The sequence below is a fragment of the Anabrus simplex genome, chromosome 4, assembly GCF_040414725.1.
Source record: "Anabrus simplex isolate iqAnaSimp1 chromosome 4, ASM4041472v1, whole genome shotgun sequence".
Classification (NCBI taxonomy): Eukaryota; Metazoa; Arthropoda; class Insecta; order Orthoptera; family Tettigoniidae; genus Anabrus; species Anabrus simplex.
The window spans coordinates 170,925,062-171,069,240 of NC_090268.1; the positions used below are offsets into that span (position 1 = coordinate 170,925,062).

Consider the following 144,179-nt stretch of genomic DNA (forward strand, 5'->3'; position numbering starts at 1 on the left):
CTGCGACTTCATACAGGTAATATTACCGATATTTAATATTACTGATGTAATTTACGAGCTTCAGTGAACATATGACCATACTACATAGTGTTTTGCAGGTTGTCGTCATTAGAATAAGTTTAGAACATTGTGCGTCTATGTCTGCCATCTAGCGGAGAAATGTTGTCGCAGTGTAGTCGCAAAAAGGTTCGCATAGAGCAGGCAGTATAGGAGGATCGAGACGGCGGTGGGGACGGTTTTTCTGCTCAGAACTAGCGCACTCTTCACGGCCTTGTATATCTCGTAGGCAACGCTTTGACGTGTATTGTTTGCTCTTTGATATTGTGAGCACATCCGGTTCCGACGTCTTGTTGCTGTCAGGTTATTCGAAGATCTGCTTTTGTGGATTTGAGAGATAAGAAAGGGAGATGGTTGGTAGTTCAGATTTTGTTTTGAATGTGATGCTGTACCAATGTTTAATGCATGCTTGACCGCCGAGTTATTTGATTATATTTGTGTGTAGAACATTGCTTATTACTTTGGATGTTATTTATACGCAGTCATTCGCGGAGAAAATAGGTGCAATAATGCAGAGACCTGGTCAGGATCCTGTAGCGAAGGATGATGTACCGTGGTGGATGAAATATGCTGGTCGAGGCCTGGGGACTGTGGGAAGCATGGGTAAATACATATTTGACAGTACACCATATTGTTACTTCTTTCAACTATATTCATGGTTGCATTGCAGCTTATCTTAAGATTTTCATGCTATTGTATCTCTCTTTTTTTGTTTTGTTTCAGTCGCTATTGGTCTAGGAGTGTGGAATTGTGTTGGCATTATGCTTGGCCATGTGGATTGCTTGATTAGTGGTATGTGGCAAATGTAAGTTACATTGTAAAATGAACATTGCTCATATTGAAAGAAGTAGCTTTGTTTTGGTCAAGTCAAGCAATCCCATCTTCATTTGGTTAGGAGCAAGTGGTTATATTTAAAATGAGCTTTGAAACTGTGTAGAGCATCTTAAGGAATTCTGGCTGTAGACCTTGAATTATTTTAGAAAAGTAGATTTCTTAGCTGGAATATTCTTGATAATGCAAGACTGTTTTTACTGTTCACTCATTTCAGTGGAAAGAAGTTCTAATTATGATTTGCTCTCTTTGTAGGGTTGCTGGATTCTTGGTAATAGTTATAGAAGCTCCCTGTTGCTGCCTGTTTGTTGATTTTGTTCAGAATCTGAGTGATTGGGTAGAAAAGCGACCGTACTGGAATCGTGGAGCATTCTATATCATGTAAGTAAATTCAAAATTATTCCTTTCTTGCACCTACTGTTTGTAATCTAGTCTCATTATCTGCTTAAAAAGTGGACAAATGCATGTAGTTTGTGTAGTTTTGAAATTGCTGTATAATCTATTTTGATGTGTAAATACACAAATGAAGGTAAAAGGACCATGGCAGATGAGTGACTTTGTACTTGTACTTTTTTATATTTGTGGAAAGCGGCATTCTCGCCGTTACTAGAGAAATATGTTTACGTACTTACGGGTTGTAGAAATTCAGTAAGACTTAAATTACATTTATAGCATTCTAAGGATGCAATATGTTGGAAATGTTAAGTAGAATACCTTGTGGAGGAGCGATGTGTTCACTGCGACAGTTAAGAACCCACCCGCCATCCCCCTGAAGTAATTTTGCTTTTATAACCTAATAGAAGTTATCACGCGCCATTGTACATCGCCTATCTACGTACCAGCATTTCCATTGGGTGAGACACTATGGGATATGACGTCACTCCTAGCAATGAAGTAAGTGAATTCCGTTACCAACCCGTGCACAATAAATATACAGGTGAATGCAATCTGTAAAGAAAGAATTATATTTATCTCACCTTAATGTAGGGGAGGGTACAGCACGCTTGCAGCTTTAAAAAACTCGTGCACCCTCGTGTCAGCAGGAAAGTTCGTCTTAAACAAGAACTCTGCCAAGTAGCCGGCAAAGTGCGCTTTCCTTCTTCCGAAGCCAGGAATGGAGTACGACCCGTGCTTGAGGTGCCTCCACCTGTTCTCGATATTTTGCGTGTGTACCGGCGGTCTATTCCTTGGCATCACCCTCCTATTACCCTTGCTCACATGACCACTTCTCCTGCTATCAATGTATTGAATTGAATGGTTGACACGAAGGTGCACGAATCCTTCGTGTTCCAGACAGTCGTAGGACCTCCAACAGTCCGAAATGATTATAGTACCTGGCAACACCCACTCTTTAATTACTGCGAGTAATGTCTCCTTATCCCTTCTCTCGACAGGAGCAACGAAAAAGTTTTTGTGGTTCTCTCTCTCTACTCCTCCAAATAACCACTGTCCTTCCGTACGCCTTCCTCTATTGTACTTCGATTTCCCGAATTTGTTTTCGTCTATCTCAATTACAACGTCAGGACCACCAATTTTATTTTTATTAGCGTCCACCCACGCCACACAAACTTCTCTACAGAAGTTACACCAATCTACGAAAGTAGCTTGGGAGAAACCTAACTCCAACTTGATAGTCGGCCCCAGAGGTTTAGGCAGTATGCACCACAGAACACAGAAGTAACCTATTTCAAAGAGGGATAACTTAGACTCAGAAAAGTACGTATTTTTACGCGCACTCACGTGCCAAGGGCGCTTGGCACGCTCTTCGTTCTTCCAACGACAGCTGAAAACTATCTGATTGTTTTTCTTAAGTACAGTCAATTTAACGTCACGACCACACTTCTCACACACTCTCTCCCTAGAAAGCAAGTCGTGCTGCTGATAAAATTGCAGTAAATCACTGAATTTCTCGTAATAATTGCACGCAAAAGCACGGATACTAACGACACATCCACCGCACGAAGCCATATCAGTAACAACGGAGTTAATGACAAAATAATCGACAGTCATTGGCGGGCTGATGTCACCATTGGGGAATTCCCTCTATGCTTGTTCGTAGACCAATGGCCTAACCAATCCAGACCAACGGCTTTGGGGAACTCGGGAATTCCCCCTACGCTTGATTGTAGACCAATGGCCTAACCAATCCAGACCAATGGCTTTGTCACTGACCAATGGCGTAACCAATCCAGACCAATGGCTTTGTCACGCGGGATACTACAGGCCTAAGGCCGCTTCGCGGCTTCTAACCTGGGGGCTTACGCCCCCAGACCCCCTTTGCTTGATCCAGACCAATGGTCTAACCAGTCCAGACCAATGGCTTTGTCACTGACCAATGGTCTAACCAATCCAGACCAATGGCTTTGTCACGCGGGATACTAGAAGCCTAGGGCCGCTTCGCGGCTTCTAACCTGGGGGCTTACGCCCCCAGACCCTCTTTCCTTGATCCAAACCAATGGTCTAACCAATCCAGGCCAATGGTCGCGGCCTCTAACCTGGGGGCTTATGCCCCCAGACCCCCTTTGCTTGATCCAGACCAATGGCTTTGTCACTGACCAATGGTCTAACCAATCCAGACCAATGGCTTTGTCACGCGGGCTTACGCCCCCAGACCCCCTTGGCTTTGTCACGAGATTCGTAAATTCAAACGTAGTGCCGCTGCACTAGGGCTAGTTCTTTATATGAACAGTTGGCAGCACTGTCCACCGCACGATCGAGTCCTTCGCCAGAAGCGAGCGAGAAACAAATGACAGTGCAATCGCGCCTGGATGTGTGGCGCTGGAAAATGTAATGTGTTCTGAACTTTTGCCGTAGACGGGAGTCCCTTATGTTACATTTCGCTGCGCGCGCCGTCTCGTTTCTTTCTTGAGGTTCAGGGCTAGCACTGACAAATGGGAGTGATGTGCCTGTGAATTCTAATTATATTTGTCCATATGACTAGCGCGGGTGCTTCAAACAGCAAAATAGCATGATCCCTGGACCAATAAATATATTACTTTCTTGTTGAAAGGAAAATAACATGATCCCTGGACCAATAAATATATCACTTAATGAATGAGTTAGGGCACAAAATGAACGATCAACATGAAGAAAAGACAACTACCGTATAATATCGAATACTACCCGCTACCGAATAAGTCCCGCACCCTTATTTTAAAAGAACAAAATTTTTTAAAACGTGAAGTCAAAATGATTTACAATCTTTACTACCACACATCAAATGATTAGAAAATACAAATAAAAGTAAACAAACATTTCCAGAACAATATCCAACAAGTTCATTCATCATCATCATCAGTACCAACTTCGGAACTTTCATCACCTTCACACAAAATGTCATCAGTGCCATCCATAGCATTAGAAATGCTACATTTCCTAAAGCTCTTCCCTATGAGGTCTCCAGGGATACAATTCCAATCAATCAATATTCTCAAGGCTAATGCCTTGTCGAAGCAACCGCTCTTTTCTTTCAATGGCTGTTCGTTTCAGTTCCATGTAATTGACACAACCTAGCCTCTTCTTGATGTCGTCTAAATATTTCATCCTAGGTCTTCCTCTGCCTTTCTTTCCCAACAATTTCCCTTCAAGTATGTTAGTGATGAAAGGATTGTGTCTGATGACATGTCCAATAAATTTTAATTTCCTGTTTTCCATTTCGTTTAAAAATATTCTCTCTTCTTGGACTTCCAGGTTGGTTTCTCTTTCCGTCCAGCTCGTTCTGGTCATTTTCCGCCATATCCACATTTCAGCAGCTTCAAGTCGATTCCTTTCTAGTTTACCCAGAGTCCAACTCTCACTTCCATAATGAAGTGTACTCCATACAAATGATTTTGCAAAGGATTTTCTGACATCTATATTCATATGTGTGCTGGTTAAAATGTTTTCCTTGCTCATAAATGCTTGTTTTGCCAATGCTATTCTTCTCTTTACTTCCAGGGAGCATCTATTATCTTCTGTTATCATATTACCAAGATAACAGAATTGTTTGACCTGATCGATTCTGACGTCATCAATTTTGATATTGGTTTTAATTTCTTCCATATTTTTCCATACTACCATTACTTTCGTTTTCTGTTTGTTTACTTTTAATTTCCATAGTTTAAGAGTACCTGAGAGGACTTTCAGCATTCTATTCATTTCTTTTTCGAAATGTCTGCAGTTAATACGATGTCATCTGCAAATCTGATACAATGTATCCTTTCACCATTGATTTTTATTCCCTTTGTCTTCTCCATCATCTGAATAGTTTCCTCAATAGACATATTAAATAAATACGGTGATAGGGGACAACCTTGTCTAACTCCTTTCCCAATCCTGGCCTTTTCTTCTACCTGATTGATGATTTTTCCATGCTGTCAAAATCCACGAACACAGCTGCTGAACCTCCGGGCACTGAATGCGACCAGTTGGTGTCAGTGTATTATTATCAGCTGCCATCCATTCTGTATAGAGCTGTTTCAAGGCTGCTTTAAATGGACGGTTCACTCAGACATCCAGCGGCTGTAGCATAGACGTCATCCTGCCCGGAATGACTGCTAGGTCGGTTTTCCCATCCTTGGTATGTTTCTTCACAGCGTCTGTTGTGTCACCGCGGTAACTGTCGAGAACAAGCTAACTCTTTTGTCCCAATAATGCACCGGAGCGACGTTGCCAGACACACTTTACCCAGTCTTCCACAAGTGAACTGTCCATCCAGCCTGAGTTCTGAGATCTGACGATAACACCAGCGGGTAGATTTTTAGGAAGAGTCTTTCGCTTGAGAACAATGTACGGCGGCAATTTGGCTCCTTCAGCGAGAATACACAACATTACCGTACACCGTTGTTTTTCATTACCACCTGTTCTAATCGTAACACTTTTCGCACCCTTAACATTCACAGTCCTGTCCACTGGCATTTCAAAGTAGACTGGCGTCTGATCTGCATTGCCAATTTGGGAAAGCAAATATGCATTTTCCTTCCGCAACCAAATTACGCAACGCTGAAATGACAATAACTTATCATAGGCACCAGGAAGGCTATGTGAAATTGAGGTATGCCTTCGTACGCTCAACCCATTTCTTTTATGAAAATTATAAACCCATCCTCGGGTTGCCTTAAACCCTTCAGTTGAAAGTTCCTTTGCGATCTCTTAATGCCTTTAGCTGACATATTTGGGTTGACACACCATATCCCAATTCCTGCCTTTCTGTCACACATTTATAAAGGTTTTTTTTCATTTTCTGGAAACTGTACGCTCAGTCCACGAAAAGCTCTACGATCACCACTACATGTTAATAGCACATTTTTCTTCTTTCTCCAATCGCGAATACACGACTCGTCAATATCTTATTTCCTACCGGTGGCACGATTTCAAATAATTTCGGCTTCCCGAACTACTTTCAGTTTCTCACTTGCAGTAAAAGATCGCAAACGCTTTGTAGAATTCATGTTGATACTCCGAGAACGTGTGTGAGACTGACGCGAAGCACGGAAGTAGCGTATACTGAGAGCGGAGAGGGCATTGTTGCCAAGCCGCGCCGGCGGTGATGCCCGATTTATGCGCATTTGGAAAGATAAATTTCCCAAAATTTTAAATAAGACCTGCACCCAATTTTGGAAGCGATATTTTCGAAAAAAGCTGCGGTTGGTACTCAAGATTATATGGTAATTAATTCAAACAACTTCAGTGAAGAAAGACATCACACACGGAAGTGTTAGACAAACAAAACACATATGGAAGCGCTGCGACATAGCAGAAAAAATAGTTGTAAGTTAATAAAGTATTCTTCTCTTCTTCAAGTGCCTTATCCGGTTGCCCAGACGTCGACGATTACTCTGGAGAAAGTTTTTCTGTCTTCTGCCAGTCAAGAGTCTCTCAGTTGTCTCAATACCGGTCGACTGCTTGATGTTGTGTAACCATGTTATCTCTGGTCTGATAAGCTATTTTGCGAACTTTTTTATAGTTATTACTTCTTACTTCGTCCTAGCTCTCCTTAGGACTTCGTTTGTTATCATATACTTGTCATATATATTGATACTTGTGGCTTTTGAGGTCCATGTTTCTGCTCCATATAACAGTACTGACCAGATGTAGCACTTCATTAATCTCTGTCTGAGCTTCAGATTCAGATGATCATTACAGAACAAAGAGCTCATCCTGCGAAATGCAGCTCTAGCGTTCTCAATTCTGCATCTGATTTCCTTATCTGGATCCATACTGTCTGTTAATACGCTGCTGAGGTACTTGAGCTGGTGGACTTGTTCTATTTTACGGTTGTTTAATGACAAGGTGACATTTGCATTACTATTTCTGCTAAATACCATTAACTTAGTTTTTGCTTTGACATGATTCTGTCCAGGAATTCTTGAAGGCCTTCTATAGTGTTGCACAGAATCAGTGTGTCATCTGCATATTGATCAAAACACCATTTACTTTCACACCCAGTTCAACATCATGCAAAGCTTCTTTAAAAATGGTGTCAGAATATATATTAAACAGGAGCGGCGAGAGTATACAACCTTGGCGTACCCTCCTTCCGATTTTCACATCTGATGTTTTGGTTTGGTTGATTTTGACTGTTGCTTGTTGGCCCCAGTAGAGATTCTGTATGATGCATGTCTTTTCCATCGAGATGTTTTCGTTGGAGAATCTCTTATCAGTTTTTCATGTTTCACTCTATCAAAAGTTTTCTTATAATCAATGAAACATGCAAATACATCTTTGTGTAGTTGGCAGCATTTTTGGAGCACGACATTGATGCTAAATAAGGCTTCTCGTGTGCCAAAGGCGTTTCGGAAATCCAGTTGGTTGTCATCCAAGTCTATTTCGCACTTCGTTCTAATGCGTGCGTGTATTATACGTAAGAATGCTTTTAGCATATGACTCATCAGACTTATGGGACGGTAGTCACTGCATTTCTTTGGATGAGACTTTTTAGGTATTGCGATGAATGTCAATTGCAACCAGTCCTCTGGGATTATTCCAGTATCATAAATTGTATTGAAAAGTTTAGCAATTTGGTCGACATTCTCTTCAGTTATTAGTTTTAGAACCTTAGCTAGTATCTGGTGTGGACCTACTGCTTTACCATTAGGTGATATTGTGAGGGAATGTAATACTTCTTCTTTTGTTATTTTTGGACTTTTTGCATTGTGTAAGTACACAATTTCACCTCTGTCATCACTGAACAATTATGTATTCTGTCCAGGTCTGTATGATTTTTTGTTCATCTAGGATGGGTTTGCTGGTGTCATCAGAGTCATTGGCGTCTGTTTTCTGTACAGCCCAGCTATCTCTTTTACTTTCTTGTATAACTTGAAACTATCATGGTCTTTATATAGTTGTTCTATTTCTTCACAGTTCATTGTCATCCATCTTTCTTTGGCTAATCTGATTTTTTTCTTAATCTCCCTTTGTGTCTGTCGGTAGCTGTCTTCTCTGCCCTTTTCTTGTCTTCTCCGTTCCATTAGATCAAGTATTTCATCAGTTATTCATCTCTGCTGCTTTTGCCTTGTTGATATAAGATGATCCTTACAGACTTTTAAGTGTACCATGTAATATTTTCCATTGATATTCTGTACTGTTGTCATTGTTTTTACTATTGTTGGTTTGCATTTTGTTGTTCAGGTGTTGTATTACTGCTTTTTTAATTGTACCATCTCGCAATTTGGTAACATCAAACTTGCTAGACACTTGCTTTGATGTGGTGGTTTTCAATTTCAATCTCTGCTCCAGGATACGTTGTTGCTCGTTTGACAATATTTCTAAATTTTTTGTTAACCAGAATTCCTGATTGGTCTTCCTGTTTCCTTTTCTAGTGGTGAAATCAATGTGTAGAGGTGCCGTTTATGAAGTTTGAACCAAGTGTTACAAACAAATAGATCTTGCTCTTAGCAGAATTGGAATAGACTGTCTCCTCATTGGTTAGCTGAACCCAATCCATATTCTCCCACTAAGTCAGACCTTCTACCTTGCCCAATTTTGGCATTGAAATCTCCTGATATTATGTCAGTGCTGTTGAGTTCTCTACCGCACCATATCATTTTATGGTACGTTTACTTTTCTGATGTCTTCACGTTCCTAGCGAACTCTAGTATCTATCAACTATTACTCTTTCCCATCATGTGTCGTTACCACTATGTAATCCTCCTCTATTCCGACAGATGGCGTCTTATACGATAGGATAGGTCAAAGCATTTCTTTCTGCCCCGTCTTGTGGGATTATCTTTCTGATGGATTTTTTTGAGACCTTTTCGACTTGAGAAGATGGTGGGATTCGATTTTCAAGTCACCTTTATGGCTTATAAAAGATATTTTAAGAAATTCAAGATGTCTTTGGGCACAACTCAACCTTTTGAGTATGCTGTTTGCTTATATTATCGAGGTATTTATTTTTTTAAATCTTCTTTTAGTTGGGTTATAAAGGCTTCCCTCATTACGTGTTTTTCTGATTTATTCGTGTGTTAACCTTGATTTCTTTTACTGATTCACTATGTTTATTTTGAGAATAGAAGGTAACACGGATTCATGTGTATGTATGAGATTGTCTGCTGTGTGCGACCGAGACCTTTTACCCATGTCGCTTTATTAACATTCCGCTTGAGCTCATGTCGTATTATTTTATCGCGTGTTCTGTATAATTCATATCCATTTCATTGATCTGGTATAAATTCAAGCTAACTACGCGATTTGCCTGCTTCTGTGTGTTTTGGTGTTGAAGACACTCCATCTCTTTTGATGGACCACTTTCTGTTTCATATTGTCTGAGCTCGAGAGCGGTTGTTTATTTATTATGTGCTGTACGTCGACACTCTTACATGTTCCTTTATTTGCGACAACCTAACCTCTTGGTCTCTGTGTGAGCGTGGGTGGTTCTGACTTTTGATTTGTGCTACCTTTTGTGCTTAATTTACCTGTTTATTGATTGTTTCATATCGCCGTCATTGGCTTTCCTTACTTATTTTCTAGTTTAATATGTTTTATTCCTTGAGGGTTGCCTTTCCATATTTTCTTGTTGTGTTGCGTGAAACTATGGTAACCGCCCCTTTTGCTTTTTCTCTCTGGTTGAATTTTAAGAGCTCGGTGCACCCTACCCTCTTCTCTATTTATGCTCTTTTTACTTAATGTTATTGTATTCTCGGGGGATGTGATTATTATTGTGGAGAATCTTGATGCCTTGACGGTAGAATCGAATGAGAGTACGTTATGATGTGAGGCTATTACTCTCTAATCTTATGATTGTCTTGACCTGACGTGCTATAAAGAAATGTTTTGTACCGTCTAAACTCATATGCTTCAGCTAATTGGTATAGATGCCATATCTTTATGCTAAACTTTTCTTCACGTCCTTTACGAAGGTAAGCGTTTGCGAAGGTATTATCATTGTGTCTGGTGTATTTTAATCACGGGCCACATATTATTAATATTGCCCATTTGATTTTCGGCCCCCGTTTTACTTATGCTATTTTCTTTTGATTTTATTTTCATAATAAATTTAAATTCTTACCCTTGTCACTGTTATGTTTTATTTTCTTTGCGTCTCTTATATGTTTCTTTTACCTATAAGAGGCCCGAGTCCAGTTCCTGGCAGTTTTCTTTTTGCTAGTTTTGACCAAATCCACTGCACTGGGTCTTCATCATATCCTTAGTGTCAGTTCAGTTCTTTACGCACCTTATTCAGCATATCATAGAACTCATCAACGTCATTGTCATGTTTTATGTCCGCTGTTGAAGCATGTACTTGTATAATGCTTACATTAAAGGGCTGACTCTGCAACTGTAACAGCATTATACGGTCAGAGATTGGTATTAAGTTTTTGACGTATCTGACATTTAAATCTAAGAATTTCATTTTTGTCCGTATTGAACTGAGAATGGAAGATAGGAAACTTAAAAGGGTCCACCTTTTCAATACAAAAATGTTATAGTTTATTTACAACATATATTTACACTTGGAACTAGTTTCGACGCTGTTTGGCGTCATCTTCAGCCAAAATGTGGGAAATAGGCTAGCATGTAGACATTTATATTACACAAGGCGTTACATTAAACAATACACATCTGGTGTGGTTAAGGTTATTTTTAATATTTATAACTTTTGCTTTCTCAACGATTCATTTGTTTCTACATTTGTCCCTGTTTTTATCTCCTCGTAAGATGTGTATTGTTTAATGTAACGCCTTGTGTAATATAAATGTCTACATGCTAGCCTATTTCCCACATTTTGGCTGAAGATGACGCCAAACAGCGTCGAAACTAGTTCCAAGTGTAAATATATGTTGTAAATAAACTATAACATTTTTGTATTGAAAAGGTGGACCCTTTTAAGTTTCCTATCTTCCATATCTGACATAGTACCAATATAAATGGTCCGTTATTGGACATTATAAATTTTCCAGCCAACTCATTCTTGGTTGCCAGCGTTTCGCCCCCGTGTGATAGGCTGGGCTCATCAGTTGGTACCTAGCACACTTATCAAGACGCATGGCTAGTGCATACCGTGGAGGCTACTGCGTAGGCTAATTGTAGCCATCGGCAGTGCCAATGCACTATGAGAGACTGTCTCACTACCAAAAATTGATGCCTGCTTGGCCATCAGATGATATAGATGTTGATTCCCATAGGGAATCAGAAATATTTGTTCCGAATGAGTAAATTCATAATACCAATATAAATGGTCCGTTATTGGACTGGCAGTTTTTTTACAAAATAAGAACTATCGGCTGAAAAACAGAACCCACACAATTGTGCGTGTCAGGACTTCATTCACTACTTGCAAAAAATAAAAAAATTCAACTCGGTACATGTGAATATGCACATGTACATAATCAAATGTTCTATTTTACAGTGTGGAACAATTTTAAACAATTAAAATCTTATACATTACATTTCTCATGTAGAGTACGAGTTTTGCTTTCACAGTCCTTTTTGTGACAGCACTCAGCACTCCTGCATGCATTGCCTGTAAGGAAACCTAGCCCGCACATATGTGAGTATCAACATTCAAAACCTCATGGTATTACGTACAATGATGTAAGTTCACAATTTACGTTTGCTACACAATTTAAACACTTCATTGATTATATTGTGATATTCAGTAAAGCTTCTAGATTAATATGAATGCAACAAAAATACTTTAGGCATTACTGCTTCCCGCCATCTTGCTAATGAACTGTATTTTTAAACTCTTCTTCCTGTCCCCTGGTGGTCGAGTACTAAATAAAAACAGCTGAAGTACATGCTACGTGTCCCGCACAAGCACTACAGTCCGGTCAAGCGCCAAGAAAACGTCAAATAAGCTCAGACATAAATAAAATACGAACCCGCACAATTGTGCGTACACGGTCTGAAAGGGGTATGCTGCAGTTGCCCTTACTTGATATAGCCGTATCTCTAGAGGTATGACATCGTCTTCCTTAGCTTGTCATTCATCACACATTTGCACGCATCAGTGTGAGGTATTTTGAAGCCGATACTAAATTTCATATTAAATATAGCCCTGTATGTGACATAACTAACACTCTTCATGCCAGCATCATCTCTTTCTTCTTTGTGGAGCCTATAGATCTCTGCAACTGATTTCACAACTCGAATGAATATTTTTAACCTTCTTTCTGCAGTAGTGATTTACATACAAGGGAAATTTTTAATATGGTCCATTACAGATTTCTCATCTTCATCACTTAACTTATGCTTGTAATTACCGTGCTTACCTCCGAGATCCACATGAGGTGATACTATCGAACTGTTACATGATGATGATCCTTCACGTTCAGATTCACCTCCTCCCGCCACATTAGCTTTTTTATCACCTCTGGCTGTAGAAAAACGTCTCCTGGATATTCCGAACACATCATAAAATTCCTTTCTGCATACTCTAACTAGATGACCAAGGGAATTTTTCACAGAATATGTGAAAGATACGTGCCTTCTACTTAAATGTTCATTATTCTTCTCTTTGGGTAAATTCCACTACATTCTTGCTGACTTATCGGTACAAATAAGAACGCATTTTGTGCATTATAATCACCTGTTTTATAGAACGCACAGAATGTCATCTTTTTCAGCTTTCGTAAGTTCATAGTATTTACACCAGCTAACATTAGCTGCCACAGATCGCACACTACACTCACATCCAGCACCTTGCTGCTTTGCAGGAACATCCTTATTAGTTTTATCGTTAATGTACTCTAATTCTAAGTTTCTACACACTTTTGCCCTTTTCCTTTTCCACTTATCATTTCTAACTCGTTTTTTAGGTTTTTCACAGTTACTCACTATTACGTCTCCTTCATCGTCCACCATTTTGTACACAACTAACACGTGTTTGAGAATAAGCGCAGCGATTGGCCAGCTCGCATAGACGTATGCATCTAGCTGCTTGGCATAGCTCACTCTCTCACAGCATAAACATGAGATGAGTAATTCACAGAAAATATGTTCTTTAAAAAAGAAAGGAAGGAGCCTGCGGAAGTCTTTGATATTTTGCACAATGAAAGATGAATGTAGCCCTACACAAGGGTACCAATAACTCCATTTTGACAAAATCTCGGCATAGCCCACTCTCTCAGTCACTGCCTCAACTCTCAATTTCACTATAGCTATACTTAGAAAAGAGCTTAAAAGGTTGATGTTTGGTTACTTTCAAACAAGTAATCTTGCTCAACAGTACCTTTTGACCAGATTCTGACACTATTTTTTTCTCTGAACTTTATTGAGAAGAGGTTTTGGGTGGTAAACATACACGTCATTTTGACAACACTAAAAGGATTTTTAACTCTTAAGTTTTCTTAACTAGCTCCATCCATTGATCAGGAACATAAATATAAGATATTTGCCTCTTTTTTTCTCTCAATAAGACCAAAGTCCCTGTCAAATGTATGTCCAGGTACCAAATATTTATGTACTGTATCATCAAACTAGTCAGACTGTGACAGATACATCCAGAAACTAACCAAAGTAAGGTTCTTGTTTTGGCCAAAACAAGAATGAGAATAGACTATTGACGTACTTTAGCAGTGATTGATTCTATATAATGCTTAATACATGAAATAATGTCATCCGCTCCCCTCCCTGCAATGTCTTCTGACCACATAAACATTGTTGCATCATTATTAGAAATATTATGAATACAAAAGATGTATGTACAAAGTTGACGTTTTATAAAATGCAACTGCTACAGACACATGGGGGGTTGGCAGACACTGCTGCAGATCAAAAGCAATAACCATTACAGAATTATTATTTTCTGAAGATTCTGTGTCTTCAGATTTTCATATGCAGTAGCCTATTAGCCTGTTTGGTATGAAAGGTCAACCTAGATTCAAGTTCTATCTTTTTTTAAATGTTCTTTTCTGATGAAATTTGCACTTTTTGGCTATCACAAACTTTACTTGTATCACTACGTGGTGTTACGAAGCCAATACTAAAATACTTGTAGAATATTTTACGATACATGCCAAGGCTGAGAAGTTCGTTGTTATTACATTTGCACTTGTCTTAATAGAGAGAGTACATTTTGCATACATTTAGTTCTCCATTTTGGTATTTCATATTCGAGTTTCTTTTCCTAGAATAATGGCTGGACTGAGCAGGAAAACTGTTGATGTGAGCTCGAGCAAATGCCAGGTTGTCGTGACCTATCTGTCCTGCAAGACGTTCTAGTAGGTTGGTCACCAGGCCGTTGGATGTTGATGTATTACCTGTCCTGCCGAGCGGTAAAGTAGGGAGGTAATTGTAGGCACGTACTCTGTCTCGCAACTCCCGAAATAAAAGATAGTTTATCCTCACTGTCCTTTATTATCCAGGACGACTAAGTCTACTATATACAATATCTTTACAAGTTTGAATATGTCGATCTGAGGAGAGAGCTTGTTTCACGCGCCTAACCTATGGTTACGCGATATATCCGAATACTGCCTTGCGGCATGTAGGTACAATTTTACTGATACGATTAACTGCTCGAAAGAGCCTGGTCCTGAGAGTACGAATTACTGGTCAAAAGAGAGCCCCGTGCCATCTTGGCTTAGGGTTATACCTGCCCTCCTTGAAGCAAAGGTCGATCCCTTCCCACTACCTTAGGGGTTGGGTCTTATGGGCTTTACTTAGGTGTTCACCTTATGTGGCGCCCTCAGCTACTATTCTCCACTAACTGTCACAGTAGGTGCTGCCCTTTGAGCACTACTGTCTCTGTCTTACTTTGCACTCTTCTTTCCTTATCTCTCTAGAGTGTAACTGTACTGGCTTTGTCTCTTTTGCCGGCGAACCGCCCGACTTACATACCAGCTCTTTTTGTCAATAACAAACAAGCAAGCTTCCGCTCTTGTCAACATGTTTTCGTAGGCGCATTTCACAACCTCTCTGCTTGACTAATACTCTCCACTACTTCACTGAAAAGCTTCCTTCTTCTTTCCAATTATTAAATCTGACTATAATTAACATACAAATATTCTGATAATACAAGGTGTTTATTTCCTTTGACACCTTGAGATCGAATCTCGGCTGCGAATCCCGGCTGCCGTTCATCTGACAGTCCGCTGGTTCGAGCCGCTGGGGAGGTCGGTACACGACATCTCCACCCTTAGGGAAGAAATGGATGCAACCATACGTTGCGTCCATTTCTGTCCCACACTATTCACACTCTGATGTCGCCTGTGCGCAAGGATCGGCGACCCTGTGGTGAAGGGGAAGGTTGTTCTCTAATCTGATGAACACTTGTATCTATTTCTACTGCTTCTATAGATCTCACAGGCGTACTAAGGCGTCCCCCGGCAGGCCTGGAGTGTAATTCCATTATCTCCTCAGACATCTCTGAGCATCCCCAGATCCGCCTGGGATATTGGAATATAGTTAAATCTTCGTCTGAGGTCTGAACTTTATCACCCTTCGTAATAACCGTTTGCTTTATACATATATTTGGGCAATGAGCCCGTGCATCATCGAACCATCTCTTTGCTGGTAACCCTAGTTTCGGACAGCAACATTTACAACAACATCCTAAAATTAAACCTATGATACTAATAACTATCCACACAATATATTTGTACACATTAATATGCTGATAGATCATTTGTCTTTGCATTTCCTCTTCCTTTTGTTTGTTCATTTCTTCCACTTCCTGTGTCTTATTGGTAGCCTATTTTAAATCGTCAATGTGATTTAACAGGTTATTTAATGACAACTTATTCATTTCAGGTTTCTATTCTAATTTGATTTCACTACCTAACCTCTCGCAACTGTCATAATCAAGTGTAACTTCTGGTACAAAGACTTTACTTTGTGCAGTGTTCACTTCACCTACACCTTGTATTTTACTGTGCGGTCCATATACTGTGCAGCCTGCACTTAAAACAAGAATACCAGTGCCTGCTAACCTAATATCACTGGTGGTATCTTTACACATACGTGCCACCTTGGTTTCTTCTGGGGATACATATATGTATCTATTCGCTCTAATAGGTATCCACACAAGCTGTTGAACGGGAAGTACTCTTTTATTACAATTATCTGGAATCTAACTCCGTTCATAAGCTTGACTGCATAACTATTTTGAGTGTACACTGTATTAATGGGGAATTTAAGTTGACACCGTTTTCAACTGGGTGTTACTACTTTACATTGCTTTACCTGATCTTTATCTAATTAAACATAAGTTTGTTTTTCTTTGTCCATAAGGATATAATCGTTGGTCTCTTGAAGATAAACTCTTCATGTACGTGGGAAAGGGAATCGTGTGGTAAAATGTATAAGTAACTCTATCTGTGAGTGGTGTCTTGATGATGTACACTAGATAATTCTTATTTGTGAACACTTCCACTGTGGCTACTTTGTAAATCAAGTAACCGTAAGCTGATTTTAAGTCAAATGGCAGGGACAATCCTGTAGGGAAATCTCCCTGAGCTTTCTTATAACCTTTAATATCATCTGGTGAAATTATTTGCACTTGAATGACTTCTACCTGTGCATTCATTATACCTGACAATACAACACTGTAATGCTCATACAGTTGTATGAGAAGGCCTTCAATCTCAATTAAATGTCTATTTACTGAATTTTCGAATTCCATTTTAATTGCTTCTGCAATCTGAAGCGTGCTATTGGTAAGATAAGATCTAATTTCTGCAATATTCTGAGTTAATCTTTGCTCATTTGCTGTGACATCATAAATGGTGCTGTTCATAGATTGCAATGTTGATTTTACGACTATCATTTGGTCTTTTGCAATTTCCATAATTGATGTTTGTTCTTGTTGTAACTTACTAATCTTTGACTCATATTTGTCTGCATCTTCCTGACTTAATGTTCCAAATAATGCCTTTGCGATGGAACCTACTGCATTAATTAAGCCTCGCTTTCGCCTAGTGTTATCAGTTTCCCCTATTGGTTTAGTAATCTGCGTAATTAATTCCTTTGATTCCTTAATTCTTTCTAATTGTGCACTTAGCATTTTAACATCCTGCTGACACGTTAAATTAGTACTTCTTTCTAGCTGTGTACATATTAACACATTCACGCCCATCATCTGAGCTGGCTATTTAAAGGGCTGGCCCAGCTATTCCAGCTGTTAGTGGCAGAGCAAACAACAACAAATTCTTTTCACAATAAGTTCTAAACTGAACAAGATATGGAAACAAAATTTTCCACATACCTTAATGAAGTCCTCTAGTATCTCTGTAGGGTGTGGTAGGCAATGTCACACTTTCCTGGGTGAATGGGAACACCACACTTTCCACAAAAATAGCGAGTTTGACTAATTATTTTATTTTTGAAGCACACTTTGCACCTTCTTGAGGGTAACTTGACTTTATTTGATGGTGGAAACTTCCAGTGAATATCCTCTTATCTCTTCCCATCTAACCTAAATGGTTGATCCTTGGCCAGTGCGTCTTTGGCGGCAAAATGCGGGACGTTGACTTGGAGCTGATGAAGTAGATGGGAGCTGAGATGTCGGAGAGAGGTGACTGTACTTGTATGTCGGGTTCACTCTTCCCCCCCGTTTGAGAATTGCCTGGTGTTCCTTTAGATCTTTCGGTACACCCCTATTTGACCTATTGTTCCACATACGGCAGTGTTCTGTTCCCGTAATTGTTTTGCGAGTCCAACGCTATTGTAGTAATTGTCCATATAGACCGTATACCCCGGGCCAAGATCATTTTCAGGCAGCTGAAAAACTGTGCTTTGTAAATTCGCACCACTTGCATCATTTATATTGTCCGTACACACCTTGGTAACACTTCAGAACGTGATTATACACACACGCTTGTGCAATCACAAACCAATTACGCAGCAAGTTGGGCCAGCGCTAGGCTACCTTCAGAAACAAAACAAGAAAAGTGTATTGGGAGGGAAAATTGCCGTGGCCATGTGGTTTCTGATGAGTAGAAGCATTCATAAGGGTATTACCTTCATCTCTCTCGCACATATTTGTGACCAAAATAGATCCCAGCTGCGTAGAAACGGCTCCAGTTCAAGGTTGCGCTTATCCAGGCTAACTCGGATACGGCCCACAGCATGGTCACGCGCTATAGGCAATAACTCAGATACGGGTGTGAATGTGTTAACTGAGTCCAGTGTATGTGTCTTTTGACATTCAAAAATACATTATTTAATTTATTTAGATTCACACAGGTAACTAGTGTCCATTCAGTATGGTATAATTGTATCTCACCCTGATTGTCGAAGTATGCCTCTGGAGTGTTTTCATATGGAGTCACCTGGGCATCCAGTACTTCTCCGGTTATTCCATAGCAGTGTGACGTCACGACTATCACTGCTACTACGATGGAGAACAATACTAGCATTCGCGCCATGGTAGACAGAAGATTATGGCTACCTTTCTACTTGTGGATACTTTCGCTTCCCAATTCCCATTTAATTCATCTACGAATACAGTTTCAAACGATTTTTATGTACCTTAACCCTTTTTCCTCTTTTGTTCAACTGTAGGGTGCAGTTCACCCCTGAAACTTCTACTATTTCGTAAGGGCCTTCGAATGGTGGGCTAAGATTCCTGGATTTTCCTCTTCACAATGCGTCATTGCGCAAAAGAACCTTGTCACATACCTGAAAGGTGATCTCATTTTGTTTCTTGTCATAGTGTTCTTTCTCTAATTCTTTTTGTTCGATTAAGGTTTTCCTGGCAGCCTCGTGGTTTCGCCTAAGCTGAGCCGTCAGTTCCTCCACCACGTTCTGGTGCTCATTGTAACTCATCTCGGGTGGCTTTTGCAGTACACCTAGGATATTTGCTTTCCTTCCAAAAATTAAATCGTAGGGTGTTGACCCTGTACATGTGCTCTTCGTGGTGTTATACACAAAGCTAGCTGTGGGCAAATACTTGTCCCAGTCATTTTGCTCCCCTGAGCAGACATAATGTCTTAGGTACTCCGTGAGTACCGTATGGGATCTTTCTATGCTACCGTTCGACTGTGGCCTAAAGGCCGTGGTATGCGTTTTTCGAATGCGCAACGTTTTACAAAGCGCCTTGAATACATCACTCATGAAATTACTTCCCTGGTCAGTAAGAATCTGTTCTGGTATCCCATAGATACTTATCACATTATTGATTAGCGTCCGTGCCACGGTTTCTGCCTCCTGATTGGGCATGGCACTCGCCACTAGGTACTTTGACAGCTGATCTTGGCATGTCAGAATGTACCTGTTTCCAGCCTCTGTCAACAGAAGAGGTCCAACCACGTCTAGGGATATTTTCTCAAAGACCGTGTTGGGTGTATCCGTAATTCTCATGGGAGCCCTGACGTCTGGTCTGGTCCCTTTATTATTTTGGCAGGAGGGATATGTGCGTACATAGCGCTAAATGTCCCCTTTCATACCCTTCCACTGAATTCGTTCACGTACCCTGGCGTACGTGCGCGCTATTCCTTGGTGGCCTCCCACCAAAGAATCATGACATTCCTTGAAAATGGCAAGGTTTTCGGCTTCGTCTATTTCGTTCTCTTGCTCAGATGAGCTACTCTCGGGCGAAATCTCCTGTGCGTTAGCGTCCCCGGAAACCTTGCTACCGTCCGCTTCAAGTCCCTCTGCCGGAGCGTCCTCGGGTTTTGAAGACAGAACCTCCTCTCTACTCTCGTCTGAGGTCTGAGTTTCTACTGTTGTCTCTGGATGAGACCTGTGCTTAGCCGAGTTAACCACTCGCGCTTGGCACTTGGGTTCAGTGGGATTCCTACTCAGGGCATCGGCATTGCAGTTCCGTTTGCCCTGCTTATATACGACGTCGAAGTTGTATTCTGTCCCTGCTTATATACGACGTCGAAGTTGTATTCTGCCAGCTTCAGCCTGAACTTTAGCAGGCGTGAACACGGATCCTGCATGTTGAAGACCCACTTCAACGGCTTATGGTGTGTCACAACAGTAAATTTTCTCCCAAACAAGTACGGTCTGAAGTATTTTACTGCCCACACTATTGCCAACAATTCTTTCTCAGTTACGCTGTCATTCATTTCTGCTTTATTAAGCATTCTACTTGCATAGGCAATTTTAAGGTCTTTCCCGATAGGTCCTTGTGACGGAACTGCCCCAACCGCTTCGTTACTTGCATCAGTGGTAACAACGAAAGGTTTTTCAAAGTCCGGATACTGTAGTATAGGTTCCTCAATTAGCTTTTGCTTCAGTGTTTGGAACGCTTGTTCCTAATCGTCTCCCCATGCAAAGGGAACGTCCTTCACTAACTGATATAGTGGTTTCACGATTTTGCTGTCGTTAGGTATGTATTTTCTATAGTACCCACTCAGTCTGCAGAACTGCTTGATCTGGCTGCTAGTGGCCGGCCTCGGAAAGTCCTTAACGCCCTGTACTTTACACGGGTCTGGTAAGACACCCTCGTCAGTAATTACATGTCCTAGGAACGCTCCCTCCGTTCGTAGGAATTCACACTTATCTGGCTGGAGTTTCAGCGTGTTCTCTCTCAGCCTTTGAAATACGTCCCTTAACTTTGCATTGTGCTCCTGGATTGAACTGCCGTACACAATGACGTCATCCAGGTAACACAAATATTTTCTACCTGTTAGCCCTGTGAGCACAGCGTTCATCAGCCTCGTAAACGTGGCTCGCGTGTCTTTCAAACCCATGGGCATCTTACTGAATCCATACTTGCGCCCTAGCACAGAGAATGCCGTCTTTGGCCTGTCTTCAGGTTTTAGTAACACCTGGTGATAACCACTCGCGAGACGTAAGGTCGAAAAATACCTCGCCTTGCTAAGGGCGTCTAACAGTTCTGAAATTAATGAAAGGGGAAAACTGGTTCCTATCGTTATCTCATTCAATTTGCTAAAATCGATCACGACCCGCCATTTCTGTTTCCCTGAGGCATCTAATTTCTTCGGTATTAAAAGCAAAGGTGCATTCCAACCTGATATACTAGGTGTGATTACCTCATCACTTAGCATTTTGTCTATCTGAGCTTGTATCTCCCCCTTCTGTGCTTTGGAAAGTCTATATGGTCATACATTAATTGGAGGTTGATCTTGGAGTGTAGGGATCTCATGCTGTAGTACGTCAGTGTGAGTCAGTTTGTCTCCCTCAAGATGGAAGATATCATTGTACTCAGCACCAATGGCGTATACCCCTTCTTTATCTACCTGTGTGAGGTGATCAACTCGCAGACAGTCTATCACCCGCTGTGATCGGGGCTTCTGTGTGGCCGGTTCTCCGTTCGCCACTCTACTGTTCTGCTCTACCTTTCGCACTTGTGCTAGGCAGGTCTTATCCACCTCCTGTATGTGCACTCATGGACTGCATAAAGTCACCTCCTTTTCAGTGGTATTCATCATGCTAACCACTGCTTCGTTGTGCTCTGATTTGGTCAAGCACCCTGCGAGGTACACCCCTGGTATCACTTCTTCTTTCTCAATAATCCCCAAAGGTAGATTTCGATCTACTTCTATGACGACCTTCTGGGTCCTTGGTTCGAGACGGATCAGCTTCGTCTCTCGTGCCCCCATAGGGTATTGCCGTCCCTTTATGGTGACATGGTCTTCCTTTTAGTCAATCACACTATCTGTCAGGATGTCTCGTCCAACTATACCATCGTGAGTTAATTTAAAGTCATTCCCTTTGACATAAAATGTGTCATTTGTATTTCCAATGGTAAATTGCACAGTACCCTAGGTGTAAATTATCCCTTTGCTTATACCCATTAATTCAGTTGGTTCGCTCCTGTCAATCAGGGTTTCCTTGGGTACTGATTGCCTCTTCACTAGGCTGACATCGGACCCAGTATCTATCAAAAATCTCAATGGACTTGCTTCGTTTGTGACCTGGATCAGCACTGTGCCTTCTACGTCAGAATTGTTGGGACCTTCTGGTCTGCGGGCCTCGGTAACTGTCTCCTTGCTACGGGCCTGTTCTAGTTTGCCACCTTCGTGGCGTGCGTACTGCTGCCCCCATTTTTGAACCAACAGTCTTGGGTTCAGTGTGACCACTAATCACAATGTTCGCATTGGGCTCGGTATCTTACGGTCCTGCCCTTTATGCAATCACCCTGAGTTTGGCCTTTCATGGCCCTGTTGCCCGTGGACTTGCCTTGGATTTTTCGGCAGTTTCTCTGAATATGGCCCTGTTGGCCACACGAATAGCACCTACGGCTATCTATTCGCATCACTGGAGTGCGTGCACCTTGTCGACAATTCACCTGTGTGTGCCCTTTTTGGCCGCAACGATAACAAGTTCTGTTTACACCTGACCCTGTTTGGTCGTGTGCGTACTATGCGCAATGTCTCTCGTACCTCTGTTTTCTTATCCCTTTGTTTCTTTCTACAATCACATTCAATGTGCCCTGGCTTCCCACAATAGCGACATCTTAATTTACTGGTTGCGCCCCCTGTAGCGGTGTTGGAACTAGCAGCTTGTGTAGTATGAGTCCTTTGCGTTCCTGTGTTCTTACAATTCTTTGCTATTTGGCCTTCTTTGTTACAATTGTAGCAGACCACCCTAACACTAGCATGTGTTGGCTTAGTATGTCACTTTGGTTCTGTACTGCGCTCCTGTTCTGGTCTGCGTTTGCTAAACCCTGAGCTATGTTTATGTTGCAGGCCCTCTCATGCCTTCTTTGACATTATTACGGTTTCTTCCTGTTGTGCAATTGCAACTGCCTTCTCAAAAGTAATGCCCTTTTCGGACTGTACTCTGGCTTGTATTCTAGGATTGGCGGCTAACCCTTGTATGAAACTAGCTACACATATTTTTCTCGTTATTTTTAACTGTGCGTCGCGATCTTCCTCTAGTTCGTCTTCAAGTATTACCTCTCTAAAAGAAGCGGACAATTACTCTATTTTATGTGCCCAATTTGCAACGGTGTCTCGCGGATCCTGCGCTGTTCGGAACATTTGACATATGTACAAATTTAGTGTGCCTTGCTGGCAATAATATTCTGTTAATGCCCGCTTGGCTCTCTCCCAGTTATATATATCACGTCTAACCAACAATTTATCTCGGGTTCAGCTAGTAACCTTTTTTAAAATATACTTAAAAAACAACTCTTGATCTTCATCCTTAATCATACGAACAGCAGCATCTACGTTTGCTATGAACTCATGCAATCTGTCTGGCTGACTGCCATCAAACTCTCGTCTCTACAACTGTCACAAAAGGCCCACTCATACTTACCGATTCCACCTTGTCCTCGATCATCTCAGTGCCTCGGTCTGTTGGTACTGAACTATTCTGTCGTGCCATTTGAAATAATATTCAGCTTACCTTAAATCTTCAATGTTGCTTCACTGCTGGGCTGCATGAGTAGTCGGCTGTAGTGCTGCGTCTCCACCGGATGGCGTCGTCTGCTACTGGACTGCTATCTCTCTGCTGGACTGGCTTAGTAGGCTGCGATAGTGACGCTCCTCTTCTGTGATGCGTGGCACTCGGAACGAAAAATGCGCGGTAACTCTGTTCGGACAATCTTCTGCAAAGTCGTGGTTTTCTCACACGGAAATCTTCTATGAAGTCGCGGTTCTCTTACGAACAATCTTGTACGAAGTTGCGGTTCTCTCGCGTTATTTCGATGAGTTGACTTTGTTCGAGAATCTAACTCAGGTCCCCACACCTGACACCAAATTTATAAGCCTGTCGTGACCTACCTGTCCTGCGAGACGTTCTAGTAGGTTGGTCACCAGGCCGTTGGATGTTAACGTATTACCTGTCCTGCCGATCAGTAAAGTAGGGAGGTAATTGTAGGCGCGTACTCTGCCCGCAGCTCCCGAAATAAAATATAGTTTATCTTCAGTCCTTTATTATCCAGGACAACTAAGTCTACTATATACAATAAATTTACAAGTTTGAATATGTCGATCTGAGGAGAGAGCTTGTTTCACGCGCCTACCCTACGGTTACGCGATTTATCCGAATACTGCCCTGCGGCACGTAGGTACAATGTTACTGATACGATTAACTGCTCGAAAGAGCCTGGTCCTGAGAGTACGAATTACAGGTCGAAAGAGAGCCCCGTGCCATCTTGGCTTAGGGTTATACCTGCCCTCCATGAAGCAAAGGTCGATCCCTTCCCACTACCTTAGGGGTTGGGTCTTATGGGCTTTACTTAGGTGTTCACCTTATGTGGCGCCCTCAGCTACTATTCTCCACAAACTGTCACTATAGGTGCTGCCCTTTGAGCACTACTGTCTCTGTCTTACTTTGCACTCTTCTTTCCTTATCTCTCTAGAGTGCAACTGTGCTGGCTTTGTCTCTTTTGCCGGCGTACCGCCCGAATTACATACCAACTCTGTTTGTTAATAACAAACAAGCAAGCTTCCACTCTTGTCAACATGTTTTCGTAGACGCGTTTCACAACCTCTCTGCTTGACTAATGCTCTCCACTACTTCACTGAAAAGCTTCCTTCTTCTTTCCAATTATTAAATCTGACTATAATTATCATACAAATATTCTGATACTACAAGTTGTCCTGTATTACTGATTATTACTCTAATATTAGTTTATTTCCTTTGACACCTTGAGATCGAATCTCGGCTGCGAATCCCGGCTGCCGTTCATCTGACAGTCCGCTGGTTCGAGCCGCTGGGGAGGTCGGTACACGACAAGGTCTTCATTGCTGCATTTACTTGGGCGATTGTTGTGACACAATTTGTCTACCTTTAATAAGTAAATAATAAATATGCTCTTTAATAAAAGCACTTGGCTTGTAATGTAAAACACTGAAAAATTTCCATTAATTTTAATTTCCTGCTTTACGTAGTGGTTCTTAATAAAAGTAAAACATGCAAGCTTACCTGAGGAGAACCGTATGTTGTTTTTTTTCTGTTGAGTTACTCAAGACAAATCGTCTGCTGCTTATACCGAAGATTGCCAGAAAGGCCTTCTTGCAAATTTGAGTGTCCACATTTGCACCAACTTTGACTTTGTAAAGATTAGTTGACTGCCTCCTACTGCTTTCTGGATCATCAGTGTATCTTCTCTTAACAGGATTAATATTTGCACAACCAAAAATGTGTGTATTTTGTAGACCCCAAAAATCGACAAAAAGTTTCTCACGTTCATCTGCAGTATCGTAACACTTTTTCACACAATCACAATTTGTACCTTGTGATTTATCCGTGGTAGTTAGAGGTGAAAGAAGGTGCTGGGATGAATAGGTCTCAGTCTACGAAATTAAAGTTAATTTAAAATTTAACAAGGTTATATTTTCTTTTCAAGATCAAGAAATAACAAATATAACAGGTACTCAGTAGCCTAACAATAAATCAAGAATGTACAATTACGGTAGTTACAGGATTTGGGCTCCGAGAGCCAGACACAGAATTCTTGAGCCATGAGCCCAACTTTACTTATACATAAGGTTTAACAAAGGGGCAGAAAACCCCAATCATGCCCAGGAGCACTTGCTCCCTATTACTCAGAAAAGCCTGCTCGAGGCACACAGAAACCAAATTTCAAAAAGAGCAATCCGCTCTCAAAGTTCCAGCCTATAAAAGGCCACACCAAACTCCACCTTCAAGTTGCCCTCTAAGGACATAAACACAGGGGGTAAAAATACCCAACCTACTGAGGCCTATTCATTAAAGAAACAGGAAAATTACATGGCCTCCAAAATACCAACTTAAGAGGAGGCATCCTTGCACTCCTAATACACTTTATTAAAACCTAATTTGGCCCTAGGCCGCTTATGCAAGGGATAATCCCATACTAAAGAGGTGACTTATATAAGGAAACGATTTACATTACATTAGAAGGGAAGAAACGGTAGTGAAAATAAGTTAACCTCAAAGCAATATGAATGGGAGCTCGATAGGGTTAAGCACTCTCTATCCCCATATGTAGTTACAGAGGCAGAATTTAAATCAAGAGTCTTTTACATTTTAAAGGAAAGTTACATGATAAAAGTTTCGAACCCGCCCCGAGGGTTAAACTGCTGAGCTGGCAAGAAAATAAGTTATAAAACGGCCATTACCTGTTGGTTGAACTGCTGCCCGAAGAAAGAGGCGCTTCCCGCCCCCTGCTACATACTTTACACTTTGAGAGATGTTACTGAAGTGGCGCAGAGACCCGAAAATCAGCAGTTTATATACCCTCGCTTAACATTCGAGACCCTTCATGATTGAGAACACCCGCCCGCAAGCCTTTTATTGGACGTCCAAAATATTACATGTCAGAATTGAAGTAAACCAGGATTGGTGGAAAATTAATTACATAAATTTATGATTGGCCAATTTCAAAACTGGCAGAAAGAAAGGGTTAACGTTGCCAACTTAAACACAAGCTGAAAGAAAGTTGATAAGGAACAAACTTATGCATACTAAAATTCTTCAAAAAAAGTTCTTTCACTTCGCCCTAGGGTGCACCGTTGTATTTCTTCAGTAGTGCCATCTAGAAGAGAATGTTCACACTTCTCACTACAGAGAAAACAAAACTAAATCGAAAAAGACACAGTTCAGAACTCTTCAAAATTTACAGATAGCGACATCTTCTGATAACCTGTAGGATTAACATGGTAGTTAAAGTTCAGGCTTCCTCCAGTAGAGGAGTTTCAACTGGCGCAATGTTTGAATTAGCGGAGCGGAGGTGTACCGCCCGGTACAATTTTCATGACACCTTTAATTATTATATTATTTCCCACTATCTTGTTTCTTCTTTTCAACTTCTTTCCACCAGTTTTCTGGATTACCCTTCCTTTTGCGATAATTTCCACTAATTTTCACAATTTCGTCCATGCTTCCCTCGTCTACCGCCGCCATCGTTTCTGTTTATATTATCAATACACAGTGCCAATGCAAACACAGTTCAGGCACTATAATACTGATATGGCTAACTACTTAGATTCTTAAAATGAGTGGATTATAAGCCCTTTATCTTGCTAAAATAATTGTGTGTTGTAAAACTAAAATATATTGGTACTATTTAATTACAAGAGCCATTCTCGAATATACTTAATCTTTTAGAACATATTGTATAGTGTTGGCTACAATCTTGCACACTAGTTCCACTATTTGCCACTAGAAGACATGTCAGTTGCTGCCGTTCTTGACATTACAGATAGAGCAAATCCAGAAACACAAGAACTTTCGTCTCTTGTATTTAACCTAATGTGGTCCCTGGAGGATAGTCCGATATCACAAAAGGTAGCTTTTGAATCCGACAACAGATGGCACCACGTAACTGAAATATTTAAATTTTGAGGGTTAACCTGTTTTTCTGGGCATGTTTTCAATATAGACATAAAGTTCAGGTACCATTTAATTAGATGGTATAATGTCAACAATCTATACTATATAATTTTTGTCAGGAAAAGTATAAAATTGTATCTCAAGTCTAAATTTGGTGTTATCGGAACATGCCCATTTTGTTCCTATAATAAAAATGAGGAAAGTGTTGCAAACTATTATACCCAAATTTTTTCTGTCTTCCTTTGACCCTAAGCTGTCTCACAATTACCCCATTAACTCTCCAGCATGATTTTACAGGTTGCTACAATACTGTCTCACTTTTTTCCCTGGGTTGTCTCAGAATTCCTATTTTGTGGGTTAAAAATGACACACATTCAAAAGTTAATGAATATATAGTAATCTGTTGTTTCCAATGTTTTTTGTAACACCAGTCACAACTCATGATTATTTGCATAATTGTCACTATTGTAGTTTGTAATTTATGAACAAAGTTTTAAATTTGTCTCATTTTTACCCTGACCGACCCTACCATAAGAAGACCTAAAACGATGAGGCAATGTTACCGACACACTAATCATCGTTGTAGTCGGGAGGAAGAATGGAAATAGTAAGCATGTAAAATTAATAAGAATAATACCTTGTGGTTTTGAATTAGCCAAGAACTTGCTTACATCCCCAATGGCAAATGAATATTAAATAGTGGTTCCTGTGCTGGTGTGGGTTATGAAAAGTTTTACCGCCAGAAAGAACACAGAAAATCACTTATTTCCCGCTTAAGTTTAGTGCGAACACACAATGGTAGCAATTCTAGAGTGGTACCAGTGGCAATGTGATGATGAACATCAGTCTGAAATCAAGAATTTGGTACATTTCAAGAGTGTTTTGATAAACTAGTAAAATCGTGTCCCTTGTTTATGAAACCCACATTTATTAAAAGAATGCAAAGCAAAACATTCAAGTGCACAAAAAACAAATGACTGAAAATTCAATGGTTTTGCAAGTGGATTTCACGGAGAATTTCACTGTTCTTCCACAAGATAAATTTCAGAGTTGTTATTGGCATCACCGACAAATTACGATATTTCTGCTGTTGCGTGGTTTTGCAGGAGGAAATCATGCTTCATATGCTATTATGTCTGACCATTTGGAGCAGGACAAATATGCCACGCACCCATTTTTAAGCACAGTATTAACAGACATCAAGAAAAAACGACCAGAATTCACCACAGTGTTTATCTTCTCGGATGGGGCGGCGAGCCAGTTCAAGCAAAGGTTCATGTTTGCAAGCTTAATGTTTTTTAAGGAAACTTTTGGAATGAATGTAACTTGGAATTTTTTTGCATCTGGTCTTGGAAGGGTGCTGTTGACGTTATTGGCGAAACACTAAAACGTAATTTGACTGTTGCTCTGTGTGCAAAAATAGACCTTATAAACGTGCACGATGTCGTGGAAGTAGCGAAAAGTTCAGCAAACACAAATGTTTTATTTGTTCCTCTGAAGATGTTTAAAAGAGTAAACCTCTTCTGAAAAGCTGCTTCACCGATGTCTGTGCAGTACCAGGAACACATGATATTCGTTATGTGGAGCCATTAAAAAAATACATAGTTCAGGCAAGAAAATATTATTCAGGAACAACTCCCACACACTCTCTACACCCAGACTACAAGATCGAAGCAGATGACGAAAATCCACCCCGTGATACGACTTTTGATGTGGGAGACTTCGTCCTTGGAAAAGGCAGGGGAAAGAAACGTTCCAAGTATTATGTTTGTACCATAACTGAAAGTGATGGTGATGTTTATTTTCTAACCAATTTTTGCAAGTGCAATGATGAAGCTAATTCATTTGGTGAACCACCGACGAAAGATGAGTGCTTTCTAAAAGAAAAAGAAATTGAAAGAAAATGACCGGTTCGTTTTACCCGTGAGAAATGATATTTTGATGAGTCTATACCAGAAGCGGAATGAACATAAATGGTTTTTTCATTATATATTTTTTTCTGATCAAGCTCTCATTCAAACTGTATGTTACGTACCGGTAAGCGTTGAATGTCCAGATACTTTTCAATATTTTAGTTCATTTTACATTCACCGTTATTAGTGTTAAATAAATGTGTGAAAATTCATTAAAAAACACTTTACTTAGGCCACATGTCCGGACCAGTATCTTATAATTATTGATACTGGGTTACCCGTAGACCAGCATGGGTGAAAGAAGGTGCCGGGGTGAATGGGCCTAACTACAAAATCAAAGTTAATTTAAAACTGTAAAAAAAAAGGTTTTTTTCTCTTTAAAAAAAAAAAAAAAAAAAGAAAAAACAAGTAACAATGTAACAGGTACCAGTAGCAACAAACAAGTCTAGGAAAGACAAGATTGGTGGTATAAACAGATCTTGGACTTCCAGCCCTCACTTTACAATTCCTGAGCTACACGCTCAACGCTACAAAGATCATAACTTTACTAATAGTTTTATTAATTACATAATATAAACCAGCTTAATCTTTAGGACATGTTTCGTTCCGATTATGGAACATCTTCAGCTAAAATTGTTAACAACACTGCGTAAGGGAGGACGTCAAAATATGATACGATTAACTATAAGACTCATTTTAATAATCCAACCGCAACTCAACTTCAACTACGGTTGTTTTATCAAGAGTTCCCCCGATAACTATACGTTAAGAAAATCTTGTATCTCTAATTTATCTTCAAGATGAACAAATGTACACGTCTCCAATATAAAGAAGAATATCGCCGTTTTTACTTCGTCACTTGGACACTGACTTTTTAACCAACATGAATGAACATTTTATTTAATCATCATAACTATCATATGTGTTTTAATTTTCGTGCCATTTTGTCAAATCTTTTAGCTATTGTATCATCATAAATATCAATGTGTCTTATTTGTCTTGCTATTTTGTTAAATTTTTAGCTGAAGATGTTCCATAATCGGAACGAAACATGTCCTAAAGATTAAGCTGGTTTATATTATGTAATTAATAAAACTATTATATAGAAATTGATAAGTATTGGAAAATGGGAACCTACTTATAACTTAACCTTAGTTGTGTTGAGCCAATACGGGATAAAATATGAGATTTATAAGCAGACTATCTGTACTAACTACTTTACCCCTCAATTTACTCGTAATGACTTAAAAAACAAAAGGAAACTCAGAGCACTGCACACTTACATAAACATTCCGTGCGCGAGATAGACAATGATTTTGTCACCCTACAAAGCACTCTTGATGTACCCATACGGGGTCGCACCAAAACAGAAATTGAGGAATGGAAGGTGGACTATCCACGTACTTAAATAGACGACCAGCAGATGGCAGGAAAAGAACTTGTACAGCTTCGAATCACATACTTACTGCGCACCCAAAAGGGTTCACTCAGTTCTCGATTTAGAACGAACGTACGACCCCATATGGGGACGTGAATTAAAAAAACTTGACTACTCTCACGTACCCATATGGGGTCGCTTGGCACTTAGCGTGTTAACATTACTATATAAAATTTACCACAATTCACATAATTTAGAAAAAAACCTAAAGTTATGTGAAGTTAAAAGTCCGTCCTATGTAAACATCGATCGCTACGTTTAAAATCTTATAAAATCGCACACATCAGGTTTATAACAATGACATTTGTGGGGGTTATTAAGTATCATCTAGACGTTATTATGCATAAATGTCAATTTGTTTAGGTGGTAAGTTTCATATATACGTTAAGAAATGTACAAATGTAAACACGTGACGCCTGGAATTGGCTTGTAGATAACATCTTATACAAGTTGTAATTTGTATTGAAAAGGTACCTTTGAACAATAGCAGCAGTCGACGGTATAAGTTTCATGGCTTGAATCACTTTTGCAAAACTTGGAAATAGTTTAAAGATACTAACATTAAAATTTCCACCTTTTATTCTTAAAGCAAAGTTATAGGTACATATTTTGTCCCTCTTGGGGACATCCCCAGCCCAGCAAAGAACGACAGTTAAATATTAAAATTAGCATAACGAATTAGGTGGTATATTCAATTTTACATAGTCTAAGTGTGCCATTTGACAAAATGGTGGAGTAAAATCCATTCAAAACATCTCATCGTTGTTCAAAAGAGAATCTTACATTTGCAGACACATGGGTTAAGAGAGAAAAATGACTTAATAGTTCAGTCTTGGTTCTATGTCACTTCATAAATATGTTCCATCAATGGTTTAATGGATTATGAACATCTCATTATTGAACAGGCATAGAATCTTATGTTTGTTCACACAGGTTGAGAAAAAAAAAATCATGACTGGCAGTTCATTCTTGATTCCATGCTGCTAATTATAAAATGTGTTACATTAGTGTTTTAATGGATAATAAATATTGTGTGGTAATATTAGGCTGCTAACACGGGGAAATTTTTCATGTGGTGCCATGAGTTGAAAAGCTGGGAGTGGAGTAATCTAGAATCAAACTAGGTTATTGAGAAATTGTGTAAACGTAAACAAGACCGAAAGGTAAAAAGAATTTAAGGTACAACTGAGTACTTATATTCCTTGCTGGTCGTTATGTGTCTTGGCAAACAAGCAGTGTGCTGTGCATGGATTGTTGTCTATTGTTGGCTGGAGTAATGGCTGAGTGGGGGCAGCCTTGAGGCAGTCGAGGCGAATCGTGAGTGGGGGAAGATGTAGGGCGGGCTTGTATTCTCGTTGGGCTTTCTTTACAGATTTGTATTCATTATTTCTTAGGAAAGGATGTTGAGATTCTCTGATATTTCATTCAGGTTCCCATTGGGGTTTGCTATTTATTTATTTCTTGCTGTTTGCTTTACGTCGCACTGACACAAATAGGTCTTATGGCGACAATGGGACAGAAAAGGCCTAGGAATGGGAAGGAAGCGGCCGTGGCCTTAATTAAGGTACAGTCCCCCAGCATTTGCCTGGTGTGAAAATGGGAAACTACGGAAAACCATCTTCAGGGCTGCTGACGTTGGGATTCGAACCCTCTACAGTATCTCCCTTATGCGAGCTCACAGCTGCGCGCCCCTAACTGCACGGCTGACTCGCCCGGTAAATTGGGGTTTGTTCTTTGGTCTAGGTCGGTGAAGATATTCAGTAAGGTATCTTTATTAGCTGTTTGGTGGATGGGAAGATCTTGTTCTATTGTAGAAAAAGAATGGTTTTAGTCAGACATGTGGGAGCTCATGGCAGAAAATCTGTTGTTGTTGTTGTTTTTTTGTGTGTGTTAGTATGTTGTACCTGGTAATGAGTAATAAATGTACGTCCTGTTTGGCCTATATAACTGGCTTTGCATTGTTAGCAATTTAGTTTGTCTACTCCGGAGTTCATGTATTATTATTGTTATGTACTGTGAATGCTTTGATGATTGTGAAGAATAGTGGAACTGTAATCAGCTTTTCTGAAAGCTGTGTTAAATTTTTTTTTTGAAGATGTTTGTAATTTGATAGATTTTTATCATTGTTAAAGGTGAATGTGACATAATTTTCTTACTTTTTGGAATCTTTGAGAGCTTGATAGGTTTGCTTTTGATTTTATTGATACTTTTGTAGACAGAACTTTTTAAAACTATTCCTGTTATATCCATTTCTTAAAATTTTCTTCAGGCATTGGGAAATTGAAGGCTCTATGGTTTAAGCTAAAAAAATCCGCTCTTTTCTGGGTTCCAGGACGAAGGGAGTCATGTTTAATAGTGTTGATAGTTTGTGTGGGTTTCCTGAATATTTGAAAACTTTTTTGTTGCATCTAGTGAAAGTTAGATCCAAAAAATTGATCAGGTTGTTGATTTCTGATTCTAATGTGAATTTAATATATGGTTCTATCTCGTTCAAAAAATCTTAAGATTGATTCACTATTTGTTTCCCTTTCATCCACTGTAGCGAAAACGTCAGCAGATCTGGCCCACAAGAAGATTCCTTTAATGTTGTTTAGAATTTTGGTCTTTTCTAAGTGGTCCCTGTATATTTCTGCCACTATACCAGAAGAGGAGCTGATAAAGCGCGTTGTTATAAGAAAAATAATTATAGGATAAAACGAACTTCAGGATATTTATAAACTTCTTAGTTTCATGTCTATTTAATTTTTTGTGTTTAAGATTATTATTTTGAATCCACAGACTTAACGCGTATGTTAAGAGTACGTGTTTTTGACATCGAATGAATGTATTGTGTGGTGGGCTTGCAGCTCTAATTTCATTGAAGTTTGGCAAAATGCTATGGAAATCTTGATGGGATTTAGTATTAGGAAAATATATAATGTTTCTTTAGAAAGTTATGAACGAACCTTAAGTTTTTGTATGTTGGATTATTTTTAAAATTAATAATAGATTTAATGTATTCAATTGTGAAAATCCTTAAAATAAATGTTCCACCTTTACAATAGCATAAATCGTCTTTATTGGTAAGACTACTGTAAATATATCAGTGATGCACATTTCGTCCCGCTTTCGAGCCATCTAGTCACAAACAGAATCATTTTAAAATGTGGTAAGGACGCAATGAAACCATTAGATAAAAAGTCTTGTCAAGTCTTGAGTCATAAAAATAATAAACAGATCATGTGATAACTAAAACATATGTAAGATAAAGACAAAGTTGCAGGAATAGTTATAACATTAAAATGCATATAACAAAAAATTATGGTTGTGATCTTGCCATAATAATGTCTTTATAAGTCGAGATAGGACCTCAGGCAATGAAGTAAATCCCTAGAGTGAAATATTCAGTACATCTAATGTCTGATGTAGAAAAAAACACTAACATGCTAGAGGAAGCATGCAGGCCATGGAAACAAAGGAGTGGTTAGGGAACAAAACACTGACATTTTGGTCACTAAGTGGCTGAAACTAGTCCCAAGACTAGTGTAATCCTATTTACTTAATATATTGTATTAAAAATTTGGATCCTCGTGTCAATTTATTTCTTATAATTGCGCTTCAATACAGAACAAAAATGAAATCTATAGCTTATAATCATAAAAATAACATGAATATGATGTGAATCACAATGTTGCGTTAACCCGTGAGGGGTTGCGTCCGGTCATTTCAACCATTTCTGTTTATTTTGATCAATCCTGCGAACACTGTTTTATACACCCTCCCCCTCCATACCTTTCAATGGACTCGTCCACACTTCTGTCACACCACTGTTATCCCTCTCCACTCATTCAGTGAGTGACAAGCTGGCTATCCGGTCGTTTCGTTTGCATGCGACTCCTCACGTTACCTTTCTCCAGTCTTCAAGCATATGCGACTCATGGCGTAGACTTATTTATAATGTGGAAAGTGCGCTGTTGAGTAGAGGGAGGAGGAGCTTTGTCTAGATGTGTGTTAAATGAAATTAAACATCATTTTAAAAGAATTTTCCATTAACAACTTGAATTTTATTTTCAATTTAATCAGAAAGAGGCAATCTCATTATTATAATTATGTTAAAAACCGTGTCTCTGTGTTTAAATAGTATTAGCTTATATTATTGTAACAATAAATAGCATATTAAGTAAGCGTTTTGTGTTTTATTGATTTCCCGTCGAAGCGACCGTACGTGACTCCTGACGTCACATTCGGCACGCAACCCCTTGCGGGTTAAAATATTGCTACATACGTGGCGGGGGGGGTGTGGTAATCGGGATCCGGACTGGAGTGTGCGATTTGAAGACCCCTGGATTAGACCGTTGGGTAGAGATAGAACACAATCAGTTTATTCTGTGTTCAGTGGTGGACAAGACTTAAATTAACACTGACTTAACCCACTATGGCAGGGTATACAAAGTGCTTGCTGCTAGTAGAAATTGGACTAGGGCTTATTTCCCAGTAACTAGTAGGTTACAAAACAAATAACATTAACAGGGGAAGGACTCCTCTAAACACAATGTATCTTTCTTGGCCGAGTGCTTGAACTTAATGGGCACATTTCTGACACTTGAAAATTCCCCACACATCAACTTCCAAATCCCTGCCTGTGTGATTCAGTCGCTTAATTAACCCGTGAGTAACTAAAAAATCGCTGAAGCTCGCTCGTTGTTTACTCTGAATATATTATCGCAGATAAGGCTCAGTTATTTTTTGTTAGCATCTGCTTTATTTTTTCAACAACATACTTATAAGGCATTCAAAACAATGTAATGAACTTGGTTTCACATTTTTCTGTCCAAAGGTTTCCGAAAACCAGCTGATCCTTCTGGAAGGACATCAGCCAAATACATATGCTCTGAACTGATTGTGGGAAGAACAGCAATTGTGTACTTAGAACTGATGTCTGACTCAGGTTCTAGTGTGATACTGAATGAAACTTGAAACATGGAGGGGTACCTCACATTTCACACACTGTAGTCATTTTCTTCATACAGTGACAGCAGTGAAGCTGCTCCGTAACTGTATTTGTAGGCAATTCTGCTTCAAAACATCCTATTGTGTCATATCTGGAATCAGTTCTTTAGATGGCCTTCCTCTGGGAGAACCTACCTGGCGATTTGATTCTAGGATAACTGTTGCAATCTGTCGATGAAATGCTAAATAGTCTAGCCTACCTCCATCAGCTGGGTAGAGCTGCCAAGCATTGAGTTCTGCTACATCAGTACAGTGCAATGTGCAATTATGGTAAAGTACCATTTCTTTCCTCTGATCGACACCCAATAGGGAGAAATGTACTAATCTGCTAGATCACTCATGTGCTTGTTATAATTGTGTATGAACCTTGGTTGTTCAGTTAGTGTCAATTTCTTCCTCTGCTCTGAATAACACGTTACATTATGAGTTGGAGTGATAGTGTCAAAATTAGTGGCCACAGTAACCACACTGTTACTCCTTGTAGCTAGTAATATGAAATCTGAAGTTAAAAGTTCCTAGAGACTTCTTCTTCATGTCACCTTCTTTCAGTATATCACAGTCCTTGCTGATTCTGTCAATCTTTTTTGTAACAGTGGACTGTATAATTCTTCTTCATAAATAATTCACAAACGATAGTGTTGTTAAAACTGCAGAAATAGATTCCGTATGAAAGTTCTCTGTCTGGTCAACATACGTCATAACAACACTGTAGCCTGTCAGAATACATAGTTTTGTGGCAGTGTTCCAGCTGGCTGATAAGGCTCAAGCCATGACACATATCCGTTTCTTGGTCCCCCACACCAGGGGGAGATGAACCTGACTTATATTTGAATACAGTAATTGTGCTGTAGATAATAGGCCTATTGCTAATATAAGGAATAGAAGGAAAGTTGTAATCAAAGTGCTGTGGTTTTTGGCTGACGTTTTTCTGGAAGGTTGCTTACAAAAAATCAAACACAGACCATCAGTTATCTTTGTGTAATCCCGTATGACTGGTTAGTCGGTTCAAGGAACCTCCTAAGATATAACATTGATCATTTCCAAAAACAATGCAAACCTTAGGCAAATCTACTAACCCATTTATGGCCAAGGTGTGTCAAGTCATCCAGTTTTAGTAACTCGCCCCTTTTAAGTTACTTCGGACAAAAGCTGAGACAACAATGAAGAATATTACACAGCTAATCTGTTAGAATGTGTTGTATAGGCAAGGTAAACATGTGTGAATTTAGTCAATACTTCAAAAAGACATACAATAAATGAATATTTCACAGCTCTCTCCGCTCATATTCTTCAGGAAAGACGTCAGCCGTATCTGAGTTAATGTTGCGAATACTGCACTTGCATCTGGCACACGCCATGATACATCACTTTCAAAATGTGTTCAATTATTTTTCATAAAATGTGCCAGCCATGGGCCTCACATGATGCAAGTTCTATCAGAGCAATAGCAAACTCTTCTCCAGCCATTAGGAACACATAAAATGGTTGCATTTTACTGATTGCCGTGGTTTCCACTGTCATTTTTCTGTATAAATAAAAATACTTCTGAACATTTACGTTAATTCTAGAACAACCTAAATTCACTGATCCAAGAACTAGTGATCTCCTGAAATACTTCAGGTTTCTGAAACAATTAGAAGTTTGATTTTCAAGCCTGCAGATCTTCTGGAGACTTTTTCATTTCTCTTGCCCCTAAATTTAATGAGTCTTACTCTGGAAGAAAAACAAAAGTAATGGAGTGCAGTCAAACCAAGTTAGCTGATGCAGGAAATATTAGATTAGGAAATGAAGTCTTAACCCATATGCACCCACCCGCCCTTTGCTCTGACATTGCTAGGAATCCAACAACTTTTTAGTATGCAACCTGGGTGTTGCAAGCTTTCCGTTAAAACAGAATAGTGAGTGATCGACTGCACATATTTTCACGGTACCTGTTTTATATTATTGAGAAATTCCACACTATTCCTCATGACACAAAAAACAGAATAGTACAGAAATATAACACACACAAATTCCCTTTGAAATCTTAAATTTTTCACTAACTTATCTCACCTCGGAAGTTCTTTAGTGTGTGTTATGGCCTTAATTATACGACACGAGCCTAACATTTGCCTGATTTTGAAATAAGGAAACAAATCATGAGTAAGCGAATTATGAGATTCGAACCTATATCCCAAATACGAACTTACAGCCGTATGTCTCACTCGGTGTATTATTATTATTATTAAGATTGTCTGAGGATCAGTGGTAAAGTGTTCACATCCAGGTACCAAGATCGTAGGTTCAAATCCGGCAGTCTTAATCGGATCTTGAGGGGCGGGAGAAAGTTCATTTGGCATTCCATGTCGTACGATATTACTACGCGAAAGATCTCTGGTGATATACTCAGTGTTCATTCATGCACAGGGCCACTAATAACTTCTTCCCTCACTAACACTGCTGAAATCAGAGCCTAAAACATCAAATATGCTTTGAATTTCGCCATTACTGAGCATTTTGCGTGAGCAAGTAACTTCCTTCTCAGCCATCTTGTCAACGACAATACAGATTTCTCGATCGATATTTTAATCAATTCTCTTTGCCAAAGAAGCATACCAGAGCACTCTGGTGACACCTTAAGACACCAAGAACAGATTTCAATTGAGTTTTAAACATTTTTTGATTACGGGAGCTGTTGGTAGCGACACCTCTCTCTTCTGTATTTGTGTTGTAGATATTGCTGTTTTGTTGTTGTTGAGGAGGTCGTGTAGCGTTGTGTTTGGAAGCTTAAGACTTTGCAGTCTGTCACAAAACTTACTGAAGTATATCAACAGTTGAATCAGAACAGTACTTGAAAAATTTTTACGATAAGGGTTTTCACCATGAAATTACATGACATATGTCAGCCAAATAGAATATTCTTGAAGATCACTTTATGCAGCTAAATTAACATAGAAGTGCAAGAACTATAAGGAAGCTTGAAGAAGGAACTCCACACAACACGAACTCTCAAAATTTTAGTGTGTTTAAACTTAAGTGTTTTATACTGTGCTTTATGTATTTTAATATGTTTAATGTGCTCAATATGTCTAATGTATACTCAATAAGTTTTAGTTTACTGTTGCCTTCACTGCCTCATTGATCATAGATTCTATTTTAACCCCACATAGGCAAAATATTACAACAATATATTTTATTTCTAACCCCATTAGACATCTGGATGATCTAATCATAATAACATCTTTGTGACATGTCTAATGGCTACAGTTTTGTAATATACTAGATGATGATGGCCGTGGAAGGCCGAAACCGGTACTGTATTATATCCGTTTATAATAAATAATAAAGTATTGATAGGTGGAACACATTTCTTGTCTGTATAGGTGAGACCTCAGTCGGTCAGTTAGTTGGAGTCATTGGGAGAGTGAGGCTACAGTTGGTTAGTCAGTCATATGGACGGAGACACTTGCATGAAGTCATATGGACGGAGAGACTTGCATGAAGTCATATGGACGGAGAGACTTGCATGAAGTCATATAGAAGGAGAAACTTGCCATGAAGTCATTTGGATGGAGACACTTGCCAAGGAGTGTTGTATTGAGATGATAGTAGTCGGTCATCTGGATGGAGAAGCAGCAGTCAAATGGATGGAGAGGCCTCAGTCAGTTAGTTGGAGTCAGTTGGAAGGTGAGACCTCAGTCGGTCAGTTCAGTTAGAGGGAAAGGCTTGCCATGGAGTCATATGAACAGAGAGATTTGCCACGAAGTCAGTGGAATACAGAGCCTTGCTATACGGAGTACAACTGAGATGTTAGTAATCAGTCATCTGGATGGAGAAGCAGCAGTTACATGGATACTTAGTTGCCAGTCACCATATGGATTAAATGTTCGGTGTGTGAATCTAATTTCAAGCCACGCTATACCTCGTCAGTGAAACAAAAAGGATACATCACCAAATTAGGCATGGTACACCTACAGCAGACACCAACTCAAAGGAATATGTCGTAATTACACTCAAAGTGTTGAAGGTACAGTCAAGTGAACACTGAGGAAAAAATATCTTGTATAACTTTTAAAAATCCGGTCAAGAGGAATTCAAATTTAATGTCTAGTTCCTTTCAGTTGTAATATCATAATTTTATATTTTCATCTGATATATCACAGCAAGTCTTACTATTTTCAGATACAATTTGAAGAATATATTTTGTTCAATATCAAATTAATTTATAGTTTTATTTCAATGGCAGAATTAGATAACCTCAAATTTAATGGGGAAACAAAACGACAGTCTCCTTTTCCTAGAACCTATATGGTATGTTGTCAAAAGTAAGCTTATTACCCCACACCCTAGAGATATTCAAGAGACTCATTCTATTGTTGCTGCACTGAGTTGTAGCTGGCGCCCGTCAAATATTGTATGTGTAAGTAATCAGGTAAGAAGTAAGTGTGAGTACAAGGTCAGACGATTGAGTATTTTATTTAAATGAATGTTATTTCCAGGTTTTTCATTTTCATGCTATTTGATATTATTTTAAATTAGTGAGTATAGTCGAAATGGTGCATGACGAAGATGGAAGGGTGAGAGGGATCATAGAGTGTGACTGACTGGCTAGGAATGCTGCCTTGGGGCGGGGGTTTTGCAAGTTAGGTACCGTATTTACTCGCATATAACTCGCCATCGCGTATATCTCGCACCCCATTAACATTTGAAATTGCAGGAAAAAATCCCCACACATTACTTGCATTAATTTCTGACGTCATAAAGCCATACGGTACATACCGAAATAAAGTTTAGGTATTCGGTGGATGTGCCTGCATTAAATATCGGGGCTGTACGCATTGCTGTTATGGTACTTTGTACGTGTCAGTACAAGAAAAACTGCATTTCTTTCTCCTTGCAGAAGTGTTGAGGCTAGCTGTTGGAACAAAAACACCTAACTCTCATAAACTTTGACATGCCATGCAACACCTCCATGAACAAGAAGGGAGAATCTACCATGCTTGTACGCACAACTGGGTGTGAAAAACAGCGTCACACTGTCATGCTAACAATATCCGCAGGCGGAAGAAAATATCCACCATACCTTATTTTCAAAAGAAAAAACTGTGCCTGAAGCAAAGTTTATAGGTTATATGTGAGCAAATACGGTATCTTGGTTTTCATGGGCACTTTATCCCAAAGTAGATGTCTTACAAGGTTGTTGAAGTTGGAACTGCTCGCCACTTTGTTTACTATTTCCTTATCTGCAGTACCCCTGCTGGAAGTCATAGTCCTGAGGTATTTGAACACATTGAATGTTTTCACCTTCAAGCTTTACGTGGCAGTCAGTATCTTTCCTACTCATTTTCAGTGCAACAGTTTTTGTTGTGCTAACTTTCATCTGATAGCATTTGAACTTCACTACCCATTCATCTAGCCTAGTTTTTACCTCTACCTCTGTCTCCCCAATGGCTACATCAGCAGCAAACACCATTTCTTCAAGAGAAGAAAAATGTGAGCTGTACAGGGACGAGGTAGTTCTCCATCTCGTCCTCTTTCAGGATTTTAAGGATACTATCCATGACAGGAATGAATAGTAATGGTGGGAGTGCATTCCATTGTTGGACACACTGTGTGGTATCAAACCATTCTGAATGGCCATCCCCAACACGTTCATAGCTGCTGCAGTTCTGGTACAACATCTGGACCTTGCCTGTGAGATATTCAGGCACTCCCACTTCTCTGAGGCACTTCCATATGACTCGTCTAGGCACCGTATGCATCATGTGCCTTTTCTAGGTCTAAGAAAACCAGAGTTAGGTCTTCCCCTCTCTCCCAGTGCTGTTCTATTAACATTCTTAGCGTGAAGATCAGGTCTGTTGTTCTTCCATTGGTTCTAAATCCATGCTGTTCCTCCAGGGCAGGTTCTATCTCTGCTGACAATCTGGTTTCAATATATTTTTTCCATTATTTTCAGGCTATGGGAGAGAAGTGTGATACCCGTATGGTTGACACATTTTCTTCTGCATCCTTTTTTAAATAAAGGGATAATAAGGCCTTTTGTGCAGTTCTCTGGATCCCGATACTGAAACTCGTCCCTGTACAGCTTGCACTTTCCTTCTCTTGAAACCTCTTTGCAAGGTACACTTTTTTATTGTTATGCCCGTTCTTGTTAATTATAATCAATACTAATTAATAATCATTTATTAGTAGGTATTGAAAATTATTGTTATTAATGTTATCGCCCATAACGGGGAACAGGTTAATGAAGTGTTCTGGTAGTATGTCCTCTCTCCTTGCTAGGCTAACAAAGAGGTATGTAAATAAATGATTTTAAGTTAACTTTTAAATTCACGTCATTTAAACAGCTATTATGCTTTACATTTACTCTGTGGTACAAAATTCCACGTGCGACAAAATACGTTACTGTGCATGAGTGACTAATGTAGATCTAAGCAGTTTTCGTGCTAAGAACTTGGAGCCCCTCCTCCCATCTGAGCTTTCCAAGGTGGGCTCCTCTTGTGTATTCAGTTAGTACACCAAGAAAAAAACCCAAGAATCTATGAATTTTTTAACCCTTTTATTTTTGATGTCATATTTGTCACACTAGGCATTACAATGTGCAGGATAGATTTCGTTCAAAAAAATATTTTATGTTGTTCGAGTCATCAGTCCATAGACTGGTTTGATGCAGCCCTCCATGCCACCCTATCCTGTGCTAACCTTTTCATCTCTACGTAACTACTGCATCCTACATCTGCTCTAATCTGCTTGTCATATTCAAACCTTGGTCTACCCCTGCTGTTCTTACCACCTACACTTCCTTCAAAAACCAACTGCACAAGTCCTGGGTGTCTTAAGATGTGTCCTATCATTCTATCTCTTCTTCTTGTCAAATTTAGCCTCCTCTCACCAATTCAATTCAGTATCTCTTTATTCGTGATTCGATCTATCGATCTCACCTTCAGCATTCTTCTGTAACACCACATTTCAAAAGCTTCTATTAACTCGTAATGTATGCTCAATACATTCATGCTGTTCCTAAAAAGTGGCTTGATGTTAATTATTTGGATTTTAACAGAAATAGGCCTTAAAATTATAATATCCAAGTATATAAAAATGCTGATATCAAAGACAAAGGATCATTTTAGTTCATCCTTTCAGTTCAATTTTCAGTGGTTTTTTTTCTTCATTCTCTAGCACACTATACCCCATAGTTCACTCGTATATGGCATGTTTTGGTCAGTAATTACTCAATTTCAACAGGAATCTGCAATAAACTACAGCAATACATAACACACCACATTCATTGTAAATGCCCTCAATGCCCACTGTAACATATTTGTAACATCAGTTTCTGAAATGGCTATACAGCTACACATCCCTAGGAAAGGGCTTCCTGCTGCGCCTTTACATTCGCAGAGTACATTTTCTCTTCAGTGGACATTACACTTTCATAATACAACTAAGTATGTATGGAAAACACTAAATTATAGTAACAGTAAGAACAACAAATATATCTTGCATGCCATGTTTCTTCACAGCATCGACCAGTTGAGTTCAGTAAACTTCCTAGACCCCAGTTGAAAAAAATATCCACAAATGTGCTACACTGGGCAATAAGAATAAAAGAGATGTATATCTTCTGATAGCATCGAAGAGTCGTGTTAAATTTGTAATGCTGGGCATTACAGGTTTAACCTCATCGTGTTTCTAATGTTATTTAATCATATAAAAACAAACTCAAAGAAACTCTTGCTGTAAGTGGCAAGTCCTTTATATGTTGCATCATCTCATGCTCTGGTTGTTCAGTAAAACTGTTGTCATGTTCTAATTTTTCAGAAAAAAGTGTGATCAATCCCTCCCATTTTGGCATCAATGTAAAATGTGGACCGAGCGATTGGCTACGCGGCTTGGGTCATGTAGCTTCAGCTTGCATTAATGAGATAGAGGGTTTGAACCTCACTGTTGGCTTCCCTGAAGATGGTTATCTGTGGTTTCCCATTTTCACACCAGGAAAATGCTGGGGCTGTACCTTAATTTAGGCCACAGCTGCTTCCTTTCCATTCCTAGCCCTTTTCTATCCCATCATTGCCATAAGACCTATAGTGCCAGAAAATAGCAACTCGCTGATTTTTTCCTTTGGATTAAGGTATATCATGTTTTAATGTGACAGGTGTTTAGAAAGTAATACAATCTATATATTTTCTGAAAGCTTGTTTTATTCCCTTTCTAATGGCATGTAACAACTTCATTTATGACCTTTTAAATGGACGATTTTGTAGGATTTGTTAATGGAAAGCACAATAGCAATATTTTGCATTAGTTTTCATTTCCGCACTAGTACTTTGTTGGATACCCTTTTGACTGCACAACTTGTGCACACCTTGTTGGCATGGAATCTACTAGATGTCCGAGGGTTTCTAAGGGTATAGCATGACACGAGATGTTCACAGTGGCTTCAATCAATTGCAGTTTTGTTCTAGGCTTCGTTTCTCTTTATTTTCTTCTTCAAAATCATCCACAAATTTTCAGTTGGATTTAGATCTGTTTAATATCCAGGCCAAGACAGTGCTGTGACATTTTCTTGCACATTTGGGAACTCTTTGATCACTTTTACACAATGGAAGGGTGCTGAATCATCCTGAAAAATGAATGGTTGTCCTGCAAACAAATCCCTTCCTGGTGGTAATATCATCTTGTCCAAAATTTTCTTTTACTTCTCTCCATTGATAGTGTATTCTAAGACATCAATACGCCCAACACCATTGTATGAGAAACACCCCCAAAGCTTAACACTAGTCGGAAACTTCACAGTTTTTAGAGTACAGGCAGGATTCAAATCTTCACTTGCCATTCCGAAACACTCTACAATCCCCATCACTTCCATCAATGTTAATATTAGATCCATCACTGAACAGAACAGAGCAGCTGGCCAGATTAGATCCATCACTGAACAGAACAGAGCAGCTGGCCAGATTAGATCCATCACTGAACAGAACAGAGCAGCTGGCCAGGTCTGATGTTCTTTGGCCCATAGTACATGCTTCATACATTGTTGTTTGGTGAGCATTGGTTTTATTTACTGCCTTTTCTTACTCCAGATGAAATTTTCGCAATCTGTTCCTTACAGTTTTGGAACAAACATCAACCCCAGAAGTTTCCCTTCATTTTTCTGTAAGCACTTCTGAGGTAACCCTCCAAACATAAACGATGCAAAGCATTGTCACATCTGGGTGAAGTTTTCAGTTTTCTGCCACATTTTCCTATTCTACCACTCATGACCACACCCCTGTCTCGAAACTTAGCCAACTGTCCCCCAATTGTACTTTTATGCACTCCCACTGTGTGTGCTATCTGACTGTTTTTTCACATTTACTTAATGCCGCAATCCGTGCAGCCTTTCTAGGTGTTATATCACATTTCTTGCCCATTTTAAAATCCGAATTTGTCCGTCAAACACTTGCAATAACAAATACACATCAGGTAATTATGAAAAATTTATGTGTACATTCAGAGGGATTATTAACAGACATGAAGGAGGAATCAGCAGCTGTGTGCTTTACAGAGACATCTATAAGCAATGAATAACACTAGCAGAAGCATTTACTGTCATCTGATGCCATGTAAAGTGCAAAATTTTGGTGTTCTGCTTTCCACTAACAAATCCTACAAAAACTGCATGTAAATAAGCCAGCCATAAATTAAATTGTTACATACCATTAGAAAGGAAATTAAACAAGCTTTCAGAAAATATATAGATTGTATTACTTTCTAAGCACCCGTCACGTTTAAACACACTATACCTTAATTCGAAGGTAACATTGAGAGTTGCTATTAATTTATCCAGCGCTGTACCTGTGTCGATGCCCTTGCCATAGTGATCGGCAACATCAGGGGGAACCTGAGATTTTCATAATTCTATCATATTATGGAGGACTTCTTGGGACCTGGCAGCATCTCAACAAAACTCCTAAAACACTTTGTATGGCTTGCTTTATCAGAACCTCATTCCAGGAACTTCTTTTGCTAAGCGGTCCTTTAAATTTTGGCATTCTCTGAGTTGAACAAAAAACTACAATACAATAACAAAGTGCTGATCGTGGCTACCAGCAGAACTGGTGTCTGGGGTTACTGGACCATAGTCGTAAGCAAAATATCTTCACATCCTTTGAATTTCTTATACTGTGTTATAATTATGGTAGACATGATTTTAAGACTATTTTAAGCAAGTATGTTCAATATCAAGTGGGTGTATTACCTTGCATTGTCAACAAGCTCCAAATATAATTTCTATGTGTATGCAGATCCCAGGATGCTGGTCTCTACCCTCATTATACTGATCAGTTTTCTCCGCAGAAGTTTTCCTCTGCTGGGTGGTGGGAATGAGTAACTGGGCGGAGAATGCTATGTAAAAAATATGAATATGATAAAATTTCACTTTATTCCCCTCAGGTCATTAACAATATCAGACAGGTAAATATTAAGTGTAGAATTAACTATTTTAGTCTTATCACAAACGAGACATAACAGAGTATTTTGAACTTCTAGTGTTCTACTGTTCGTTCATAAACATGTAACACCGGGACTTACCACCTGGTTGCTATGGATTACCATACTGGTTTCTGACGACATGCGGGATCGTGTGCTCGCGTGCGATTACGCACTCATCCAGAAACCGGTCACACACGACTCTATGGGATGGTCAAGCTAAATATAAACTCCGATGTAATTGATGCAATTATACTGACAATAATCAAAATTTATCATTTAAATAAACAGTTTGACAGTATTTACACGTATTAATTTTACGTAAATAGCACATATCCAGGTTTTTAGCCAGGGGGTCTGTAAAACTAACAGGGTGGTGCTCCCAATAAAAATGCCTTACAGAACACTGCTGTTCTCTTAGTTTTGTTTTACTTGCAACAATCGAAATGGCATAGGTCCGAGAAATGTTAGTAATAATGCAGGCGGTTGGTGTGATGAATTTTGTAGGGTTGGATTTCATTGAGGAACAACGAGGAATGTGATAGTACCTTCCGGCTTAAAGATGAAAATAATTGTAGAACATAGTGTTCATTTCCTTAGTAGGCCTCTTCTGAGATAGCGTTTGAAATTATAATGGAAAATGTGTGTTTTGGTAGATTTTCTGGCAAATTCAGAAAATACCAATGATGTTTAGAGGGATATTCAACATTCAGTGCTGTTACTACCTAGCTACTTTCCTCCTGAGCGTAGAATTTTAGCTGCAAGCTTGCATTTGGGTGGCAGTCCTGAAGATGGTTTCCAGTTTCCACTGTAGGCTTGCCTATACTCTCCTAGCCCATTCATTTGTCACCATTGAAAACCTTCATGTGTTAATATGACATACACAACTAACCGTAAAAATCTTCATTATCTCTGTGTTGAAACATTTGCCGAGATTATTATTATTTTCTTACTAATTGGTAATAATATACCATTGGAAGGAGCCTACGATGTTAAGTATTGGTTTACAGTGTTCATTGGACACGTCCTTACACAAAAAATGATCAGGGGAATTTTTTTTCTCAGAGTTCAAACACAGCCAGAAGGAAGGAACACATTAATATGGAGATTTCTTGGCTAGTTAATATGCACACATTGAATGACTCAGACGGTAAAGAACTGGCTCTTGGAGCCCAGGTTGGCTCAGTCAGTCCTGGCTCAGTCTTATGGTATTTGAAGGTGCTCATTTACACTTAGACATAAAAGAACTCTGGTAGGACGAAATTCTTGCACCTTTTCGTCTCCAAAATTTGTTAGTGGGTTTAAAAAAACATTATACACTAATATTTATCTACACTTTGCTAATAAAATGGTCCAATTCATTGCAATGAGAATGAGCTTAAATATTAACCTTTGATACAAATTTTTCTAAATGCAGCTTGCCCCTTTAGTAACATGTTAAAACTATATATGGTGGTTCTCAAAATGTGTGTTGGAGGCAAATGTATATTAAAGAGCAAGTCAAGAAATATTTTATTACAATAGATCATAGCAAGAGTCAAGTTAAACAACATTTCGCCGGGCTGAGTGGCTCAGACCGTTAAGGCGCGGCCTTCTAACCCCAACTTGGCAGGTTCAATCCTGGCTCAGTCCGGTGGTATTTGAAGGTGCTCAAATACGACAGCCTCGTGTCAGTAGATTTACTAGCACGTAAAAGAACTCTTGCGTGACTACATTCCGGCACCTCGGCGTCTCAGAAGACCGTAAAAAAAGTAGTTAGTAGGACATAAAGCAAATAACATTATTGTTATTAAACAACATTTCGCACTGATTCTTATGTTAGTCCGCTTGGTTCTTTGTGTCAACGTGTATAGTATACTGTACTTGTTATAAGCAGTTCTGTAAAACAACCAATTTTTGAAAAGTGTGATTAGATGTTAACTTTCTACAATAACATTATTTATATGTATGTAGACTTAGACATTAAGACAGTCATTAGAAATAAATATGTAAAAATTAATGAAGGCATATTTGTATCTTGAAATTTTAGACATTTTTTTTTTTAAAGATACTGGTACACAGTATATTAGCCCTTCCTTCCCATGCATTTTAAGGTTATTTGAATAGATTATGATTGATAGTGAAATGATATTCAGCAGAATTTTTAGATGAATATTTGAAAATCACTCCAGAATTTGTGTGTTTCAGAATTTCATTGCCAGCAATATTTTTATGCCCCGGCATTGGAAGCATATTTGGCAGCGGTCTTATCTTCACTACAGGAGTTATTTATGGACTAATGGCTCTTGGAAGAAAGTAAGTGTCATTATTTTATGTTTCTTCTTCTTCCTCTGGTGCTGTCTCCTCAGAGAAAGTTGGCAACATGTTTACTAATATTGATATATATGGGATTAGATTTATGTGAGATTAATACAGGATATGAATATAATGATTTGATATGCTAAAGTCTTGCCCACCGAGCTCGATAGCTGCAGTGACTTAAGTGCGGCCAGTATCCAGTATTCGGGAGATGGTGGGTTTGAACCTCACTGTCGGCAGCCCTGAAGATGGTTTTCTGTGGTTTCCCATTTTCGCACCAGGCAAATGCTGGGGCGGTACCTTAATTAAGGCCACGGCCGCTTCCTTCCCAGTCGTAGCTCTTTCGTGTCCCATCCTCTCCGTGAGACCTATCTGTGTCAGTGCGACGTAAAGCCAATAGCAAAAAAAAGTCTTGCCCAGTGTTAGGTTTTTGTAGAAAAAGGAGATGTTACAAGGTGTCCTTAATGGAGATCCTTCCTTCTATTATAGTGTTAGTCTTATGCATATTTCAACACATTGATTTCTCCTATCTGAACGTTATTCTTCCTAGGAAACAATTTTTACTTGGTTTACAATTTTCACACCAGGCAAATACTGGGGCTGAACCTTTGTTAAAGCCATGGTTGCTTCCTTTCCATTACTAGCCCTTTCATATCCCATCATTGCCATAAGACCTATGTGTGTTAGTCCAGCGTAAAGCAAGTTGTAAAACAAATATATATATTTAATAAATTGTTATATTTTGTCTTGTTACTTCCATTTATACTGCATTACTCCATTTTATCTTGTTTCTTATGATTGTTGTATACAAGGAACTTGGTATACAGTGACACAACATAAAGTTTATTGTTTCAATGATTTGATACAGTATATGTAAGAAACAAAACTGAATTCTTCTTGAAACTTGTTTGAATGCATGCAGTTTATGTTGAAATTAAATCTTAAATTGAATGTCTGTTGCATATGTACAATTATACAATGAGAGAGTTCTATATACACTTAGTTGTATCTTGAGGAGATAGTCTGTTTCACTAATAAATTGTCCTGATAGTCGAAAACTATCTTCTGTGAAATTACAAGCGTAACTTGTAGAGAGAGGCAGAATGCTGGTACTAGGTTTATACTTGCAAAGAATTTGCATTAATTTATTCAAATAGCAGAAGGCTAAGGTGGACGTCGGAGCACTGGTGAGGACTAAAGGGAGTAGCAGAATGCTATACTCGGGGCTCGGCGTGGCTATGGGGATCAGGATAATGAGGCAATGTTCATGAGGTGAAACCTCACGGCCAGCAGTTTGTCCATCTGTTCAAAACACGTTTTTAAGAGGAATGCCTCCGTGTCTGACTTGCGGTGTGTTCTGGTCGTCGAACATTGGGGTAGTCCTGGAGGGGCTCGGAACGAAGCTCCTTATATATCGCTGGCTGACGTCATCGGTGAGCGTGCCAGCCGCAGTGAAGACACCTCGTAGCTGCTAGGAACTTCGGTGCTGCGGCGGGTTGCGGATCTTGTAGGCGCGGAGCTTGCGATGCGCAGGACACACAACAATAATCAATTCTTTTTTTCTCCTGACCTCATTAATATTGGACTAATTGGGGCTTAGTGTGTTGTCGTTCTGTAACACTCTTTTCTGATCAGAACTTGCACCGTCATTGTGTGAGTGACCAGAACTTTACCATCCTTCTTGCTGTAGATGCAGTGGTCATAATCTATCTTCGAGGAAATAATTTTGTAACTCAACAGGAAACTATTATTTCCCAGCTGTTTCACATTGCTTCAACTTACCTGGACCAGCCCCCCCCCCCCCCCTCTCTCTCTCTCTCTCTTTCTTATTCAACCTTGTATCTTCCTGATCCAAAAGGTCTACCATCTATGGGTGGGGGACGAAGAATACACTCGCCATAACCCCTTCTTATCGTAAGAGGCGATTAAGTGGTGAATGAGGCTCGGACATAGATTGTGGTTTTGTATCATGTGTTGGACATCCTGTGGATGGGAGACTGGATGCCTGTCGTAGAAGGAGACTAAAAGGGTCATGTAGCCATCGGTCCCTCTTTATTTTTTCTTCTTCTTCTTTTATGACCGCATAGGATCACTTTAGTCAGTCCATTGTTCAGGTCTCTGTGAAGGGATTGTTCAGGCTTTGCGGTCCTCCCAGTACTTCTTCAGACGCTCCGATCTTTGTGCCATTTCCTCAGTTGAAAATATGCATGTTCTGATATCTGGGTTTTTGCTTCTTTTATGTCCACTGCTAGTAATGCTAAATCGTCAGCGAAACCCAGGTGTTTTTTTTTGATTTTTTGGGCAACATTTCCTAAACCATTCCCTCATTACCATTTCTAGAGCACAATTAAATAATAGTGGTGAGAGCCCATCTCCCTGCCGTAGACAAGTTTTAATTTCAAATGTCTCTGATGTTTCACCCATAAACTTCACTTTTGATTTGATGTTAGAGTCAATTTTATCATGTTTATTAATTTGGGGTGTAGTCCAAGGTGTCTTAAAATTTTAAACAGAGATTCTCTCTGGATGCAGTCATAAGCTTTCTTGAAATCTACAAATATTATCACCATATCTCTGTTTCTTCTCGTGTTATAGTCCATTATCAACTTAAGACTCATGATCTGATCAGGACAGGTCCTCCAGGGTCTGAAACCTCCTTGATATTCTCCTAGTTCTTTCTCAAGTTGTAAACTTACCCTATTAAGAATGATTATTGAAAATATTTTGTATGTTATGTCTAGGAGCGAGATTCCTCTGTAGTTATTAGGGTCGGTTTTGTCTCCTTTTTTGTGCAGTGGGTGAATGAGGGCTGTTGTCGAGTGTTCTGGTACTTCTTCTTTAATCCAGACAGAGACAAGTTGTTGATGGAGGGCAACTTTTGCTGATCTTTCTGCATATTTCCAGATTTCCGCAAAGGTCTGATCTTCTCCTGGTGCTTTATAGTTTTTTAATTTATTCAGAGCTTGGTAAACTTCCTTAATTGGGGGGGGGGGGGATATTGATGTTCTCTGGTGGTGTTTTTATCGGGGTGTTGGTGTCCAAATGAAGGAGTTCTGTAGGTTCCTCACAATTTAAAAGCTTGTTGAAATATTTAGCCAGAATTTCTGCATTGTCTTTGTTATAAGCCAGCTTACCATTTTCATCCTTCATCAGTAGGGTCTGGGGTTCATATTTTTGGAGCTGTTTTCTGAAGGTTTTGCAGTAGTCCCTTGATTGAGTTTTACTGAATTGTTCTTCAATTAACTGCAGTGTGAACATTTGAATTGTCTTTTTATTCTGTCACAAGTGAAAGGTTACAATTCTTCTTAAGACTTTGGTAGTTTCTCTTCTCTGTTTTACTAGAATTTGATAGGATATTTCTGTTTTTTTGGGACATGTGATAGCCATGCCTGATGTCTTTTCTCCACTGTATCATCACATTCACTGTTCCACCATTGGTGCTTTTTAAAGGTTGTGTCATACCTGCCAACCCTTCCGATTTACCCGGAAACTTTCTGGTTTTTAACTCGTCTTCCGATTTTTTTACTAACCTCTAGTACGGCCAATACTCTTCCCATTGGATAAAGGATAAATTCTTATGTGCTTGTGTAATTTACGAAACCTCATTTTCAAGCGTAATTATTTCATACTTTATTTCGTGAGTGTTTCGTCCGTCGCCTTTGTGTATATCGTGTTTCCCGCTCACCACAGCAGCGTGTGCGCTTGATACAGTTGGGGATTCGGGGCGGTGATCATCCTGCGAGCAAGAAGCTAGCGCGCACTAACACTTCAGTTAATCGGGACGAAAGTGTGAGTTTATTATGCTCTATTGGTGGAAAAATATCTAATTCTCTCCATGGGAATTTAGAATTACCATTTATTATTGTGTTGTTCGCGCGCTGTTAACATCGTTTCTGTGCGTAGTTTCATCGGAGTTGTAGGCCACGTGTTTTTTCTTGCATTTCTATGCTTTCCCCCTGTGTCAAAGTCGTATGTTAATAATGTATGGGACATATTGAATTGTTTTGTATGTGGTAGTTTTGCGTATTTAAGTGCATAATTTCAATGAGTTGAATGTTTTTTTAAGGGTGTTATGTCGGTGACAGTTTCTGGCATTTTCTTTTCTCGTTAGGGCCAAAAAATGTAACAAACGTTATCTCCAAGTGTTCAGGGATACCTATAAATTTCTATTCATTTTACCGTCTGATAAAGGAAACTACCGCATTTTCTCGTGTAATTAACGCCCTTGCATAATTTACGCATCCCAGTATATTTTGGTCCATAGTGGAGAAAAAGAAATGTTCGTGTATTTGCCGCACCCACAACTTCGAACATCCATCACTCAGCTCTGGATGTGTTTCGAAATACAGATGTCAACTACTCAAGTAGCAGGCTTTCTATTGCGAAAGCGGATATTCCAAACACAGGGCAACGTGTTATTAGCCGTCAGGAAATCCCACTGCATTAATTTTACGAGAACTGTTTCGGGTACGGGGCATTCTGTGATCCCAAAATTGTCAGTTCACAGTATTGGACTAATACTGCATCACACAAACACGCGGTGATCATTTACGTCGATACATACGGAAATAGAGCAGCGGACAGCAAGTATTCAGTGTCCAAATCAAACGTGCGATACCGCAGTAACAGAAGTGCACTTCAAGAGGCCAACAAGTCTCGCAAAGCATTTCGCGGACCAAAAAGCGGCAGGTTTCCGCATGTACGCAATGTTGGATAAGCCGTTTCTCACGAGATGCTGTATTTTAAAGAATGAGAAATAGCAGCGGCACATGGAATCAGTGTCTCGGATTTGAAGATTATCAGAGGCTTGATTAATTTTATGAAGAGAAATGGACTTTCTCTTCGACGAAGAACAACATTATCCCAAAAAATGACAAATGATTTCAACCATTTTCATCGTTTTGTGATTGAGAAGCGTAAAGTGAAGGAATATTTGATCTCCCTTATAGGAACCACAGGTCAGACGCCAATCAGTTTCCATAATCACAAAGTTAAACAATCGATAAGAAAGGAACATACAGTGTTATCGTACGCACTACAGGAAGCAAAAAGGAATGATGTGCTGGTACTGCAATGCTTGCTGTAACAGCTGATGGCAGAAAGCTTCCACCTTACATTGTTCTAAAACGAAAAACAATGCCTAAAGCAAAATTTCTGCAAGTGATCCACGTTCGTATTTAAGAAAAAGGGTGGATGGATACGTCACTCGTACAAGATTGGATACGAACGGTTTGGGGTAATGTAGCAGGGTCCCTCCTTCGATGCCCAGCCTTTCTCAGGTTGGGCAGTTTTCTTTTTTTGCCGGTATGTCATTCAGGTCGTATTGTCAGCTCGTAATGAGAAGAATATTTTCCAGTGTCAGTGCTTCAAACCCACATGTCTAACTTACCTGATGTACCCTATTTGACTTTTCAGAAAAAATCTCACGCCGGAATTTTACTCCAAATGATGATAACGGCAAATGAGCTGAACCAATTGTGTTTATATTACATTAGATTATCTTTTAAATGTATATGAATTGTAAATAACTTGTAAAGTTCTGAATTACTTGAATAATTTACACATCCGATGTTTTCGCCTGTATTTTTCATCAAAAAAGTGCGTTAATTGCGCGAGAAAATACGGTATTGTGCATTTTGTTGTGTGTGTCGGTGAGACATAAATATTATTATTTGTATGTAAGTGATATAAATGAGAGTGATTCGGTGGTACATTTTCTTGAAACCATTCTTATATTTTCTTAGTTAAAAGATTTTAAATTTAATGGTCAATTTGCATTGTAACTGTAGATATGTATGCCTTTTATCCTAACCTTTTTTCACGTAGACTGTGGTGGAATATGTGATGAAATCCAAGAATTAAAAAAATCTTCATATTTTTGGTTTCTAAAAGTTGGCAGGTATGTTGTGTACTCAGTCTTAAAGTTTATCTGCGATTGTTATTTTTTCAGTTGCTTTCTGGTAATTTTTGTTGTTGATTAGCTGGGTAGGATGTATTTTTCTTTTAGTTTTAAGGGCTTGCTTTTGTTGTCTCCCCTGGGGAGTGAGTTTAATTTTAACTACGTAGTGATCTGAACCTGTGTCTTTTCCTAGGAGGACTTTGACGTTATAGATCTCTTTGTGGTGGTATTTGTCCATGCAGATGTGATCCAGTTGCCATTCTCCTTTAGTGTAGCCAGGTGTTTACATGTTTTGAGTTTTTAAGGTTTCCTCTTAAAACATGTAGATCTTGAGATTAAGTTATGGTTTCTACACAGGTCATTATTTGTTTTCTTGTATGTTGGCCATTTTCCGATGATGTCACGGTATTTTCTTTCCTTGCCTAGTTGAGCGTTGAAATCGCCTATTAATAATTTTACGTGGTGTTTGGGAATGTTCTCTATGGTCTGGTCTCATAGGTCTCAAAATTCCTCGTGTTTCCTCATGGTCTTTTGAGGAGTTGTTTTCAATCATAATTTTTTCATTTATTTAATTTTTGAGGATTAGTAGTAGTCTGATTCAAAATTCTTGATGTGCGTGCTGCTCGAAGATGGGCCTCTTACCTGCCGATTATGATCGAAAGCTCACTCGCGACCCTGGGAAGCCTGCAGGTGAGAGCGCCATGTAGCCATGCAGTACTATCCATCTGGCAACACAGGTCCTCACACAGCCGATTGCCAGAAGGACATATTATTATTGTTTTTTATTTTTTTCTCTAAAAATATTACTCTATACATGCTATGGGCTACATGCTATTGCGGGTGATTTAAGGAAGAGTGTCCTAGTGCTCATTGCCTCAGTCATTCCGTATTAGGCATCGTCCAACATCGGACCCTGGGCAGTACCAGCTACGACCAGGTGGATATTGCCTTGGCTGCTTGGTTCAGCTACAGAGGCCTCTGATCGGAGTGGGTGGCATTCGGGGAGGATGATTTGGGCATGGCTTCGAAACGTCTTCAACCTGCCCAAGGTGGTCCCCCACCGAAGTCTCAAAGTTTTGATACTTTGAGTGGTTCAACCCCCGGGGAACATGCTCAGCGTGAAGAAATGGGATCCACCTTCCCCAGATTTCAGGTTGCTACCAGAACCGAATTGATCCTTTTTAGTAGACACATTGAAGGTGTCTGAGGCAAACTTAAGGATCTCAAGAAAATTCGAACGGTAGTGAGCTTTTGAAGACTCGCACAGCAGTCCAAGACAATCACTTGCTAAGTGCAACCACTTAGGCAAATCCCCATCAAAGTGGAGCAGGACAAATCCTTTAATCTGGTTCGTGGAGTCATCTTCCACCGTGACCTTATTTTGAACACTGGCGATGAGTTGATGGAAGATGGAAAACATGAAGAACCGCGGCGTGACACGCGATCAGCGCATTACGCACAAAGTCAACTGTGCAGACGTTGCTACTGGTGCCTTCATTGTGTCTTTCAAGTTGTCACTGTTACCAGAAAAAGTCAAGGTAACAACTTATCGCTGCAATGAGAGGCAGTACATCCTGCCTCCTATGCGATGCTATCAATGCCAGCGATTCGGACATAGAGTATCTCGTTGTTCGAATCAGTCTGTATGTGGTATGTGTGGACGAGTAGCTCACGGTGCGGAGGAGTGCACAACTCCGTACAAGTGCACTAACTGCTCTGGTTTTCATTCTCCTCGGGATTGGAACTGTCCGATCCAGGAGATCAAGACCTGGATGGTCTTTCCTACCAGGCAGTGCACTGTAAGTTTAATTCCAAGAATATACCTGGCAATACACTACACTACAGCATGATAGCTCAGAGTCTCCCAGGTTTGTCATTCACAACACCTTTACCCGTGAATATCGCAGTGCTGAAGGCGGCTGTTGCTCCTGAGAGCAAAGTCACAAAGATTAAAAGCTCAAAAGGGGGTGGATCACCCAACCATCTACCATCAACAAGTCGAAGGCGGATTATTAGAATGCCTGTACCGTACCGGGCGCTCCCGCACTTCTCCTGCAAAGAATCATGCCTTCTGTCTGAAGGGTATGAATCAGCGCCAGCAGGTACGCCTGCCCGTAAGCCCGAGCGCTCCCCTCATATGAAAAAATCCTGCCTCCAATGTACGTCGAAGTTCTGGGTGTTGGTCCAACCGTCTGTTGATGACGGGATGGACGTCCGGGTGTCATCTACGTCCATAGTGTTTAGGTTTAAGAGTATCTAGTCGCTCTTAACCTAACACTCTATCTTTTAGTTCACACTATGGCACTGTTACAGTAGAATTGTAACGGTTATGATATGCATCTTTCTGAGCTCTGCCATCTCATTAGTGAGTTCGCATTGAGTATAGTCTGTATTCCAATATATTTTTGTTTCTTCCTATTTTTGACCAATATAACCTCGGTACAGCCAATACTCTCCCCTTAGGATAAATTATTGTGTGCTTGTGTAATTTACGCAGCCTCATTTTCAAGTGTATTTATTTGGCTAGTGTATTGTCCGTTGCCTGCGTGTATCGTGTATCTCACTCACTACAGCATCTTGAGTGTTTTACAGCTGAGAATTCGGGACGGCAATCGTCCTACAAGCGAGAGAGGCTAGCGTGTGCTAGCGACTCCATTAATCGGGGCGAAATGTTGAGTTTCTTGTTCCTGCGCTGTTAACATCGTTTCTGTGCATAGTTTCGTCAGAGTTGTAGGCTACGTGATTTTTTCTTGCGGTTCTGTGCTTTTCCCCTGTCAAAGTCATATGTTAATAATGTATGAGACATTGATCTGTTTTGTATGTGGTAGTTTTGCATATATCAGTACATTTGTATTCATTCTTAGTTCATAATTTGAATGAGTTGAATGTATTTCAGAGAGCTGTGTAGCTGGCAGTTTCTGGTATTTTCTCTTGACATTGTGGCCACGAAACATAACAAATGTTATCTCCAAGTGTTGAGAGATACCTATAAAATTGAATTTCCGTTTGTGTGTTACAGTCTAATAAAGGAAACTATTATGCATTTTGTTCCATGTTTGTTACATTTTCTTGTAGCAATCTGTTTTCTTATTTTAAGATTTCATATTTAATGCTCAGTTTGCCTTGTAACTGTAGGCCTTTTTCATTGAGACCATGGTGCATTATATGCGATAAAATCCAAGAATTAAAAAATCTTCCTATTTTTGAATTCTAAAAGTTGGCAGGTATGCGTATAATCCCGAATACCACCCACACTCTCTTCCCCAAAATATTAGTTTCTAATCTTGGATGCAGGTCATATTCGAGCCGTTCATTCTCGTAAATGTTTACTACGTTTACAAGGAGTATTGAAATAGATTTGAATATGTTTACCGTATTCAATATGCCACATGTAAACGGGCATTTGGTCTTATTGTGTTTTAGTTGCGTTCTAGAAAACAAGGTAGATTTTTCCTCAGTAAGGTTACAGTGGCATGTAAACGCAAAATGTAAGGTAATGAAATACGGTAAATCAAAGAATATGGGTAAATATGAAAGCCACTGCTGTGAATGCTCGATAGTTATTTATTTCACAAGTGTTGCTGGCATGCTGGGTGCGCGAATAGCTGATCTCGCAGGATATCGTACTTTGCAAGAGTCGAGACTGTTCGTTACGGAAGTCTACCTTGCTCACATTCGAGTTCCGTATCTGTCCCGTGAAAGTGCTGTCTTGATAGTAAGCGATGGATTCAAAACGGCATCTGCGGTCATTTACTGTGTATAAGAAACTTAAAGTTGTAAGCGAAGCTGAAATATATGGAAATCGTGCCGTTGGCAGAAAGTACGATATTAATGAATCTTGTATTCGTGATTGGCAGAAGAAGAAGGAATAACTTCTAAAAAGTAACAGCGATCGCAGAGCGTTCTGCGGGCAGAGTGCAGTGTTTCTGGAAATTGGACTCGCAAATTTGGATAGAAATACGTGAGTTAGGATATGGTGTTTCTAGTGAAATGTCAATTCACAGCACTAGAGATCTCGAAAGAACTCAGAACACAGGTTTTTACTGCAAGCCGAGGATGGATTCGAAAATTTTGTCAGAGAAAGGGATTGCATTTGGAGATGTACGTCTATTTCACAACGTTTCCATGGGGCGTATGGAACTGATTGGCATCTGACCTGCCGTTCCTATTTGAGAGATCAAATATTCCTTCACTTGACGCTTCACAATCATAAAGCAGTGAAAATCAATTACTTTATGGTTGAAATAATTCATCATTTTTTGGCATAGTGTTGTTCTTCGTCGAGGAGAAAGTCCATTTCTCTTCATAAAGTTAATAATCCAGCCGCGGCTAACCTTCAAACCAGAGACACTGATTCCATGTGCAGCGGCTATTTCTCGTTCGTTAAAATACAGCATTTCGTGAGAAACGGCACATCCAACATTGTGTAACGAAATCATATATTTAAGCAGGTCGTCCTCTACTTGCAGAAACCTGTTGCTTCTTGGTCCGTGTAATGCTTTGCGAGAATTGTTGCTTGAAGTGCACTTCTCTGTTACCGCGGTAGTGCACGTTGTGTTCAGACATTGAATACTTGCAGCCTGCTGCCCTATTCCCGTATGTTTCGACGTAATTAATCACCACGAGTTTATATGATGCAGTATTACACAGAAAACGCATGTCCCGTACCCGAAACTCTTGTAAAATATGTTTGTACCAGACTGGAGTAGTGTGTCACTAGTCAGCTCTGGGCTGATTCTCTCACCGAAATATTGCAGTGGTAGTTCCTGCCGCTAATATAAGAACAGCACGTTACCCTGTATTTGGAATGCCCGCTTTCACAATAGGAAGGCTGCTGCTTGAGTAGTTGACATCTTCATTTCAAAACACATCCGGAGCTCTGTGATGGATGTTCGAAGAAGTAAGTGCATCAAATACGTGAACACTTTTCTCCACTTTGGACCCAAAAATATTGGGATGTGTTAATTATGTGAGACAATACGGTATATGTTGTCATTAATGCTTTCACGGCCCGTACTTAAAGACATGATACTCTATAGGCTTTTGGGCTTATGCTGTGTCAAGAAAATAAGGTGAAATTCTTAACGTTTCGCAGAGAACTGTGCTCTGCGTCCTCAGAAGAAATCTCGACTGTCCACGAGAAAGGCTTCTTGAACAATGACACTTTAAATTTGGAACGTTAGAATAGAAGTAGAAAATGGTACGTTCAGTCGCCACCAGGTGGCCCCCCAGAACGTGGCAACGCTAGCTTTCGAAGCGGAAGCTGGCCGAACCATCACAGTCAATTTAAGCGATTCACATAACATGTTTGCGTAACACATGACATTGGCAGGTGTATGGCATAGACACAAGCCTGGTATGAAACATCTGGCGACGAGGAACGTACGCATTTGGAAAACACAGAGACGAAATAACAATAGTGAAGGGACCGGCAATGGAACTACCTCCGTAAATTCTTAATGGCTGGCAACCTGGTATTACTTAATTGATAGCCGGTGTCCCTGTTGAAATTGTTAGGAATTCTACGTATTTCCACCGCTTCCCGTATAATGCTGGACCTGTAGTGTCTAGTATGGGTGAGAGCTCGAGCATGCCGGTCCATTGGTACCCGTATCAAAGAACATGAACGTAATATTCTTCTCAACCAACCAGACAAATCGGCCATAGCTGAGCACGCTCTATCGTCGGGTCATGATGTCATGTTCCAAGATGCTCGAGCTCAGAAAAATCACAAGAGCACGTTGCAGAACACATGGTTTTCACCAACACATGAAGCAAGTAGGTATGGCCATATTCCTTTTTGTAACAGTCTTGATATTTTTGTAACACTGGCACTGATGTCTTCGTAGAAGTAGATCTGATATGACAATTGCTCCGCTTCATTTTCCAAAGCCAGTCACTTCTTCTAGAATCTATGACTATAAGACAGTAATTATAATTGTAAGACACTAAAGCATCACCTTCTTCTCACACACAACAAAGAGAGACCACACAGCCTAAAGATGTGCACTGGAGAAGAGCAAAGAGTATACAATGGATGAGAACAGGGTTGAGCTCCTTCATTCCCAATGAATTTCACAATGCTTGCTCTCACGTAGCAAAAGGAAGTGACAATCGAATAACGTATAGTTGTCAACTCATAAGCATTGAAACTAGGAGGGTTGAACGGTAATGCTCGAAGGGATTGAACATTCTTTCTGTTTTTCCTTTCGTCATGATGTTTCTTTTCCATATTAATTTTTCCTTTAACTGTAATACTGTGATCATGAGGTGAAATTCATAACCATTATGGACGATCCTTAATAGTTGGCTCCTCTGTCTTTGGAGCTATCCACAAATCCTTTGTCGCTATGACTGGCTGTACAGACCTTCGGTGGGTGAGAGGGTTTCCTGTATGTTTCTGAACAATAACTTGTAACATAATAGTGTTTCTCAGTGGTTTATAATACCATAAAAATCTCATGTGTTTCAATTGTATTATAAATGTAATACACACTTTTTTTGAGAGTACCATTAATGCAGAACTACACTATGCCCTTTTTATTTAATAAAGGATAAAAGAAGTACTAATTCTGTGACATGCATGCAGATGAACTGCACAGTAAATTTTGTATTGTTTATTTTGGTGTATAACATACTATGATAGTGTTTTGAGATGTTTGAATTATCTGTTTATTTAAATTTATTTATTTATATACATGGTTCTAGATTTCAGAATCAAATATGAATAATTCCTACATTTAACAGAATTATTTATGCCAGTAGTATACAAGACATAGTGATGTCTAAATTCTAACAGCGATATCATATGTCTTATCAGAGGTTCTCGTCAAGATATGGCTGCAATGGCATCCCCACCAGCCTCCACCCCTCAAGCAGACCAACATACAACTCTTATGGAAGATTCCGATGTGTGGCGTCCAACTTAGATCCAATAACATTAGAGGCAATTCTACTAATTCATTGTTGTAATAGCATGCGTTGCATGATTGTACCTTACTTAGCATAGAGCCATTGCATGAAGTAGCAAATACTGTGTCCCTTGCTGAATGTTGAAGCAGTGCTGCTGAAGATTGCTCTATTACTCGTCCCAGTGGTTGTATAAGATTAGTGAGCGATTCTTGTGTGCTTTGTTTTATGCCTGCTACAGGACTGCTAGTTGCTATCTGAGTGAGAATATCTTTTTGTTACGCACTATTTCAGCCTATTGTGTAATTTGTAAATGGTATGCTCATCAAGCTCCAGTTAATTGATGACATGGTAAGGCCATTCTGGATTTTTTTGTTATTGTATATTCATGAATGATGCTCACCTTCTAATGTTTAGAAGGAAGATTCTTTCTCTATTACTACAAATTAACAAAAAATGAGCAGGGGCACAATACATAACCGTATACCATTGTTGTTAGTACAGGTGGTTTTGATGATATTAACTGCTACTTCTTGTTGGTACAGTCAAGTGATATTTCTAAATTGAATACCTTACCAATTCATGATGGTAAATGATTTTCTTTTGCCCAAACCAGTTGCAAGTCTGTGCAATTTCACACCTTTTCTTCATAATCGACTGGAAGATTTTTGGAAGGCTGATTCTTTCATGAAAACAGACTATTTTAATCTCGGTAATGGGAAGAATTTAACAAGTGTCAAGTCATAGACGCCCACATACAGGGTGTAAGGGAAAGTTATACCGAAAACATCAGAGGTGTAAAAGAAGTGTAATTAAGTCTTATGTTTTCCATTTTGCTTTACGTCGCATACGTGGCAAGTGTTAGTAAACGCATTTGTACTCAACTCTACATGGGTGAATGTCACACAGATGTCTTTGTCTGAGACACTGCAAGTGTTTGTAAACATACAGTTACCTACTGTGGACGTTGACCTTCTCACAGACAACGTGATATACAGTGATAGAGATGGAGACACTTCTAAATTGAATGGACACCAGGCCCAAGCTTCTAAAGTAGATGTTCGATGTGTCCACCTTTTGCTGGCAGTCATGCTTCACAGCAACTAATACAGGGTGCCCGAACTTGTTAAAACCCTTTCAGTTTGGCTCATACGGATGCCTTTGCAGCAAAAATACTTTGGTGGAGCTCATCTTCCGTGTCTATTTCACTTGCATACGCCAGGCACTTGATATGGCCCAATAGATAAAAATCCGGGGGATTTAAATCGTGGAGACCAAACTGGCCATTGCAATTTATCCAGGGGCATGAAAATGTACGGTCAGGTATTCACTTACATCATAGCTCACATGATGTGGTGCTCCATCATGCATATTTGAAACAGTATATTCTCAAGATATCTCACACCAGTAGTTGGTCTCTAAGGAACATGTATTAATTTCCACCTGTCAGGCACGTGGGTAATGTGTGGGGCCCAGTTAGGCGATTGCCAATGGCACCGACCCACAAATTAACTGCAAGTTGCCACTGAAAATGTCCCTGCTGAATCGTATGTGGGTTAATAAAAGCCCATGTGTGGATATTACAGAAATTCTACACCCCATTACTTGTGAAACAGGTTTCATCTGTAGCTAGCATTTGGAAGGGGAACAGTGACTGTTGTACCATTTCATGTAGAAACCCTGTACGGAATCCCACCCGTGTGGAAAATCCTAGTCTTGCAGACACTGTACGTACACATTTAACATTATTCTGCCGCAGGTTTTTCTCACGTTGGACCCAATTCACAATATGCTGTGACACACCATCACATGCATGACTTTGCACACTTCACACTTGGTGCAATTCAGTTACGTATAGAATGTTGTCTTCTACTGCTAACAGTTGCTGCTGTTTTTGCCAACCACTCTCTCAGTAAGACACTAAAATACTACCGGTATCGAGTACTCGCTGGTACACTGCAGTAAACGTTTGCCTTTTGGATGCGTAGCAGTCGTGAAATCCTGTGTGTAATTCGACAGCAGCTCCTGAATTACGATGGGCTTCACTGTAAAGAAGCCTATCTGCAAACTCATTTGTAGAAAACTCATTTTTTCAACAAAAATTACTGCAATTTTACTGTTCTTGTAATCCAGAGACATACAGTGTTCATTATCAGTACAGCAATAATGAGTTTGTATGCTCGTAATTTCATCTACTACTCTGGCCTTTGACCATGTGTGTTGTGTTTGTCACAACAGGACAGTTGACCCGATGTGGTAATTATTGGGGGTTGTCTTGAGCCGACTTCTATCAAGGTACCTACGTGGTTAGTTGCGTGACCAGATATACGCCTCAGTCTACTCTGTGGGTTCAAGGTGAACATGGATGCCTATTTCATCGGAGGTATTTCCAGGACTTCGTTTCCAGTCACAAGACACTTCTTCACAGATAGCTCTAACCCTTTCAGCCCTGAGATATTTTTTCCTGATTTTTTCTGAACAAGGCATCTTTATATCCATTGTTTGGCATGCAGAATCAGGGAAAAATATTTTAAAAATTCCAGAATTGATAATTTCTTCAAAACTTAACTAGCACGTTTGTGCTGGTTAGGCTTTATTTAATACTACTTAACATGCTTAGTCTAGTTAGGTGCTACATCATATTTACAAAGTTGACAGTCAAAATACAGGCAATAACATTACACACAAGTATAGAAATGATTAAAGAGGAAAACTTACATGAAAAATATGCAGCATAGGTGACAATTACCCCCACTCCCTCCCTACACACACACACAAACACACACAAATCTTCCCAACATTCTTCAAATTTTTACATTATGTGGAAGAGTCTAAACCAATTTTTATCCTTTGAAATGCACAAATATAAATCACGTTTAAGGCAACAGGTTTTGGTTCTACTTTTACAAGCTTCGTACTGACAAGAGCATGGTGAATCTATGTCATCAACACTGGGCCAGTGGTCGTACCCGTCATATCTCTTTTTGTAGACAGGCTTAGGAGATGGTGTGTAGATCTTCGTCTTCTTTCTTGCAGGGTGTGTTCAGCTTCATCATCCTTATCTTCTTTCCTTCTCTCTCTGTCTGGAGTTGATATCAACGCTTGCCCTACTGCCATTCGAAAATTGTGAAGATCGAGAATCCTACTTTTGGGAACTTTGTTTGCTCGATAGTCCTCCCGGTACTGTAACCAACTATTAACAATGCTCATATCAAGGAAGTGGAGCATCATTTTCAAGGTCCATTTCTTTGTCCTGAACCATGTTCGGTAGAATTCTAATTGTTGATTGCAAATATCTACTCCCCCTCATGTGTTCGTTGTAATTCTTAATCAAAAAAGGGTTGTTGTTGTTTGAGTCATCAGTCCATAGACTGGTTTGATGCAGCTCTCCATGCCACCCTATCCTGAGCTAACCTGTTCATTTCTACGTAACTATTGCATCCTACATCTGCTCTAATCTGCTTGTCATATTCATACCTTGGTCTACCCCTACCGTTCTTACCACCTACACTTCCTTCAAAAACCAACTGAATAAGTCCTGGGTGTCTTAAGATGTGTCCTATCCTTCTATCTCTTCTTCTCGTCAAATTTAGCCAAATCGATCTCCTCTCGCCAATTCGATTCAGTATCTCTTCATTCGTGATTCGATCTATCCATCTCACCTTCAGCATCCATCTGTAACACCACATTTCAAAAGCTTCTATTCTCTTTCTTTCTGAGCTAGTTATCGTCCATGTTTCACTTCCATACAATGCCACGCTCCACACACAAGTCTTCAAAAACATCTTTCTAACGCCGATATCAATGTTTGAAGTGAGCAAATTTCTTTTCTTAAGAAAGCTATTCCTTGCTTGTGCTAGTCTACATTTTATGTCCTTCTTACTTCTGCTATCGTTAGTTATTTTACTACCTAAGTAACAATATTCATCTACTTCCTTTAAGACTTCATTTCCTAATCTAATATTTCCTGCATCACCTGCCTTCGTTCGACTGCACTCCATTACTTTTGTTTTGGACTTATTTATTTTCATCTTGTACTCCTTGCCTAAGACTTCATCCATACCATTCAGCAACTTCTCGAGATCTTCTGCAGTCTCAGATAAAATAACAATATCATCGGCAAATCTCAAGGTTTTGATTTCCTCTCCTTGGACTATGATTCCCTTTCCAAATTTCTCTTTGTTTTCCTTTACTGCCTGTTCTATGTAAACATTGAAAAGGAGAGGGGACAAACTGCAGCCTTGCATCACTCCTTTCTGGATTGCTGCTTCTTTTACAAAGCCCTCGATTCTTATCACTGCAGACTGATTTTCATACAGATTGTAGATAATTCTTCGTTCTCGGTATCTGATCCTTACCGTCTTCAGAATCATAAATAGCTTGGTCCAATCAACATTATCGAATGCCTTTTCTAGATCTACGAATGCCATGTACGTGGGCTTGTCCTTCTTGATTCCATCCTCTAAGATCAGACGTAAAGTCAGGATTGCTTCACGTGTCCTACATTTCTTCTGAAGCCAAATTGATCTTCTCCCAACTCAGCTTCAACTTGTTTTTCCATTCTTCTGTAAATAATACATGTTAAAATTTGCAGGCATGAGATACTAAACTAATGGTGTGGTAGTTTTCACACCTGTCAGCACCGGCTTTCTTGGGAATAGGTATAACAACATTCTTCCGAAAATCTGATGGGACTTCTCCTGTCACATACATCTTACATACTAAATGAAATAACCTTGCCATACTGGTTTCTCCTAAGGCAGTCAGTAATTCAGAGGGAATGTCATCAATTCCAGGTGCCTTGTTCCTATTGTGGTCACTCACAGCTCTGTCAAACTCTGACCTCAAAATTGGGTCTCCCATTTCATCAGCATTAACAGCCTCTTCATGTTCCAGAACCAAATTATCTACATCTTTACCTAGATACAACTGTTGGATATGCTCCTGCCATCTTTCTGCTTTATCTTCTTTCCCTAGAAGTGGCTTTCCATCTGAGCTCTTAATATTCATACACCTAGATTTCCTTTCTCCAAAGGTTTCCTTGATTTTCCTGTATGCAGCATCTACCTTTCCCAGGACCATACAGCCTTCAACATCCTTGCACTTCTCCTTTAGCCATTCTTCCTTAGCTACCTTGCACTTTCTATCCACTTCATTCTTTAATCGCCTGTATTCTTTCCTGCCCTCTTCATTTCTAGCATTCTTGTATTTTCGTCGTTCATCAATCAGGTCTAGTATCTCCTGAGTTATCCACTGATTCTTAGTTGATCTTTTCTTCCTTCCTAACATTCCTTCAGCAGCCCTACTGACTTCATTTTTCATGACTCTCCACTCTTCCTCTATAGTGTTTCCTTCAGACTTTTCATTTAGTCCTTGTGCAACTTGTTCCTTGAAGCAATCCCTCACTCTCTTTTCTTTCAACTTGTCTAGATCTCATCTTTTTGCATTCTTTCCTTTCTTCAATTTCTTCAACTTCAGATGGCATTTCATGACCAACAAGTTGTGGTCAGAGTCGACGTCTGCTCCTGGGATAGTTTTGCAATCCAACACCTGGTTTCTGAATCTCTGCCTAATCATAATGAAGTCTATTTGATACCTTCCAGTGTCTCCAGGTCTCGTCCACGTATACAGCCGTCGTTTGTGGTGTTTGAACCAAGTATTAGCAAGCACTAAATTATGATCAATGCAGAATTCAACCAGCCGACTTCCTCTTTCGTTCCTTTGTCCCAATCCAAATTCTCCTACTGTACTACCTTCTCTACCTTAGCCTACCACTGCATTCCAGTCTCCCATCACAATTAGATTGTCGTCACCTTTTACATATTGTATTAAATCTTCTATCTCCTCATATATTCTTTCAATTTCTTCATCATCCGCTGAACTAGTAGGCATATAGACCTGCACTATTGTGGTGGGCATTGGTTTGGTGTCTATCTTGACGACAATAATTCTGTCACTATGTTGGTCATAGTAGCTTACCCGCTGCCCTATTTTCTTATTCATTATTAAACCAACTCCTGCATTTCCCCTGTTTGATTTTGTGTTGATAATTCGGTAGTCGCCTGACCAAAAATCTTGTTCTTCCTGCCAACGTACTTCACTTATACCAACTACATCTAACTTTAGCCTATCCATCTCCCTTTTCAGATTCTCTAACCTACCACAACGATTCAAACTTCTAACATTCCACGCTCCGACTCGCAGAATGTCAGCATCCATCTTCCTGATGATCGCCCCCTCTCGTGTAGTCCCCACCCGGAGATCCGAATGGGGGACTAGTTTACCTCCGGAATATTTTACCCGGGAGGAAGCCATCATCAGTACATCATTCATACAGAGAGAGCTGCATGTCCTCGGGAGTTAGTTACGGCTGTAGTTTCCCGTTGCTTTCAGCCGTGTAGCAGTATCAACACAGCTAAGCCATGTTGAGTATTATTACAAGGCCGTATCAGTCAATCATCTAGACTGCCGCCCTTGCAACTACCGAAAGGCTGCTACCCCCCTTTCGATGAACCATTCTTTAGTCTGGTCTCTCAACAGATACCCATCCGATATGGTTGCACCTGCGGCTCGGCTATCTGCATCATTGGGACACGCAAGCCTCCCCACCGCGGCAAGGTCACAAGGTTCGCAGAGGAGGCAAAAAAGGGTAGTCGACTTCAATATATTTGTGTTCATTTTTGGACCACCTTCTTACCTTAGCTAGGGGTTCAATCCCGGCACAAGTAGAAGCAACAACAACTCTTTGAGGGTCTTTCCATTGCACAACTACAATGGCATTGTCAGAACGCATATATTCGTGACATTCACCCCTCTCCATTTTTCCTTCCTTCAGTTTTTCACCTTTCATGTGATTCACCATTATTGCTCCCGTGGCTTCAATACCTTTTTGTCCCAATCTCTCTAATTATTATCATTGTTGCCATCATCGTCAGTCATTCTCATCTCCTAGAGCTAAGGGAACAGGTGTTGATCCCGTGGGTACCCAATCATCTTCATCACTTGACAAATCACTAGTATCAGAATTGTCCAAAAAATGCAATATCCGGTCTACAGATATACCTGTAACCGTCAATAATATGGAATTGGCCATAAATATTGCACATTTATTCTATAAATATGAATTAATTCAAAAGTTCTGCTTACAAAGTAATATTTCATTTTGAGGTTAGAATTCCCGCTGACCTGAAGCAAAGCCTTACTGCCACAATTGTGCTGGTTGAACTTTGATGCCAGTATAAATTAATATTATTGTATTTACAACTAACTAATGCTCATAAAATCAAGATGTCTACAAATGACACATTCCCAAACATAGCCCAATAACGTCGTATTAAAAAAAAATATAAAGCACTTACCTTGAGAGCACATGGTCAGTTTTTAACACCAATGTTTACTAGCCGCTGCTGCCTCCTGGAGACAGGTAGACAAACGAAAAACAATTGAATGGTGTAGCGCGGAACCCGCACAATCGTTGAAGTCCAGTTCGAAGCACAGAAGTGACTTAGTTTGGAAGTTAAGAAAATAAAATCGAACTCGCACAAACGTGCGACCTAGGGCTGAAAGGGCTAAGGTTGGAAAGAATCTGGGATGTTCTTTTAGTCTCCGATAATAGGAGCACGAAGATCTCGCTTCCTAGGAAATGTAGTGTGTATACTGCGGAGCTTTTCACCATCTTAGAAGCTCTGCTTTTCACACTGTATGGCAAAAAAAACAACACTTTCTCGTATGTACAGACTTGTTAAGTTCTCTGCAGTCTGTTGTCACGTGTTTCCCACGATACCCACTGGTACAACAGATTCATTACGAATGAGCTTTTGGATGAAGCTGCAAATGTAGCATTACTTTTACCTCGTAGACCTGTGAATGTACCAGCTAGGGATATTTGTTCTCTGCTATGTCCAACCATCTTGGTGTCCTGGGAATCGGAGTGGCTAGCTGTCCAAATTTCTGACAGCCTGAGAGGGATTAAGAAAACCACTACCGTGTGGTGGTCCCCTTTCCAGTCTTCACACAGAGACCATAGTTTTGTGTAGGCTGAGGATAGGTCATGGAAGATTTATGCACCCTTATCTCCTGAAGAGGGAAGACTCCCCAGTGCATTCTTGTGGTGCCAACTTCACCGTGTCCCACATCCTCACAGTGTGTGCCAATCTCTCTGCCGTAAGACGGAACCTCGGCCTGCAGGAGACACTCAAACTCATACTAGCCAATTGTGCGACTACTGCTGATCTCGTCATTCTCATTGTGTTTGAAACTAGATTAATCAAAGGTATGTAAATTTCAAGTGTTCTGTTACTCAGGGAACTTACTATATGTTCCCTTTTGATGTGTTTGTGACATTTTTGGCTCAATGCAATTTTTGTTTTATTCTTTAAATTGTTTTCAAAGTGCTCCGTTCAGTAATTAGTTTTGTTTTAAATTTCTTTTTCACTTAATTTGTTCAAAGAGGATAATTTCCCAGTTGTACGTCCTTTAAAACAGAAATCACTACCACCATACAGTACCTGACCACTTGGCAGTTGGCAGACCATTGCCCATAAGGTACACTGTGCTGACCCAACCACCATACTCAGCTGATTCTGCCCTTGGCGACTACATAGTGAAAGAGGTCACACCTCCAACAACAAGCTTCAGGCAGTTGTCCATCAGTTGCGATGGTATACCTTCATAGAATGGTTTGCTGCACAAATACGGAAATTGCTAGGATTGCAATAGTGCTTAGACATTGGAGGGGAATACTTGTAAAATAATTTGTATTTATTCTGTATGTATAATGGTTACTGTGAAGAGAAAACATTTAGTGTCTCTCATTATTGTATGTCCGAAGTACATTATTTTAAAACGTAAGTGGTATTAATTTTGCCTGGTGTTACTTGTAAGAGACATGTGTTCGTTGCCAAGCCTAGGGAGCCACCAAACCACTCATAGGAATATAATTATTTTTATATTGACCTGTACTAAATCATACAACATTCTCCATTACGCTCGTGTGATCAATCACTGTCATTGGCTGAAATTGATAAAATATGTACTTACTCCCAGAATACTTTCCTTGTGTTAAGGTATTTCCGAGAGTCACACAGAACTCAATTCATCATAGTATTACTACTGTTACATATAATTAATACAGCAAAATTAAATCAGTGACTTGCTGTGTATTTGAATATTCTCCTAGGAAGTACAGTGCATGAAGTTTACATTACTCAGTGATTCCTTCATGTTAGGCAAGCTTTTAATAGGTAATATTGTATTCTCACTGTTGCATGACTTCAATGTTATTTTGAATTGATATTGCAATTCATACCTTTGAGTTTGTTTTGTGTGTTACTAGATTGGCTTTATTTTTCTGTCTAAATGTTGAGTAAAAAATATGTAGTTTGTGAATGCAACAGAATTTGTACTTTGTTGTCTTGAATTGTGTAGTTGTATTTTAGGACTAAAAGATGATGATGATGCTTGTTATCGAAACAGGCTTTCAACGTATTAGGTCGTGTTACGTACATGTAGTACGTGTTGAAGAGAAGTTAAGTACAGAACAAAAATGTACGTAACACGACCTAATACGTTGAAAGCCTGTTTCGATTACAATGCGGTCGTGAAAATTCAATATTCAATGATGCTTGTTGTTTAAAGGGGCCTAACATCAGGACTAAAAGGATTTGAGCTTGTACTAGAATATACAATTATGCAAAATATTGGTTTGTTGACAATATGTTATCTGTGTAACTCATCTTTCATTTCCAATTTTCTTTAATAGTCAAGATGTAGACATACTGTAATCTGCTTATATTTTAGTCTTTCTATGTGGTTGTAGACACCAAACTTTCAGAATATCACAGCAAAAGAGTTTATGAAATATTTAAGATTCCCCTCTTAACAAAATACGAGTATAGTTTTCCTCAGTTTCCACAGATACAGATTTTGTCCTGTAGTTATTATTATTATTATTCTCATCCATCTTGATTAGTTGGAGTCTTTCTCCTCATAATAATTTGTATATAGAAAGTTAGCCAACTCCCAATTACAGTGTACTGTATTCTTGTGGTGCTTTGAATTTACTTACTAAATTCTAAGTAAAGGATCTTTGTTATGGTTTCTGGGAAGATAGAGAGAAATTTTAAGAATACAGTACCTATAATACACTGACCGCCAAAATTAATGGATCACTTGAAATTTCAAAGGAAAAGACATGTTAAATTGCAAAACATTTTTTATTGTTTACATCAATTATTTTCATGAACTAAGTAATGTTATCTGTTATTGCTACCCGTAGTTACTTAGATACTTTTTTCATGAAATTAATCAGTGTGAATAATAAAACAAATGTTTCACAATTTTTACATGCTTTTTCCTTTGAAAATTCAAGTGATCCATTAATTGAATACCTTACTTAACAAAGGGGCTAAGTGCCAAAATTAAGTTTCTGAGATAATTAAAGAAACATCCCTAAATCAATCTAGTTCTTTATTTCAAATGTTTAGTTATTTGAAATAAATTGTTTACATGTTAGAAATGTCCTTGTAAAATTAAGGGGCTGTGCATGTAACGATTCAGTGTAGTATGACATGATGAAAGTAGATAATTAGGAAAGAGTTAAGTGTAATGTCTTTTCCTTACAAAAGTGATAAGTACAAACTCAACTTATGTTCCATACTTTCACATAATACAACAATCTACAGAATAATATGAAAATGATACTGTATTTAGGTCTGATATAATGTTACTGGTTAGGAATATCACTAATTTTAGTGAAAAATATGTTAATACCATTATTATATATCCATCGTTTGAATGATTATTGAACTTTTACAGTATATCAGAAAAAAAATTCCTGTAGAATGCTTGGTGCTCTTCCTCAGGTAAATATTCTGTCATGGACATTAGCTCACGTCTCTTTTCAGTTGTTATACTGTTAGACAAACCACTTGGGTGAAGCTCAGCCTTTCTCAAGTCATCTACAGTAACCTCCTTTTTAAGAACTGAGGTCTGTTTCCATTCGCTGATCTCATTAAATGTATCTCTGATAAAAACCGTGCCAGGAGACTTGGATGTTACACGTATCCACACCGCAGAATTTATATTCATTTTCAGTGGTAATAAACTTATCTGCTACCACCTGAAAATTAATAAAGTTACATTCTTCCATTTCGAGGACGGTGAAAGGATTGCTGAGCTTGGCACACTTTACAACATTGTGCAGATCTTTGGGGATGTAACTTTTCGCAAGTCTCTTTCGTTTTTCGATTAGTGCAAAATCCCTATCACATTGCATGAAACTATGCCCACTCAAGAAATTTATGATCTATTTGATCAAACACATTGTTGGCAAGTAGAAATACATACAAGAAAATCAGCATTCTGTTCTTATTCTGGCCAATGCAGTTGTCACTGCAGAGGGTCATTTTCTTTTTATAAATGAAGTCCATGTTCAGTACTTTTAAAAGACACTATGCAGTTTCATTGCCTCCTCTCCCTGCGATGCCTAAGCTGTCGTTGTGAAACATTTCTGAATGAGTCAATGTTGGGAGAAATAGCACCTGGTGCAGGTCAAATGATGTGCAACTCAAATCACTTCCAGGCTCTTGAGATGTGTTTGCATTGTTCTTCATTTCTGTGTATGCTTTTTTGGCTTTTCTCTGATGTTCAAGTTCTATCAGAACTGCCTTATTATTGGGTGACCTTTCAAGATGCACTTTGTTCTGAAGTTTATCACACTTTTTACAGGTGTCTCTGCTCTGTCTAAGAAATTTCAAATCTGGAAATTCTTTAAGAAAACACTTTTGGTAATACTTGTAGGTTACATTGTTATTAGTGTGCTTCCCATTATATGCTTTCACAAGAAGGTTCAAATTCAAATCTGAACTCAAATATTCCTTACTGGTTTTTCATCTTAAATAATGGCTGATATCACGGGGAAGTGAATTCACATGGTCAATAACGCATTGCCTAACAGAGGCTGTATATTTTGGTTGTTTGTGACATGTACGTTCATCCACAAAACTTGTATTGCCTTCCTTTTTCTTGTGGACAAGAATTTCAATTTCCTTTCTGCTTAGTATGAATATTTCCATAAATATTGTTTTACAAACTTGCTTCAGGTGACCTCCCATCTGGAACACAGTATGTTACTGTAGCTTGTGTACGATGCCCTTCATTAACTACATTACGTTTGCATCGTCTTCTGACTTCATTTATATTAAGCAACCCCATAATGTACGTGCCTTGTGTTTTTCTGTCTTCTTTATAGTATTTCATGAACAAATCTTGTTTCAAAAATGCATCGATTGTTTTGCACTGGAATTTGCAGCTGCACGTAACCTGGAATAAAACATGCAAACAGTATGCATTTTGCACTGTGCATTATAAATTTTTTCAACATTTAGTAATTTGCAGATTTTGTTTGTTTATATTTACCTGTAATGAAGGTTGTTTCTTTACAGGCATATGTTTATTTTTTCTGGTTACATATTCTTTTCCTGCTGTTTTCAACTTCTTCCTCTGTCCGTTCACTGCCAGAGCCTGTTGGCCTCCTCCTTTTCTTATCATTTGTTTCCATATTTAATAAATTGCAGTACACACTAGTCAATTTTAGCTACAATATTCACTTACTGCGTGAAAACAACAGATTAGCTGCCACAGCAAGCCCGAGCAGGAAAAATTTGCGCGTCAAATTGCTACTTGTCACCTTTGTAACGAAAGAGCTCTCGTATGTACCGGTCATCCACGCTGTCGAGCAACGTTCAAACCGCAACAATCAGAATATCACTTGGCGCTTTTGTAGGGCAATGGCAGATGTCGCGTAACACCATTCTATAGTAAAATATTTTTTTTAAATATGGCACTTAGCTTCTTTGTAAGGTAGGGTCTTCAATTATGCTGGTCAGTGTAATACTGTATTTACGCGAATAATCCCCGTACAGGTTTTTTTTAACTGAGGCACGAAATTGGGGTGCAGGTTTTATTTGCGTCGATGTTAGCCTTTATTTTTTTCAAAATGAGCCTTCCTAAAGTTAGGGTGCGGGGATTATTTGCGTAAATATTGTATATACTGCCTTTTTAAATATTATGGAGAATGAAACGTTACCTCACATCAGTTGTAAGAGTGACTTATGTTAATTGAAGTGGAAAAGGGTAAAATGTTATTGCTGCAAAGCAGGACATCCAAACTAGATGTCATAAGATTGTCTGGCTTTGAAACTCAATCACCACTGATCTGCATTTCGAGCAGTCACCCAGGTGGCAGATTCTCTATCTGTTGTTTTCTTTGAACACTCAGCTTTGACTTCACAGTTATGTCAACATATCCATGGTGCATGAGGCTGTCAAAGAGAAAATTCCAGTTTTTTACTCCTAAAAAAGAACCGTTAAATTCATAATCTAAGATTAAGCAGAACTGAACTTAAGAACTCAAAGGTTATGAAAGGCCCTCTAGCAGCTCTGCTGCTACTACGATGAAGTCTTTTCTTTAGCATATGGTGTACAAAGGAAATGAGGTAAAGAAATTTAATTGTCAAACTGACTGTCATTTGTCCTGTAGTGGCTTTGATATTTGTGAGATATTGCAGACTGAATATAAATTCTGCCAGAAATTGCTAACAACATATAGATAATTTTACTAACAAAATTGCATTATTTGAGTTGTACAGAAGGAGCCCAATTTCATGGCAAATAAAGTGTGTATAGTTTATAACATCATTGTTGGCCAACTCCAGTCACCCAGGTGTAGTATTAGCCCCCTCCACCTTTGTCTGTGAACCATTCTTCTCTTATAATCTTCTTCTAATCTTGTTCTCTCTCCTTGACATCTTTATTAGATTGGTCCATTCTTCTGTAGGTCTGCTGCCTGGTCTTTTTTGTTAGGCCTTCTTCTCTTTCATATTCCCTTAGTTCTGCAGGCCTTTAATCATTTTTACAAGACCAAACCACTTAGTCTTGCCTTCTGAATCTTTTTAGAACTTCCTGGTGTACTGGATCATGGTATGGAAGAGCTTCATTTCTGCAACTTGGAGTTTTGAGTTGTCTTGCCTCATTAACATGGTAGTTTCCAGGCTTTACATGAGGGTGATGGCATAATAAGATTTATGTAGGGTCATCTTAGCTTTTAGTGGTACTTCTTTATCCAACAGCAATTGTCTTGGTTGGTGGTGAAATTGTGTTTGCCTTGCTAATTCACCCCATATTTTGCAAGGTCGATCTTTAATACTATACAGCCGGGCTGAGTGGCCCAGATGGTTGAGGCGCTGGCCTTCTGACCGCAACTTGGCAGGTTCGATCCTGGCTCAGTTCGGTGGTATTTGAAGGTGCTCAAATACGTCAGCCTCGTGTTGGTAGATTTACTGGCACGTAAAAGAACTCTTGCGGGACGAAATTCCGGCACCTCGGCGTCTCCGAAGACCGTTAAAGTTGTTAGTGGGACGTAAAGCAAATAACATTATTAATACTATAGAACTCAAGTATTTAAATTTTGGAACACTGTCCAGTTTGATGTATGATTTGTGGTTCATCTCCTTTCTTTATTTTGATCATCACCATCTTAGCCTCGCTGATATTTAAATCTTGTCTTTTAAACTCGTGATTGTATCTCTGCAGCCTTACCTCCACATCCTTTTTGGGTTCAGGCCAATCACCAAGCCGTCTGCAAAGATGAAAGCTTGGAAGTCCTACTGCCCCCTTTCTTTTTAGTGCCTTTTTAATGATGTCTGTCAGAGTGGTGAATGGGACAGATGACAAAGCACAACTTTGCTGTACTCCTCTCTTTGTTTCAAACCATGTGGACAGCCCACAAACCCACTTACATACAGCATCTCTTTTGCAATAAAGCTGTCGCAAACTTTCAGCTCTTTCAGGCATTCCCACATACACTCCCTTGGTATGCTATCTTAAGCCTTATCGATGTCTAGGAATAGTAGAAATCGTTTTCCTTTTTTGCCAATGCTTCTTCATTAAAATCTTGGCTACAAAGATAAGGCCTATAGTTAAGGGGTCTAGTTGCAAAACAGTCAATCTCCACTCAGTCTAATTTTACAGGAGAGACAAATTTCTTATAACTAAGTTTTATAATATGGTTATTGTTCTATAATGTAGTGTTCGATTTATAAACGACATTAAGTGTATGAATACATTTTAACATTTTAACACGGAGACAGTAAAAGTTGGAGATTGCCTGTTTTGCTGGGGTACCAGAAATCGGGATTGAAAAGAAGTGAAATAAGAAGATAAACACTGGGGAGAAAATTATTTTTGTTCTGTATTGCCATTATGATGTAGTACAATGAGCAGTTATTGTCGTCCAACAACAGAATGTTCCTGTTAATCTGGACATCTGAAAAAAGGAATTTCAGTGATTTTGTTTTATTTTCCTCAACAGGACTGTTACGAACAAAGTGTAACCCAACATTGTTCAAACAGTCAAGTCCTCAGTTCCTGCCAAGCCATAAACATCATCTTCAATAAGTTCCTCGGCTCCTGTATCATCACGGTTTGCTTCATGTTGCTTTATCTCCATCAAGTCGGTGAAAAATCATAGATCTTTGAGGGTTTTCTATTTGTCACCCTAGTGTTTAGTAAGCAGTTTCAGTAACGTCTCGTCATTTCAAAGGGTTAACTTCAACACCCTTTCTGATTATGGCTGGATTAATAATTCCTACATTCTTGTCTGTTTTACAAACACTTTTTTGCCTCACCTATGTCAGTGCGGTAATAGGGCTCTCCACACGCGACACGTTATTCATGGTATTTGTTTTGTACCTTGTTGGAATGAAACGCTTACTGATATTAAATTTGAAGTGGCATGTGCCAGTGCTTTTTAACATATTTACTTCTGTCTTCCTGGTAGAAACTTGACAGTCACTTCCCATTTCAAAAATGTATTTGTACTCAGTCAGATTTTCCCTTTAACTTAAAATGTGGATCTCCGGTTTATCCGGATCTAAAATAATAAAAATATTTTGCTTGTACAGTATTTCTTTTATGGCGTTGACTCTTCTTGAATGTCTTTTCTGCCAAGGATAGTTAAGGACAGGAATTGAAAGTAATTCGGCCGTGGTCTATGAAAGGTACCGTCCCGGCGTTTGCCTGGAATTGAGCATGGAAAACCATTCCCAGGATGGCCAAGGTGGGATTGGAGCCCACACTGTTCTGAATTCAATGCACTATTAATTCAGTGATGGTGAATTCGAAAATGAAACCAGCGCACTATCAGAAGAAACAATGACTCTTGAAGAAGCAACGACGCAGCTGGACAAACTGATGGGCTGTTTAGAATCCTCGACTGAAACCACACCGGCAGAACTGTTATTAGTAAAACATCTTTGTGATCGTGCTCTGCGCAAACGCTATACAAATGTAAAACAGAAAAACTCGTGTATTATTTTAGCGCATAAAACAGTCATAAACGTAAGAAAAGTTTTCTTATATATTTTTGTACAATTGAAAAAAGTTATTAGATTATATAGTATGTACTGTTTTGTTTTTTTAGTTTTTTGGATTATCTGGATTTTGGAGCACAGGTTTCATTTTTAGTGTGCCTACGTTTGCAGATAATTCTTGTGCAGTACCTTACTAGGAATGCATCTTGCATCTGTTTATCCTGTGTGGCATAGAACTGCTTATGAAAATCGGAGATCTCGCTTATTGTTAGGGTCGAGCAGCGATAAGCATGGCCACGAACCTGCTACTCAGGCCTAGCAGGGGGAGGGGTGATACTCCCACGTGGCGTGTCCCAGGTGGCGGATAAGGGGGTCCTAACCGGCTTGCCGGCGGACTTGAGGGAAATAAAATACCTCTCGCGGACCAAACACACACCCCCTGTGGGTGGGGGAGGCAGACGAATAATACACCCACGGTATACCCTGCCTGTCACGAGAGTCGACTGAAAGGGGCGACCATGGGCTGATTGTATTAGAACTATGAAACTACTTTTGATTAGTACCATCACGCGCGGAACACCATGGGTCGCTTTTACTTGCGAGTAGTACCACTCTGTTAGGTACTGAATAGTTTTGTGATTCGTAGCACTCAAGCGGGGTTCGGTGTGGGTTTCCAGTACCCGTGAGTCGTACCCATGTGAGCAACACCACCGGTCTGGGCATTGCCTGCGAGTTGTACCACTATACGTGCGACACCGTGGGTCTGCGTTGCCAGTGATTAGTACCCACTATGTGAGGAACACCACGGGAATGCCGGCGCCCGTGATTAGTACACCTAGGTGAGGAACCTCATCTCATCGGTTTGCGTTGGCTATGAGTGGCGCTTTTGTGTGAGAAACACCATAGGTCTGCGTTACCTTTACGACGTACAATACTTGTGAGTAGTACCTTAATGTTTGGAACACCGTGAGTTTACGCCACCTTTGATTAGTACCGCAGCATGAGAAATATCATGGTTCTCCTTTACTACCGATAAGTGCCATTGTGCGGGATCGTTGACATAGATATTGCCCCATTCAGACAAGCATCGTCGATTCAGGATTGGGCTTAGGAAGCAGTCCCTTGGTCAGTAACATTTTTTTCTGGGAATGTGAGGCATTGCGCGTCTTATCCACTGCTTGTTTTAAATTCATATTCATCACTTCATTCCTCATCATCACCTTTTGAATTTGGATCAGTGGATGAATGTTGTACTTTTAAATTGTAATCCCATTTCGTCTCATTTCGTACTGTAGGTGCCAATGACCTACATGTTATGCCCTTCTAAACAACAAGCATCATCATCATCATCATCGATAAGCATGGGTCGAATGTCCGCACTCAGAGATGACGGACAGGAATGTGGCACCATAACTATGAACAGACACAAACGATCTTTTACACATTCCATTTCTTACCTTGATGTCGTAATTTAAGTCTACAGAGAATTGTTTTCAACAACGGTGGCATTATATACTATACACACCGTAAATCAAAGCATGCTATAATATCAAAGACACTAACCTTGTTTGCTTTGCTATATTCATTTTCCATTTTTCCTGTTGCCTTTGCCTCTTTCTTGCCTTGGTTGGTGAAACGGGCTCTGCATTGCTCTCCGTGACCTTTTTCTCTTATTAGACACAGTAATTAAAATCGGGTCGTTAGTGTCCCAACAAGCTTAACGAGTCACTTCCTAAATTATAACAACAATCCAGAGAGCTTGCTGTAGACTGTCAACACGACTGTACTTCAACTGCGAACTGTTGATGATTATGGCCGTAGGAGTGCTAATGTCACAAACGTGTCATCATGATGTTTGAGGGAAGTGTGGCATTGCTGAGTCAGGTGGAACCATGGAAATAGCTGGTTCTGCGCCGCAATGCCATACGGAGATTGCAGAGTTTGCAACTAACCCCTATTTTTCACCCACTATTTGAGGGGGATGTAACCAAATTTGCAACCAAACAAGTTCTAAAATCGATCACAAACACTTCAGAGAATGGAAATCCAACCATAACTCATTTTCCCCTAAAAGTGGAGATTGCTTGCTTTGCATCTAGACCCCTCATTTGTTCTTCTGGGCCTAAAACCATATTGTTCCTCTTCCACTAGATTTTTTCAGAAGTTTTAGGCCAGAAGAGAGCGGCATAATACCACAGAAGTTGGTTTATGCCTGTCTCCCTCCCCCCTTCTTGAAAAGAGGTGTGATTACACCCTTCTTACGGTCTTCTGGGATAATGTTTACCTGTTATACTGTGTTGAGAAATCTATATAACTACTGGACTGCTGGAGTTCCTGCTGCTCTCGCATATACCTATATCGTTTATGCCCCACTCATCCTCTACACTTGTCTCTTCCTTTGGTAGGTTTAGTTGTATTCTATTCTGATATTCGTCCTTCAACTGGCCTGCTTCTAATGTCAGTGTCTTTACTTTTTATTTCTTCTTTGTTTTCGTGTGAATTACATTGGTTGTGTGATTTAACCCCTCCCAAGCGGTTTTTTAAAATATGTAGAATATATTTTCCATGCACTAAGTTTACTTACAATGCAGCTGTATTACGCTTACGTGTTGGTACTGGGAAGTCGAACAGAATCTGTTGGTTCTAAAGTTGAATTTTGATATTTTAGGTCCTTACATTTAGTGCATTAATGCCACAATTCACTGCAATTTACATATATACATTTATACATTTTTAAAAATGAATCACACAACACTTTCATGGCTTTTTACAAATGTCTTGAAGTGTGGTGCACCTCAAAGCATATATTGGGATGCAAAATGGGCTTCTGGCTGCAGGTTTTGCAGTCATGAATAGTTTCCTTGTGTAGCTCTTCTTTTTTTTTCTCCACAAGGCGCAAGCTATGGAACCTTTCTACCTTTTCTATCTCCTAGGACATAAAGTGTGGCAGTCCATTCAGATGTTCTTCTGGGAGACCAAGAGAGGGCCTCCCATTTTGCAACACCCCACTTTTTGGCTTGGTCACCCATTCGAGGATCAGTGACTCGTCAAGTCGTTGCCTGAACTTTCTGTGTGAAATTGGTTCGGAGTTAGTTTTTCTGGACCGTGACATATAGCAGATATGAGTTGGCAATGCTTATTTCAAAGAGCCAGACAAACATTCTTTTTACCACTCCTATGCACTGTTTGAACAAGGCAATTATAAACTGCATCAATGTATTCATTTTTTCATCTAAACAGTGTTGTTATGAAGTTAAAGATGTTACAAAATTATGAAACATGTACCACTATTAACTAATAAGTTGCCTTAAGCAACTAATGTATCCACAAGGTGGATGATAAAAAATGATTAGTTGTGAATCTGTTAAATTGCAATACAGACCATGAAATTGATTTTATGTAATTTTGTCCCTTAAAGCAGCAATTTTGTCTGTAGTGATAAGGAGATTTGCTCTCTTATATTGTAGGTAGCATTCGTTTTGTTGAGTACCGAGCTCGATAGCTGCAGTCCCTTAAGTGCGGCCGGTATCCAGTATTCGAACCCCACTGTCGGCAGCCCTGAAAATGGTTTTCCTTGGTTTCCCATTTTCACACCAGGCAAATGCTGGGGCTGTACCTTAATTAAGGCCACGGCCGCTTCCTAGCCCTTTCCCATCCCATCGTCGCCATATGACCTATCTGTGTCGGTGCGACGTAAAGCAACTAGCAAAGTTTTGTTGAGTGTTTAAGAAATATCAGAAACGAAAGATCAACTTTGTACACCAGAGTTCATCTGTTAATGCATCAGCAAACTCTGTTTTCTTTTCTTTGCTGAAATAGATGTAGCAATGCATCCTTCAGTTCAAACACACGACTAAGTATTCGCCCTCTTGATAGCCAGTAGTCTTCTGTATGGAGGAGGAGATGACTATGTTGTGTTTCTTGCTCGTGACTTGAGAGGCCTTCTTTTAATGGAATTTATCATCTCAATAGTCGTTTCCTAAACTGACTTCAAATCCTCTCCAAAAGTTTTTGCTACCAGCGCTTCTCTATGTAGAAAGAAATGCGTAATAATAATGTTTTTGTTTCGTTGTTTCACCAGTGCTATGAATCCTTTTATTGAACCTGTCATTGAAGGGACTCCATCTGTTGCATATGCCAACACAATTCTTCCACGACAAGTTCGTCTCCATGTATCCATTTATTACTTCAAAGATGTCTTTCCCTTTGGTAGTGTAGGGAATTTCCTTGCAACAGAGGTATTCTTCAACGATTTTCCCTTCATCAAGGAAACTAATAAACAAAATTAGTTGAGCTAGTCCACCTATATCGGTAGATTCATCCAATTGCATTGCAAACATTGAGTTTGTTTCACCAACTCAAATTTTAACTGAGTTTTCAATGTTTTCACACATATCCTGAATGCATCTGCCAACTGTGTTATCAGCCAAGGGGATTTTCTTGATATCAGTTTCGTACTCAGAGCCAAACATTGTTTGTACTATAGCACAGCAAGATGGAATGATGGCTTTTTCTGCAACTACATGAGGAAACGTATTCTTTGTAGTAATCTCGGCTACAAGATGACTAGCTTCTTGAGCTTTATTGGAGGCCTTCAACTTCTTAGGAAGTACAGTACTTATTTTTTTCTTCTGTCTTAGAATTTCTTTGAAACAGTCAACACTTTTTCCTTGTACATGCTTCTGTTTTGTTGAAACATTGCACAGCAACCTTAGCTGCCTCTGTGGATCAGCGGTAGAGTGTCGGCCTCCGGATCCCAAGATAGCGAGTTCAAACCCGGCAGAGGTAGTCGGATTTTTGAAGGGCGAAGAAAAGTCCATTCGACACTCCATGTCGTACAATGTCGGCATGTAAAAGATCTCTGGTGACACATTTGGTGTTCACCCGACAAAATTAATTAAATCTCAGCCATAGACGCCGAAGAGAGTTTCGGTTTACTCGGTGTGCCATCTAGTGGGGGCCTAGAGTAAAACGGAACGTCAAAATTGACGAGCAGACAGCCAGATGGCGTCAAATGGAAATGTCTGCACACGGTAGCTGAGGCCATACGATTATTATTATTATTATTATTATTATTATTATTATTATTATTATTATTATTATTATTATTATTACAGCAACCTTTAGGTGCCATGCTCGCATTAGAATGTTTTTCTCCACATATCAGACACATGCTCGCATTAGAATGTTTTTCTCCACATATCAGACACTTTGGTATAGGACATCATTCATCGCCACACCACCTGAAACCCATTTTTAGGTATTCCTCATTATACAATCTCACTTTCGTGTCCTTGCTTGATGGCGGGGAAGAAGCACAGGTTAGAGCTGCACAACTCGATTGTTGTTCTGTACCTTCTGAAGTTTCACACACATTACTTGGCTGTTGCTCCACATCTGCTCTTTCATGATCTGCCACAGGTCTCTTTCTGAACACAAATTTGTCCATTCCTGGTGTTTCTCGTAAATTATATCACTTTGAAGTAATAAAATAATTACACATCACTGAACTAAAAAACAAACTGAAGCAAAGCCGTTGATAATCTCGCTGTATGTGAAGAGTTAAGATATAAATCGATAGATAGCGCCAACATACATCATTGAGAACAGAGACATATAATGCCATCTTTGGATGTTAGTAGCAAGTTTGTGCTTATCAACATCTCAATCACTTGGCTAATATGCTGAACGAAGGGAAGCAAGTTTACTATTTCCTCAGAGGTTCTTTATTTGTTTTCTATCCAGAATTTATAAGTACATCGAATATCAGGACACCCTCCATGGTAGCAAGCGACACCCAGTTTGAAAAGCGCTGCTGTATGGATATTTTGATTCCCATTGTTCTCTTTTTAATAATCTAAAAGTAATAATGGTTAAGTACTTATGTAGCTGAAGATGTCTACTAGGTGGATGAAATGCCGTATGTACGTGATAGCTAGAAAGGAGGGTTCTTGGGATCTTTGGTGAGAGAAGATGTGAGAACAGTAACAATTTGAGTAGTTATTAGAAGGTCTGAACTTGTTTCCTCTTTGCCATTGTAAGGCTTGAAATAGACCACATACTCGTTGCTACTGTCGGACAGAACAAACATTATGAATCCAAATTTTGTGGGCTTCGTCGGATTGTAAACCTTAAATGAAACTCCTACCTTGAAGGATATCATACTCTTGTCAGTAGAAATCTTTTCACCAGGGTATAATGAATCGTACAATTTTCTCTGATTTTATTGGATTTTTCTGAGACGATCTTGATTTTGGCGAGGGTGTGCGCAGTTGGTAAAATTTAATCCCGGGAAAATACATCCATAATGAATTGCACCTTACTAACCCATGCCTTAGAGAAATAGTAATATCTGTGAGGGGGGGTGAAGCCCCATGCTTATCACAACTCCTGACAATGCTTTTATGTCCAAGTTTAGAGGCTGTTTCCATTTGTTTAGCCTCGACTTTTTTATGAGGGGAGTGTTCTTTCGTTTTTGTATGTCACCATAGAGCCAGGTTTCTTCACGAATATTTATCAATTCATCATCGAAATATAGTTCAAAATAATCTATTGGCTCTGTACTGTTATCAAAATTAGATGGAAGAACTGGACCAGGATTTATACCTAACAAGGGAACCCTATGACTGGGTCTCTATTGGACACGTTTCTCATTCTGAGTCACTGTCGGCATCAGACGCCGCACTCTTTGTACTGTTCTTGCTCTCACACTCATCAGTTTCATGTATTTCACTATCACTGTTAGAAAAACAAATATCACAAGTATGATCATCTCTTTCATCCAAAGCAGATAATATTTCCTCATCAGTCCATAGCTATCAGATAATGAACACCAGAAATACGAACACACTAACACCTGTGAAATATCACATGCATGCATCTGAATCAACAGCTGCCTTTGGACATTTGCAAAGTCACAGGGGTTTCTAGCAGTGATATGTGTCTGCTTAGTGCTGCCATCTTCTGAGCCGAGCATTAACTATTAATAGCGGAAGTTGGCACCAGTTTTGAATAAGAGCTGTATCTGGATATATCCATTCTCGGCTTGTGGACGAAAGATAGGCTCCTGATATATCAGTGTTCCACTCGGAAAAGGTTAAGTCCAGGATCAGCAGTCTATGGCTGCAGTCCATAATCTCTCTGGGAAAGACATTGACCACATTCACCCAATACCCTCCCCCCACACACACACACCTTTGTTTGTGATATAATGGATCAAATTTTTCCGTTTGCCATCCCAGCTATACCTTTTTTGTCTTTCTGTTTTGAAGGTGTTCTTTGTGAGACCATACTACAATGCACTACATCTTACTAGTATAGGCTTGATCAAATTTGCTACTTTCATGGACCTGTCTCTGTTTCATCCTTGGCTTTGACAATATGAAAGTGACTGAGGTATGAGCGATGGTAATAATGCCATTCCTTAGGCAGCCAGTCGGTGTTGAATAATGTGAAAATGTCACTTATAGGGTCGATTGATGCGTGCATTTCGGGGGGCTTGGCAGACTTATATGCAAGAGTAACTTCTGGCTCAGTGAGGAAAGCAACGGAAAACTAACTCTCTCCCCATTTCCCTAGTATCCTTCAATGACGCCTTGGCCATCTATTACAGTTGAGTTGTAAGCCTCTAAGAGGTGGCTACACATTTAACTGGTGTGGACTGGAGGAGGAGGTCAAAAATGGTGTGGGATTTTTACTGACAAGATATGGATGCCATGACAGAAGTTTTCAACAAAAGCGTCTCTATCATAAAATTACCTGTACAATTAGGTTCTACAAATTTCACGGTAGTACACGTGTATGCCCCACAGACAGGATGCAGTGCTAATGAAAAAAGAAAAACTTCAAGACTTTGATGACATAACTGATGAACAAAATGTTATCATTATTGGAGACCTAAATGCATAAGTTGGAGGAGACAGGCATGGCTGTAAGAACATCGCAGGGCCACAGAGGCTTGGAAACAGAAATGCAGAAGGTGAACAACTGATTGACCTGTGCAGAAGAAATGATTGTTTTTGTTGAGGAACAGTGGAGAACAAAAATATTTTCATGAATATGGAAGAAATCTTCTGAGCTTGTAGGCTGTGGTTCAATTCGAAGCTAGGAACTGCATGCCAGATGTGAAAGCCGTAGCTGTTATGACAAACACTTCCTAAAATACAGTTGTCAGAAGGCTGTTATCTCTTTTCTTTATAATCTACAAATTGTTCATTGTTAAACATGTCACATATTCAGCTATCATCAGATCGCTATCACAGTGAGATAATTCTTGAGTGACGAGCTGCAGATCTTGGAATGACATTCACTGATATTAGACGTGATGATTCTTGTAATCCTTGATGTTGTAAAACCAATTACCAATCTGGCATTTTAAAACTGTTGTAATCTACAGAACTGTGCTTTATAGAGACAGTTTTCGTAATGCAGTACAGATCTTGTGCATTACATGTGTGTACTAATAGCTCATGTTCAATAAGAAAATGTTTGCATAGGAGGTTTCATACAGTTTTCTTTTGGGATAGTGTCTGAAACACACGGTTATAGTTACCTTTTGAGTTGAGCTTTTGCAGATGGAGCACTGGCTTTCCGAGGCCAAGGTGGTGGGTTCAATCCTCAGTTTGGTGAAAAGAAAGTATTTGCTAGGCTGAGAAGCTCATACGGTAGAATGGTGGCCTTCTGAGCTCAAGTTGGCAGGTTCTTGGCTCAGTCTAGTGGTATTTAAAAGGTGCTTAAATATGTCGGCCTCATTTTGGTAGATTTACTGGCACGTAAGAGAATTCCTGCGGACAAAATTCCAGCACCTCGTCTTCTCTGAAAACTGTAAAAGTAGTCAGTGCGACATACCAGTAACATTATTATTATTATAAAGTATGTCTGCAGTTTTCAATGATGAAAGATCTGTGGAAGATTAAAAGCATTTATCAAGAAAGTTATTTTCTTGGTCTTATGTTGAGATAGAACAATTTCTGTTTTACAGTGCTTTATTTAGTTTCAACTTCTAAACAAAGCTCATTATTGGATATACTATTACCTTCATAGTGTGCTATACAGTTTTCCTGCCATAGCTCTCCATCGCATTACTATCTTTTAAGAATCCCCCAGCTGAGAAAATCCTTCATCAGCTGATCCTCTTGAACCAACCTGAAAAAAAAAAAAAAACAACAAATGAACAGTGTCATTCGAAGATCTGCAGCTTGGCAGTCAAGAATTATCTTACTGTGATAGTGATCTGATGATAGCTGAATATGTGACGTGTTTAACAATGAACAGCCTGGCTGAGTGGCTCAGACAGTTGAGGCGCTGCCTTCTGACCCCCAACTTGGCAGGTTCGATCCTAGCTCAGTCCGGTGGTATTTGAAGGTGCTCGTCAGCCACGTGTTGGCAGATTTACTGGCACACAAAAGAATCCTGTGGGACAAAATTCAGACACCTCAGCATCTCTGGAAACAGTAGTTAATGGGACGTAAAGCAAATAACATTATTGTTACTATTATTATTTCTTTAATCTGGGGTTAATGAAGAAGATGTAGCCTATATATGTTAGGAATATCTATGCTGCACCAATTAAAAGATGAGACATGCCATCAAAATCCAGGCCCTGGAAATAAGGAAGTCAAATATCATTTTAACCTTTTAACAATATTTGGACTTGTCACTCGATTGAACAATGGAAGTAATTTCACATTTTGTGCTGTAAAAACGGGTTTTGAGATTTTGACTCCTTTATGTAAATGTGGGGGGCGTTCTATTTAATGTTGACCTACGTACTTGGGGACTGTTCAGGTTGAACTGAACCAATTCTAATGAAACTTGTTAGAATAATCAACTAAAGACATATCAATTTTCAAAAGTCGGGAGACTACGGCATATCGCGATATGTTACGACCCATCATTGATGACACAACTTGCATCTATTAAAGAATATTTAACACAATTACATATTTCCTCTATTTATTTATTTATATTGCATATCTTTGAACACATGACTCTTCATTGTAACTGCCTTAGACCTCTTCAAAAAGTCTGAACTAAATTATTTGCTGAAAGCACGTGCCTTGACGAATAGATTTTAAAGTGGATTTTTTTTTTTTTTTTTTTTTTCAACGATTACTTTTTGGGATACAGTATATTGATCTGAACTGTGCTTTTGTCCTTGTAAACCTGCTAAAAGTGTCACAGTCGGCACTGCTATGCGGAATATAAAATAGATTCTGTCGTATTTAAGATCACCACGAGCTGATTGCATTTGCCCTGGCTGTGCCCACTTAAAATAAATTCTCTCCAGCTACTTAAGGAATGAGGAAAAATATGCTATTTTCAAACAAGAAAGAAGTCTGCTCTCAAAATTGGGAGATAAGCCTCTGTGATCAGGAGAGTGGAAGGAAGAACCAAAAATCGGGAGTCTCCCGCTTAAATCAGGGGAGTTGGCAAGTCTGCAACTAATACATCAGAAACTAAATTATAACTGTCATTCTGCTGTAAATATTTTCCCATTTAAAACACAATCATTTTTGTCTGCACCTTTAAATGGAACATGGTGTATCAAAGGCATTGATTGCAGTGAAGGTTTATAGGATGAAGACATCAGAACATCACTGCATTCCTGCTGTTGTTACATAGGTTGTCTACAGCATGACTAAATGAGTGATTCTGAGCAGGAATACAACAGTTTCCTCATTTGCGCTAATACAGTATCATATTGGTGGTATGCGGATGACCAAGATTTCATACATGATATGTTAGCTTCCATTGTAGATGATACAGAAGTATTTAACCTTAACATTTTGATATATTTATATACTGTGCATAGTAGTAAAATAGGTTTGTTGAGTGAGAAATCCTGTTCCTGTTGTGAAATCACATTTTTTTATAACTTGTTTTATGCATCTTTAAAGTAGACCTACCATAATATTTCTGCAAGGTATATGCAAGGTCATTCTGTGTCATCATTGGCTAATTGCGCCAAGTCACCTAGCTATCTTTCAGCAATTTATTATAACACTACTGTTGGTTTTACGGCAAAGTGGCTATCACTATTAAATTTAGGATATGTTAATTGATCATTGTGCAAGTTTCAATGAAACCTGTCTGATCAAACTCAAACAGTTCCTTAGTGAGATATCATACTTCAGTCGTACCATTTTTTGGTTGAATTACCTTTTAACATTTTTGTGTGTTCGATGGTGCTTGGTATGGCTTTTCACATAATAAACTGATTTTGCAAAAACCCAACGTTTTCGACTTGAATAGTTTTGGTAATTTGCTTTATTGTTTTGCAGGGCATCACGAGAAGAGATGCTTACCAATGCCGCAGTAGTTACTGCTACAAAGGAGGCCCAACCACCCGAAATGCGCTCCACGCTTGTCGACCATGCTGAACCCATGAGCCGAACTGGCCCCCCTGCCCCCCATGCTTTTGATAGCGGTGTTTGACATTTGTGAGTAGGAACTGGAACCTGTTGTTAATTCATTACTGTGAAATTCTGTTGGGTATGAGTTATCCTGTGATTCCTCAGTAATTTGTTGTGTGTATAGTGTGTGTTTATATGAGAATTTCTGATCGGCTGCTCACCACATTTTAACGTACCAAATGAATGTTTAATTTTATACCGTTATGGATGTTGTGAATATTGTATGTAGTAGGTGATGTGTAACTCTTTGTATGTTAGTGGGTGATATTATCAAACAGTATTTATGTATTATTTATACTAAGTGGTTTATTTGCCAATCTAGAGATGTTTTAATCTCTTTGCCATAAACAAATCATTGCTGAAAGGTAGAATAAAATAAAATAATCCTTTGATGGCATTTGTGCTGTGTTTATTGAGTCATAGACTAAAAGCTTCCTACCTCTGGGCCATTCTGAACTGAGAAAACCTGTACAGTCATTATAGCTGAGCTTGCTTTATAGATAACATAGTAAGCAGATTTATGGAGGAAAAACCGGGATAAAACAGATGTTACATTTTATTTTCTACTTTGCTGTTGTTTAGGTCATCAGTCCATACACAGGTTTGATGCAGCTGTCCATGCAATGTTATCTTATGCTAACCTTTTTATTTCTTCATAACTACTACATCCTACATCTGCTCTAATCTGTTTGTCCTATTCATACCTTGGTCTACCCCTAAAGGTCTTACCTTGTACACTTCCCTCAAAAACCAACCGAAGAAGTGTTGGGTGTCTTAAGATATGTCCTTTCATTCTATCCTTCTGGTCACATTTTGCCAAATCATCATTCGCTTTCCAGTTCAATTCAGCATCTCTTCATTCATGTTGATCTACCCATCTCACCTTGAGCTGTAACGCCATATTTCAAAAGCTTCTATTCTCTTTCTCTCTGAACTGATTGTCCATATTTCGCTTCCAGACTCCATAGGAAAGTCTTCAGAAACATCTCTTTCTAATTCCTATACCATTGTTCGAAGTGAATTAATTTTCTTAAAAAAGGCCTTCCTTCTTTGCTTGTGCTAGTCTGTATGTTATATCCACCTTACTACTGCCATTGTTAGTTATTTATTCTGCTACTGAATTAAAAATATTGATCTGCTCCCCTTAAGACTTAATTTCCTAATCTAATATTTCTTGCATCACCTGACTTAGACTCCACTTCATTACCTTTGTTTTGGATTTATTTATTTTCATCTTGTTCTCTCTCTCTCAAAGACTGTATCTGTACTATTCAGCAAATCTCTGAGTTTTGATTTCTTTTCCTGGTATCGTAAATTGTTTTCCATTTCCTCTTTGATTTCCTTTACCACCTGTTCTGTATAAACAGTGAAAAGTGAGGGGTCTAATTCCATCCTTGCCTCACTCATATCTGGATTAGTGCCTCCTTTTCACAGCCCGTTATTCTTACCACTGCAGACTTATTTTTGTACAGATTGTAGATAATTCTTCTTTCTCAGTATCTAATCCCAGTCACCTATAGAATCTCAAATAGCTCGGTCCAATCAGTATTATCTAATGGGTTTTCTAGATCTACAAACGTTATGTACGTGGACTTGTCCTTAAATCGTTCCTCTAACATCAGACATTAAGTCAGGATTGCTTCCAGTGTTCCTACCTTTCTTCTGAGGCAAACTGATCCCCTCCCATCTGAGCTTCAACTTATTTCCACTCATCTGTAAATAAAAAGTATTAGAACTTGTCAAGCATGCAATACTAAACAGATGGTGCAGTAGTTTTCACACTTGTCAGCACCTGCTTTCTTGGGAATAATTACAACATCATTCTGTTGGAGTTTGGATGGCACTTCTCCTTTGTCATACATCTTACACACTAAGTGGAATAACCTCGCCATGCTGGTTTCTCCTAAGGCAGTCAGTAATTCTGAGGGTATGTCAATCAATTCCAAGGGCCTTGCGCCTGTTCATGTCTTTCAAAGTTCTGTCAAATTCTGGGCTCAGAATTGGGTCTCCCTTTTCATCAGAATCAGCCGCCTCTTCCTGTTTTAGAACCTTATCGTCTACTTTTGTTTCTTGATACAATTGTTGAATATGAGGACCGTTTTTGCAAAACTTGCTTTCTGCAAAAAATTGGTATTGATTCACATTCATATTGAAGCCCTTTATAGGATGGTGAAACCTCTTTTTGTATAACTTGCTTCTTGCTGCAGTAATAGTCGATAAAATTTAGCGAGCTTTTGGAAAACTAGTTTTCTACTACTTAAGAGTTACAGCAATACTTGCTTTCTACAGGAATGATTTTTATTTTGAAGTCATTGAAACTGTTAATATTCTAACTGCATGGATTTGGTTTAAAATTAATACGACAATGGTCCTCTTGTTCGTGTTAATAAATATCTTATAAAATTAGAATGATCTTTCTTTTTGTGGTTTCTTTTATATTCATAAAGCGTTATGCCAAAGACAATGTTTAAATTATTTTGAAGACTATGATGTTGAATAATTTTGAGTGAAAGGTGGATAAAATGTCCATGTAAATAAATTTCATATAACAAGAATAACATTCTCTTCTGAATTAACTGATGGTGGTGGTGATTATTGTTTTAAGAGGAAGTACAACTAGGCAAGCATCCTCTATATAACGCTAATCAGAGGGAAAACTGGAAGGAATCCGACACTTCGAAAAATGAAGGTATCGGCCAAATGAAGACAAAGGCCACGAAGCGCATAAAAATGACTCCCTAGGCCTCCATACGTAATACCATCGGGGTCCGAAAAGAACAAGAGTTGACCAAGGGAGGTCGGCTAGGATAGATGAAAGTGAGGAGCCTGGATCAATTAAGTGGAAATAATGCCGGTACTCAGCTAAGGGCCCCGTGGTCGCCAACCCATGCTCCAAAGTTCAGAGCCTCTGGGGCCCCTCTTAGTCACCTCTTACGACAGGCATCGGATACCGATATTCATCAGAATGTACATATCAGAAATTGCAGCAGTGGTGTACTGTAAACTTACACTGTTATTAAATATGTTTAATTGATGGAAAAGTCAAGATCACTCATGTTTTAGTAAAAATACTAACACTTTCTTCACTAATATTTTGTGTAGAATGCAAGTTTTGAAAGAACTGTTGACTTTTGGTCCCTCATACAGTGTACGATTCTTAAATAAAACCCAAAGATCGCCCTGTAATACGCACTAATTATAAAATTGATCAACAAAAAAGAAAGTTTATAACTAAAAAGCACTTCTTGGAAAACAGTATTTTGTCTCTCCTGAAAAATTTCACTTTTTTACAAAGCAAGTTTTGCAAAAACGGTCCTCATATGTTCCTGCCATTTTTTTTTTTGCCTTTTCCTCTTTCCCTGGAAGTGGTTTTTCATCTGAGCTCTTAATATTCAAACACCTGGTTTTCCTTTCTCTAAATGTTTACTTGATTTTCCTGTACACATCATCTACTTTTCCTACAACCATACAATCTTCTACATCCTTGCACTTCTCTTTCAGCCATTCTTCCTTAGCTATCCTGCACTTTCAGGTATTGTATATCCTGAGTTATCCACTGATTCTTGATCTTACCGACCTTCAGCAGCCCTGCTTATCTCATTGTTCATGACCCTTCATCTATGGTGTTTCCTTCAGCCTTTTGATTCGGTCCTTGTGCATCATGTTCCTTGAAACAATACCTCACATCTTTCCTTCAACTTGTTTAGATCCCATCTCCTTGCATTCTTGCCCTTCTTCAATTTCTTCTAATTCAAACAGCTGTTCATGGCAACCAAGTTTTGGGAAGATTTTGCAATCCAACGTGCGGTGTCTAGATCTGCCTTATCATAATGAAGTCTGTTTGATACCTTCCAAGGTTTTCAGATCTTGTCCACGCATGCAGCCATTGTTTGTGGTGTTAGTGAGGAGTAATTATGATCGGTGCAAAATTCAACCTGCCTACTTAGTTTTTAATTCCTTTGTCCCAGTCCAAAGTCTCCTACTGCATTACTTTCTCTTCCTTAGCCTACCACTGCATTCCAGTATTGTCACAATTAGATTCTCATCTCCTTTTACGTATTGTATTAAATCGTCTATCTCTTCATATATTATTGATTTCTTTGTCAGCCACTGAACTAGTAGCCATATAGACCTGCACTATTTTAGTAGACATTGATTTGATGTCTGTTTTAACAATAATTCGTTCACTATGCCGGTCATCGTAGCTTACCTGCTGCCTTATTTTCTTATTATTAAACCATCTCCTGCATTTCACCCATTTGATTTTATGTTAATAATTCTGCATTCACCTGACCAAAAATCCTGCTCTTCCTACCAACTACATCAAACTTCAGTCGATTTTCTAACCTGCCACAACGATTCAAACTTCTAATATTCTATGCTCCAACTTGCAGATTCCAGTATTCATCTTCCTGATTGCCTCTTCTCGTGTAGTGCACTCCCAGAGACACGAATGGGGGGACTTTTTTTTCCTCCAGAATATTTCACCCATGAGAAAGCCATCATCAGCACATCATTCATTCGTATAGAGAGGGCTGCATGTGCTCGCAAGTTAGTTATGGCTGTAGTTTTATGTTGTTTTCAGCCATGTAGCAATATTAACATAGTTAAGCCATATTAAATATTATTACAAGGTCATATCAATCATCCAGACTACTGCCCTTGCAGCTTCTGAAAGGCTGCTACCCCACTTTCAATAAACTATTTGTTAGTCTGGTCTCTCAACAGATACCCATCAATATGGATGCACCTATGGCTTGACTATCTGCTTCATTGGGACGCACAAGCCTCCCCACTATGGTAAGGTGGTTCACAGGGGAGGATTTTCTATGATAAAATTAACAAAACTGAAAAGTTTATCAGATGGAGTATTTATTCCATTGTGAGAAAGATGTAATTCTAGTTTAGTTTTTTTTTTTTTAGCATAGTACATATTAGTAGTGTTCTAATGAATGGAGTCTCAATGTTAACAGTAAATAAGCCTTCATATTTTGCTAGTAAATGATCTTGTGTGTCCCATATAAGGTATAAGGCTCAAGTTCAACTCTTTTGTAATGTATCTGTTATAATTAATTCCATTTATGCATGTGTTTCTCATTAACAGGTGCTAATGTTGATCCCCTTAAACCTAACTATAATTTTTTGTCGTAAACATTCAAGGGTAAAAGAAGTGAATGTTTTGAACAGGGAATTTATGTATGGAAATGTGCTTTGGGAAATGTGAATTTAGTCTCCACTTCTTGAGTCAGCTCTGAGTTTCCTTCTGAATGCATTAATGTTTGTAGTACTATTTTTTTCTTGCTATAGGTGTTCTGTAAGAACGCTTTTGCATTGCCCAGCAGATGAAGCAGTTAAAATTGTAGTAGAGATGTATAAGTAGAAAGTTCAAGTAGGAATTATTTTACTTAGAGCCTCTATCAAGATGTCACTGTAACATAGTAATGCTGTCTGTAACACTAGTGATTGGCTTTTGGTTGAAGTCTGCTTCTCAGTTCATGATTTTATCTGAAGATCTGTTAAAGTGCTCCCCTCCATAATATACAGTAAGTGGACATCGCATACAAGGTAGCTTCATTTATTTGCCAAACCTTTTGTTGTTCACTTTGACGGGAACTATTCAGATGCATTGTTTCCATTGTTGTTATGAATATCAGTTTTGTTCATGCTGTCAATGGTATAACAGATGGTTGATGCACAATGTGTACTTTGTAATAGCATATGTGCACTTGTGATTTTTGGAATAATCAGACTAGTGTAGTAGCTAGGGTATTTTCTTAATGTGTATCATTGTAAGATGCAACTATGCCACCATTATTTCAAAATCTGTAGGAGTTAAATAACTTTGATCAGCATGCATACAAATGTGCTTTGATTTTATGGAAACATGAATTCAATCTTGCAGCTATAATTTAAAGGGTAACTTAATATACAAGACTTTATTTAATTTGCTCATATCTGTGATAACCTAATTGATACCTCCATGAAAGATGTGTATTTGCATGTTTGAGATTGTTTAGATTGTAAATCTTACATGATGTGTATATAATATAGTCTGTATGGCAGCAACATGTGACTTATTGATCCTTTCAGCTAGCTTCAGAGTTTTCAAAATGAAGTCTTTCTTATATATATATTTTTTTATGAAACCTCAATGTAATTGTAAAGGATATTGGGTGAAATAAATTAATATCTTGGGTTGGAATGTTTCTCTAACTCTGTTATTGAAATTGGTTGTTTTCTCTGGAGTACTAGAGTTTATTGCAGTGTACATAGCTTGCAAGTTTACTATTGAATCTTTCTTTCTTAATGGAAAAAGTCATATGTAATATGTTGCCCTATGATAATCTAAAGCCAAGGATGGTAAACTGTTTGGTATAATATGTCACACTTAATGTCTACTTGCAGAAACATAATTTATTTTTTCAACTTGTTAGAAAAGTACTACCACCACCAAGCTCTTTTTTTTTATTTTTTTTAATAGCATAAAAACTATGAAGTACATGTGATTCTGATAAGCTAGTTAACTGTTTTTTCCTTGATATAAAAATGTTATACTCTTCAAGATTGTTTTCATTGTGCTTATACACCTTGAATGTTCTTGTTTTCCGCGTTTCACACGATCTCATTTTTGCAAACTATTTATAAGTAAATATGAATTCAGTTATTAATTATGAAACCCACACGGATATTATGGACTATTGAGTAGGCCAACACACTACCATCAAATTGAGGGGACTTCAGACATTTCGAAAACATTTTGCAAAGTATGTTCTAAACGGCTCGTTATATCAAGTTTTTAGGCACGCACTGTGAAAAGTGTATCCATTATCCATAACGTTATAATTCTGATTTGATGGCACTATTGACAATTTTAGTATATATAAAAAAGTTTTAGAAGTCTCCTAACTTGAATGACTTCAAACACATATATGAATTCTTCTATTGTCCAAAGAAATTCAAGCTATAGGTGATATGGGACACGCATTTGTAGTTTTAATAGCTTAAGAATGGAACTACAAATTTTTATTCTGTAAAAACAGTTTACAAAATGAAACTGTTACACACACACACACACACACGCACACACACACTCTCTCTCTCTCTCTCTCTCTCTCTCTCTCTCTCTCTCTCTCTCTCTCTCTCTCTTCAAATATATAATTTACATCATTCTCAAAAGTAAACTTTTCCTTCCTCTCACTTGGTGCTGGCAACACCAGATTAATTTTAGCTTCCTTCACATTGTCTGTGTCCTCCACGCTGGGAAACACAGACTGTTTTACTTCTGGCAAAGAGGATGCGGAAACTAACTTCAGCTGTATTGGTGTTCATTGCTTCGTTCAGAACACCAAAATATCACTTGTATTGCTGCATTATTCCTTGAAGATATTCATACTTGACAAAAACAAATGCTCTTTCATGCACATTGAATGAGCAGCTTTATACCACTTTTTTTTTTTTTCACCATTCAAGCCAGCAGTTCCCAGGATAGATTTTTCAGGAACAACCTTAATTTTCTTCTGTCGAATATTGTTTACTCTGGGAGCGTAGCGAGCATATGTCAGCATCTCCTCAAATGATTGGGTCTATACCTGATCTATATTAACAAGATTTTCATCATTCATGGGTAGTTTCTTCACCAGAGCATCTGGTTTGAAAGGGTTGATACCAGTTGCACAAAAGCTTCTCTGAATATTCTTAGCCTCCTATGCAGCATTTTTTGAAAGTCTGTTTCAACAAATTTGGGAAGGCATCTTTGTTGAGAGTCCCTTTTCTATATTTCCTCCAGTCATTCAGGACAGAACACCATGTAGGTATTGGGAGTCTAAAAGCCTTGCATCAACAGGCTGCAATAAATGTGTGGTGTTAGGTGGGAAGGGTTACAGAAGATGTCACATTTCTAACACTGTTTGATCACTCTCAAGGAAAGGCGACTCGATGGTTAATCACCTATTATAACTTTCCGTCCCTGTAGGCATTTCCGATGAGGCCATAACCAGTCATCAAATGCAGGTAGATCAAACCAACCACTCCTGTTTCTGTTATATCTACTACTCTTTGGGCCACCTTCCTTCCAAGTATCCCACATATGCTCTACTTTCTAGAGAACTTATGATGGCTACCATCATGAAGGAAATGCTTTTTTTTTTTTTTTTTTTTTTTTTTTTTTTTTTTTTTTTTTTTTTTTTTTTTTTTTTTTTTGGAGTGATCAGTGATTTTTTGGTGTGCTTTGTTTCCCTTTTCACCATAACACATGTATTTTCCAGATAATCAGACAAAAAAATTTTGCTATAGTTGAGTACGTTCCTAACTGGGACACACTAATGCCTCACTGATGTTTTGGAAGTATTCATTCACGACTACCGGGAGGACTCAATCCGAACCTTTTTGTATTCTCACGGAGGTGCACAGAAAGATTTTCAGAATCCTTTCCAGAAATGGTGTCCATTCCAATTTGCCCTAATAGATCAAGTTAACCTTTGACGGTGTAGCATTTATTGTTCGTGTGAGCGGTAATCTGCAGTAGGCAGCTTGTAATAGTCAATGAACTTAGTTCTCACTGAGAACTTTCTGCCCACAGTTTTTCGCTTTGTGCTTCTCATTTAAGTTGCTTTCAAGTTTGGACTTCAGGGATGTTAAATGTAAAATGACAGTTTGCCTTATTTTACAACACAAATATCATTCTGAAGGTTTTCTGGGTCATATTTACAATGTGGTGTGGCACCGTAACATTTGATGAATGCAGTTGTCTTGGAAATTAAAAGAAAATACTTCAACTCAAACAAATACTGTATGTTTGAGGAATGTGGTGATAAATTTGTCAGATTTAAATGCTTTGGTAGTAGTGATTCATGAGCAGTTTTTGATGAACAATTCATAAATGAGGAAATGTAGTTCTTTGGCAATTGGACAGGTTATTGCACCCATCAGCTGTTCATGATGTTTCATATTTCAAAACTGCCATAAATGTATTACTGTAGGTGGTGATTTTTAAAACTGTCAAGTTATATATATATATATATATATATATATATTTTTTTTTAAATACATTTGAGTCCCACTTATCTGACTTAAACAGGTTGGGTGTGAGGTAGGATTATGAGGAATGTTACTTAACCCTTTATAGGGCAAAACTCTTTTTGTTCATAATGGCCAAAAAGTAACATACTTACCTTCTAAAGTAAATACTAGAACCAACAAACCTTTAATCAATAGCAGCTACATCCTTTTATGATAATCACTTCTAAAATTGTTTGGCAAAATTTTAACCACAATCCTATTAGGGACACGCATATTTTGTGGTCAATAAATTAACCACATCCATAAATTATATTCATTTATTGGATTTGTTTTATTGGACTCATCAACTATGGTTTTGAATATACATTCAGAGAAGAAAATCATAAATATCTCAAGTGAAGAAGATAAATTCACAGTACATTGGGTCCAAATGGGCGAGAGAATACACAGCTTTGAAAACTATTGGGCTCTTTTGCTCTATTAGTAAAATTATACTGTGGAGGCTGCTGAGTTAGACTCAAGGAGTCCGAGTCTGGTTCAGCATCAGAATATGAATCGGATGTTAAAACTAAAGATTGCTGGCTCTTATCTGCTTGGTCCGCATCAGCTGGATCATACATGCTCCCATCCGAATCCTCTTCCATCAACAGTGCACTGATGGTACCTGCCATTGCTTCGCCACTGCTCGTTCTAGTACCTGCTCTGGTATGAATAAGGCATCCTCAGCATCAGAATCACCACCGGCTTCTGAATCTGTTCCTAGTGTATCCCACAGTTCCTCAATTTCAGATGTTCGTAGACGTGGCATGCTTCTGCGACAGTATATATAAGAAAAAATATAAGACAAACTGATTTATTAAAATAAAAGATACAATAATAATGCACCAGCATTATCTCTCTCTTCATCCAAGACGTCATTTTGCACTATGGACTTTCTATACTATTTCAAGGAGCATCTAAACAAGCTATAATACCTTTACGAGAGTTTTCAAGTTAGTTCTTTCATATTATTTTCTCCGTATCATCTAAGCACAATACATTCTTATCAATATTTCAACTTTAGTCTACAAAACACACTTTGTACTCACCTAATATCACAGTAAAACCACAGGAAAATGGACAAGAACCAATAATTTAGCAAGAAAATCAAGACCTGCAAAATGAAAAAGTGAGGTTAGATTGGACAGCTGGTTACAAAGCCTAAAGTATAATCACATATATGGCTACAAGTTTCGCAATCAATTACAGTCATAGCAAAAACTATTACTTTTACTAATAACTCACTGATATAACATAGTATTATGCAAATAAATAACAGAAATATTAACTTACCGGCTGAATAAACTTCGTGTGCTACTATTAGCTATCGGAAATGCATTGTGGTTAAATTTTTGACCACAAAAAACCGCGGACGCTTCTCTCTGATGGTCGTACTGAAAACTAATGTTGTGGTTAATGTTGGAACCACAAAGCGTTCTAGCTGAACATTGATGATGATAAGGTTGAGTTTTGTAGCTAAATACAATATATATTCAACCTTATCCGAGGTGGTTAATTAATTAACCACTATCCTATAAAGGGTTAAAGGGAAAATAGGAAAGAAGAAATTGAATTTGTTACAGCTGTATTGTTGATATGGCTGATTTTTATTTTCACTGCACAATACAATTAAATATTTGAGCATAAAAGGATGTTAATACAGATTTTAATTTATTTTTTAAAGTTTGTAATAGTCTTTTGCTTGCTTGTTGACTGTCTTTTCTATGCTGTCATGTCATGTAATCTCTGTGGAAGTAACCCATCGGTACTGTAGGTTTCTTCTTGTTACACTGCCTTATTTCCATACTGCTTCAAGGGCTTCGTATCCTCAGTTGTATGCCATTTGAGCACCACCTTCAGCTACGTTTTCTTCCTCTTCTGTTTCTTTTTCCACAGTTAACAATGCTGACAATGTCTTCATCAGTCACAACTACACCTCCGGACATGTGTTTCAACATACAGTTCATGCTTTCTATGCTAATTTCTTAACTGTGAAAATTTTTCTTTGACTCCTTACTTAAAGTTTTCCACGGTTTGTCAGTTGAGTCTGATGAAACGGAATGTCGGGTAAGCAAAGGTCAGTTAAGCAAAAATCTACTGTAAATCGCATGAAAAATTAAAAAACACACGTTATACATTTCAGGTTCTTTTTCTTTTTTTTCTGCCCTAGTGATCAAAGCATAATGGAACAACGTAAAGTATGTCAGCTTACAGTGGTCATTAGGGGATATGCAGTTTCCTGTCAATACTGGAAGGTTGAACATTATATCTATGCATATATACACTTGCACCTGAATGGGATCAGGGAACATAATGTCTTTACAGTGTATTTTATGTTTTCATAAAAGTAATTTGATGATATTGCAGAGAATAATGTTGGCCAGTCATCTTAATAAAAACACATAAATGTAAGTAATGTTGGCATAGTCCCATCAGTGTGATGTTCAGTTTCTGTGAATGTGTTCATCCATGGGGTTTCTATGGTGGCTTGTGACTCCTTGTTCTTCAATAAGAGGTAACGGTGTATCATAACTCTTCAGTGGTACTGGGATAGGAATTTCAGTGAGGCCATCCTTCACTAATTTAACTGTTTTGTATTTATTCATGTGAGCCTTATGTTTGTTAAGTCCATAGGAAGGAGTTATATCAGGTAAGCATTGATGTAGGAACTTTTAGGACATGGTGCATGCTTAGCAGTGTTTTCTACCATAAGTGATGTGTAGTATATTTAAGTAGTCGCTAACAGCTACAGCTTGATGGTGGTTCACAACCCAAGTGTGGTCGACAAGTGAATGTATTGTGTATGTGTTTGTTGCTTTAATATATATACCATACTACTGTAGTGCAGACTAATTCACGAAATTCCTGCTGTAAAATCAGTGTACCTCATTCAAAGAGCAACGTACAAGACTTGCATATATACACTTGCACCTGAATGGGACTTGGTTGTATCCTGTATTTCATGGAGCAAGTATTTGTGTTTAGCTCCTGATAATATATATAATGTTCTTTACTGTAGGAAGGGTATTCCAGGAAAGCAGTGCATAGCATCTTTCAGGATGCTTTGCATGATTAGCAGAGTATTTTCTTCTATTACAACAGACGTATAACATATTTAATTAGTTGTTGGCAGCTATTATTACAATAAAATAGATGTTAATGTTCCTAACACTAACTTGGATGTCTGAAGAGATTTTTAGGCCAAACGTGATTATGGAGAAAAGTTTCAAAATTGTGTGGTAGTTGCAAGACTAGAAAAATCAGGGAAATCATACCACAGCATATGAATTTTGGAATTTTTACGTCATGGATATAACATATTCCACTGAGCATTGCTTCATCTGGTTTGAATCCTGTTGTGCTTTTAGCACATTTTGGAGAATCTGGAATTAAGCTGGTGTTCATCAGTTTGATGCACTTAAGCAGGTAGTCATTCTTCCTTGTGGTTGTAAAGTTATATTGTAGTAGTATAAAAGCATTTTGAATGATGTACACTGGTATTTCATATCATAGAAATCCACACTTAATACAGACTCTTTTTTAAATACTGGAGGAAATAAAGCCACATTGGACCAAATAACAGTTGGGAACTGGTAATATAATTTAATTGGTATGGTGTTCTGCATATTGAATTAGTACCCATGTTTGAGGTACGTGACTTTCTGTGATTTCTTATCCATACTAGTCCATGATATGTCATGATGGTGTCAAAATGCAATGTTGGGAATACAGACATGAAACTGTGATTATAGCTGTTGGTAGCAGATTATGTTCTTATTATTTTGTTCATATTTGTTTTTATTCCGTAGCTGTTCGTATTTCTTTGTATTTGTGTACTTTTTTCGTCTGTGATGTATTAAAAATTTCAAGTTATCCCGTTTTGATATCTTTGCTTGAGAATTAATTGTGGATCCTAAAATAGTTACTAAGTACATTCTGTTCTGTTACAAACAACTGGCCTGAAATCAACAGACCGTATAGGAGTAAGGATATGATTACATGCAAATCATTTATTTTGATGCATGTTATGTTGTAATTTATGGTCTGTATGAACATATGTCTGCTGTTTGAAGAAAATGTAAATAATTTAAAGCTGTTTAGAAGGATGCTTTCACAGCCCGTAATTGTAGACATGATAAGCCTTTGGGCTTTTGCCATGTCAAGCTTGGAGCTCAGATGACGTTGTTGGCTCCCAAATGGAAAACCACCATACAATGAGCCATCTAGTGATGAATGACAGTACCACTTACTATAGACCAACGGTAAAGCATTCTTAAATTCATACCTTCATTATTGGAGAAGTCTTTCTTGTAAACAGTTGAGATTTTCTTCTGAAGATGTGGAGCAAAGTTCTCTGCTAAACGTAAAGAATTTCACCTTGTTTCCTTTGCAGGCTAAAAACCCAAAACCTTATCATATCTACAATTTTAAGCTGAAGTGAATGACGTAGGTATAAACATATTGGACACACTTTTGTGTCATTTAAGTTCATGTACATTAACATTAGTATATTCAGTACAACTTGTAATATTTGTATCTCGCTTATTTGGGAAGCTGCAACTCTGCACATCATTCATTGGTACCCTTTGGACTGAGGCCTGTGGAGTTACCATAGACACTAAGAAAAGCTGGGGAATTACAGGAGAAAAATACAGTATGTGGTAAGGGGAATTATTGCCAGTAAGTGCTATACTCAGCTTTAAAATGTTTACTGCTAGTGTATACTTTCTAAATCCTGTTTCTGTTAAAAATATTATGACCAATTGTTAAAGTTGTTATCATCATAAAATATCAAAGCCGTATTAATAACAGTACTGATGATAGTATTTTTTATAATTATTATTAATCAGTCGTATTATGGAATAAAATAGTGTACTGATAACAACTGTTTGTGATTAATAATATTAAAGAGTTTTTCCTAACACCATTTAGTGGCTCAACACATTAGGAGGAATTTCTTTTTGTTCAGATTACATCAGTTAATATTAGGTTTTATTTATAAATTAGAATTAAGATAATTTTGATATGTGAAATAATACCTAATTTTTGTCGTCTTCTAAACATTACACTATGGGCTTTATGTTGGCTACATTATTTGAATTGCAATACTTGTTGGATGTATGAAAGACAACAGGATTGGAAATATTTGTGTTTTTTATTGGTAGTGTACGAATCTTACCTGAGCATTTATGAACCCACAAAACTGTTTCCACAAGTTTTGTCATTAATACTTTATCCTACAGATTTGGTAACATCTGTGTCAGTAACGTACAGTACATTTTGATATTTCTTACTTTACATGTCCGGATTACACGTCGTTATTCGAAACGTAGCAACATAAACTGTGGTTTCAGTAGCAAGTATAAGATCTTCCTTTGTGCAGAATTGACCTAGATTTATACAAGTCAGCAAATGCTGAATGCTGGAACTGCTTCAAAATCATCCACACAGGGAAAGGCAAATTATGTCCCGGTGGTAGCTCTTCCTTAGTGGAATGACGGCTCTCTCCAGAAAGTTATGATGGGATCGAAGTCTAGGTATTAATATAAACAAAGAAATCTCTTTAATCCTGAAGTTGGTGGAAGCTGGCTGAAAACATGGAAGAAGTTCGGAACGTCTGTGTTATTTGCATGTACAGTGGAACCTACTTAGTGCGTTCCTCATTAACACGTTTTCCCACTTACCACGTCGTAAATTAGAAGTCCCGATTCTCATCATATTAAATGTATATAAAGGAAAAGTTTCATTTTCGGGGAGCAAGCCGTTAGCCTCAGGAATGTTCAGTTTTGCTTGCCGGTTAGCTTTTTTGCTTTACGCTGCACCAACACAGATATGTCCTATGGCGACGATGGGATAGGAATGGGAAAGGATCGCCCGTTTCCTTAATTAAGGTACAGCTCCAGCATTTGCCTGGTGTGAAAATGGGAAACCATGGACAACCATTTTCAGGGCTGCCTACAGTGGGGTTCGAACCCACTATCTCCCGATTACTGGATGCTGGCTGCACTTAAGCGACTGCAGCTATCGAGCTCAGTTTGCCGGTTAGCAGTCAGATTGCTGAATAGCAGTGTGAGCCTGTTTGTGCTTGTATTTCGCATTCCATTCAGAAGGTAGAAATGTATTTTTTCTTGAGTGGTACAGTCACGCATAGCTAATATTTGTCGCGTGATATAGTAGTCTATATCTGAATTAGGAACATAACCATATGAAATTGACTAGCGTGGTGCATACTTATCTTGTGATCGCCTAGTTATAGACACGTAAAATATGAAATTCCTTAATAACTTAATGAAGACAAAATGAAAATCCGACAGAAAATGGACTTTTGAGTTTCGACTCGATCCCTCAAGTTGGTCGAAATTTTGTTTGGTTCAAAATGGCTGCCAAAGTCATTCCTTGCAGTTGCACATGGTTGAATGTAACCTCCAATTTATTGTCTAAGATTGTGACCAGAAAATAATGTTTAATAACCCAGTGCTCCGAAATAAGTCTTCTAATAACATTTGTTTTAGAAAGAGTGTGATCCGCAATAATAATTTGATATATTCGTTGGCCCCTGTGCGTGTTTTCGTATTTGTTTGGTTTTCTTCACACCTTTCAGTGTACCGGTACTTACAGAAAAGTTTTTCATATGTGTTCTCTCGTTGTTTTCACACCTTTTAATGCTTTCCTCTCATCTTGGGAAATGGAAGATAGGCCTATAGTTTTCAATGTACCCACGGATACGTGACGAAAAATGCCCTCGTCGGAAAAATCTTATCTAGTGTTTCCATATCCCTGCTGATTAGTTTTTATTCGTATATTCATTAGTACGTTTTCTTGCTTAACACATTCTCTTTTCTTGGCCCCTGCAGAAACATCTTGACGAAGTTTCACTGTATAATGTACCTGGTTGGTATTTACTTACTTCATAAAGTGTGCTTCGATGTACTGTTTTGTGCACCAACACAGGTCTTATGATGGCAATGACATAGGAAAGATCTACGTTTGGGAAGAAACTGACTGTGGCTTTGATTGAAGGACAGCTCCAGCATTTGCACGGTATGAAAATGTGAAATCACGGAAAACAATCTTCATATCTGCCAACAATGTGGCTCGAATCCACCCTCTGCAAGCTCACGACTACCTGACCTGAACTGCAGTCACCTTTCTCTGTCGCTTCTGTGTACTGTGTGTTTCTCTTACATGAGACATGCAATCTCGAGAACATTCATTGTCCGTGGTACTAACACAGGCCTTTTGCATCAACACAGGAAGGTTGGAGGATAAACCTGGGAAACTCTCATGCCGTGAGACAAAGGAACCAATGCTTTAAATAGTTGGAAGCGGTCATTACCGAAAGCAGCAGGCATATTAATACCTTAAGATGCAAATATTGTGTGCTGAATATTCTATTTTTCATGGTGTAGATATTGTTGAGAAAAACACTGAATAGGTAGACATTTAGGATATCAATCAAATTGTATGTTCTAGCCCTTTAATCATGTACAAATTATATGTTGCATTTGAGAAGCAGCTGTGTTAGTGGGAGTTATAGAAGTGCACTTGAATACAAATGAAGACTCTCGTAGATCAGTTGTAAATCTTGTTGTGTGATAAGCAAGATTCCAACAGAAAATAATCTTCCAGTTATCAGTGTATTGGGAAATATTTATGTATCATATAATGTACTATCATTATAATACTCTGAAATACATATTATTACGTGCTGTTCTTGTATTAATTGGATATTTCATCATAAAAGCTTAATTAATTTTGTAAGCTGGTGTTTGACTTGGGGTGTTCGTCATTCACAATGCAAGAGATCATCTTTACTGTACATGCTCAGGTAAGAAAGCTAGCAGGAACATTATATATATACTGTTACAGGAAACTGATGGAGAGCAGCATCTTAACAAGCAAGACTGTGTGACTTCACTGGCGGAGGCTGCAACCAAAAATTTGACTCATGTTTTACTCTACCTATGCGGTCTGTATTTCTTGAATGTGTATGTGTAGCTTCAGTTGAATCACTTATCATGAACACCTTACCATTTTCTATTGAAGATCTGTTATTCTATCGGGACAACCATTTTTACCATTGTCCGTTGTAGTAATTCTTGTCAGCAATAATGAAATACTGATAAGTTTCACATTTTAACATTTCTCTGGCCGTTTTGTGATGTATCGAACTTCACCCACATCACAACCTCGAATAACAAGGGATTTTGATTGGCCGATTATCACTGTCACCCTTTTCCAGCTGCCTGGGTCGGGTAGTGTATCAAGGTCCTTGTGTCTGTACACTCCCAGTCACTGCATCCTTGCACAGTTTCCTTGGTCACCCTTGGAGTAATGTGCCAGTCTCTTGTTCCTGGAAGTTCATACTTGGGATTCTTCTTTTCCCCCACCCTCATTATGCATCTACCATTTAGTGTCTTAACACCAACAACACTCCTGATGTCATAATTTGGTTCTCTCTCTCTCTCTCTCTCTTCTGGTTTCTCATGAATTTCATCTCCGTTGCCCTTTTTCTGGTTTTTCCGTGACAGCCTCTCATGAATTTCATCTCTGTTGCCCATATTTGGCTGGCCTCTCTTCATTTCAGCTGTTGTCAGTGAACCTGCAACTTACGTTAGTATATGCACAAAATATGTTATATATATTATCTCCTTGCACTCATTAGGCACTTCTTTCTTCCACATAAGACTTCTGACAGTGTGGTAAAATCGTTATGCCTGTGTAATTCTTGTACAGGTCGTACTTGTATTTTTATGACTTGCAACAGTACACTTACCAATTTTTCTACCATCTCCAGTTCTCTGTTACTAGTCAGGGGTTTTCCCTGTCTATTTTCCCCAAGTCATTATTACAATCTTTTTCTTCTCCACATTAATCTTCATACCAGCCTTCTAAATTTCCTGGTTCCAGATATTAATTCAATCCTGAACCTATCCTCGGCACTAGATCATTGCAAACAACATTGCATTCAGTTTCAGTATGGTGGTGGTCTTCTTCTTCTTTCACTTTTTGCAGCACTTCATCCATTACCATGATGATTAGAAGTGGGGACAGCTTCAACCCTATATTTACACTGAACTCGGCAGTTGTTCCAACACTAATGTTCACACAGCTTTTTCTGTTCTGGTGCATGTTCTGTATTACTGTAATCAAATCTCTGTTAATGAATTTTCTCTTAGGGTTTCCCAGACTGTCTTATATTCTTTCTTTGTAAGACATTACCTAATCCTTACCGTATTCTCAGTTACTTTCCAACTGAGTAAGTGGTTGCACGGTTTGGGTCACATACCTATCGGCTTGCATTCAGGAGAGTGAGCTCGAACCCCACTGTCGGCAACCCCGAAGATGGTTTTCTGTGGTTTCCCATTTTCACACCAGGTAAAGGCTAGGGCTGTACCTTAACACGTTGAAGACGATGTTACCCTTTGTGGGGTGAAAGACGCTCGTACAAAATATATACAAATATCTTTAATATAATTATTTAGGGTTTCACATTTAAATTCCTCTACTTTAAAAAATTTGTTTGCAGGATCCATGTTTGGTTATGTAAGGAAAAAATTTGAAATTAAGAGAAGAAAGCTTGAAATTGAAGTGGGTACAACACAAGGAAAGATTACCTCGTTGTTTCCAAATCAGCTGAAGTGAGCAAGTTCATGCAGAACTTCAGGGTTTACCACTAATCTCGAAGGACCGTCCTGGATATACACTTTGCAGTCCCTGACCCATGTGTCAAATATTTTCCCCTGTTGCCGTAACTCGCGGCATTTTTTTGGTAAGGGTCTCATTCCTGGGCGTTAAGTGTTCATTGAGATAGATGTTATTTACCGAACTACATCTGATTTCGTTCGTTTTTAGCGTTGTCGCAATTTCCGCATTTTTCTTATCTTTCCTCAAAGTGTCTAGTTCGTTCTTGAGCTCGTCATATTTTTTTGAAAGAAAGGTTGCTAATTTCCGTAATTCTTTGTTTTCTTCCGTTAGTACTTTGAGAGACTCTTCAAGTTGTTTGGAAAAGTTCGCCATAACCTCATTTATGTTAGGTTGTGCAATGCAGTCTTCACGTTTACACGACCATTGGAATTGTTCTTCCTTACGGAAATTTTGGAGAGTTTCTTTGTTCATTTTTACACATGTTATGTGGAACTAACTGTTGTATACAAGGAATCGGTATACAGAAAACACAACATGAATATATTGATTCAATCAGTTTTTACACAATATGTACATAAATACAACTAAATTTTCTTGAAGTTGGATGAACTTGTGCGCAATTAATGATAGTATTACTGTAGACTGAGGGTCTGTGGAAATATACACTTTATATATATGAGAGTCTATATACACACGAATCTATCTTGCGGAGATAGTCTGTCGATTAGGAGAGAGTCCAAGATAGTCGAAAACTATCTGCCTTGAAGAATTACAAGTGTAACTTGCAATGAAAGTTCGTACTAACAGAATGCTAGTAATTGCCGTAGGCTTGTCAGGAGCTGACATAAATATTCACAATTAGTAGAATACTAATGTTAATGTCGGAGCCTAAGTGAGGACTGGGGGATGAGTAGAATACTGGCATTGGGGCTCAACGTGGCTACAGGAAGCGGGAGGTGAGGCAGTGTCTAGAGGTGATACCTCACAACGAGAATTTCAGTCCACCTGGCCGATACACATGTTTAAGAGGGATAGCCTCCGTGTTCGACTTGCAGTGTAATCTGGCGTTAGACACTGAGGAGTCCTCAGAATGAAGCGTCCTTTTATAGGGCTGGCTGACGTCACAAGCAAGCGCACTGCAGTACCTCGTAGAGTCTGGAAAGATCCGGGCTGCGGCGTGTTGCGGAGCTATCAGGTGCAGAGCTGAGATTGCGATGGACACACAACACTAACATTCCCATTTACCATCACAGCCTACAGCCTGTTGATTGGTTTTTTATTTTTGTTGCCTCACAGGGAGCACACGAACACCATGATGTTGTTTATCTTATTCATTTAGTTGTAACTGTTTGAGTGCTAATTAGGTTTGGTTTTAATGGTTTCATGAGTTATTAATGTTACTGACCTGCAGTATATTCCTGAAGAATTGTGGATATTACTCACATAAATTTGTTTTTTTCATCACTTCACTTAATATATCGCACACCCACTGCTGCCATTACCCGGTTAAATTACATTTAGACCTAAGCCTTGCGGTCCAAACACATTACAAAATGTTTCTTTTCTACTCACGTAATTATCCATGTCTTCCCAGTAAAAGTTGCAGGCAGCACTACCACCTGCAGCATCGGCAACAACAGTCTCTTCTGAATCACATTCACACTCGTCCCGGTCTGATTTGGCAACATCAACATCACTTCATAAGTTATGAATTTCATTATGGTCCATATTGACAATTGATCACTATCAAAGGGTAGGAAGGGTCCACCTATTCAATACTATTAGTTTGTATATTGTCTTATAAATATACAAATATATAAATATATTGTAAATAGGTGGACCCTTCCTACCCTTTGATAGTGATCAACATCACTGTCATCAGAATCTTCGCTAAAACAAAGTCAAAGATTTTTACACATCGATAGTGAGGTGAAAAATCGTTAAAAATGAATCGATAGATGTATTAAACAAAAGGCTAGCTCTGGATGGCTGTGAAGAGATTTCGGACGTAGTTTTAAGGAAACTCATGGGATGGAACGACAATGCAGTTGCGGCAGAATGCGTGTCAGAACGTCACTCCACAGCTGTGGACTGCTGCCATATGACGTGTTCTACACGTCACTCCGTGCTGTTGGGTTAATGGTATGTAAATTGCGAGTGTTCTGCTACTCGGGGAGCTCGCATTCTCTTTTGATTTGTTAAGTGATTTTTCGGCTTAATTCATTACTTTTTTGTCTTATTTTGTACTTTGTTTTGAAATTCCTTCATTGAATAAATAATTTTGTTTTATTTTAAATTTATTTTCTACTTCATTTGTTGAAACAGGGTGATTACCTAGTTGTACTTCCTCTTAAAAATCACCAGCACCACCACCACCACCACCAAGCCATACTTTCCTGTGTTGACTCAGTTATTGTAACTTTTAAGTTCTGCACTCTGTCAAGTACAATATAACAACCCTATAACATACGCCTAAGATAACACACACACTATTAAACAAATAATAAAATTGAATAAATAGTTTAATAGTGTGTTTTTTAAAAATTCTTTGCAGGTTTGTTGTAGGGTGGTTGTTGTTACAGTTAGTATTAGAGAACTTAAAATTACTTTAGAAATGATTTAGATTTAAGTGGATGATTAGGATTAATTTCTTGAATTCAGTAAACAAATTGCACGCATAAGTTGGCTGCAGTACGAATTATTTTCCCTTAAATATCTGATATGTTGAGTACTCAAGGTGATATTTTCGTAGTATCAAAATAATACTGTTGAAAAACAGTGAAAAGCTATTTTGTAATCAGTTCTGAGTTCTTGAACTTCATTGCATATGACCACTACAATAATGGAGTAGTTTGCTAGTGTTCCTCTATTTTACAAAGTTGGTTTGAACATGTGGAATGTTTCCCTCTGTTCTCGATCATTACTAGGTTCCCTGTTAACACTTTTGTATCCCAATTTTGTGAAAAGAAGTAAACATGCAGCACTAATTATTTGATCGTCGTACTGACCATGTTGCCTCGTAATCTGCTGGCATTCCAGGTGAGCTGCAGCTGTTTAGGAGGCCTACGCCATGGGGTCTGTTTAGTCACTGTTATATGCAAAGTATGTTTTCACCCTTTTCAAAGTACTTGTACTCCTTACTGCAGGAACTGTGGTGATGAAAAGTTTCAACACCTAACAATTCAATTTGGAAACTTGCAAAAACAGTGATTTTTAGGTAATTAAGAACAATATTTGGAATTAGTCTGTGAGAGGATATGAAATGGTTTATATGCAAAAACTCAACGATTTGGAAATGTTGGACAGGACCCTAAAAGAACGGGAATCACTCATTTTGCACAACGTAACACACTGTTTTCAAGAATACAGAATATTACAGATTTCACTCACAGCTTGCTCAGCATTTGAAATAACATCAATCCTGCCTCAGCACTGTACTAAAAGCCATACGCCATTTCATTTCACTGTATTGGAAAATTAGAGATTAATGTACACACTCGCTCCCCCAGCTGCCATAGTACCTGCCATTTTAAAAAGCCGTTACACTGTGCTGCATGTGCGGCATCTTAAGCTTGCCTCCCTTTCAATTGAGAGTGCTACATAAAGTAATGTTGTTTGCCACTATCTAACAGCGTTTAATGAAGCACGTAAGCAAATGCCTATAGTACTAGTATTTTTTTTTAGTATGTGTATTATACTTTTATATATTACCTCTTGTTTCCCCTTTGTGGGCTGTAGGTAGTGTAGAGACTGCCTCAGGTTGCTCCAAATTACTTCGCCATTGGCTTTAATCACTCTTTGCTTAGTCGTTACCTCAAATTGCACAGTTCTTGGTTTGTGACATGAGCACACTCAAAGCAGTGTTGTTAGCTCATCCGTAGTCAGTGGAAGTATGGTGACATGTCAATTATGGCTAGAAAGATTCCACCATATTTTGCGGTCCTGTGTTGACTACGTATCCTCACGGAGAGACTTCCCCACTAGCGTCTTGATTTGGTCTATCCATTGCTCCTATTTGGAGATGTGTCCAAAGTATCTCCCACAGGATTGATTGATCCTTTCATTAGCATATCCGTGACTTTTGGTAGCCCTTCAAGAATGGATGCTTTCTTTCGGTGGTCTATCGGAGATATTCGTGGGACATGGTGGAACACACTCATTTCTCATGCATCCATCCTATTCCTTTGAAAGTCCATGTCTCAGCAGCATATGAGACGGTCAGGAGTATTAGAGCCTTGACCAACTGCAGTTTAGTGTTCCTACTACTTTTCTTGTCTTTGCTGATCTTTTTTACTTTGGCGTCTTCTTGATCTCATTTGAGCAACCTCCGTTGTTCGATATTAGAGCCCTCTTATTATACAAATTTCTCCACTATCAAAATCAGCTAATTGGTTGAAATGTGACCATTGTTGTTCACTCTGTCAACAAATATCACCTTTGTCTTGCTGATGTTTATCTGGAGGTTGTATCTTCATGCTCACTTCAGCCAGACAATCCATTACAATCTCCATTTCCCTAGCACTGTGGTTACGATGAAGGTATCATCAGCATATTTCAGGTCAGTGAAAGCTCTGCCTCCAATGCTGATGCTGCTATCACAGTTTTCAAGGACTTTCCTTATGATATGTTCGGAGCAGAGGTAGTACAACAGAGGGGATAAGATGCATCCTTGTTTAAGTCCTGCCTTGGTTTGAACGTTCCCTGAAGATCACATTCCTTACCAGTTGGTCCATTAGCCATTGGTAATTACTTGTTCTAGCAGCACACAGTTGCAGAGTCCCTTCTCTGTTGTCTCTAGTTCATCTAAGCTGTAATCTGACTGAATTATCACTGGTGCATTCCTATACACTTATGTCACTTTCTTGATCATCAGAAGCAAGTATCTGTAAATATTCCATGGTATAAACCTTGGTTAGGACATAATGAACAGGTTTTGCCACCTTTGCTTCCTTGATGGAACTCCTACAATAAGTTTTGAACTCGTAGATAGCGATTGCCGAAGCTAGGAACACATGAGTACGGAACTTTCCATTTGAGTATCTAACCACTTTTGAACATTAGGGTGGATAGATCCATTTTAAGTGAGGGTGAGAGTCAAAGAGAAACTATCTTGGACATCTCCAAAATCATAACTAAAAAATAGGAAGAAATATTATAATACCACTACTAATAATCAAGTATTACTTGAGGGCATGTGCATGTTACACAGTTTCTGTATGGAATTTCCTGCTGTAGGGTTCAATTAATTGAGAGATGTAACCGTCCACCTTTATCAATACAATAAAATCAGTGAATATTAAATCACTAAAACATTAAACATGTAAAAAAGAGTAGTACATGTTTCGTCCCATAATTTGGGACATCTTTACATTTATGATGTAGGACTAATTGATGCATGGTTAAAATTAACCTTAATGTACCAAATGAAGAGGGGGATTTTAGTCCCTTTATGTTTTTGGACTTACAGGTACAGTGTTCTTCCCAGATATTTTTGTCAGGTGGGCAGCAGGAATGAGTTTCTGTGTGGGAGGAAATACTACATAAGAAATGAAAGTGGTAATAATTCAGTTTATTATTCTCAGGGCCTTGAAAATATCAGACAGGTAAACATGAACCGCAAAATTTAATTATTTTTGTTTTATCAGGAAAGAGACGTAATAGAGCATTTTTCAATTTCTAGTGTTTTACTGTTCCTTCATAATCATACAACACCGAGGCTTAAGACCATGACCACCGATCAAGTGTTCGCATGCGATTCAACGCTTATCTAGGCACCGCTTGCGCACAACACTACGTGATAGTCAAGCTAAACATTCATACTCCGATGTAATTGATGCAGTTATGCTGACAATAATGAAGATTCATCATTTAAATGAACAGTTTTGCAGTATTTACATTTTAGTTTGGAGCACCCAACGACTCAAATAGGTATTACTATTAATATTAAGTAACCAGCACATATCTAGGTTGTGGTAGCCGGGCGGTCTGTGAAAACGGCAGGGCAGTGCGCCCACTTAAAGGTCTTGGTGAGAACACTGAGATAACATGTATTAACGTTGCTGTTATAATGTGGTATTAACATACTGTACTTTCTTGGTGATTTAAAATACACTGGAAAACGTTTTAAAAACTACAACTTAAATACATAATTGTTATCAATTCATGATACAAAGCCTTATAGGCTGTGCGATTTTGTGATACCTATTATACACTGTATACAATGTCGCTAGCGGGTGCCCGCAGCTTCGCCTGCGTTTATTAATTCAACCCCGTTAGATTTTTCTAAACTGTTTAATTAAATGCAAAAGAAAAACATATTTATTAACACACATAGTTTTCACTTTTAATATTGGTTGTTTTCTATAATACTTGGAGAGTTGGCCGTTCGGTTAGAGGCGCGCGGCTGTGAACTTGCATCCAGGAGAGAGTGGGTTCGAATCCCACTGTCGGCAGTCCTGAAGATGGTTTTCCGTGGTTTCCCATTTTCACACCAGGCAAATGCTGGGGCTGTACCTTAAGGCCACGGCCGCTTCCTTCCAACTCCTAGGCCTTTCCTATCCCTCATCGCCATAAGACCTATCTGTGTCAGTGCAACGTAAAGCCAATAGAAAAAAAAACAAGTTTTCTATAATTTTAATAGTTCAACCCCTACCCGTAGGGGTGTCTTACCCTGCAGATTTCTTTCCCAAAGAGTAAGTCATATGAGTATCATGTTTGGTTGAGAGCTATGCTGGAATATGCAGACGTACATCCTTGATTTCGGCCTTTTTGAACATTTCTTTCACCTCTTGTAGCCCCCATCCCAATCGGTATAGAACTTTGGCTCATATGGTATCCAGAGTGTCATAGTTCATCTCAGCTACCCTAAAGACTGTAAACTCGCCACTAATATCGGTCATTTTTCCTATTGTTACATTTTGCCCCTTCCTTTAGGGTTGCTAGGTATTTCTTGCCCATACAGTAATTTTTTCAGTTATTAAGTTATATGTGTATCTAGTTTAGTTAAGAGCTATGCTGAAACATATACACACATTCACCTGTAATCTGTCATTTTTGACATTTTCTTTATTCAGTCCTTCTCATCCCGTATATGAACTTGGACTTTTCATTTTTATATACTGTTTATAGAAGAGGAAGAAAAAGAAAAGTTTTAAGAAACACATCATAATCTTTACATACTGTTGGTTAGGCAACCCGCTGATCAGATTTGTCCCCTTTTTTTTTTTCACCCTTCTCACCCCCATTGCCGAACTACCCATCAGATTTCGTTCAATCCACTTCCTAAACCCTCCCAGTGGTAATAAGAACAAATTGTGAAATTTTCAGCAAAATTCAACATATATACAAACAAACATTCACTTTTATACATATATACTGTATTATATTATGAAAGCAGGTAGCAGGTAGGGACCCTCTTCAGAGGCAGCCCTGCCCAGGGAGTGGCACCCCTGCCTATGTGAGTCCCAGAGCACACTGACCCGGTGTGTAACATCTGGTAAGGGTCCCAGTTCAGGGTTACGAACGAAGACCTCAGCAGAATCTACAGCGGACAAGATGGACTTTGGAGCGGTGGAGATAGCGGAAGAGGCAGCCCAATACTCGGGGGAGGGGGGGGGGGGGATAGTATGAGTACACTGTTCATCAGCAGCGTTTGTTTCCCATGTTAGGGGCAGTTGCAAGGGTGTCTATTTCTCATGTGAGGGGCACCTGAATAATTGCTGGCAGTAGCTCTAAAATGCCTTTGGGAGTAGCAACCCTATCACAACAATAGCTTAAAATGTGTGGTGGTAATTATCAGCCTCGGAAAAGGTTAGGGTGTACCCTGCTGAAAGCAACATGCAGTTCTTATGCTCGGGGAGCTGTGATAAGTGGGCAGCCAGCGGTTAATATTATGAAGGTGAGAATAATAAATGTTGTGACCCTGTTGGGAAAATCAGGAGTTGATTGATTTTGTGGAGAAAGAAAATGTTGCAATGATGGGACTGAGTGAGGTCAATAGGAGGGGAAAGGGAGTGAAGAGGACGAGTAGAGGATGCACCTTATACTGGAGTGGAGGAAGTGAGGCAAAAAATGGAGTAGAGTTACTGTTATAAAATCCTGGATGATGGATTTTGAAAAAATCTTGGATGAAAATGTAAATAGGTTAGACTACATGGAATAATGAGAATACGGCTGAGGATGGAAGGAGTGAAGGATTTCATCCAATTTCATGAACCACAAACTGGGAACAATGAGGAAAATATGGAGGATTTCTTGGAGACACTTGAGGAAGTAATCACCGATGTGGAAGTGATAGTCATGGGAGACCTCAATGCACAGGCTGGAAATGACAGAATTTGTAAAGAGGAAGTGATTGGTCCATTAGGATATGGAGAAAGAAACAGGAAGTGAGATAAGCTGATTGATTTTTGTGAGAGGAATGGAATGATTGTGGGTAACACTTGGTTTAGAAAGAAGAATAGTAGAGAGATCACTAGATATGGCTGGGGTGAAAGTACGGAAATTAAAAGAACTCTGGAGGCATTAAAACAGCACATCCCTACATCAGAAATAGAAAGAGTAGAAGAATGGACCAAATTTAAAAACATATTTGTAAGCTGTGCAGAGAAGATTTGTGGCAAAACTTTAGCAAGAGTGAAGGAAAACGAGACACCGTAGTGGAATGAAAAGGTGAAGGATGTTGTTAAATGAAAGAAGAAAGCATGCCAAGAATGGAATGGAGATAGGAAGGAAGTAAGATTAAGTGTCAGGAAATTAAAAGTGTAAAAGGTGGGGTGAATGAGGAAAAGAAAATGTTGGGAGAGGTTCACACAGGAGTTGGAACAGGATGTTGTATGGGCTGATAAAAAATTAGAAGGAAGAAAAACGTCTGCACAAAAGAAGTGAAGGAAGAAAGTGGTGGAAATAAATTACAGACCCAGAGGTGATAAAGAATAGGTGAAAAGACTACAGTATTTTGATAAATTCCTGAATGTGATAAATGATGCAGAAGAGCGTAGTGGTAAATGAGGATCCAGAAATGGAGAGTGATGTTGCAATGGTAGACGTGGAAATGGCTGTCAAACAAATTAAAACAGAAAAGGCAGCAGGACCTATTGGTTTACATTCCTAAGGTGGATATGGAGGAAAAAGCAAGTACTTGATTTGTGTAATATAGGTATTTAAAAGAGGTGACAGGAAGGTATTTGACAATTATCGATGAATTACACTGTTTTCACAATTAACCAAAATATTGGAGAGAATAGAGAGGAGGAAGGGTGGAAAGAAATTTAAAAGAGCAGTATGAATTCGCCTCCCACAAGGCCAACCCCTCGTCCACGTCGTGGGAGGTGGGCAACGGCATGAAGTAGGAGATAGCCTGTAGGGGTGATGTACTGTGGGGACTGTGTGTGCCCCATGACCGCTACGGTAGCTGTGAAGGCCCTACAGGAACCCTGAAAAGTGACGACTAACGAGGCTCTGGTGTAGACCTCAGCGGCTGAGGAGGAGTCCTTTGGTACGGCGAAGCTGGCGGATGAGGCAACCCTTCTTCTTGAGGATAAAGAAGAAACCACTGTCTTGTGGTAAAGAGGGATCTTTAAAGGCTAAGGGAGATAACCCCTGCAGAAAAATCCTGCGGTCTAACGCTGACAGGAGGCAGCCCCTCCACGGGACTTAGGGTGCTGTGGGCTAATAACTCGCACACTTGAACTAAGCTTATTACAGAAACCAGACGAAATTTATTCCGGCCGGATTTTATGGAGACGACTTTTGCAATAAAATGCAGGTCACGAATCGGATTCTGGAATGTGAAAACTATGTATGAAACTGGCAGACTGAGAGAAGTAATGGCAGAAATGAAAAGGTATAAACTGGAGATACTTGGGTTGAGTGAAACAAGATGGACAGGCTACGGAGAGGTGAGGACAGAAGATGGTGGTGTCTTCATTTACTCTGGAAGGGAAGAAAATTATCAGCATTCAAGTGGAGTGGGTGTCTTACTCACAAAGAAAGGAAAACAAAATAGCACAATGGAATGGACCTCTGTATCACACAGGATAATTACTGTAGGAATAAGAACCAAAGTTGGACCTGTGACCATAATACAGTGTTATGTGTCAACAGAGGTAGCAGAAGAGGAAGGGAAGGAGGAGTTTTATGATAGGCTGGCATCGACACTGGTAGGGATAAAGGACATTGTGGTATTGATGGGAGATCTAAGTGCAAAAATCGGTAATGAAAATGAAGGAAGAGAAATCATCATGGGTAGACACGGAATAGAAGAAAATAATATTGGCCAGAGATTCATAGACCTATGCAGTAATTTTGGATTGGTTATAGGTGGATCATTATTCCACATAAGAGCTGCCACAAGATCTCATGGGTGTCACCTGATCTCCGGACAGAAAACCAAATTGATCACTTGGCAATAAGTAAAAGATGGAGACATTAACTCTTGGATGTGAGGAATAAACGCGGAGCAGATGTAGGGAGCGACCATCACCTTATGATTGCTGATATTAGATTGGCAGCACCAATAAAACAGGCAGCAGTACGAATGAAACGTTTCAACTCCGGGAAATTTGGAAAACTTGAAGTGCAAAATGAATTTAAGATACATTTGAAGAACAGGTTTGAAGCCCTCGCCGAACAACCAGATGAAGATGTAAATACTAAATGGAACACAGTCAAGGAACTCTTTCATGACACATGTGAAGAGATAGTGGGCTACAGAGAGCCAGGGAGGAAAGAATGAAAATCGGATGACACTTGGGAATCAATCCAAAAGTGAAGAGAGAGCAAGGCACTTGTCAACTCCAGTAGAACAAGAAAGCAGTAGCAATGGAAAAATACAGGGAGGCCAACAAGGTGGTTAAGAAGAAAGTGAAGAGAGATAAACACGTGTTTACAGATTAACTGGCAACACGAGCAGAAGCAGCAAGAGTCGACAACAGCAAAGAAGTATATGCCATTACGAGAAAGCTTTCTAGGAGGAATTTTTCAGGGCATAGACCAGTCAGAGATGCAAACGGAGTAGCCTTGACATCTGACACACAACAATTGGAAAGATAGAGACATCACTTCATGGAAGTACTCAATCTTGGCGAGGAGTCGTGAACTGAAGAAGTTGAAACCATTTTGGAGGATCCAGACATATCGGTAGAACCACCAACACGACAAGAGATTGCACAAGCAGTGAAACAAATGAAGAGTGGCAAAGCACCAGGTGTAGATAACATTATCCCCGAAGCCCTAAAGCTAGATCCAGATTTAACAGCGGAAATCATGGAGCCAATTCTGACACTAATATGGAACGAAGAACACCTTCCTGAGGAGTGGAAGAAGGGTGACCTCTCAGATTGCAATAACTGGAGGGGAATAACGTTGCTCTCATATAGGGGTCAAGTGATGTCAAGAGTCATAATGAACAGAATAAGCATAGCCGTTGACAGGAGACTACGTCAAGAACAGGCAGATTTCAGAGAAAGTCGGTCTATTGTGGATCAGATTAACACACTAAGGCTAATAATTGAACTATTTGCCGAGTATCGGACATCTCTGTATGTACTTCTCATGGATTTTGAAAAGGCTTTTTGACTGTCAACCGGAGGAAAATGTGGAAGGCTTTGGAAAAGTTCGGAATTCCACAAAAGATAATCCGTCTTACACAGGCAATGCATGATGGATATACTTGTCAAGTAGAACATAAAGGGAGGCTGTATAAAACTTTTGCTGTAAAATCTGGAGTAAGACAAGGATGTCTACTGTCGCCAATCTTGTTTATCATGACACTGGATTGTATGCTGAGAGAGGCAACGAAGAGAATGCGTGGTATTCATTGGGGATTAAATAACCGATTGGAAGAACTGGATAATGTGGATGATCTCTGTCTTCTTGCAGAATGTTTTCGGGACATGGAAATCAAACTGAATGACTTAAAATTAGAAGCTAACGAAGTAGGCTTAAAGATTAATAAAAAAAAGACTAAAGAAGTGCGCATAAACCATCGTAACAATTGTAGCTTGACTAGATGGAATGGATATAGAAAGGGTAGAGGAATTTCGCAGCTTAGGAAGCATGGTAAGCCAGGATGGAGGTGCTTTTAGAGATGTGGTGAGTCGTATAAATAAATCCAAAGGAGCTTTTGCACAGTTACGACTAATATGGAGATCCACTCACATTCGTATAAGAACGAAGCTAAGGATATTCAACTCAAATGTTAAACCTGTGTTACTGTATGGAAGTGAGACCTGGAAAGTGACCAAAGACATTACCACAAGGTTACAGAGTTTTATAAATCGGTGTTTGAGGTACATTATGAGAATATGGTGGCCAAAGACCATCTCAAACAAAGACGTTTGGGCGGCCACAAGTCAAAGTCCCATACAGGAACAGATAATGTGAAGTAAATGGAGATGGATTGGGCACACCCTGAGAAGACCACAAGAAAGTTCAAAGGGTACTAGGAAAGTTTTGCAATACGCAAAAACTGTTGGCTGGACACCCCTGTTATGGTGATGGTTGAAAAGAGGGGTGGAAACCGGTCTAGAAGACAGCAAGGCGCGACCTTCACACCACTTGTTGCCAAGCAGTGGGATTGAAAGCAAGTTAAGATGTCAGTGTGGCCTAAAGGTGAATGTCGCGCAACCATCCGCTACAATTTTGCTCGTGGATTAACTGTTGATCAGTGCCTGGAGGAAATGACTGCTGTGCTGGAGAAAGACTGTCCACATCGGACAACAATTTTCCGCTGGTACAAAGAGTTCCAGAGGTGAAATTTTGGGGTTGAAGGCTATCCTCGTTCTGGGCGACCGTCTGAAACAGTGACTGAGGAAAACATTGAAGCTGTGAGGAAAATGATGTAGCAAGAGAGGTAGTTGACAAATCGGCAGGTAGAAGAGACCCTTCACATCCCTGCTTCAGCTATTCATTCAATTCTACACGACCATCTCCATGTTAGAAAGGTTTGTACCATTTGGGTGCCCCATTCACTTTCAGAGGAAAAATGCTAAAACAGTTTGAAAATGGGACTTCGCGTAACGTCAATAGCATCGTTACAGGTGACAAAACTTGTCTTTATTATTACGATGTCCCAACAAAATCCCAGAACAAGGTGTGGCTGTTTGAAGATGATGGTACTCCTGTGACTGCGAAAGTCAAGGTCAGTGAAGAAAAGGATGATTGCAGTATTCTTCACTAAACGGGGCATCCTGACTCGGGTTGTGCTAGAAACGCAAAGGACAGTTACTGCGAAGTGGTACAGTGAGACTTGTCTGCCTCAGGTCACCCAGGCTCTCAAGCTGCTCCGTCCAAGGTCACGGCTCAACACTCGGCTCTTGCATCACGACAATGCTCCAGCACATCGTGCTAATGTAACAATGGATTTTCTTTACATATCAGGGTTGACTGTGCTTGATCACCCTCCATACAGTCCTGATCTTGCCCCATGTGACTTAGCACTCTTCCCTGAAGTGAAGATGAACGATGGCGTTTTGCATCCGACGAGGAGCTTCTGGCAGCATGGGATCAATAATATGAAAATGTAACAGAAGAAAAGTGGCAGAGTTAGTTCAGTGACTGGTTTCGACATTTGGAGAAGTGTATTGAGGCTGCATATTGTCACCTTACTTATTCAACTTATATGCAGAGTATGTGATGAGGAATGCCAAATTAGATGAAACAGAAACTGGAGCTAAAATTGGTGGGATACATATAAATAACCTTAGATATGCTGATGACACCACCCTGTTGGCAGAAAGTGAAGAACAACTTAAGTATCTACTAATGAAGGTGAAAGAAGAAAGTGCAAAAGCTGGACTAAGGTTGAATGTCAAGAAAACAAAGATCATGGCAACTAAACCTATCACCTCCTGGCATATAAATGGTGAAACAATGGAGGTTGTTCCTAGTTTCATCTACTTGGGCTCCAAAATAACTGCTGATGGCGATTGCAGCCATGAAATTAAGAGACGCTTGCTCCTTGGGAGGAAGGCAATGGCCAACCTTGATAACGTTTTCAAGAGTAGAGACGTAACTTTAAGAACGAAGATTCGTATAGTGAAGGCTATGGTCTTCCCAGTAGCAATGTACGGAAGCGAAACCTGGACAGTAAGAAAGGCTGAGCGCCGAAGAATAGATGCATTTGAACTATGGTGTTGGAGAAAACTCCTTAGAGTTCCGTGGACTGCGAAGAGATCTAATAAGTCCATATTACAGGAAATCAACCCAGGCTATTCACTGGAAGGTCAAATACTCAGGCAAAAACTAAAGTACTTCGGTCATATCATGAGAAAACATGATTCACTGGAAAAGACCTTAATGCTGGGGAAGATTGGTGGTAACAGGAGAAGAGGGCGACAACGGATGAGGTGGATTGATGACATCAAGGAAGCCACGGCTCTCAATTTAGAAAGACTTCGGAAAATTGTATACGACAGGAAGAAATGGCGCACTTTGGTCTATGGGGTCACGGAGAGTCGAAAGCGACTAAACGACTAATAACATTGAGTGTGGTGGAATTATTTTGAAAAGATCTAAAGCGTTTACTCACATTGCAAAACTTTCCTAGTGCCCTTTGTATCACAAGGCAGGGATGGAGTTGGAATCCACAAGGCAGTTGCAGGCAAGGCAGACCGAGGATTACCTGGAAGAGAACCATAGACAAGGAGATTGCTGGAGTTAACAAGACATGGAGGAAGGTGAAAGCATTGGCGGCAGATAGAACAAGCTGGAGAAATTTCGTCGAGGCCCAATGTTCCACCTGGAATTAAGGGAAATAAGTAAGTCATGAATTTATCGACAGGGTAGGTTCACAATGGACCCTCTATTTACCATGAGATTACTGATGGAAGGACAGTGGAAATGTGGAAAAATCTGGTGACAGTATTCCTTGATCTGGAGAAGTAATACGATAATGTTAATACGGAAAAAGTGTGGAAAACCCCGGAGAGGAAAGGGTGTGGAAGGCAATCAAGGAAACTAGTGAAAGCAATGTATAAGAATTGTTTCAGTTGTGTCCAGGACTCCAGCCAGTGGGGAGAACAGATTGCTTTAGATACCAAACTCGATGAAGACAGGGAAGTGTATTGTCTCCTCTTACATTTATAATGTTTATGGAGGGAATTCTAAAGAAAACAAAGGCAAGATATGAAGGGGATATGAAAATGTTGTTTGCAAATGACCTGGAGAGCTAAAAATACAAAAGTGCAAATCCGCCTAGAGGCTTTATATGACAATATTGAGAAATATGATATGAAAATTAGTGTGGAGAAGAGCAAAACAGTGGTGTTGACAAGGAAAGAAGGAAAAGGAATCATTAGTATCAAGGGACAAAACCTTAAGTTTGTTGAATACTTCAAATATGTGCAAGATGCAAGTTTGGATAAGGAGATGGGTACAAGCAGGAATACATTCTACCAGAATGTAAGGAACCTGGAATCAAACAGAAGTTCCTATGAAATGTAAAGAGATAATGTACAAGATGTACTGTACCCTTATTTTAACGTATGCATCACATTGACAGCAAGAAATGAGAATAAAATTCATGCCAGTGAGAAGTTCCTGAGAAGTATGGTAGTGGAGACAAGGAGAGAGAGAGAGAAAGAAATGTTGAGGTCAGAAAAGATAGGCATAGAAAAACTGGGTGATAGGATGGAGAAGAAGAAGAATAAATTGAGATGGTTTGGTTATGTTATGAGGATGGAGGAGGGAAGGATGCCAAAACAAGTGTTGTAGGCTAAGATAGAAGGAAAGAGGGCTAGACGTAGGCCCAGAACAAGATGGTTGGACTCCGTTAACAAAACTGGACTGGAATACAATTACTGAAGAGGAATGGTGGAAGGAGAGGCAACGGTGAAGTACCATCAACACTGGAGCGGGACATTGGGAAATTAAAATGATGATGAATGTCATGAAAACTTTATTCAAGTTTCAGTTAAATTGCTAGTCCAATGTTCAGTTAAAATGTGCTTAAAGAAGTCTGTTTTTGCAACGGGCTTTAGCAAGTAGAAGATTAGTGCAATGTGGGGCTATTATGGCAGGGAACATCTCATAAAATTGACAGTGAACGACTAACAGGAATCTTGAAATTCTTCAATCGAAAAATTCAGTAACAATTGATGTTATTGGTCAAGCCTGAGTGAGAGGTCTACAAGAGAGGAAATGTTAAAAACTTAAGCCTCAAAAGTTAAAAAACAAAATAGTAGGGCGACACAGAATGACGGAACGTTGCGTAACATTGAAGGGTTTTCAGAAAAAATAATTTGCCGTCTTTAGCATTTCGGAAGTTACAAGGGCGGCAGTTTAGATGATTGACTGATATGGCCTTGTAATAATACTCAGCATGGCTTAGCTCCGTTGACACTGCTACACGGCTGGAAGTAATGGGAAACTACAGCCGTAACTAACTCCCAAGGACATGCAGCTCTCTCTGAATGGTGAACTGATGATGGCCTTCTCCCGGGTAAAATATTCCGGAGGCAAACTAGGCCTCCATTCATATTTCCGGGTGGGAACTACACGAGAGGGGCGATCATCAGGAACATGGATACTGACATTCCGCGAGTCAGAGCGTGGAATGTTAGAAGTTTGAATCATTATGGTAGGTTAGAGAATCCGAAAAGGGAGATGAATAGACTAAAGTTATATGTAGTTGGTATAAGTGAAGTACGTTGGCAGGAAGAACAATACTTTTGGTCAGACGAGTACGGAATTATCAACGCAAAATCAAACGGAAAATGCAGGAGTTGGTTTAATAACGAACGAGAAAATGGGGCCCCGGGTAAACTACTACGACCAGCATAGTGAAAGAATTATTGTCGTCAAGATAGACACCAAACCAATGCCCACCACAATAGTGCAGGTCTATATGCCTACTAGTTCAGCGGATGATGGGGAAATCGAAAGAATATATGAAGATATAGAAGATTTAATACAATGTGTAAAAGGTGACTAATTGTGATGGGGTACTGGAATGCAGTGGTAGGCCAAGGAAGAGAAGGTAATACAGTAGGAGAATTCGGATTGGGACAAAGGAACGAGAGAGGAAGTCGGCTGGTTGAATTCTGCACTGATCATAATTTAGTCCTTGCCAATACTCCGTTCAAACACTACAAACGACGGCTGTATACGTGGACGAGACCTGGAGACACTTGAAGGTGCCAAATAGACTCCATTATAATTAGACAGGGATTCAGAAACCAGGTGTTGGATTGCAATACTTTCCCAGCAGGAGATGTGGACTCTGACCACAACTTGTTAGTCATGAAATGCCATCTGAAGTTGTAGAAAGGAAAGAATGCAAGGAGACGGGATCTAGACAAGTTGAAAGAGAAGAGTGAGAGGAATTGTTTCCAGGAACATGTTGCACAAGGATGAAATTAAAGGGCTGAAGGAAACACAATAGAGGAAGAGTGGATAGTGTGAGAAATGAAGTCGGTTGGGATGCTGAAGAAATGTTAGGGAGGAAGAAAAGATCAACTAAGTATCAGTGGATAAGTCAGGAGATACTAGGCCTGATTGTTGAACGACGAAAATACAAGAATACTAGAAATGAAGAGGGCAGAAAAGAATACAGGCGATTAAAGAATGAAGTGGATAGAAAGTGCAAGGTAGCTAAGGAAGAATGGCTGAAGGAGAAGTGCAAGGATGTCGAAGGTTGTGTGGTCCTAGGAAAGGTAGATGCTGTATACAGGAAAATCAAGGAAACCTTTGGGGAAAGGAAATCTAGGTGCATGAATATTAAGAGCTCAGATGGAAAGCCACTTCTAGGGAAAGGCGACAAAGTAGATAGATGGCAGGAACATATCCAACAGTTGTATCAAGGTAAAGATGTAGACGATTTGGTTCTGGAACAAGAAGAGGCTGTTGATGCTGATGAAATGGCAGGTCCAATTTTGAGGTCAGAATTTGACAGAGCTGTGTGAGACCTAAATCGGAACAAGGCACCTGGGATTGATGACATTCCTTCTGAATTACGTACTGCCTTAGGAGAAACCAGCATGCCAAGGTTATTCCTTTTATTGTGTAAGATGTATGACAAAGGAGAAGTGCCTTCCGATTTTCAGAAGAATTTTGTTATACCTATTTCCAAGAAAGCCAGTGCTGACAAGTGTGAAAACTACCGCACCATTAGTGCAGCATCTCATGCCTGCAAAATTTTAACACGTATTATTTACAGAAGAATGGAAAGACAACTTGAAGCTGAGTTGGGAGGAGATCAATTTGGCTTCAGAAGAAATGTAGGAACACGTGAAGCAATCCTGACTTTACGTCTGATCTTAGAGGATTGAATTAAGGAGGACAAGCCCACGTACATGGCGTTCGTAGATCTAGAAAAGACATTGGACCAAGCTATTTAAAATTCTGAAGGTGATTGGGATCAGATACTGAGAACGAAGAATTATCTACAGTTTGTATAAATGTCTGTAGTGATAAGAATCAAGGGCTTTGAAAAAGATGCGGCAATCCAGAAAGGAGTGAGGCAAGGCTGCAGTTTGTCCCCCCCTCCTTTTCAGTGTTTACATAGAACAGGCAGTAAAGGAAATCAAAGAGGAATTTGGGAAGTGAATCGCAATCCAAGGAGGGGAAATCAAAGCCTTGAGATTTGCCGATGATATTATTTTACGTGAGACTGCAGAAGATCTCGAGAAGTTGCTGAATGGTATGGACGAAGTCTTGGATAAGGAATACAAGATGAAAATAAATAAGTCCAAACAAAAGTAATGGAGTACAGTCGAACGAAGACAGGCGATGCAGGAAATATTAGATTAGGAAATCAAGTCTTAAAGGAAGTAGATTAATATTGTTACTTGTGTAGAAAAATAACTAACCATGGCAGAAGTATGGAGGACATAAAATGCAGACTAGCACAAGCAAGGAAGAGCTTTCTTAAGAAAAGAAATTCGCTCACTTCAAACATTGATATAGGAATTAGAAAGATGTTTTTGAAGACTTTCATCTGGATCTTGGCATTGCATGGAAGTGAAAAATGGACGATAACTAGCTCAGAAAGAAAGAGAATAGAAGCTTTCGAAATGCGGTGTTACAGAAGAATGCTGAAGGTGAGATGGATAGATCGAATCACAAATGAAGAGATACTGAATCGAATTGGTGGGACGAGATCGTTTTGGGTGAATTTGACGAGACGAAGAGATAGAATGATAGGATATCTTAACCCATTTGGACCCAACTCCATTAAAAATTTGTTTTTACAGTTTATCTTTATTTATTTATTTATTTATTTATTGACATCATTTTAGACTGCAAAACACATTTAAAAGAAAATTACATATACGAATATCTTCAAAAATGGATGTTCCCATTTGGGAACAATGGTCCCACACAATAGCTATGTTCAGTTATTTCACTATTCAGTCCAGTCTTCTTATCTTGCACTGTGGAACAATGGTGAACATGAAGGTGCAACAGGACTGGAATCTGTGCACTGCAAGTTGAACACATTAGACGGGTGTTCTTTTTGCATAATCGGCATCTTCCTTGTTTCTTTGCTGGTACGAGATGGTGTGCTCCACCGGTTCTCTGTACAAAACAAAGTGATCCTGAAGGTCCAGTTCTGGGAGATGGTGGAGTGGATGTAAACATACCACTGACTAGCATTCTGGTGAAAACAAGGTGGTCCAGCTTTGACTCTGGAGAGAACAGTGTGTGGATCTGCCAAGCAGCAATTCTCAGCATATTGATGTAGTTCATGAGTATAGGCCAGTGCCATTTTTTAAAATGGTATTACCGGCCTATACTGCAAAGTGAAACGGTCAAGCATATCCACTCCACCCACATACTTGTTGTAAGGTTTTATCAAAAGAGGCTGGGTAACTTGTATATGCTTTTTCCGACTTTGGCTTTACCGTTTCACCTGCTGGGTTGGATGCACTTTGTCAAAATTTGTTGCAACACAAACAACTTTATTGTCTTGCCACTTTGCTGCGAGGACCCTTCCATCAGTTCTAAAGTCGTATGTTCTTCGAATGGACTTGTCTGTTGAGGTAATATTCTGGAGAGGGCAGTTCTTGAGTCTCACCTCGCGCACTGTTCCCGTAGCCCTGAATCCAAGAAGACGTAATTCAGCAAGGAGATCATACGACGTGAAAAAGTTATCCATGAACACTATATGTCATGACGGGTTGAGTACACAGCTCAACATATTTTTCACCACTTGAGTGCCCAAAGGAATACCAGATTTCTGATTATTGAGGTTTCTACCACAATATGGATCAATGTTGAATGGATGTCTACGAGCAGAACATAACATCCAAAGTTTGAATCCGAATCTGATCGGTTTACCAGGCAGGAACATTTTGCAACTATGGCGCCCATAGTAAGGTACCATTTGTTCATCCACGCTCAATTCTCTTTCAAAAATCCCGAACTGGTGTAAGGATTCATTCACTGCCTGAATGAGAGGTCTCACTTTTGCCATTTTGTCTCCAGGTGTCAACTCTTCATTGTTGGCAACATGAATGTTTCTTTTCATCGCCTGAAATTTGTTACGACTCATTTGCCTTGAAAGAAGTGGAACAGAAACATCTGCCTTTGACCAATACAGTTTCTCTCGTGATGGAATGATACCCTGACATAAATATTATTCCCAAAAATTATAGCACTTCATTTTCATCACAGTAAAAATTAGTCATTTTTTTGATATGCGAATCTTTTCATTTCCCTTACAAACATGTCCAAAATATGATTATTAAAAAAATAACGGAATAGGGAAATCGGCTCCAGTCCTACAAGATGAGGATGACTGTTCCAAACTGTCAATAGGAGTTTCTAGTAGATTGGCTGTATATTCTTCCGACTTCTTCCATTGCGGTGTAATTCTCTCTCTCTTGCCTTTACTACTTGCCGTGTTACTGGAAATGCGTGGATCTTTTTAAGACCTAGCCCTCTTAGAATGCGATTCACCGCCATCATCAGCATCATCTTCAGTAGCATGGTGTAGTTCCACCTCTCCACGCACTTCTGCAGTCAGATCTTGCTCATTGGTGCATGTTACGTCATCGTCACCAAGTTCATCACCTGTTAAGTTCCCATCTCCTCCTTTAGGAGGCATTATAACAATATCTATTTCACCCTGTAGATTGTCATTTTCTAATTCTTCTAAAATCTCTTCAAGTTTCAGGAATTTCTTGAAAGACATCTGAAATAAGAGAGAAACGAACTTATATGAAAAACGTGAAGTGAAGCGGATGTTATATCTAACCGGTTATATGTATGAAAAAAGTCATAGAAGTTTTACTGATTAAATCCGCAGAAAATGAGCATTGATATCGCGTTTGAATTTATCACAAATCTTACTAATACTTACTTACTTACTGGTCGGCGCTACAGTCCTTGTAGGTCCTTGGCCTCCTTTATCACCTGCCTCCATTCATCTCGGTCCTCAGCTTTTCTTCTCCAACGTTTAACTCCTAACTTTCTAAGGTCATCCTCAACATCATCAATCCACCTTTTCCTGGGTCTTCCTCTTCTCCTCCTTCCATCAAGTTTCCCTATAAACACCTTTTTTACGGTGCAGGTTTCTGCCATTCTCTGATCATGACCGGCCCACCTAATTCTTCCCTGCTTAATTTTAGCAACAATATCTGGCTGGCCAAACAGTCCTTGCAGCTCTACATTTGTCCTCATTCTCCACCCATCCTGCTCTCTTACTGCACCGAATATCTTTCTCAATATCTTCCTTTCCCACCGTAACAGCCACTGTTCTTCTCTGGAGGTCATCACCCAGCATTCTGAGCCATACATAACTATTGGTCTTAGTACTGTTGTGTATATTTTAATTTTTGTATTCCTGCTGACATTCCTGGATTTAAACATATTTTGCAAGGCGTAAAAGCATCGGTTTCCACTTGTTATCCTCTCCTGTATTTCCACGGAGGTTTTATTGTCCTCTGTTATTATAGAGCCTAGATATTTGAAAGATGTGACTCTTTGATATTCCTTCCCATTTAATCTTACTGGGGTCCTTCCTCTTACTCCCTCTGTATCTCCCATCTTCATATATTTTGTTTTGTTTATATTCACTTCTAGTCCTAGGTCCCGTGCTTTCCCTTCTAATACTGAGTAGCTCTCTTCAAGAGCTCTTTCATTTCTTGCAATTATTGCTACATCATCAGCATATGCTATCACTTGTACTAATCTGTTCAAAATGGTTCCCCCTGGGTTGATGGGCAATTCACGGATTACTTTTTCCAATGCTAGGTTAAAAAGAAGTGTGGAAAGTACATCTCCCTGTCTTAGTCCTCTCTCCACTAAAAACTCCTCTGACAGATCTTGCTCCACTCTCACCTTGCATACCGTTGTTTTCAAAGTCATTTCTGTTAATCTAATCAATTTCCTTGGGATTCCAAATTCTTTCATAATCTTGTAAATTTTACCCCTATCTAGACTGTCATATGCCTGTTTAAAATCAACATACAGCTGATGTAGCTGTTTGTCATATTCATAAAATTTCTCTAGCACTTGTCGTAATATAAATATCTGATCCAGAGTAGAGCGATGTTTTCTAAAACCTGCTTGGTAATCCCCTAATATTCTTTCCATCCATAATTCCAATCTTAAGGCTAGTACCTTACCAAAAACCTTGTACGTTCCATCCAGCAAGGTGATCCCTCGATAATTTCCACATACTGCCTTATCTCCCTTTTTATGTAATGGGTAAATTATACCCAATGTCCAATCCTTGGGTATTTCCTCCTTTGTCCAAACCTCCTTAATCAATTCATAAACAGCCATTTCTATTCCCTCTCCCCCATATCTCAACAGCTCTGACTCCATTCCATCTTCACCTGGGGCTCTATTATTCTTTAATGCATTAATTGCAGCTTTGACCTCTTCTAAGTCTGGCTCTTTTACTGATTCCTCTTCCAATTCTCTTTCTTCCCCATCAACATTTATATTTTCCTCCTCTCTATCATCTTCATTATTTCCATTGAGTAACTCGTAAAAATACTCCTGCCATCTTCCAAGCACTTTGCTTTTATCACCCAGAAGGTTTCCATCTTTATCCTTGAAGAAAACAGCTCTTGGTTGAAACCCTCTCTTAATGTCTTTTGTTCTTTCATAGAACTTTCGTACCTCGTTTCTATCCTTCATTTCATCCAGTTCTTCGATTCTCTTTCTTTCAACAGCTCTTTTCTTATATCTACATATCTTATCTGCTCTTCTTCGTTTCTCTCTATACTCTTCTACTGTTTGTCTTGTTCTCCTTTGAAGCATTCTGTTCCTAGCATCATTCCTCTCTTGGATTAATGTTGAACATTCCTCATCAAACCATTCTGCTCTCTTTACCAATTTCTTCTTTCCCAAGGTACTATCTGCAACTTCACTGATAGTTGTTTTCAGTATCTCCCATTTATCTTCCACTTCTCCTTTCTCCCATAATTCCCTTTTTATTGCCAAAGATTCAGCTATTTTCTTTTTGTATTTCTCTTGCAATTCCTCATTTTTTAGTCCTTCAATATTGTGCTTTGCCTTTCTTGTTACTTTTTCCGTTCTTGCCAAATCTATTTTTTGTCTGTACTTGACTCTAACAAGATAGTGGTCTGTATCTGCATCAGCACCTCTGCAGCTTCTAACATCCATAATATCTGATGCATGTCGCCTGTCTATGATAACATGGTCTATTTGATTTCTTGTCACACCATCTGGTGAAATCCAGGTCTCCTTGTGAATGTTTTTCCTAGGATGCCAAGTACTTTTAATTATCATCTGCTTTCCACTCACAAAATCAATCAATCTCAATCCGTTATCATTACTTACTTCATGCAGGCTTTCTTTCCCTACTAAGTGTTTGTACACTTCTTCTCTTCCAATTTTTGCATTTAAATCTCCAAGGATAATTTTTACATCATGCCTTTGAACTTTATTAATTTCTTCCTCCAATTTGGTATAAAATGCATCTTTCTTCTCATCTTCTGCCTCCTCAGTAGGGGCGTACACACAAAACACAGTTACGTTGAAGAATTTTGCCCTAATTCTCACAGAGCACATCCTATCATTGATTGGAGTAAAGTTGATCACGCTTTGCTTTACTGACTTATGTATGAGGAATCCTGTGCCATTACTGCCTGCTTTTTCTCCACTGTACATCAAAATATGTTGTCCAGACATCATCATCCCTTGCCCTTTCCATCTTAGTTCCTGTAGAGCTGCTATTTTCACTCCATACTTATCCATTTCATTCCTTAATACTTTTAACTTGCCAGGTCTCTTCAATGTCTTAACATTCCACGTTGCTAATATAATATCATTTTTCCTTCTCTTTAGCCGTTTTTCTCGCCGGTTCGTCACCAAGTTTTCCAGTCCTGCATTATTCATTCTTAAGGTATCCGTAACAGTTGGTTTTTTTACGAGGTAGGGGAGTTAACCCTACGCTCAACCCCCAACCTGGAGGACCAGGGTATCACTCTTAGTCTGGATCATCACCTTAGACCTGTCCGGCTTGGATGGCCCTACCAGGAGCAGATGCTCCCGCCGGCATAGCTCTAAGGATCATTTGACCACGCAAGCCTCCAATAAACACCCGGCAAAACATATTTTGCCTTCGTCAAGGTGGTGATACCTTCGGGAAATCTTACTAATACATGCATTCAAATTCGATAAATGTTTAGGTTATCAGTGGAAATGTTACTGTGTCATATAGGAAATACACTAGATGCAAGGTCCCATTGTTCCCATTTGGGAACAACAAAAATGAATCCTTTACCATCCCCCCATCTATCGTGTTCTTAATATTTATTTTGGTACATTGTAAACTCCAGAGATTAAAAAAAGATATATTTGTCACTGATTTTTTTTAAAAAAAAATATTATAACTTACTTCAAACGTAAGTAAGAACGAAGTCTGAAGATATTCGGCTGCAGCATGAATATCCAACAACAAAATGACTGATGTCCGTACTGTATAAAACCTGGAATGGAGTTGGAACTCTCAAACGGAATTCAACACTAGGCGCGAGTAACAATAGAACAGCCTTAACTTAGCTTATTGTTTCCTGACAAGAATAAGAAATCATGTTCCCATTTGGGAACAATGGGATCAAATAGGTTAAGACACCCAGGACTTGTGTAGTTGGTTTTTGAAGGAAGTGTAGGTGGTAAGAACGGTAGGGGTAGACCAAGGTATGGATATGACAAGCAGATGAAGGATGCAAAAGTTACGTAGAAATGAAAAGGTTAGCACAGGATAAGGTGTCATAGAGAGCTGCATCAAACCAGTCTATGGGCTGATAACTCAAACAACATCATTTCCATGAATATGCTCCATTTCCTTCGCTGGGATTAGTATTTTTGGTTGTGATTTTCTATCATTTCCACCATAAAGACACGTGTACTGCAGTATCTTGTCGCCTAGTTTGGAAAATGTAAGAAATAGTTCTTCCTAAACTAAAATGTTCAATAGTTTTCCTTACATTACTGTTCAGCAAAACACTTTGTTAGGAACTTTTTTCTTGCTGGCACCAACATACTCAGTTTGGTTTCATTCTTACCCCCCCCCCCCTCCCCACACACACACTTCCAATAATTGTACTGAAACACTTTCATTTTTGGTTCCTATCTTGGTCTAGTTTAAGCAGTTTTAATGTTGTGAGTTTCCCCATGCATTTTACCTTAAAATTATGTTAATGTAATAACAAAAACAACTTTTGCGAGAACACGAGTCTTGCTGGCGATCTAGCTCTACCGTGCTGCAGGATATGACTGGGCGCTTGTGGCAAATCCTGAAGTGGTCTCGTGGACAGTCTCTCCAGGGGTATGACTTTTGAACTGCTGTTACTGTCACATACACTCCTACCATACCTGTTTCAAATAATACTTAGTATGTCCATAAACAATGCATCCAGGAATGTGCAAACATACTGATTGTATTCTGCAGTTATTCTGTTTAGATAAATGAAGCTGGCTAATAATACTTGATCATCTGTATACAGCAGTGTTCGTAGCTTAAGATTTTTATTGACTGTAATTCTACCATAGGGAAGAAGATTCCAGACTTGCATTAGAGGACTCATATAAATGATGAAGAACGAAGGAGATTTGCCACAACTTTGTTGCACTTCCTTTTTATTTGGTTTCCATAGGGGTAACATATCAGATTACAATGCGTTCAAATTATTTACATATAACTTTGATATGATCTGCATCAACTGTCGAGAAACGTCATCTGTTTGTAGAATTTCTAACAATCATTGTGTTCAGCCTGTTTTCACTTTTAAGAGGGTGTTAAATTTGTTGTCTGATATGAGAATTATTGTTTGGTTATCAGGATAGCTCAGAATGGTTTTGATTGGTATATACTTAAGTCGTATTTGCACTCTGAAGATGCATATAAGTTACAACTGTATGTAATGCCGATTATAATGTTCAGCCATCGCCAGTAGAAGCTAAATTTTCTTAATGAAATTTGAGTATAGGTGAGCAACAAGTATATTTTGGCATATTTTTCTGTTGAAAGGAAATGAGTGAATGATTATGGAAGCTGTGAAATTTAGCTTTGGCTACTCTGGCTGGGAAAACAGATGGGGACAAACCAAAATAACTTCACAGCAGACTAGGAAGATTTGAAAAGCACATTCCGTGGCCAGGCATCAGTCTGTAATAACTTCCTAAAATGTAAAGACCAGATTTTTTTTTTGACTTGACATAAAAGATACTGTGTATATTGTAGTCTATTAACGATCCTGGGCTCAAACTGCAGAACTGCCAGAACAAACTGTGTGCGTCGATTGGGAGTTTCAGGATCGTCCTCTTTTGTGAATTACTCCTACACAATCAGATGATCAATTTAGATATGTACTGTAACCAACCAACCAACCAACCACTCACTCACTCTCTCTCCTGGCGCTACAGCCCATGAAGGACCCTGGCCGCTTGAATAGGTTTCTCCCACTATTTTTGGTCCAGAGCTCTCCTTCTCCAGCCCTGGATCCTTATCAACTCCAGATCTCTCGAGACGTTGTCTAGCCATCTTGTCCTTGGTCTCCCCCTTCTTCGTTGGCCGCCAGGATGTTGGTCAGGGGTCATCTTCATTGCCCGGTCCTGGTCCATCCTAACGATGTGTCCGAGATACCGAAGTCTCCTCTTTTAGGCCTCTGCGACTATCTCGAGGTCACCATACAGGGCATAGACTTCTTCATTGGTCCTGATGCGCCACTCTCCTTGATCGTGAACCGCGCCGTAAATCTTCCTCAAGATCTTTCTTTCCCACACCCGTAGAAAGTTCTTGTCGCGCTCATTTAGTGTCGACGTCTCGCACGCATACAGTACAACTGGACGGATTATAACTCAGTAAACGGTGAGTTTTAATCTTCTGGACAGCGTTGCAGTCTTCACTAACTTCTGAAAGGCGAAGTTACACCTATTCACAACTGCCACCCTAGCCTTTATCTCCTCGCTGACCTTGTTGTTCTCAGTCACGAGGGCTCCCAGGTACTTAAACTGCGTTACTCTCACGTAGGTGTTTCCTGTAAATTCCAGTCCTCTCAAGCCGTGAAATCTTGTTTTGTCTCGGATGTTCACCTTGTACTCCGTTTTGTCCTTGTTGATCTGTAAGCCCAGATGTTGTGATCCCTCGCTCATGCGCTCCAGAGCTTCCGTCAAGTCGTTCACACTTCTCCCGAGTAGGACATCATCCGCGAAGGCCATGTACTGGAGGGTTCTATTGCAAATGTTACCCCCTGGGTTCGGAGGTATTCGCCGCATAACATGCTCCAGACAGAGGTTAAACAGAGTGGTTGACAATACGTCACCTTGCCCCAACCCTCTCTGCACTTTGAACTCCCTGGAGAGCCGGCCCTGGATCTTCACTTTGGCTCTAGTACTTCTCACAGTCATCAGGACCGGGCGAGTTGGCCGTGCGCGTAGAGGCGCGCGGCTGTGAGCTTGCATCCGGGAGATAGTAGGTTCGAATCCCACTATCGGCAGCCCTGAAGATGGTTTTCCGTGGTTTCCCATTTTCACACCAGGCAAATGCTGGGGCTGCACCTTAATTAAGGCCACGGCCGCTTCCTTCCAATTCCTAGGCCTTTCCTATCCCATCGTCGCCATAAGACCTATCTGTGTCGGTGCGACGTAAAGCCCCTAGCAAAAAAAAAACAGTCATCAGGACAAGGTTGGTGATCTTCGTCGGCACCTGCATCTCTTCCAAAACCTGTCGCAGCCCTGACCTGTCCAGACTGTCCTAACCCTCCTTGTAGTTAACGTAGAGCTGGTGTATGTTGACGTACTCGTAACACTTTTCAAGGATGAGCCGCAGGGTTAGTATGTGGTCTGTTGTTGATATGTTGCGCTGGAACCCACACTGGTAGTCTCTCCGCAAAGGGCTCGAGTCTCCTAGCCAGCACCTTCGAAAAGATCGTGTAGGCCACACTAAGAAGAGAGATTCCTCGGTAGTTGCTACACAGTCTTGTTACCCTTCTTGTAGATGGGACAGATGAGGGTCGAGCTCAGGTCCCTTGGCATCTCCTCACGTTCGCATGTAGATCGGATCGGATCAGGGCGTGCATGTTATCCTTCATACTTGAACAGCTCTGCTGGTAGGCCGTCTTCTCCTGGTGCTCTGTTATTGCGCATGAGATCAATCGCCTCCTCCGCCTCATTCCCCGTCACTTCGGAGACTGGCTCGTGTTCATTGTCAGTAGGTGCGTGGTCAGCTGTCACCTGATCAGGCACCCTTGCTTCTACCTCCTCGGTGTTTAGGAGCTCTTCAAAGTGCTCCGCGCATCGTGACAAGATCTTCTCCTCTCCAACCAAAAGACTCTTCTTGTCCTGGCACTGTGAGGTTCTGGGCTCAAGCCCATTCTTGATTTTCCTTGTTCCCTGGAACACGGCGCAAACCTACTTCTTATTATACAGCTCCTCGCTGTCTTTTCTTCCTCCGGAGCACCCTCTTTGCTTCTACTCTCGCCATACGGTAGTCTTCTTTTGTTGACCTTGTCAGTCTTTGTAGGGTCTCGTCCCTTGCTTCGGTCCTCCTTTGGATGGCCGACCTCAGGGGCTCTGAACTTTGGAGCGTGGGTTAGCGACCACGGGGCCCTCAGCTGTGTCCTGGCATTGCTTCCACTTACTTGTGCCAGGCTCCTCACTTTCATCTATCCTATCCGACCTCTCTTGGTCAACTCTTATTCTTTTCCGACCCCGACGCTATTAGGTTTGCGAGGGCTAGGGAGTCTTTCATTTTCACGCCCTTCGTGGCCCTTGTCTTCCTTTGGCCGATATCTTCATTTTTCGAAGTGTCGGACCCCTTCCATATTTTCCCCCTGATTAGTGTTATATAGAGGATGGTTGCCTAGTTGTACTTCCTCTTAAAACAATAATCACCACCACCACTTTGGTTGGCCTTTTCGCATTCCGCTTTGAACCACTCGGGTCTTAGGCTTAGTTCTTGGAACCCTACAGATTTTGTCGCTGCGTACGTGATGCCGTCCTGTATTGTTTCCCATAGATTTTCTACTGTGGTGACTTCTTGTTTCTCCCTCTGGTCTGCAAGTTTGGCTCGGACCATCTCCCTGTACTCATTCTTGATGGCGGCGTTATTCTTCAAGGCTCCGACATCGAACCACCTCGTCTTCTCGACGTGAACTTTCCTTATGTTGGCTATGCATTGTCTGTATTTCTTGACAACGAGTTAGTGATCGGAGTCGTCGTCCGCACCTCTCCTCGTCCTCACATCCATAACATCAGATCCATGCCTCCGGTCGACGAGGACGTGGTCGATTTGCTTCTGTGTCTTGCCGTCAGGGGACTTCTATGTTACCGTATGGATCCTCTTCCGCACCGTAGCATTCATGTCACCAAGGATGATCTTGGCGTCATGACGCGGAGCAGCAGAGTACTCTTGGTCAAGGAGAGCATAGAAGGCGTCCTTTTCTTCCTCAGAGGCATCTTCAGTCGGTGCATGTGCGGTGAACACTGTCACATTGAACTTCAGTCTCAATGAGCACAATCTCTCATTTGCAGGCTTGAACTCCAGCACTGCCGGCTTGAGTCTCCTGGTAACCACGAATCCCGTACCAAGCTGGCTCCTCACTCCTCCACTGTAGGTATAATCTCGTGAGTCCATGTTGTCAGCGCCCTTCCATCGGACTTCCTGCAAAGCGGCCACAGAGATATTGTAACTTTTCAAGACTTCCTTCAGATTGGTGAAAGCTCCTGCTTAGAGGAGACTCCGGACATTCCATGTGGGAAGCTCAACATCTCGTTTTTCTTTTCTATGCTCTTGCTATTATTTTGTCTCGTAACAAGGGATTTTTGCATGACTAGGTCGGTGGCCCAGCGCATAACCTTCTGGGGGAGGGGTGCCCCCTTTCAGCCCTCAGGATGGCTCTCCTTTCTGTCTGGGTTACCCCATAGCCTTTGGGAATCCTTCCCCTTACCCACAAGGCAGTGGTTGCTAATCCTATTTACCCCGGAAAAGCAGGGTAGCCTCTTCTGTCAATGCCACCGTCCACGAACCTGCTACGCAGGCGTAACAGGGGGAGAGGTGATACTCCCACGTGGCGCGTCCCAGGTGGCGGCGGATAGGGGGGGTCCTAACCGGCTTGCCGGCGGACTTGAGGGAAATAAAATACCTCTCGCGGACCAAACACACACCCCCTGTGGGTGGGGGAGGCAGACGAATAATACACCCACGGTATCCCCTGCCTGTCGTGAGAGGCGACTAAAAGGGGCGACCAAGGGATGATTGGATTAGAACCATGAAACTACTTGTGATTAGTACCACCACGCGGGGAACACCATGGGTCGTTATTACTTGCGCGTAGTACCACTATGTTAGGTACCAAATAGGTTTGTGATTAGTAGCAATCAGGAGCACCGTGCGGTCAGGCTTTTACGGTACCCGTGATTAGTAGCACTATATGAGCGACACCAGGGTTCTGGCCTTCCTATGATTATTACCCACTATATAAGGAAAACCACGGGATAGTACGAGTCCCTGTGGTTAGTACACGTATGTAATGGAAACCATAGGTTTGCATTGCCTGTAAATGGTGCCACTATGTGTGAAACACCATAGGTCTGTATTGCCTGTGCGAATTTCATTACCTGTGAGTAGTACCATAATGTGTGGAATACCGCGAGTCTACGATACTGTTGATTAGTACCGCACCATGTCAAATACCACGGTTCTACTTTCCAAGCGATAGGTACCATTATGAGAGTGCGATGACCTATATTTTGGACCCCTTTAGCTTGCAAGCATCATCGATTTAGTATTGAGCTATAGAAGCCGCCCCTTGGTCAGTATTACTATTGTTTTCCGTTAGTTTCTGAGACTGAGGCATTGCGGGTCGTCTCCACTGATTGTTTTAACTTCATATCCATCTGTTCATTTTTCGTCCTCACGTTTTGAATTCTGGTCAGTGTAGGATTTTGTATTTTTATTTTGTCATTGCATTTCGTCTCATTTCGTACCATCAGGGGCCGATGACCTCGATGTTAGGCCCCTTAAAACAACAAGCATCATCATCATCAATTCCACCGTTCCAGGAACTATTCCTTCCGTCTTCACTGTCATTGAGGACTTCAACAAAGTTCACCAGAGCCCCGTTACCCGTCACCTTTCAGGGTTCCTGCAGGGCCTTCACAGCTACCGTAGCGGTCCCGGGGCGCACGAGGTCCCCGCTATACTTGACCTCTGCAGGCCATCCCCTACTTCATGCCCTTACCTGTCTCCCACCACGGGGAGATGGGGTTGGACTTGTGGAAGACTATGTACTGCAACCAGTTAATAGAAATTGCACCAAATTTAATGAAATAGGAATAGGTATGGTGAAGAGAGAGGATATTCCACTATGTTGAGACAAAGCAAGACATTGCATGTCTTTGATCTAGTGCTGAATATTGCACAAGATTGGCTGGGATGTCCACCACCCATCACATTTGTCCTCCTGTTTAGCTGTACCCAGTTGGTGTAGCTCCGTCTGGGTGGGGGTGGTAGAGTAACATTGATAGTATTCCCTGCCTGTCATAAGAAGGGCGTAAAGGAGGGAGCAGGGCTCTGAACTGTGGAGCGTGGGTTGGCGACCACGGTTCACTTAGCTGAGTCTGGCATTGCTTCCACTTTGCTTTCATTTGTCTTATCCGACCTCCCTTGGTCAACTCTCTTGTTCTGTTCTAACTCCGGCGGTATTAAGTTTGCGAAACCTAGGGTGCGTTTAATTTTTTTCATTTTTATGCTCTTCGTGGCTCTTCTTTTTCTACCTGTCCTTCGAAGCGACGAAAAGAGACCCCGCGGTCTCTTCAGTTGGGAGCGTGGGTTGGCGACCACGAGGTCCTTGCTTTCTTTTGTGCCAGGCTTCGTACTGTCATCTATCCTATCCGACCTTCCTTGGTCAACTCTTGTTGTTTTTCGATCCCGACGCTATTAGGTTCCGAGGCGTAGAGAGTCTTCCCTTATCTCGCCCTTCGTGGCCTTCGTCTATCTTTGGCCGATACCTTCATTTTTCGAAGTGTAATACTTCGGGTAACTATTGGGAGAAAGGGAGGAGGGGTGATTAACGTGAACACATGCGTGTGAAATAAGGAACCACTATTAATGCAAACAGATGAGACTCCTGTGAGATTTGCTGACCCTAAACACATTGGACAACACTTTGTTACCTGAACATCGAGAGCCTTTCCCTCTTCTCCATCCGATACCCTCTTTCTTCAAGGAGTTACATTAATGTTACAAGATACTGATGCTCCCCTCGTTTCTCCACTTAAAAACAATGATTATCATCAGACCACTTAAACGAGAATATCGTGAACAATGATCGTTTAGCCCCAGGGGTTCTCAATTTGGGAGCGTGGGTTGGCGATCACGAGGCCCTCAGCTGAGTCCTGGCATTGCTTCCACTTTCTTTGCCAGACTCCTCACTTTCACCTATCATATTCGACCTCTCTTGGTCAACTCTTGTTCGAACCCCACTGTCGGCAGCCCTGAAGATGGTTTTCCGTTGTTTCCCATTTTCATACCAGGCAAATGCTGGGGCTGTACCTTAATTAAAGCCAAGGCCGCTTCCTTCCCTTGCCTAGGCCTTTCCTCTCCCATCGCCATAAGACCTATCTGTGTTGGTGCGACGTAGGCTAAAGCAAATAGAAGAAAAAAAGGTATTAGATATCGAGGCGTGGGGAGTCTTCGTGGCGCTTGTCTTTCTTTGGCCGATATCTTCATTTTTCGAAGTGTCGGATCTCTTACATTTTTTCTCTCTGATTAGTATTATATAGAGGATCGTTGCCTAGTTGTACTTCCTCTTAAAACAATCACCACCACCGCCAGTGATGGTTTTATCATTGAAACTACAACATATTGCCTCCAAACTTCCGGTGAAGGTGCTATACTGGCTGGCGAAGATTAATATGGACGTGTACTTTTGAGATCTTAGCTAGAAGCAGTTACCATTCAAGTCTTGATTTCCGTTTAAATGAAATGGCGTATGGCTTTTAGTGCCGGGAGTGTCCGAGGACAAGTTCGGCTCGCCAGATGCAGGTCTTTTTTTGATTTGACCCCGTAGGCGACCTGCGCGTCGTGATGAGGATGAAATGATGATGAAGACGACACATACAGACCCAGCCCCCGTGCCAGCGAAATTAACCAGTTATGGTTAAAATTTCCGACCCTGCCGGGAATCGAACCCGGGACCCCTGTGGCCAAAGGCCAGCACGCTAACCATTTAGCCATGGAGCCAGACTTGATTTCCGTTATCTTAACTACTTGCACTATGTGCTTTCCACTCGATCTTCTTTTTTTAAAATATATATATTGATGTTACTAATCTGGTTGATGAGCTCGAAATCTGTATTATTGCTGGAGGACAGTACTTCCACATATCACAGGTTTCTCACATATTTCGTATCTAGTCTCCATTGGTCAGCTTTTGTTCTCTTCTGACCTAGATGTTTGTTTGTTTTGTTAGGTCCTTAGGGAATCCTTCATTTTGACACCTTTTGTTGCCCCTGTTACCAATAACGCTCATTCTCTAAAGGTTAGGGTCTCTTCCATTTTTCTTCTGGTAAGTGGTTTGGCTGGCCAGTTGTACTTGCCAATTTTTGCCAAGCTCTTCATTTTCATTCTTCCTAATCTACCGGTACCCCTGACTGTCAACACTTGTTCTCTTCCAACGTCGTTGGTGTTAAGTTTGAGAGGCCTAAGAAATCTTACATTCTTACGCCCATTGAGATCCTTTGCTTACTTTTGCCAATAGGCTACCTTCTTTCTCCAGAGGATGAGGCTTCTTTAAAAAAAAATACTTTTGTTTAGAGTGAAGAGAAGATGATTGTCTACTTATATTTCCCCTTAAAATGATCAAACCACCACCACTACAACCACCTTCTTTATTATACCGCAATAGTTTTCAAGTCGCTGGTTTTAATTATTTTTTCTCTCCCAGGTTACAGTGATTTGTTGCCGCTCTCTGTGGACCAGTCGGTTAGTTAGCGATTTTCTGTTCGCAAGATAGTTCCATCTTAGCCAGGCTCGATGGCATGTTGTAGTGTTTTAAATGTGACCATCCCCCTTGTGGGCTTCCAAGTATTTTAACTCCTGGTGGACACAATGCAGGTATATCTACGTCTATTTCCCTCGGTGGGTAGGAGTGGTATAGTACATCCATGGTATCCCCTGCCCATTGTTCCTTTGGGCCTGTCTAAGGCGACTAAACAGGACCCCAGGGAGAGCGTAGGTTCGCGACCACGGGGTCTTGAATTGCTTTTATTTACTTGTGCCACCCCCCTCATTTCCTCTTTCCTATCTGATCTTGTTCTTTTCCGACTCCGACGGTATTAGGTTTTCAAGGCCTAGAGAGTCTTCTATTTCACGCTCTTCGTAGCCCTTGTCTTCATTTGGTCGATACCTTCATTTTTCCAAGCGTCGGAGCCTTTTCTTTTTTCCCTCTTCAGTGTTGTGAGGATGGCTGTCCAGTTGTACTTCCTCTTAAAACAATAATCACCACCATCGCCTTGGGAGTCTATTTTCGCGCCCTTCGTGGCCCTTGCATTTCTTTTGCCGGTACCCTCATTCCTCGAAGGGTCGGAACTCTTCCATTCTTTCCCGCTAATTAGTGTTAAAACCGCAATCACCTCCACGTGACGTCTGTTTAAACAATATTGGCAGTTAGTCCTGGCGTTAAATATGATCATTAATAGTTGGTAAGGAATGTTAGTAGCTCTTATCCATTTCTCTGATTATCATTTTGGAGTGGGAAGCGTTTCACTCGAATCTTATCTGGGCCTTGTCAAGATACTGTGATAAGTCTACGTCATGTTGCGATTAGCTTTGTGTTATATCTGTGCAATCCTATTCTCCAAGCAGTATTGCAGTAATGCTTCTTACAGTTACTTTGTTGTTGGTTGGTGCTAGCGGATGCAGGTCCTTGGACTTCACGTGCAGCAAGGATGTGTGCGCCAATCAGAAATGTAGCAGTGTGCCTTTCGGTTGTTCCAAGGCAGAGGATGGCACGGTGAAGAGTGGATACTACTTCCCATCGCCTTCTCCGTGTAATTGCTGTGAGTATTGCGTAGCCTGGTTGAAGGAGGATGCAGGGTGCTTGAGGAACGCAAGTGCTTCTATGCCTTCAAGCATGTGTGGACCAGGTCTGTCGTGCTCGCCAAAAACCTTAACATGTAAACCGATCAATACCAAAAAATGCAGTCAAGAGCAGCAAAATTACGACAACGACCGCAAGAATGGGCAACTGGGCATAACCATGTGGCGGCCCATTTGTGACGAGAAGGGGGATTACAGCTTTGTGAAATGTATTCCCAACTCCATTTGCTACTGTGTTGATCCCCGGGATGGTACTAGAATTTTTGGTGAGAAAGTGTATCGTGATGCCACTGTGCCTTCAACTATGAACTGTGGGTGTGGACTATCAGCTTGGCGGGCCTCTCAATTGGGTTTCGAGACAGAAATTGCCCATTGTATGCCGGATGGTTCTTTCGACCCTCTACAGTGTATAAGTGGTAATTGCACCTGTGTCAACCCCATTGATGGTAGTGCGGTTATCTCTGACTTTGTCTATGTATCTCAGCTGAAGAAAGGTGCTCTCCCTTGCTTTGATCCCAATCTGCACTCTGACGGCAGCTTCTTGAGATCCTGTGAGAAAAAGAGGAAAGAAATGCAAGCTTTGATGGAGACCACGGACTACACTTGGCTTAATTCTGATCTACCAACATGCTCCGCTGACGGCCGCTACGCCCCCCTGCAGATCATGGGAAGTCGTAGAAGATGTGTTGATCCTGAAGGAAATATGATCGACGATTTCCAATGGAGAGATGGCTTCAGCGACTGTGAATGTGCACGCACTCGTTGGTTACTGCAGGAAG

At 39.7% G+C, this 144,179-nt stretch overlaps 1 protein-coding gene across 1 annotated transcript; it reads left to right on the plus strand.

Moving 5' to 3' along the window:
- The first annotated feature begins 293 nt into the window (after positions 1-293).
- Positions 294-89,587, plus strand: fwe (Calcium channel fwe). The gene is made up of 6 exons (XM_067145293.1): positions 294-410; positions 540-660; positions 781-862; positions 1,144-1,269; positions 48,469-48,576; positions 89,040-89,587. The coding sequence occupies exons 1-6, from the start codon at positions 408-410 to the stop codon at positions 89,191-89,193; spliced, it is 594 nt and encodes a 197-aa protein (XP_067001394.1). The 5' UTR covers positions 294-407; the 3' UTR covers positions 89,194-89,587.
- Positions 89,588-144,179: the final 54,592 nt, after the last annotated feature.

Coding starts and splice junctions, on each gene's coding strand:
- fwe (XM_067145293.1), top strand. Junction 1,270..48,468: donor CGTGGAGCATTCTATATCAT/GTAAGTAAATTC, acceptor TGTGTGTTTCAG/AATTTCATTGCCAGCAATAT. Junction 48,577..89,039: donor CTAATGGCTCTTGGAAGAAA/GTAAGTGTCATT, acceptor ATTGTTTTGCAG/GGCATCACGAGAAGAGATGC.